Source organism: Ambystoma mexicanum, chromosome 3p (assembly GCF_040938575.1).
Source record: "Ambystoma mexicanum isolate Mex_15411 chromosome 3p, UKY_AmexF1_1, whole genome shotgun sequence".
NCBI lineage: Eukaryota > Metazoa > Chordata > Amphibia > Caudata > Ambystomatidae > Ambystoma > Ambystoma mexicanum.
In genome coordinates this window covers 1,140,940,006-1,141,084,184 of record NC_090925.1, presented here as the reverse complement: position 1 = coordinate 1,141,084,184, position 144,179 = coordinate 1,140,940,006, and positions in this window count along the sequence as shown.

Here is a 144,179-nt window from a genome sequence, read left to right as displayed (position 1 = left end):
CTTTTTTGGGAATGTTGAGGGCAGCCCTGATGGCATTGTTTTGGACTACTTGCAATTTGTTGATGTTTTTGTGACTAGTGCCCAAGTAAAGGGCGTTGCAGTAGTCTAATTTGGATAGGACTAGTGCTCTGGCAAGAGTAATGCAATTGGGTGTGGAGATGAACGGTCTACATGCTGTGATCAGCTTGCAGGTGTATGCGGCTGAGGAAGCTACTGCATTGGTTTGTTTGTAGAAGGATAAGGTGGCATTGATGTAGATACCAAGAGTTTTAGTGTTATTTGACACAGGGATGAAGTTACCATCTATGGTAAAGGCTTTGAATGAGGGATTGAGATTTTTAAGTTTGGCATGAGTACCCAGGATGATTAACTCAGTTTTTTCGTCATTGAGACACAGTCCATGGTGTGCCATTCATGCTTGTATTACCGAGTAGATTTCATTAAGGGTGGTACTGTCAGTTACATAATCACCCGTGATAGGAATGAGTATCTGGGTGTCATCCACGTAATTAGTATACGTGACACCCAGAGCGTCAAGGATATCAAAGAGTGGTTTTGTGAATATATTGTAAAGTGTTGGGGACACGCAAGAGCCTTGCGGGACTCCACAAGGTACTGGTGAGGGTTCAGCAGAATCCGTTGCAGAGAAGACCCTCATGGTTCTGTTCACCAGGAAGGAACTAATCCAGGCTGTGGCTGCGTCTGAAAAGTGTGCTGCAGATTTCAAGTGGTGACAGAGTGTTTGGCGGTTGACCAAGTCGAAAGCTGCTGACAGGTCGAGCAGTAAAAGGAGTGCGAGTTTGCCATTGTCTTTCAGGATGTGGATCTGAGTAGTAAGGTCTATTAGTGCAGTTTCCGTGCCGTGTCTTGGTCGGAAGCCTGATTGCCTAAGTCCTAGGAGGTTGTTTGATTCTAAGTAGGCCTGTATTTGTAAGTAGGCTGCTCTGTCCAATATTTTTAATAAGAACGGCACCGTCATTATAGGCCTATAGTTAGACGGGTTGGCTGGGTCAAGAGTAGGTTTTTTAAGGAGAGGAATGACCCAGGCATCTTTAAGATTGTCAGGTAAAATTCCAGATTTAAATGAGGCATTGATGAGGTTGGTGATGAAAGGTGCTAGGTCGTGCGCGGCCGCTTTGATGATCGGGGCAGGGCAGGCATCACCTTGGCAGTTTGAAGGTTTGAGTTTCCTGATGATGTTTTCCACTTCCCAAATAGAAAGGGGTGAAAAGCTGAAAGGTTTACAAGTTGATTTAAAAGTGGATGGTCTGTTAGGTAGTTGTGTATAGTCAGGGTCAGCTAGTAATAAGGATTTCTTTGCGTTAATTTTGGCTTGTAGGCGAGCTATTTTGTCTAATAAGGCCTTCTGAATATTGCTACACCATAGTGTATCAGTAATACATTTGTCTGTGGGGGCAATAGGGGATTCCAATTCTTTCAGAATCTTGAAGAGTTCTTTTGTGTTCGATTCCGCTTGTGTAATCCTTTTGTTGAAGGTATCTTTTTTAGCATGAAGTATGGCCTCTTTGTAACTAGAAGAGGCTAGGGTTAGCTCTTTCTTATTGGATGCTGTGGGGTGTTTTTTCCAGTGAGCCTCGGCGGTTCTTTTAGTTTTGCGTAATTCTCTTAACTGCGGCGTGAACCAGGTGTTAAGGTGACGCTGTGGTTTAGGTTTCCGCAATTTTAAAGGGGCAATGGTGTTCAGTGCTTTGAGTATAGCCTGGTTGTAGATATCCACTAAGACTGTGGGATCAACATCTGAATCGATATTATTCAAAATAGGGAGTAATATAGGTAGGAGATTGTCAGGAGTAATGTCTTTGTTATTTCTCGTGCAGGTGGCAGGGGCGATGATGGGCACCGCGGGGGGTAAATTGGCTTTGATAGCGAAGGTTAATTTGTGATGATCCGACCAGATGCAAGGGTCATTGGATAGGAGGTCGATAGGACAGTTGAGATGGGAGAGCCAGTCTAGTGTTCTACCTTTAATATGAGTAGGTTCGTGGATAATGTGTGTATGACCGAGTTCGGATAAGGTGTTGGCTAGGTCATGGGCGTTAGTGTCCTTAGGATCATTGAACCCGAGATTAAAGTCCCCAAGTAAGATGATTTGAGAATTAGGTTTGGTGTTTATGGTTATAAGTGATGCAATGTCCTCTATAAAAGAGGAGATGGGTCTTGGTGGGCGGTAAATAAGGTGCAATGATGCCGTGTGGTTGGGTGAGAGAAGGAGCTTAATTGATAGGGATTCAGCTGAGGGGATTTGAGCGTCTTGGATGATTTTGATGTTGAAGGTATTTCTGAATATGAGGGCGAGGCCGCCTCCCTTCATTTGGGTGGTATTTCTGTCAGATCTAATGATAGCATAACCATTAGGTATGGCGAGGGCCAGAGATGGGCCGGATGCAGCATTAAGCCATGTTTCTGTGACTGCGAGGAGATCAAGATTTTCATTAGTTATAAAGTCAGCTATATCAAGAGCATGGGCAGGAAGAGACCTAGCATTCACTAAGGCAGCTTTAGTTAGTTTGTCTTTTTTGGGAGATTTTTCAAGTCGTATCGATTTTTCAGGTCGAATATGTAGAGGGCTGTGGGCTAGGTAGTCTGAGTCGATGGGGGAGCTGGCAAGGTTACTACGGGCTCTTAGTCTAGAGTTTCTGGTTAAGATGCTGGGGTGGTGAGAGTAAGGATAGGTCGGAGTACTAGTTCTGGAATTCAATCTAGTGTTTCTGTTCAATAGGCTGCTAGGGTAGTGAGGGCATATATGAGTAGGTGGTCTAGTTCTAGTATTCAATCTAGTGTTTCTAATAGCTGTGGCACAAGGTTGGTTAGGTGTTGGTCTAGTAGCAAAGTGGCGTATCCAGAGTGCTGGATCATCCAAATACGGGTTTGCAGATGTCATGGTACTGGGCTGCGAGGAGGGGGAGGTGGTTACCGTACTTGAGCTGGTAAATGTGTCGTGAGTAGAATGAGGGTTGGGTTGACTAGTCCAGTGTCTACTGTATGTATACAGGAGATGGATGAGAGTCGATAGGCACCAATACATGATGTGGGTGGTGTCACTAGTACTCAGGTAGCTGGAGACCTAATTAGCGACCTAAAGCACAACACTGATTATTGAATTCAGTGTGGTCAGAGGGTAGCCATGAGGGGCAACACAGCAGTGGATATGGTCAGTAGGCGACCATAAGATGCAACACAACAATCAATGTGGTCTGTAGGTGACCAAAAGGTGTGACACAACAATCAATGTGGACTGTAGGCGACCATAGGGTGCAACACAAGAGTCAATGTGGTCTGTAGCCGACCAAGAGGTGCAACACAACAATCAATGTGGTCTGTAGGCGACCATAGGGTACAACACAGCAATCAATGTGGTCTGTAGACGACCATAGGGTGTAACACAAGAGTCAATGTGGTCTGTAGGCAACCATAGGGTGCAACGCAACACAAGAGTCAATGTGGTCTGTAGCTGACCAAAAGGTGCAACACAACAATCAATGTGGTCTGTAGGCGACCATAGGGTACAACACAACAATCAATGTGGTCTGTAGGCGACCAAAAGGTGCAACACAAGAGTCAATGTGGTCTGTAGGTGACCATAGGGTACAACACAAGAGTTAATGTGGTCTGTAGCTGACCAAAAGGTGCAACACAACAATCAATGTGGTATGTAGGCGATCATAGGGTGCAACACAAGAGTCAATGTGGTCTGTAGCTGACCAAAAGGTGCAACACAACAATCAATGTGGTCTGTAGGCGCCCATAGGGTACAACACAACAATCAATGTGGTCTGTAGGTGACCAAAAGGTGCAGCACAACAATCAATGTGGACTGTAGGCGACCATAGGGTGCAACATAAGAGTCAACGTGGTCTGTAGGCGACCATAAGGTGCAACACGAGAGACAATGTGGTCTGACAAGGATCATGGGACACCAGCCTACATGGGGCACGGAAGGCAGTAATAGGTGTTGGCTGTGTTGTTAGACGGAGACAACTGGAGACAGCAAAAGTGAACGCTCTACACATACTAGGTGAACAGAGTATGGTGTGGATGTGCCATGCAGAGATCATAGACACATAGCAAACTTCATTAGAAACCAGCGCTTGGGCATAGGTCTTACCAGATAGTTCCAAGAGGGGATTAATCCAGACGGTCAGAGCCTGCTCGAAGATAGATAGGCGGCGCGTGTGCAGTGTAAAGTGGGTAGCGTAGGGATGCCGAAGAATAATGCAAAGTAAATAAGTCCAGCGCCGTGCCGCCAGGTGCGGACAGGGGCAGACAGGAAGGGCCTTTGAACTGCGGGCCTTTGGACGTGCAGGGCCGGCTTCCGCCTCCGGTCCTCACGTTCCGAGTAAATGCAAATGTGGTTGCTAGGCAACCAGAAGGAACGTAAGCAACGCGCTCGTGTCGGCGGCCATTTTGGGATAGGTTCGCTCGGTCACCTCGGGCTGAATCCAGGGATCTACTTCTGTCACTGCGAGTTGTGAATGCACAGGGTGCAATCACAGTCAGGGTGGGGGGTGGAGGCCACGAGACGCGGCCTCCAGAGGATCAGGTCACCTGGGGTGCCGTACTGGACGCGGCAATGGTGAGGATGCTGCTCCAGCAGCTCCAATCGAGCGCCGGAGCGAAGAGCAGCCGTGAGGAGGTGCTGCCGGGCTCCTGCCCGGAGTGGAAATGGCAGAGAGGCTGTAGGGGCAGACAGGAAGGGCCTTTGAACTGCGGGCCTTTGGACGTGCAGGGCCGGCTTCCGCCTCCGGTCCTCACGTTAAGAGTAAATGCAAATGTGGTTGCTAGGCAACCAGAAGGAACGTAAGCAACGCGTTCGTGTCGGTGGCCATTTTGGGGTAGGTTCGCTCGGTCGCCTCGGGCTGAATCCAGGGATCCACTTCTGTCCCTGCGAGTTGTGAATGCACAGGGTGCAATCACAGTCAGGGTGGGGGGTGTAGGCCACGAGACGCGTGCCTCCAGAGGATCAGGTCAGCTGGGGTGACGTACTGGACGTGGCAATGGTGAGGATGCTGCTCCAGCAGCCCTAATCGAAGGCCAGAGCGAAGAGCAGCCGTGAGGAGGTGCTGCAGGGCTCCTGCCCGGAGTGGAAATGGCAGAGAGGCTGTAGGGGCAGACAGGAAGGGCCTTTGAACTGCGGGCCTTTCGGACGTGCAGGGCCAGCTTCCGCCTCCGGTCCTCACGTTCCGAGTAAATGCAAATGTGGTTGCTAGGCAACCAGAAGGAACGCAAGCAACGCATTCGTGTCGGCGGCCATTTTGGGGTAGGGTCGCTCGGTCACCTTGGGCTGAATCCAGGGATCCACTTCTGTCCCTGTGAGTTGTGAATGCACAGGGTGCAATCACAGTCAGGGTGGGGGGGTGGAGGCCACGAGACGCGTGCCTCCAGAGGATCAGGTCAGCTGGGGTGCAGTACTGGATGCGGCAATGGTGAGAATGCTGCTCCAGCAGCTCCAATCGAGCGCCGGAGCAAAGAGCAGCCGTGAGGAGGTGCTGCAGGGCTCCTGCCCGGAGTGGAAATGGCAGAGAGGCTGTAGGGGCAGACAGGAAGGGCCTTTGAACTGCGGGCCTTCGGACGTGCAGGGCCGGCTTCCTCCTCCGGTCCTCACGTTCCGAGTAAATGCAAATGTGGTTGCTAGGCAACCAGAAGGAACGCAAGCAACGCGCTCGTGTCGGCGGCCATTTTGGGGTAGGTTCGCTCATTCGCCTCGGGCTGAATCCAGGGATCCACTTCTGTCCCTGCGAGTTGTGAATGCACAGGGTGCAATCACAGTCAGGGTGGGGGGTGGAAGCCACGAGACGCGTGCCTCCAGAGGATCAGGTCACCTGGGGTGCCGTACTGGACGCGGCAATGGTGAGGATGCTGCTCCAGCAGCTCCAATCGAGCGCCGGAGCGAAGAGCAGCCGTGAGGAGGTGCTGCAGGGCTCCTGCCCGGAGTGGAAATGGCAGAGAGGCTGTAGGGGCAGACAGGAAGGGCCTTTGAACTGGGGGCCTTCGGACGTGCAGGGCCGGCTACCGCCTCCAGTCCTCACGTTCCGAGTAAATGCAAATGTGGTTGCTAGGCAACCAGAAAAAACGCAAGCAACGCGTTCATGTGGGCGGCCATTTTGGGGTAGGTTCGCTCGGTCGCCTCGGGCTGAATCCAGGGATCCACTTCCGTCCCTAATTTTATACCCATGGCGTAGGAGGTTGTGACATCGGCACCAAGCCACAGGGCAGTAAATGGCACCGGACTGCTGCCTGATGACTCTTATTTGGCCCTGCATAAGAGCCACCTTCCAGGAAGAGTGCCTGCCTCATAGATCCCTTATTCACTGTGGGGATGGACTGGCCGGCTCCATAGCACACCCTGCGCTCAACAGAAGGAGATAAGCACAGTTAGGGCACAGAAGCACCCTCAAAGCGACATGCTTATGCTATACAACCCACCCACACAGAGTATTAACACAAGCAGAGCACCTGCTTTTGCGTGATCCTTTGGACTAGTAGTGAAGATCTGGTGGCTGAAAATGTGGATATGATATGATATGGCATTTATAAGGCGCCTATACACAGGTATTTCAAGGCACGACGAGGCAAGGGAGGGGAAACAGAGGGAGGACAGAGACAGCGATCCTACTAGGCCAGGTGACATTGAGATCGCGCAAGTGCAGGGGAGGGCGGAAGGGAAAAAGTGCAGGGGTAATGGGGAGGGGACAGTGCAGTACATAGGATAACAGTAAGATAAATAAGGACCATAAATAAAAGTGTGGCCAGCACATGGTAAGTGCAAGGGTAAGTGCAGACATCAGGTGTCAAGTACTAGTAGGGGCTGGGGTAGGGTACAGAACAGTCCCTGAGTGCAAGGGTTTCCAGGGGGGCAGTGCAGGTGTGCAACTGGTGGGGAGGGGACCTGGCCCCGAGATCAGAGGGTAGCCAGGTAACCAGTGCAGTTTCAGATTCAGCCAGGAGATCAGCAGGGAAGAGGAGGATAGAAAGCAGAAGCAAAGAGGAAGGTCTTGAAGTGCTTCTGGAATCAGAGATGGTTCTCCTCAAGTTTCAGAGAGGCAGAGAGACTGTTCCAGAGGGAGGTCCCAGCAGAAGAAAGAGATCTACCCCCAACTTGCTGTTTGGAGAAGCGACTGATGTCTGTCCTAATCCTACGTCATCTTCCAACTTCCCCTTGGATGGCATAGAAGAAGAAGGAGAAAAACCAGTTGCCTGTGGGGGAGGGAGGGAATCGAACATGTCGTTAGTCTATCTAGACTCTAAAGAAAGCTTGAAACAACATGATCACTTTTTTTAAAGTGTTTGTTGAAGTTTTCCTTTGTCTTCTAAACAATGGAATTCAATTTATCGAGTGCAGAGTACGCGATTTCAGGATTTACTATGTGTCCGGTAGAGTTGAGGCACGCCGTTGTCATACATGCTTGGAAATCAAAAAAGGACAATTATAAAGTATGGAATTCCAAACAGGGAAGGGGTAAGCAGTGTAGATCTCAACCCATTGCAGTTCTCAACGATTTCTACAATTCAACTTTTCCTGGCAGCCACTTAGGGTGCCATCAGCACAGGGTGTGGTGGGACAAGCGAGTGCCAGAGCCAGGAAAAGAAACTGCAGCAAGCCTCACTCAGCCACATGATGGTAGCAAAAAAATCACACTTGATTCTGCAAACATGTTTTGATGCGTTGTTGGGGTTTTCATTAAGTCGAACATGTCACCAGAAGAGTTTGGTTACACCCATGCACACCCGGTGACTGTACATATTAGGGAGGGGGGACCTCAGCAGGAAGGCAATTTGGATTAATTTCTTGTAATAATGTACATACAGTCCGTATGCCGCTTAGAAAAAATACTAATAGGAACCGGCCACTGACCAGTGCCATGTTTTCACTCTCAGCAAGTCATTAAAGGTCTGAATGTAGGGTGCATCTACATATGTTTCAATTACACAAGCAACGATCAAAGATGTTCGACAGATAACCGCACTTAGAAAATAATAACTGCACGTGACCATCTACACAGCACCCACTATAGTAAGTTGTCTTGAGATGTCACCTCCACAATAAAGTCACAAACAAAAATGGTTTTTATTCACACACGTTAAATGGGAAACACTCATCTTCAAAATCCAATATTCCCGAACCCAAATAAGAGAATCCAAAATCATTGTCGCGTAGAACATGACTTGGCAATCGCAAAACTACCTACCTCAAAAATGGTCAACTATGACAGGATAGGAGTCTCTGCAGGAAGCCTTACTGTGATTCAGCTGCCATGCTTGGATGCTAAGAAAGCTCAGGTTCCCTCGATCCAGCCTTACTAAGCCTCGATCCAGCCCTACTAAGCCGTAAGAGGTATTTAGTGTATTGAAGATTTGGTGGAAGAATGTTGTCGCTATACAAAAGCCCCATAGCCCAAGTGATGGCAAATGTTCGAAAATTCCGGACACCGCAAGATAGAGATGGGAATAAATAATAATAATAAATGGTCTTGCTCTTGTTTTATTTACTGAAATTTGCTTAAAGCGGTTGTTAGCCTCAGTATATTACCAAAGGTTTTAACACGCTCACCTTGACAAGTCGGAGAATCCAATATGAAAGAGACAAATGCAGCAGTGAGAATTCCCATGAAACAGCCCTGGCCCCTTGAACCCGGTAAGAGAAAACACCCGGGAAGAGGACAGGCTCGCCAGGGAAACCCTCTAATGGGAAGAAAACCCTGGTCGAGTCTAGAGTCTCGTCGATCGGGAGAATGTTGGAACGGCGGTATGCTTAAGAGGAGGATGCACAGGAGGATCCTTCTGAGTGCATGAAAGGAAAACGAAGAGAGTTTCAGAGAGGGAGGAGAGGTAAGACAGTCTAGTAAGAAGTGGCAGGAAGATTCTCTCACCCTAGGAGGGAAGGATTGGGACCGAAACTTCGGAACTGGATCTCGGAAGAATAAAGGATGAGCGGCAGGAATTCTGCAAGAACAGACATGTAAGTGATCCGGACGGGGCTAGAAGGAAAGGCTCAAGGAATAAAGGACTTACCCTGGCGGGTTTCAGAGAGGAAAGCAATGCCGGGGAGGAAGTTCTATAGATTGTTGGGTCAAGCAGGATTTGCCGGGTTGGTCTGAACACGGAGGGAGCAGGGGTTGGATAGCATGAATGATGATACTCTCTGAGGGATAGGAAGAGACAATATTAGAATAGTGAAAAGGGTAAACAAGCAATATCCAACAAGTAAGTACAGGATTCTATAACGAACTCACGGAGCGTCGGTAGCAGAAGCGACGCGATGAATCTTTGGCTTCGAGTCTGGATATAGTATCACGTGAATGGTCTGTGGCGTCTCGAAGAGACGTGAAAAGACTAGACCGTTGCTGTCGGCTCGAGGAACCCGACGGGCATCCATCTTGGAACTGTACTTCCTAACGGTACCGCACAAGCAGGTACCGGACCACAGAGTCCATCTGCAGCCATGTGTAACAGTATGCCCCATTCTCCTGGGGGGCGCCCCGGGCTTACCCGGATGAAGCAAGAAGAAACGGCGCACCAGTCGGGGAGCATGAACCCCAGAGGCCGGTTCCCAGGTCCTTTCTACAGGGGAATAACCATTCCAGTCAATCAAAAACTGCAATCTACCTCTCGGAAAGCGAGAGTCACATACACCCGCCACCCCAAATTCAGGACCACTATCTGTGAGTACAGGAGGAGGAGGGACTCTTCCTGTCCGATGAAAATGATCCTGCACCACCAACTTAATCTGAGATAGATGAAACACAGGGTGTATCCGAGACCAAGAGGCTGGCAAAGCCAGCTTGACTGCAGCTGATCCCACCATGGCCAACACCTTAAAAGGTCCAAAGTATTTCGGTGATAGTTTAGACGGGACGAGGCGGTGAGGAAGAAAGCGGGGTGCCAACCAAACAGAGTCACCGACGGTAAGTGTCGGGGCAATACGGCGATGAAGATCAGCGTTTCGCTTAGCACGGTCTTGAGCCTCCACAAGGGATTGCTTAGCCAGTCTCTGATCATCCTGAATGTCTGCAATCAATGTATCAACTCCTGGGCAGCAGGAAGCAGGAGTCGACACCATAGGAACAAAGGAGTGATGGTAGCCATAAGAGCAATGAAAGGGGCTAGTCTAGAGAGGAGAGTGACAGGAGTTATTATAGGCAAATTCAACAAAGGGGAGTAATCCTGCCCAGTCATCCTGGGCCGCTCATACGAAGCATCGTAGATATCCTTCTTGAGTCTGGTTTAAACGCTCCGTTTGCCAATTGGTTTGGGGACGGTATCCCGAAGAGAGGGCTCATTTTATCCCTAAGACGTGACACGTCTTTTGCCAGAAAAGGGCGGTATATTGGGGACCTCGATCCGAAATGATAGTATCCGGGAGACCATGACGAGAAAAGATTTCAGAGAGGAAGATTTTAGCTATCAAAGTTGCCCCAGGTAGTTTCCCTAAAGGGGTAAAATGTGCCAACTTGGTGAAGTAGTCAATAGTCACCATAATGGCTGTCTTGTTCTCCGATGGAGGTAGATCAGACATAAAGTCTGTAGAGATGATTTGCCAAGGCCGGTCGGGAATAGCCATCCTTGTTAATAATCCCAAAGGAGGAGTTCGTGGAGTCTTTGCATGGGCACAGATACTTCAAGCCACGACATAATCCTGAACATCAGATCGTATGTTTGGCCACCAGAAGTGTTGTTGTGTGAGTTCCAATGTGGAGAGAAACCCTCTATGACCCGCAGCCCGAGAGTCATGACACATTTGTAACACTTCGAGTTGTAATGAAGGAATGGGAATCAATAGCTGAGCTATGTGAAAAAAATATTCCTTTTCTTTAGTGAGATGGTGGGTGGAATGATCTATTTTGATCGGTGGCTGTTGGCACTTCTTGGAGAAAGTCAGTTAAGATTGCAATAAAACGAGCGTTGGGAAACATCTTCTCGGAACAGAAGGTAGCTGTAGGAGAATCCTTACGGGATAGAGCATCTGCCTTCTGATTATGTTTCCCTGGCCAAACGAAGAACTCAACTCTAAAGGGAAGAAAGAAATAAGCCCAGCGGGCCTGCCTACTGTTGGTCGTGTAGGCATTCTGAAGTACTCGGAGATTCTGATGATCAGTGCGAACCTTAATAGGATGGGTAGAACCCAAGAGTAAGTGTCTCCATTCTTTGAATGCTTGTTTAATTGCCAGTAGCTCTTTCTCAAGAACAGAATAGTTTTGTTCCGCAGCATTGAAGGTTTTTGACAGATATGACACAGGTCTTTCTTCTCCCTGTTCCGACAATTGTAAGAGTACGGCTCCTAACGCAAATTGAGAAGCATCCGTCTCCACAATGAATTGTTTGGTTTGATCAGGGTTAATAAGAACTGGAGCAGAAGTGAATAACTCCTTTAGAGTTTGGGAGGCGCTCTGAGCCGAATCGTTCCGGGAGAATGTGACTCCTTTCTTCAGAAGCTGAGTGATGGGTAACATGATTTCTGAAAAACATGGAATGAATTTCCGGTAAAAGTTGGCGAAACCTAAAAACCATTGAATGTCTTTTATGCAAGAGGGAGTTGGCCAATCCAAAACAGCTGACACTTTCTTTGGTTCCATAGAAATACCCTGAGATGATAGCACAAATCCGAGGTAGTTTACCCGCTCCTGGTGGAACTCGCATTTAGTGGCTTTACAGTAAAGGTGGTTGAATTGAAGACGTTCCAAAACTGTGTTAACATGCTGAATATGATCTTCTGGGTTATTGGAATACATCAGGATATCATCTAAATAGATGATGACGAAATGAAATAAAATGTCGGCAAAGAGATGGTCCATGAACTGTGGTACTCATAGTGTCCGAAAGGGGTGCGAAAGGCGGTTTTCCATTCATCTCCTGGAGCTATTCGTATGAGAGATAGGAAGAGACAAGATTAGAATAGTGAAAAGGGTAAACAAGCAATATCCAACAAGTAAGTACAGGATTCTATAACAAACTCACGGAGCATCGGTAGCAGAAGCGACGCAATGAATCTTTGGCTTCGAGTCTGGATATAGTATCAGGTGAACGGTCTGTGGCGTCTCGAAGAGACGTGAAAAGACTAGACCATTGCTGTCGGCTCGAGGAACCCGACGGGCATCCATCTTGGAACTGTACTTCCGAACGGTACCGCACAAGCAGGTACGGGACCACAGAGTCCATCTGCAGCCATGTGTAACAGCTCTTTCATCTTTCATTTAACCGTTTAGTCACAGCGTTAGAGAGTACAAAGTCTATACAATCACACGTAAAGAATGCAAAGCCAACCGAAATGTAGATATATTTGTCACTGAACCAAACTCCAGAATGCCATTTATTTGTGGATATTGAAAACGAAAAAGGCATTTGACAAGATCACTGAGTTAACTGGGAACAATCCAAACTAATGGCCATGAAGGAGACTGTAAACTGAGCTGAGCTATCTAAATGAACATGCACCGACAACAGAAAAGGTATTTCGGAAATTCATTTACAAGAAATCCCAAAACGATGGTGACACAGAATGGTTTATGGTCTTTCCATCGATGGAAATGCAAATCCATCGATGGAAATCCATCGAATGCCATTGCATCAAAATGTTATCTTTTACATGTAAAAATGCTTTTCCATCTAAACCAGTCCATCAAATATATAAATGGACAAGTTTAGATGGATACGCACTTTAAAATGTAAAAAATAGCATTTCAATGCATTCGTTTGTAATGTTAAAACGTTACATGGAGCTGTCCAGTGCTGAAACTTCGGATCTGGCCAGCTCCTTGTAACGTTTTAATGTTTATTGTATATTGTGGGGGAAGAGATCACCCATCCCCCATGTACACCCCCCTTAACCCTAACCCAATCCCAACCCTAACCCTAACTCCAACCCTAAACCTAAACCTAACCCTAGCCCCTAATCTAACCCTACCGCTAACCCTAATTATCCATCGAAATTAACCATTGAAAATTATTCAATGAGTATGCTTTTCGATGGAAAGGCAATTCAATGAATAATTTTCGATGGAAAGGTATTCGATGAATAATATTTGGACGGAAAGTCAGGATCTCTTAATTTAGAGAAGTGAATTGCAATGAAATTAAATCTGTGTACAAAACTAGGGTTAAAAACAATGATTGTACTGCCTATAGTCCTCAGTGTTCTGAACTATATTTGAATCAACCTCCCAAGACATTGCTAGTTCAAAATTGAAAGTTTATTAACCAAAATGCCCTGGAAAGCAGAGAAACCTTTGCTGTCATTGAAGACGTCCTACAACCCAACAAGGAAAGAAAGGAGGTCTTGACTTGCCGGCCGACAGAACATATCAAACTACTTTCATCTTACTACAAACTAGCATCCTTCGTAGGGGGTGTAAACCTGAGAGCACCCCACATTCAGAAATGGAGGAGTCAAATTGCCTAGAGTTCTTGCTGGCGGATATGCCCTTGGCCTCATCTGAAACCCACCTGAAAGTATAACAAATGTGATGAACAACATTACATAATAATGAAAACACTAAAGGAAATAACTAAATCTTCCCCAAATCATATTCTCAAAAATAAATTATGACTCACTTAGGGAAACTCAAATGTGAAGAATGCTTAGCTTGTTTGTTTTTTTGGAGTCCAATATAAGTGATCTCTTATCTTTTGCTGCATCAGTGGACCCTAAATATCCACGAATACCTTTGGGATGGCTTCTAAGAGTGATTCCATTTCTCTTTACTAATTTCCACAGCTCGTTCTTTGTTCCATCCTATAGGGTTCTTTGTGATGTTCTATATGGCAGAGGTATGTAATGCACTCTAAATAAGCCTTATTTTCATTTTTCTTGTTTTCTTCTAAGAATAATTCCTAGTCTGCTTGTTATTGATTTTCCCAAGGTACCTGTATTTGAGGTAAGTGCTTGATCATTTTTTTTGCCATCAGAGGCTGGGCCATCTATGTATATAAAACAAAGTCGTGTGTGTTTGTGGGGTGATATATGCCGTTGATCTTGGGGACGTAACTCCTCATGAACGGTGATGTCTGGTGTCATGAATTTTTAATGGAATATTCTTTATTTAATTGCCGAATTAATGGTACTATTTCTAGCTCGATAGGTCATCCCATTCCTGAGATAATTACTCGGTTTTTGGCATTACGTTTTGTAGAAAGTGCTCATCATAACGCCGTCTGTGCTAAACTGGTCTTACATTTTTTTTTGTTTTCCAATTACTTTAGAGGAGAGTTAGTGTGTCTTTCTTTTCCTTTATTTGTTTTGCAATAAACTCGATACTTCTTAATTTCACTCATTAATTGAACACCACATTTTTATTTACCTCCAATTTAAATTCTCACATGAATATCATATTTGTATGCTTTCTCTGATTATTTGCAGTGTGTGTTTGGCAGTGAAAATGGCCACCACTGCAAATAATCAGAGTAAGCATACCAATATGATATTCATGTGAAAATTTAAATCGGAGATAAATGAAAATTTGGTGTACAATTAATTAGTGAAATTAACATGTATCATGTTTTTACTTTGTGGCAAACAACAATATTTGTTCATCTTTTTTGGTGAAATATGAAAACAAATCTGAGAATGGGCATCCCGGTCGAAGTCGGATACTTAAGCTAGTATTCATATAATTGGAAGATTAACATTGTTTTAAAAGTTTGGTGATTTCTGTAACCTCCAATACTTGTATTATAACAAATCTGCTCTAGATGCATTTTTCAGAAAGCCAATATCCTCCTTCTCTTATTACTGCTAGAAGTATACAAGGGCCAAGTGAACATTGACTTATATGTTTTTTCTTTGCATTGCTTGTGCATTGCAAATATGCATTTCATTATATGTCCCACATTATCACGCAATGAATCAATTTGGACAGCGTACCACTTTATGATATTTTGTATTGTTATTTCCTTCATGCCCACACTGTCTGCGCTATGTACGCCTGCTCTTTCTAACACTGTTTTTGTTATTTTAAAGCACAAATTCATAATTTAAAAATGTATGAGAACCACTGGCTTCTAGGTATATTTCCTGTATTTACATAACTCGTTCTACTTTGGAAATGGACTGCATTTCCCTTTTCCTTGTGGTCACGTGCCTGCCTGTATCATCCACCTGTGCTCCGCAGGTAAAACAAAAACATGTCAGTGCAAGGTCTAAATCATTAACTGCCTTTAATTAGACATCATTAAGAGGACATTTGGACAGGGTGCCGATTTTTCAATGTTTGTTCTTAATCACATTTTGTTTGTTTTGTTCTACCAAGTCCATCTCTGTGCACTTTTTACAAGGTTTTTGTTCTTACTAATATTTTAAAGTGCACATCCAGAATTCTAAAACATATCTATGTATTTACTTATTGTTTGCTTGTTAGGCGCTTATACAAGAAATACATTTTGTTTCGAAGTGCCCATAGGGCAGCAGGGAGGGAACATAGGATAGCAGTACAATTAAATACACAAAATACAGAGGGAGAAGGGATGGCCAAACCTACTATGCCTTGTGAGTACTCAGAAGGTGCAAGTTCAGGAAGGAAGAGGGCTGTGGGGAAGGTGCTGTAGTGTCCATGCTCGAGGGGGAGCCACAGATTAAAGGCAAGATATGGTAAGTGCTGTGCCTCCAGGAGCTACGTTGGGAGGAAAGTGCGAATCTCTAGTGCGGAGGGTGAGCCGAGGCAAGTGCTGAGGAAGACAGATGCTGGGGAGATTGGGTGTGAATGGTCAGAGGTCCAGAGTATACATAAGGGTCCAGGACACCAATCACAGCAACTGTGGGATTAGCAGATGAAGGAAGAAGGGAAGGTGGAGGAAAAGAGGAGAGTCCTGGGGTGCTTTCTGAACTTCAGAAGGCACTGCTCAAGATTCAGATGGAGGGGGAGGCTGTTCCAGAGGAGGGATCCAGCTGAGGAAAGCAAGCGGCCTCCTGCACTCTGTTTAGCAAAACGTTTACACACAGACAGTTGGTGCCAGAGGAGCGTAGCGGTCTAGAAGGAGAGTATTTGGTAACAGAGAGTTGGATATAGTGTGGTCCTCAGCCCCAGAAAACCTTGTGGATGATGAAAAGGAATTTGACTGTGATCCGTGCAGCAACCAGGAGCCAGTGGAGGCTTTTTAGGGCAGGAGAGTTGCTGTCACTGGGCTTAAGGCCAAGGATAAATCCTACTGCCCAATTCTGGATTAGCTGAAGGGGTCTCAGAGTAGAAGAAGCTAGATTGAGGAGGAGGCTGTTTCAATAGTCAAGCCTAGAGAGAGCCAGGGTTCGGGAAACATTGAGCTTCTGAGTGAAAGTGACAAATGGAGAATTCCTTTGAGAAGGAAGAATCAGAAGTGGGATTTCTTGGCAATGTCTTGCGTGTGAGGGAGGAAGGATAAAGAGGAGTCATAGATGACTCCAAGTTTTCTGGCTTCAAAAGAAGGAGCAGGGGGAGAGTCCAAGGTGAAAGGGCAGAAAGAAGGGAAGAAGGAGGCAGCAGGGGTCCCAATATCAAGGACCTCAGTTTTGCTGGCATTAAGGCAGAGATCATTGGAAGAGCACCGAGCTGGATGGCAGAGAGGGAATCAGGGATGAAGGAAGGTGCGAGTGAGTGAGCTGGAAGTCTGAAAACGAGTTGAGTGCCATCTGCATAACACTGTATGCTGGAGGGGAAGGAAAAGATGAGTTATGCCAGCTCAGCAAGGTAGATGTTAAAGAGCCAGGGGGAGAGGATAGTTTCCTGGGGGACACCACAGGTGAGAAGCAAGTGGGAGAGGAAAAGGTGCAAAGGATGACATGGGAAGAGCGGTCAGTTATGAAAGAAGTCAGCCATTCCAGTGCCCGTTCTGAGATACCAAGGGTATTGTGGAGCCTTTGTATGAGGATGGAATGCTTGACAGTGTCACAGGCAGAAGAGAGATCAAGTAGAATGAGGACAGCTGGAGAGTTGGAGTTCAGGGATGCGAGCAGTTCTTCACAGATGTTCAGAAGAGCAGTTTCCATGCCTCTGGACGCTCGGAATCCAGATTGGTGATCATGGAGACCACCGACAACTTCAGTGTGTGAACTGAGTCGTGGCAAGGCCAGCTTCTCCAGCAGTTTCCCCATGAAGGGGGTGATTGAAATAGGGCGGTAGCTGGATTGACAGGTAGGGTCTGCTGAGGGCTTTTTCAATAGTGGGCACACAAGGGAGTGCTTGAGGGAGGAGGGGACGATCCAGTGGTGAAAGAGGTCTTCATGTACATCAAGCGTTAGGTTAGGTCAGTGCAGATGTACTCCCCACAGTGAAAGAGCTAAGTAACATCCTCATTGGTCATTTGACAACACCAGTTTGCCACTTGCAGGGAAGTGAACAAAATGTTACACAAATAGACATATTGGCCTGATTGAGGCTTTCTTGGTTGATTTACCACCTTAGCCATGGAATGACTACACACCAACCACAGCCACAAAGAGGATAGTGCCTGGCAACACTGTGAGATGATGAGATTTGCACAGATCCCTGGGAGAGACTACCAGAAAGGAAAGGGGTTGTGTGAACTGTAGCATTTGGGGGGTTGTGTAATCTGTAGCATTTGGGTGACCATAACATGCACAGATGGAGTGCGGCACCCACAGCCCCATGGGTGCTGTGCAGTGGGGTTCCCTCTGCACTCTGACTCTTAAAGTTTTTTTAAAACAATCTGACTTAGGAATCCAAGTTTAGAAACAATTGCATACTCCACTCCAGTCCTGTGACATTGGCACTGCACACTTCAATTGGTTGCATACCTAGCCTGACTAGTTCCATAGGAGCAGGCCAGCAGGAGCACAATATGCATCAGCCTTTGCTCAACCCAGACCTCGAGACCACCAAATCAGTAGCATGTGAGTCAAAATGTGTATGTATGTTTGTATGCACATGGGTGATTGTGCGAGATTGTGAATGTGTGTGAATATGTGTACATGTTTGTTTGAGTGACTCTATGTGTCTTTACTTATGTGCATGCCACATGTTCAAAAGTAAGTGATGAGTGTGTGTGTTTGGCTGGACAGCATGAGGGCGGGTGACAGTTATTCACAGAGACCATTATTGACATAGATTGTGGCCACAGCTTTATGATAGTAATTTATAGTGACCATTTCTGACAACGATTATGGCCACAACTTCATGAAAGTATTTTAGGGTGACCATTCGAGCATAGACAGTGGGCACAGCTACATGAAAGTGATTTACAGTAACCATTCTTCACATAGCATGTGGCCTCAGTTCATGAATGTGATTTACAGTGACCATTATTGACATACATTTTGGCCACAGTTTAGTGAATATATTTTACAGTGACCATTACTGGCATAGACTGGCATAGATAATGGATTATGGCCACATATTTATGAAACATATGTTCAGAATTGACTGCACTGGCAGATAATGTGGCTTCAGCCTGATGAAAAGTGATTTTCAGTAATTACCATACTGACATAGACTGTGGTTGCAGCTTCATGAAAGTGATTTACAGTGACCATATGGGCATAACAATGTCACTGCATCTTCATGAGATTGATCCAAAGTAGCCATACTGGTATATATGATGTTCACAGTTTCATGAACATGATTTTGAATGACCAGACTGGCATAGATTGTGGTTGCAGCTTTATGAAAGCGATTTACAGTAGTGACCATACTGGCCCAGTCTTTGGCCACCGTTTCATGAATGTGATTTCTTTTCTATGATCTTACTGATGTAGATTGGCCACAATTTCATGAAAATGACTTGCAGTCATTATCACTGGCATAGGTTGTGGCTGCCGCTTCAATAAATGGATACACAGTGAGCCCTACAAGCATAGATTGTGACCACAGCTTCATGAAAATAATTTACTGTGGAAATGCTGTTATATTGCCTGGTTGCAGCTGCATGAAAGTGACTTTCAGTTGCAATGCAGCAATATATTGTGGATCCAGGCATCTTGAACATTTTGTAAAATGCTCTTGTGTACTTTTGGTGCAGTTGCTTTCACTGGATTTGTCCATGTTACTCTGGAGAATCAAATGGAAATTAGATGGCTTTTTACCAAATTGTTCTAAAAATAGTGCTGTAAAATGTATGATTATATGACATTATTTTAAAAATGTTCTCAGAGGTGGAGCCCCCATGAACCTCCTTACATTACCTAGGGTTCCCTGACTTTGCTCGGTCACTCACATTAATTCATGGCAGATGTTAATGCTTTGCTGATAAAAAAGACTCACCTGCCACCTCTGAATTGTTTACAATACAAGTGGCCCCTCAGCAGCTGCCCACCCTCATGGCACCAAAAGCTGCCCCCTGACCCCCCCACCACCAACTCCCCAGCATGGCCACTCATGGCAGTCAGTGTCCCAGTGTTGTTCACAGTCAGGTCCTCTTCCCACGTCTGCCAGCCCCAAGTGATTTTTGGCATAGAAGGCACTGAGATTGTTGTTGCAATGTGCCCTCCTGTGACCCCTCCTTGGTTGTTGTGGAGGTTGATGGAACGGAGCCCGCCACAAGGTTCTGCTAATGTTGCAGTTCATTTCCCTGCTGGATGGCTTCTGCGAGGGCAGGGACACCATTCATCAGTTCACGCACATGTTGGGCATATAGCATCAGGGCGGACGTGTTGGCACTCGTCTCGGCCCTGTTGCACACCATTTGCTGCACAACCCTGCAGGTGGCCCCCTGGATGGTATTCCTGATGGCATCCAGGTGGAAGGAGTGAGTATGAGCGATGCCCTGCATCTCTCACTGTCTTTGCTCCGTGGCATCTAGCCTTTGCAGCACACGTTGCCAGGTGGACTATGCAGTCGGGGAGTGGGCCTATGCACTGGGCCAGGGCTGAATGCCGGGGAGCCACAGGATCTGGTGTCCACATCTGCCCTTGGTGTTGCTACGTGCTGGGTGTGTGGAGAGCCCCCTGAGGAGTGTGGGCCTTGGTCAGGTGTTGTGTCCAGGCTAGTTTCCCCCTATGGCTCCTCAGTGTCACTTGAAGCAGTTGTTGTTTCGTTTCGTTTCTTTATTTATACCGCGCGCCGAACCCTGGAGTAACTGGGCGCCGGAGACTTAGATGCAATTACAACATGGCAGGACTTAGATGCAGTTACAACATGTCAGGAATATACAATATACAATAAAACAAGACTGAGAAATAACAGCAATAAGTGTGGGAGACCAGGATATGGAAGACCAGGTTGCAGGCTGGTCGACAGGGGCATGCGGAGAGGAAGTACATTAGGCAGAGTTTCTGTTGGAAAGCCAAGTTTTAGTTTTGGCTCTAAAAGTCCAAAAGGAGGGTTCTGTTCTGAGGGTTAGCGGCATAGCGTTCCATAGTTTGGCAGCTAGGGCCGGGAAGCTGGCGCCGCCGGCTTTTTTTAGGGCAAATTTGGGAACGGAGAGGCAGTGTGAGTATGGCGTTCTGGTTGGTCTAGTTGAGGTGTAGTTGTGGAACTTGTCTGCCAGGTATTTGGGTGCATCATTGGAGCGGCATTTATGGACAATGACGAGGGATCTGAGGGTGATTCTGTCTCGTACCGGAAGCCAGTGAGCATCTTGCCTGATGCTGGAGATGTGGGCGTGTCGTGGGATACTGAGGGCGGCTCTGAGGGCATTATTTTGAAGCACCTGTAGTTTGTTCAGGTTGCGTTCTGACGTGCCGAGAAAGAGTGTATTGCAGTAGTCAATTTTTGAGAGCACTAGTGCTCTGGCTAGCGTAATGCAGCTGGAGGCAGAAAGGAAGGGTTTGCAGGCGTTGATAAGCTTATTTGTGTAAGCTGTGGATGAGGCTGTGGCATTTACCTGTCTTTTGAGCGAGAGAGTGGAGTCTAGATAAACCCCAAGGGTTTTAATTTCTTTGGCAACTGTGATTTGGTTACCGTCTATGTTGATGGATGCGTAACGGGGGTCTAGTTTGTTTAGCCGTGGTTGGGAGCCGACAAGAAGGAGCTCAGTTTTCTCATCGTTGAGGCATAGCCCGTGCTCTGCCATCCAGGCTTGGATCTCCAAGTATAGATTGTTGATTCTGTTGGAGTCCTCGTCATAGCACCCTGATAGGGTGATGAGAACCTGGGTGTCGTCAGCATAGTTTGTGTATGTGACACCCATGTTGTCTTGGCGGTCAAACAATAGCTTCGTGAAGATATTGTATTGGGTCGGCGAGACGCACAAGCCTTGAGGGACGCCGCATGTGATGGGGACAGGGAGTGCTGAGGCCCCCGGGGAGAAGACCCGGGAGGTTCGGTTGGTTAGGAAAGACTGGATCCAGGCAGTCGCCTGATTAGAGAAGGCCGCTGACATCATCAGATGTTCCGTGAGGATCTGATGGTCGACAAGGTCGAAGGCTGCTGATAGATCTAGTAACAAGAGGATGGCTATATTACCCTTGTCCTTTGCCTCGTCCATCTGGATTTTTAGGTCCAGTAGGCCTGACTCTGTTCCGTGCCTTGGCCCGAAACCAGATTGTCTGAGACCCAGGACGTTGTTGTCTTCCAGGTGCTTCTGTATTTGCAGGTAGGCCACTCTGTCTAAGATCTTTAGGATGTAGGGAACGGTGGTGATTGGCCTGTAGTTGGTTGGGTTATTGGGGTCTAGACTAGGTTTTTTTAGCAGTGGCATGACCCAGGCCTCCTTGAGGGTGCTAGGCACTGAGCTTGATTTGAAGGATGCGTTGATAAGGGCTGTTATGAAGGGGGCCAGCATGTTGGCGCCTTCCTGGATGATGGGAGCTGGGCATGAGTCCCCTTGGCATCTAGAGGGTTTGAGGCCCTTAATGATGCTTTCTACTTCTTTAGTGGATACTGGTGAGAAGGAGAAGGGGGGGTAGGTAGGTGTTTTGGGAGTAGTGGACGGTAGATGGTGGTTTGTTTTTTTGGTTAGGTTAAGCTTTTTCTGTTCGATTTTGGATTGTAACATGCTGATTTTGTCTGCTAGTGCTTTTTGAATCCTCTCACACCAGTCAGCAGCTTTCACGCAGGTTTCTGCCAGAGTGGGGGGGGTATTCGAGCTCTCTGAGGATATTGAAAAGCTCTTTTGTTTTGGATTTGGCGCTCTCAATTCTGTAGTCATATGTCTCTTTTTTGGCCTTGAGGATGGCAGTTTTGTAGGTGGTGGCTGCTATTGAGAGTTGTGTTTTGTTGGAGGGGTTGGGCGCTTTTCTCCAGGTGGCTTCTGCGGCTCGTTTGGAGTTTCGGAGGATTTTTAGCTCTGGTGTGAACCATTTGTTCATGTGGGCTGCCGGTTTGGCTTTGGTGAGTTTGAGAGGGGCGATGGTGTCAACTGCTGATTCAAGTGTTTTGTTGTATAAGTCAGCAAGTTTCTCCGCGTCTAGGTTGACATAATTTGTGGGGGTAAGGATGTTGTCTAAGAGTGGGCTGAGGTTTTGTAAGGTAATGTTGCGGTTATTTCTGCTGAGGGCTTGGGGGATGATGGGGGTAAGAGTGTTTGATTGTGGTTTCCCTTGGATGGAGAAGGAGATGGCGTGGTGGTCAGACCATGCAGTTTGCTCGTTTTTTGTGATGGTCGTAGAGCAGTTGAGATCCGCTAGCCAGTCCAGGGTCCTACCTTTGTTGTGGGTGGGGTCTGTGATTCTGAGCTTGAACCCTAGGTGGGAGATGGTGCTTTCCAGGGAGAGTGCATTGGCATCGTTTGGGTCACCGAGGCCGAGGTTGAGGTCGCCAAGGAGGATGATTTGCGATCCTGTTTTGGTGTTGGTGGTCAGGAGGTCAGATATCTCTTCCTCGAATGTGGTGATGGGGCCTGGGGGTCTGTAGAGGAGGTGTAATAGTACGGTTTGAGTAGCTGAGAGTTGAAGCTTGGCTGACAGAAGTTCTGCAGACCGGAAGCTAGGCGGTGGGGTTAATCTGAGGCCAAGGGATGTTTTGGCGATGAAGGCTACTCCTCCTCCTTTGCCTATGTCCCGGTCTTTCCTCAGTATTGAGTAGCCTTCTGGGATGGCGAGGGAAAGCGCTGGGCCTGCTGCTTGGTGCAGCCAGGTTTCAGTGATAGCCAGGAAGTGCAGGTTCTGTGTCCGTGCAGACAGCTGCAGGTGTGGGTGCAGCTTGGCCTGCACTGCTCCTGGTGTCTGCTGGTTTTGCCACGGGTCCTGCCGTGCCATTGGCAGACTTGGCCTTGCTGGCTGCAGGTGTGGCACAGTGATCTGTGCGCCTAGGCGATGATCTCGTGGGCATGCATGGGGTGGTGTTGGCATACCTTGAGGGCCTTGTAGCATCACTGCCTGATGGACCGGCTGACCCCTCATTCTCCTCAGGGGCCTTTGCTGATGCATGCGCGCCTTTAGGGAATTTAGGACATGCATCAGCTATGGCTCCACCATGTGTATTGGCATGCATGACATGATTGCAATGGTACAGAGTGTGACCCCAGACATGTGAGCAAATGGGCATGTTTGCCATGGGAGGATGCACGTGGGCCCACCGTCATGGGGTTGCTTGTAGCGATGGGTGTGTGACCAATGGCTTTTTGGTCACTGGCCTGTGTTTGGGTAGGGCAGAGTGTCCATGCTGGGGTGGATTGTGTCTGACATGCATGCTTGTGGTCCTTAATGGCCTCTCATCCCCTCCCCGGGTACAGTGACAGGGTGGAGTTGGGAGGTGGCTTGTTACATAGCTCAATGGGTAACTGCTGCGCAGCCAGCAGGGCTGTTGTGTGGTGCACAGTGTTTGGCATGCTGGGAACATGTCTGTGTGTGGGACATGTACTTCCCTGTGGCTTGTCTGTCATGCCTCGTGGGTCAGGTCTACTGGGTCTGCTGCATTCTGGGGTGACTTCTGCACGGGGTCAAGGTTGCTTTCGCACCGGAATCCCGCTGTAACAGAGTGTGCCAGTAGAGGTGAGGTGTTTATGGCATTTCTTTGGTTCACTTGTCTGCCCTTCTCGATGCTGTGATACTTAGGGGTGCCTTTGGTGCCCTGCCCCATGGCTTCTCTGGTGGTGGCTGATGTGACGGCCCGTCACTCTGCCCTGTCATTATGCCTAGCTTCGGGGTCTGCTGACTTGTGTCCCTGTCCACTGGGTCTTCTGTTTATGGGTTGTCATTTGTGCATGCATTGAGGGGGTTCACTCACCTCCTGCATCCGTGCTGGTGGCTCCCACCTCTGCACTGCCAACTCCATCTATCCCATCAAAGTTGAGCACTGTACTGCATGTTTCCTCCCATGCAGTGAGGACTAGTGACTCAGCAGGGCCTCTTCCTGTCGCCAGGGACTCCCGGCGGTGTTGGGACACCCTTACCCTTAGGCTGTTTCACTTTTTCTTGTAGTCCTCACCATCACAGGGTACGCTGGACACTGCCGTGACGTTCTGGGTAATGTTGGTCCATATGGCTGTGCACCGCTGCCCAATGGACTTTCTCTGCCGAGCTCCATGCAGCTCATCACAGTGCCCCACTACTTCGTTTGTCAGTACCACAAGCTCGCCCTCTCTGAACTTTTCCGATAGTTTGCAGTGCTGGATAGCTGCAGGAAGTCAATGGATTGTGTTTTTCAAAATGGCTGCCACGATGCTTCCGTTCCGGCAGTGGTACAATTTCCTCAGGCGCTAATAGCGCCGGGATTACCGGCAGTAGCGCTATTAGTGCCGGTTTTCAGGCGTTGGCCCTATTTCCAGTGCTATTACCACGGACACTAATAGCATTACCTACCATTGGAGTTGGGGGCGCATGCACGCCAGGTCATGATGCAGCGCTGACACAGCCACACGACCCGGATGTAGCAGTATTTGCATCCAATGGCAATTATGCTGATTTACCACCCAACTCCTGATGAGGCCATATATTAATTAGGGACTGCTCACAGGCTTTCTTGATTTGTGGCTGCCAGTGAATTTGATCTGATACTGCACTTGGCCCAATATAGAAGTGGAAGTCAAAGGGGACCATCAATGAATGGAGAAAAGCATTGTCAGCATCAAAGAGATGTGGGGAGAGTGAAGACCCTTGTCAGACACTGCAGTATAAGGGAATGATTGTGGAAGAGATACTCATCGTGGAAGGTCAGCGAAGAATGCTTAGCACACAGGATGCCCTGCAGTATTTCGAGAATGAATGGGCAATAGTCAGCATCGAATATGTAGTGACACAAAAAACACCCAAAAACTTTTTAAAAAAAATAAATCAGAGGCTTTTTTTCTGGGCGCCTTCGGGGCTCCCTTATCATCAGCACCAGCGCTGCTCCCAGAAGCAAATGCTTGAATTCACAAATCATCACCTAATGTGACTGATGAGAAAATATTGTCTTGCTTTTGTGCCTGCGTGAGCTAACGGGCTCTCTATTCCGCTGTGTGTGTCCTTCCTTTCTGTAGAAAGACTAACAAAGCCAGGCAGCCCTCAAGTTAAAATGCATATGCAATAATTAATCCGACCCTACGTCTTGTGAGGGACATTTCAAGGCTTAGTCTGTGTTCGTTCCCTTCACTTGTTGGGATGTGACATTATTGTTTTATGGAAAAGGACAACCCCAGAAACAAAAAGAAACTGGCCATGCAAAATAAAGTCACTGTTTATTGCTTTCTGCGCTGCGTGTTGTATTTTATCACAAGGAACCTATCAGCAAGCCACAGACTAATGCCTGCAAAGCACATCCATTCATTGCAAAGGACACGCAGACATTTTTATAAGCTCATCCAGCTGCTTCTGCGTTAAGATGCTGGCACAAAAAGCTAGGAAAACAGAAGAAAGTAAAACTGCTTTCTGAGCGCCATGAAACATCCGGGCATAAGCAGCACTGCAGGAATGCGAGTTTGACTGCGGTTTGGTCGAGCCCAGGTTCAGGGCACTGCGTCCTTCAGCATGGAAGAGTCATGAAAAAGTTGGGATGTTGTTGGACACTTTCAGGCAGTCTAATGCAGCGGTCTGCAACGTTTGGCTATCCAGCTGTTTTGGAATGCATCTCCCTTCAGCCAGTTAATGGTGAGGGGTCAGATCGGCAGATTGCAGACCCCCCTGTTCTAATGTAACCTGTCGTGGATCAAGAGGCAAGGGCATTTCATTGGCCTCTTAGGGTGTCCAGTCAATATGTCGAATGCATTTTTTGAAATGCAAAAATTTCGCAAAAAATAAAGTCGAAATGTTTTTTTTCGAATGTATTATTTTTTTTATTTAATACTTTTTTGGGGGGTTTTGTAAGAAAAATAAAGGGTTAAAGAAAAAAACGGGGGATTAGGGGGAACCCCCCCCCCATAAAAAAAGAAACAAAAAAATGTTCCACTTAATTTTTTCGACATTTTTGCATTCGAAAAAATGTAATTCGAAATATTCACTATAAACCTATTTAACCGCCTCTTAGCCATGCTGGCAGTAGATCCCAGCGTTCTCCAGTCACTTCCTTTCAGAAACCCCTGACCTGTTAACGTGCAGAAGAGCCCCACAGATTAAACTCTTCAGGGCAGCCTGTCCCCAAAAATGACAGCACCCTGCTAGACAGCCCCCTCCTCAGATTCCCACTCCTCTCTATCTTCCCAGGACACACACCCACATTTCAAAACCACACGCTCTTCCGCACTTGCCAGCCTTGAAACAATGATCTGAATGTATTGCAAAAACACCAAATCAAAGAGGATATTTTAAAAACAGAGCAATGTGTTTGGTAAAAAGTTGACTATCAAAATGGACTGAAAGTAGCATGTTTGCTGGAGAGTCATTCCCTCAGCAAAAGCAATCTTTCCCGGAAAAAGTGTTTGAATCCGTTGGACCCATTTTTTACATGATGCTCTATTCACAGTTTCTTGATTTAAGGTTGGCTTGACCTCGAATCTCAATGTTATATTTAGTCTTTTTCTAAAGCGCTGAATTCCACCTTTTGGGCTTACTGCACAAAAACACCCAGACTCGCTTGTAGTGGAAAAGGTTGCTTTAATGTGACAGACCAAAGATCACAAATAACCACTAACCTGGCTCCCTGGCCTTACAGACTAACAAAAAGGGCCTCATTACATGGACGGCGGTAACCATGGCGCTATTAGCGCCATGGTTGCCGCCGGTATTTTACCAATTCCGTCTTGGTGAATGGGGGAATTACCGCCCGATTCCAAGATTGGCGGGGCGGTAATTCCCCATTCACCAAGGCCCTTCCCCATTCCCATTTGAGCCCCTATGGGGCTCAAAGGGAATGGGGAAGGAGCAAATAACGGTACCGGTCTGGCCACACGTTAAGGACGGGACTCGCTGAGGGACCTCGTAGTATGGTGCTAAGGGATTACCGGCACCTGTGCCCTTACCGGTGCCGGTAATCCCTTAGCGCCATCCGTGTAATGAGGCCCAAAATGTTTTAACAACCAAAAAAACACTTTCAATTCCCCCCAACAATTAAATAATTAAATCAGTTCCACTTCCTCCCTAACTATCCCTTGGTCCCTAAAGTCTCCTTACCATCTTCTCAAGGTGTCCCACTTTGGGGCCATGCCACTCCATCTTCAAAACCTGTTCCCCTGGAGTAGCCCGTTTGTGCAAACAGCACCACCCCCATCATTTCCCGCGCTATTCCCGCATTGTGCTTCACTCCCCCCTCATCTAAAGGGGCCATGCCCCCGGCAACAGAAAAAACCTCCACTGAGGTGTTCTTTCTGCCCCACCCTTACCAACTTCCTTCTACTTCCAACTCCTTATTATGTCTTGCACTTGCAAAGTCAAATCCAAAAGGTAATAACTGTTCCCATAAATTGACAGGTGCACACCATCCTCCCGGAAAATCTTGAAATCCTCATATACTATTTCTATGTGCTCCAAAACCTTCACTGCTGCCAAGGCACACAATTTCCCATCTCTCTATTTATTCCCTTCCTCGCACGCTCTATTGCTCCCTCACTTACCGCTCCCCTCCATACTCTCCTCGGCAACAGCTTTCTTCATAATACACTTGCCTTGGGCCACATCTCCCGCACCAAATCCCTCTTAATTTTTCTCAGCAGAGCCACGCCTGTGTCTCGGACTAGGTCATTCTCCCCTGCATGGATTATCACCTCCTCTGGAGACCCATAGCGCTCCTTCAATCCCGCCAACAAAGGCAGCAGCTGATCCCAACGAACCCCCCCTAAACCTGACCACCTTACAAGTGCCACTTTGTAGCTGCACCCCAATTGGGTACCAAAAACCCTTTTCTCCGCTTCGTTCCCTGCCCACTTAACAATAGAATGGCCCACAATCCAAATCTGCGGCATTTCCCCCGCCCTCCGCTCTGCAAAAGAAATTACAATGTCACTTTCCAGTCACGACCACCCCAAAACATTCAGCCCTCCCCTGCGTCCCCGTCCCTATTTCAAACAGCCCCTTTTCCAAAGTCCCTGATATACCCTTTGTACTTCCCGGACCTCCACGTCCCAAACTTTTCACCGTATCCTCAGCTAAACCCAACCTACTACCTTCAGATGCCGCACCCATCCTAAACAAATGAGTTCCAAACTCCTCCGCCTTTTACCCCACCGCTACCAATGCCTTCCTCAGAACCCCCAAAACTTGGTCTGCTGATAGCGCTGCCTCTTCCTCATGCCGAAAAGCCAAACCCGACCCCACATAGATCCTTCCATGCCAAACCTGTCCTCACAGGGCACCGCTCCTTACTGCCCCACCCCAGGAACACCCAACAGCCCTTTCCTTTTTGATCCGTCTTTGACCTCTTAATCCTGATGTCGAGCCCCAACTCCGAAAAATAAATATCTTCCCAATGCAGGCCACTTACTCCTCTCTTTTCCCCCACCAGTTCTGACACTCTAAAGGCCTTAAAAAACAACTATGTAAAGCATGTCGCAAACATCCCTCCCTCCCAAGCCGACCAGCAGACTCCCACCAAAGCCCGGCACAACCTGACCAACAGAGCTGCAGATACCGGCCTCCTAATATCCTTCCCCCTCTTTTTCTCCCTTGCCCAGCCCTCTAACATCCTACTCGCCAATTCCCCACCACTCGGCTGGAAACCTCAAAACCATTTCCCATAGAAAGCGACCCCCGCCATCTTCCCCGCTATAGTTGCTTTAGACCAACCCTTATCCATGCACCCCAAAAGGAAATTGACCACATCTTCCCTTCTCCGCTCTTCCGCATCCCCCCTACCCCTCCAACTATGCCCTCCCCCTTCTATGAAATCCTCCCATGCTCTCCTGTATGCCGCCCTAGATGCCAGGACAAGCGAACCCTCCACTAAAGACAGCGCTCTCAACTTCCTATGTTCCACGGCTCCTCCGGAATATGCTGCCCCTCCTGTTTCGCTCCTGGTGCCAATCCACGGAATCGCTACCATTGAAAACGAGATAATGTATCAGCGATGCCATTATCCTTCCCTGGCACATGTGTTGCCCTAAACACCATATTCCATTCCATGCAACGCAAAACGAACTCCCTCATTAACCTCGCCACCCTCTGGTCCCTTGCCGACTGCCTGTTCACTACATGCACCACGCATTCATTGTCAATATTGAAGTTCACTCTCCTGTTCTGCAACTCCTTCCCCCATAATTCCATTGCAACCAACAAAGGAAAACATTCCAGAAATGCTATGCTTCTCCCTTCCTTCAACCAACGCGGTGGCCACTTCTCAGTGCACCATTTGCCCCCCCAAAACACTCCAAACCCCCCTGCACCTGCCGCATCTGATAATATCTGCACTTCCTATGACACAGCGTCCCCCTGGAGCCACATGGACACCCTGTTAAAACTCTCCAGAAAACGCAACCAAATCCTACAGTCTTACCCAAACTGCCCCTGACACCCTTACCCGATGGTGTGGGCACTTTGCATCTCCACTAGTGTCATCTTCTGCACACCAACCACTTTTTCCAGCAAACCTACCAGCCTACTCACCTTGTCGTGCGGCAAGCGTGAGGTCATGGCCACTGAGTCCAATTCGATCCCTAAAAATGTCAACATCACTGCCGGTCCCTCCGTTTTGTCTTCTGCCAACGGCACCCCCAACACTCCCATCAGCACCTGAAACATCCCCAGCATCTCCTCGCACTCCTCTTCTTTGCCCGCCCCACTAATGAACAGAAAATCATCTAGGTAATGCTATACAATGTCCAAGCCAGAACTATATGAAAAAACCCATTGCAAAAATGAACTGAAACGCTCGAACAAGGCGCAAGAAATTGCGCAACCCATCGGCAAGGCCTTGTCTACATAGATGCAGTCCTCAAATTGCATTCCCAGCAGCCAAAAATCCTCCAGATGCACCGGCAGCAACCTGAAAGCTGCCTTAATGTCGCACTTGGCCATGAAGGCCCCGCTCCCCGCCTTCCTCACCAAACCCACCGTCTGATCCACACTTGCGTATGCAACCCCACACTCCTCCGGGGCAATAAAATCATTTACTGACATGCCCTCTGGCCATGACAAATGGTGTATTAACCTAAATTCCCCCGGGACCTTCTTTGGTACAACACCCGGTGGGGATACCACGAAATCCCCTGGCAGATCAGCAAATGGCCCTACTATCCTACCCGCTGCTATCTTTTTGCCCAATTTCTCTCTTACCACTTCCACATTTTCCCTGGCAGACATTAAATTATCCGCCCAACGATGCACCCTGGGTCCCTGATAACCCAACCTAAAACCATGACGAAAACCGTCTCCCAAGATCTCTGACCCCTCCCTGTCTGCGTAAAATTCAAGCCACCTCTCCAGCACCTCCACTTTAATTGGAGTAAAAGCCTTTTCCCACAACCCCCTGGCCTGTTCCTCGCCCTCACCCCCTGTGCCCCTGCTCGAAACACTGAGTGATTGGGTGCCTCCCTGCAAGCCTGCTGCATTTGTGTCTAAACCTACATATCGTCCTTGTGCAGCTGTCCTTATTAAAGGCACAGGTTGCCTCGTGAGCAGGGTGACCAAGAAAGGGCCGGATAGGCACAGGCAAACCGCTCACTGTTTGCAACGTCAGCGCTGGCATCATCGGTGCCATCCACTGCAGCCAGAGATCAATATCTCACCCCAGACCGCCTTGCTGTCCTCTGCCATCCTCGCCCTAAATTCTTCATCATAACGCACCCATGCGAAGCCCCTGAAGCTCGTGAATGCCTTTCTAATCACGTCCATGTACTTCAACTGAGCCACACATCTCTCTGGAAATTTCTCACACTAGACACTCGCATAGACAATAAAGGCTGACGACCAATTCCGATCGTCACCGGTACCTTTGGATGCAAGGCCAGCTCCCTCTCCTCCTCCATAGAACCCTCTTTGGCCCTCACCTCCCTATGAAGCAGCTTGAACACCTCCACAAATTCCCCTGCCCATATCTTATCCTTTGTTGTTGTCATCAAATTTGCTCCCAGAGGTTTCGTAACGCCCATTTATGGCACCATTTTCTCCATGCCCTTTACCTCTACCTCCTTCTCCTTTGGAACCTGTACCTCGGGTGCCAAGGGCTCAATCACCTTGTCTGTCAGCACCTCCACCGAGGAAATCTCCTTCTCCCCAACCAAGGCTCCCATAGCCTGCACGCCAATCTCTCTCCTCACCCCTTGCGCCCCTGTCCCTTCCCTTCTTGGCCTCAACCTTGTGTCCCCCCCTCTGCCATGCCGCTGACCATTCCCCTTCCCGCTCACCTCTTTCTGCCCTGCCATCATCCGTCTGCAGCCTGGCCTCGAACCAACACTCCTCATCTCCTTCCTTACTGGACTCCTGCTATGGGGACAAAACATGTCAACAGTCTCACCCAGCCAGTTCACCCCCAAGCTCTTGCCCCCAGGCCCCCTGCTCCTGGCTTTCTCCCTCCCACCTTAAACTCCTTCTCGCTCTCTCCCTCCTTACAATACTGTACCCTTCATCCTCCCACTGCCCCACGTATTCTTCCACCCCTTCATCATCCCCTGTGAATTACCAAGGCTGTTGCAAGCTCATGCTCGGTCTGGGCAGATCCTCCTCTTGTGAGCCCGGGGCGTCTGCCCCGCCACTCCGTCGGCGTCTTCTCAGCAAGGCTGCAGAAACCCCTTCCTGGTCCTCTTCTCTCGGGCGAGGGGTCCTCTCCTCCACCCTACGGTCCTCCTCGCTAGGGGCCCTGCTGCGCCCTCTTGGATATCCTCGCGAATTTTGCAGAGGGGCATTCTTAAACTCTCTCCATATTCACCTTCTGCCATAGCGGGGGCCGCTCTGTGCCCTCCACCCGAAATCCTCCTAGCCGGGGAGGCCGTTCCGCGCCCCTCCCTTACCTCACTAATCAAAGGGGACCACTCTCTCCTCCTCCCACCTGCACCGTTCTGCAGGTATTTTCCTCCCCTGCCCCTCCTCCCTGTCGCCCCTCTCTGCACTTGTCAACCCCACCTTCACCCCCCACCCGCCCTGCACCTTTTTCCAAACTCCTAAAGTCCTCTTCTACCACCTGGTCTTTGTCCCCCAAACCCTTGCCTGACCCCTCTCCTAACCCACTCCCCCGCTGGACGCTCTCCTGTCAATCTCCCTCCTCATCCTCCTACCCCTTGACTCCCAGACCTCCCCTCTGCCAGCCGCGGGGCTACAGGCCACCACTGCCGGGTGAGCCCCATCTGCCGCTGCTCTCCGCTGCGGCCTTTCTCCACCGCCCTCCCCTTCACCCGTAACCTCCCCCACAGCCCACTCAAGCTCCAACACTTCCCTCAGCACCTTGGCATCCACCCGTACCTTCTTCTTAGACCCTTGCCCTACCATGGCGCCCAGCAATACTCTAACTGGGTGCAAATATATATATATCCTTGAGGTTCCTGCCCCAAAAAACAAACCGCATAGCTGCTCACTTTCTCTCCGCCCTGCCTTTCACACGCTCGTCCTCAACCTGCTCCCGAACCTTCCCTGTCCCCTTAAATACCTCTGGAGGCGCGCTATGCACAGGCCAGCTCATTGGCCTGTGCAGCGCCCAAAATAACTCTAGGGGAAACGCTTCGCGTTCCCCCCCCCATGGGCCCCGTTAGCCTTGCTCAGGCTGGTTTTGACTCAATTTACTGATGGTTACTTGCACTGCCTACTGTGTCATAAAACCAAGAAGAAAAAGTAGTAGCAGGAACCGTAACTGCTGGACCCATATGCAGGCAACTTATATTTGTTGTGTGTGTGTGTGTCATGTCTCATTGACCCTTTGGTCAAGTGTTGGCAATAAAAGGCAGTAGGTTTTTATTGTTACAGATATGGTTATGGAACATAAACAATAATCGCATATCATATTAATATAGTACCTTTGGGCACCGGGTCCTGAGGTTACACCCTCTGGCCCGTGCTGCCACACACAGGCAGGTTTTCGGCTGCCTGTGTTCCCCCAAAAGTTAGGTTATTTGCAGCCTCTGGTAGCTAAGGTACTGGAGATTCCTCTGTAAAATTGTTCCATGCCGTGCCCCGATAGATGGGTGCCATCTTTGTGAAACAGATTGTGGTCACCTAGTAATGGTACGTTGATGTGTACCATGGTACATAATCCATTCCATGATGGAGGCAAGGTGTGGTATGCCTTATCACCGCAAGCCCAATAGTGGTCCATTATAACTGCCGTTCCAGCACCCCCCTCTGGTAGTTCCACTACGCTTCCACAGTTGGTGTTGTATCCCACATCCAAATATCCTTTGTGTTGGTAGCATAGTTTGGGTGCAGTCAGTGGTAGTATGCTTATTGGGTCTTCGTCCTTCTCCATCCACGTCAGCATGAGTACATATTTACCCCACGTCGTCCAACATCTGTCATTGTGCTCCTGTATGGTGGTAATATTTTCTCTTGTTATCATGTTGCTAGTGACCCATCTCTTAGAGCCGGCAAGTGCTCGTGAAGATGGAGAAATGATTGTTCTATGGCCAAAACAAATGTGGTGTAATATACGCGTAGCCTCCTCCTTTTCAGGTACTTTGGCCTTCTTATATGATATACGAATTGGTGTGATTGGGCCTCATGGGTGTTATCATCTGCGGCAACATCTACTCCTGGGCAGAGCACACTGTTAGTTACTTCACTTTTTAAACAATACAATGATATGCAGTACCTGCATGTGCGAGAGAAAATAAAAGAAAAACATACAAGTGTTTTATATGTGTGTGTGTAACATCCAAGTTTGTTGTACAATGTCCTTCAATCGGTGGTGGCCTGGGCGGGGCTGGGCCTGGGTTGGGCAGAAGTTTGTTTACTTTGTGATCTCGTGACCATGGGGTGGGCTATGGGCATGTGCCCAAAGTCTATGGCAGTGTTTGTGACTGAGGAGTGGTCAGGTGCAGTGACACAATTGTCCTTGGCGGCGGTTGCTGTATCCTTGTCTGTAGCCAGCGTTGTTGATGTTGCTGGTCTTGTAATGGCCCTGTCGTCAACGCTAGGGCGGGTCTGATGTTTATAGGGCTTCACGTTGTGTAGGTGATTCCAGGCGCGCTTATCATGTAGCTTTACTGCTCTGGGAGCCACTGCCTCTACCAAGTGGGGCCCGGTAGGGGTGTGGGCTGTTCCACTTCCTATTGAAGTTGCGGAGGAGCACGTGATCTCCCTCCGCAATAGTGCATAGTCCTTCCTTTTCTTGTTCCTCATTGGTGTCTTGTTGAGAGCTCTTCGACCCGCCCCGCGTGTGCTCGAGCTGTTGAGATACAAAGGCAACACTAGTAATCAAGGAAGACACATATTGATACATTTCATCACCTAAAACATTTGCAGTGTTATCATGGTCAGTAAAGGCTCTTGATGTTGGCGTTAAAGGAAGGCGCATTTGACATCCTGTCACCACCTCCTGGGGAGTGAGGTGGTGATCAGATCCAGGCCTATTCCTCAGCTCAAATAGAGCCAGCGGAAGGCAGTACAACCAGCTCTTTTTAGTTGTCTGCTGAATTTTTGCAATTTCCTCTTTTAATAGGCCATTCAGGGTTCACATATACCGTTGGCCTGTGGATGGTATGCACATGCAAATTTATGTTTAATACCCAGCAAAGATGTGATGTGCTCAAACATTTCATTTGTAAAGTGTGGGCCGTTGTCCGACCGCAGCACTTCGCAAACACCCCACCTGGGGAAGACCTCTCTCATTAGAAATTTAGCTGCTCTGAACGCATCCGCGTGTGAGCAGGGTCCGGCCTCGATCCACCTGTAAAATGGACATACCACTACAATCATGTACCTATGTCCTTGACATACATTAATCATATCAACGTAGTCAATATGAAGGTGTAGGAAGGGTCCTTCTGGCCGGGGTATAGTTCCTTTTATCACTTGCAGCGTGTGACCAGCCGTAAACTGTTAGCATGTGAGGCATTTGCTGATGAAATTAGTGACATGAGAATTTAACTCGGGACAGAACCAAGGCTCCCTAATTCGTGCTACAATCACTTCCTTTCCTGTATGTGCTGGATGATGAAGCTGGGCCAGGGCGGTGTACAACAGTGCCAATGGCATGATGACCACCTTTCCAGTATTATTTTGACGCCACAGCGCGTCTGTTGGAGACATCGTACATCCTCTCTTTACCCACAGTTCTTTTTCTGACATTGGTGCAGCTGCCTGCAACTCCATTATCTGTGTTGCAGGGAGATGAGTGTACCCATCCTTCATCAACATCTGTCTTGCCATTGACCTCCCTCTTTCTGATTCTGGGGGGTCCACATTTTGCCACAAAATGCAGCATGCTTGGCATGTGCGTCTGCTGTTTCATTACCTTTCAAGATATAGTCACCTCCATTAGTGTGTGCTTGACACTTAACCAAAGCTATCTCTTGGGGGTCGTTAATTACTTCAATCAATTCTGCTAGTAAGAGGGCATGTTGTACTGGGGTGCCATCAGCTCTTCTAAACCCCCTTCTCTGCCATTTTATTAACCCGGAGTGCACCGTTGATGTTACATATGCACTGTCAGAGTATATAGTATCTCTTTTGTCAAAACTTTCCTTTAGTTCCAAAATCAGTGCAACCAATTCCGCTGCCTGAGCCGAATAATGCTGCGGTAATTGCACGCATTTTACTGGGGCATACATCAAATCTTCCGTCATTTTAACTACTGCTGCCCCTGTTCTCCTTATCCCATCGCTCTGATCAATGGTTGATGACCCATCAATGTACATTATCTCACCCCCCTTAAGGGCATCCTCCTCCACCTTCCTTGTGCTGGAGTACATTTCAATAGTCTGTGTGCAATCGTGGGCACAATCACCTTCCTCAACAACTTCTGCTATGAATCTGGCTGGGTTTTCGTTACTGCATCTGACAATTGTCAATTCGGGTCTGGATAAAATTATTTCATAACCTGACGCCCTCTGTGTGGTCATTGTGGACTTAGGTTTGTTTAAAATTGCAAACAGTGCATGTTCCACAAACAATGTGGTGGGGCACCACATTGTTATTGATGATGATTTTTCCCCTGTTTGCAAGGGAAATGTCCTAACAAGACAAGGTCCAAGTGACCGCTGTAGAAAGCTATTGGCTTGTGTCCCATGCTAGTCAATACTGCTTTCATTACTGCTGAGTTGCAATGTGAAAAAATGAAAAATTGATGTTCGTAATTTGGAGTGGCTAGTACGGGAGCTGTGGATATGACGTGTTTCAACTCATCAAACGGCTCTTTCATTTCTCTTGTCCACCCCAACCTCTTGTCTCCCTTTTGTGCCTCTCTTAGTGCTTCGAGCAGGGGTCCTATGTATGAGCTGTAGTCGAAAACCCATGCTCTACAGTAGTTGCATAGGCCCAGGAACTGCTGCAACTCCCTCACAGTTTGTGGTTGTGGTGTGTTGGTTATGGCTTGTGCTCTTTGTGGTGCAATGTTTCTTCCGTGCTGGGATATTAGGTGACCAATGTATAGTACCTGTTCCTGACAGTACTGTAACTTTTCCTTTTCTACCTTGTACCCCTTTTCAGCCAACACAGTCAGCATTTTTACTGAGTCTTCCCTGCACCTCTCCTAGGTTGTGTTCCCAAATCCATCTGTATTACTCTGTTGAAAATTGAGGGTGACTCGCAGTACCCTTGTGGTAACCTGGTGTGTTTCCATTTTGTATTCGTGTATGTGAAGCTTGTCAAATCTTGTGAATCTGGGTGCAGAGGTATTGAGAACAAGGCATTTTTGAGGTCAATCACGGTGAACCGTGATGCCTCTGCTGGTATTCCACATAGTATCGTGGCTGGGTTTGCTGCAATGGGGTATTCTGCCTCTAAAATGTAATTCAAGGGCCTGAGGTCCTGGATGAAACGCCAAGACCCTCCTTTAGCTTTGTGCACTGGGTACACAGACGTGTTACATGTTGATTCTGATGGTACCAATATGCCATTATTTATCAGGGCTGTTATGGTTTTGTATATGCCTTCATCTACCTCTTTTGATAGTGGGTACTGCTTCACTCTAGGTAGTATTGCGCCCTTTTTCAACTTTATTTTTACTCCTCCAATGCTCTTTATGCAGCCCACGTCATAGGGACTGGTGGTCCACAGTGATGCTGGAACTTTAGCCATGTCTTCCTTGTAAAATGGTACTGGGGTAGATGCAGGTGCCTCGAGTGCCATTGCCATTTTCAGTGCTACTTGCTTGTATGTCACTCTCAACCATATGTCAACACTCATCATAAACACCATCTCTCCTTCTCCCTTGCTTTCTGAGAAGATCTCTTCGTCAGACACCTGCGTGAGCCTGCATCCCTCAGTCAGTGCTATTACTGCTCTCCATGCGCTCCCTTCCCTGTCCTGGGCATGTACTGCGATGTAATCTGCAGTTGCTATAATGCTCTCGATGCTCACCGAAATCATCTTCCCCTCTGGTTCACTAGCTGGTGTCTCAGGCCTGAACAAATATGCCGCTGGCCTCCTCCAAATCTTGCCTTCTTTTCCTGGCATCCATGCAAATGCCATGTCTGTTCCATATTGGAACATTTCGCCATCCACAGGCTCAGCTCGAGCTACTGTTGGCCACAGTAAGCTTGCAGTATTTGTCGTGCAGTAAGCATGTTTATTCCTGGTGTGGAGCAAATTATGCCCATCTCCGTGAAGGATATCATCATATTTAATTTGCTCATTATGTCCCTTCCAAGTATGTTCACTGGCGACTCCTTTGAATACAGGAGTGGGACAGACATGTCATAATCTCCTATAGATAAGGAGATGTTATCAGCAAAGGGAACCAACCCTCTAGCCCCAGAGAATCCTTGAGTGTGCATGGCCTCACCTGACATTTTAAATTTACCCTCCCTTATGCAAGACCTAGTTGCCCCATTGTCAACAAGGAAGGAACATTTTCTGTCACCTATCGCTACCTGAATGCGTGGTTCCTCCGCACTATTAGGTGTTATCGACAGGATGGGACACATCAAAGACGTCTGTGGGCTGTCCTATTGTGGGTACAGTGACTGACCGCTTCCCGTGTAAGGGTTGTGTCCCAAGACAGTCACCCTCCCTAACTGTGTTTGTTGCAGCGGTGTATCAATGGGTGTCAATTTATGGTCCTGTATTTGAGTGAGCTGTTGTAGTGGTTGCACTTGGTGTTGTTGTGTTACTGCCACCTGTTGCTGCAGTGGTGTGTATGTCTGTACCTGTTGTTGTGATGCAGTGTAGTGTTGCACCTGTTGCTGTGGCTGTTGTGGTGATACTTGCTGTTGTGTATTGCTCTGTTGCGTTCCCTGCTGTTGCTGGTAAACCTGTTGCTCCCCCATAGGCCCTTGTGGTCCCTGTTCTCCCCAGGCTGGTGGGGTGGGCCTCATTCTACATATGCGTGACATGTGTCCCACCATTCCACAAACCCAACATACAGGTGGTTCCCTGGCCTGCCATGGGAAATTCCCCGTATTGTCTTGGTACCCTTGTTGCCCATTGGGGTAGTAACTTCGAAATCCTCCCCCTTGCTGTTGTGCATGTTGGCCATACCCTCTCCCTCTCATCATCCTGCCCCTCCCCCGGGGGTTGTCATAATATCCATTACCCGGTGGCATGTACCCTCCCCCTGTGGGAGCCGTGTATGGTGGGGGTGGTGGCATCTGTTGTGTTATAAGTTGTGGTGGTTGTGGTAATGGTACTATTTGTTGTTGTGTGGAATCTTGTGCAGCCACTACTTGCATGGGGTTTGGTGCCATTATTGCTGGTGTAGTTATTAGTGCTCCTTCCATGGTATACTTTGTTAGTTTTTTCTGCACTAATTTTGCCTCTTCTGCTTTCCTATCTACTTCCTTTTGTTTCATCTTTTCTTGCCACATCCTACAGTGGTGTATTATTGTTAGTTGTATTTCCGGCCAGGCCTTAGCTTCCATTCCCACTATCTTCTTCAGTTGTCTTTGTACTGTCTCCGGGAGCCCCTGTATGTGGTAAAAAATGGCTGGTGTTTTGTCCCATTGCTCCCTAGTTTCCAAGCGCCACTTCTCCTGAATCTCCTGGATATAATCAACAGGGTCTTCATTCTCACGCATCTTGCGTGACGTAATTGCTCCTATGTCTGATGTGTCTGGGTACTGGACCCTCAGGGCCTGCCACAATGCATGCCTGCAGTTGGCAAATGGCGTCCCGTCATGTGACGTGTTTGTTATTGAAACTCCGGGGAAGCCTGCCCTCTTCCAGATGTCATCTGCCGCGTCCCCCAATATTGATATCAAAAGTCCCTTCACGTCTCCCACTGCTAGTTTCTGTCCTGCGGTGTGTTTTTCCATCTCGTATAACCATTTCCCTGCTCCTCCGCTTAGTGACAGGAGCCTGCACTTTATATTCTCCTTATCAGCATGCTTCTAGGGGACATATTGTGGTCTGGCTCCTCCCCTCTCCAATAGTGGCATTAAATTGTACCCTATTTGTTCCCCCCGTGATTGCGGGGTGGACTCTGTGTACTCCTCCTCTTCCTCTGTGTCAAGTAAATCTGCTGCCATATCTATATTACCGCTGCTTGTCGTATCTTCTCCTTCGTTTATCCTCACTCTCCTATTACTCTCTTTGTTGGCTGCAGGTGTGAGTGGCCGTTCATCCTGCCTGCGTCCTGGGAGGTCTCTGAGCCTGCCGATGTATGGTGTGTGTTCAGGCGTGGGTGTGGGTGGGCGTGTTGGGTGTGATGATATGGATGTTACTGCGTGTGTTGTTCCTCCTGCCACTTCTCTTACCTGTTCTTCTCTTCTCTTCTCTTCTTCCCTCTTGCTGCATGCCCATGGTGATTCCCCGTTAGCGCCTGTGATGTACAATTTATCTAAGCTCTCCCTACTGCCACTTCTTCCTTCTCTTCCCACACCCTCTTCTTCGCTGCAGAATTCATCCAGGAGCGACAACCCCCAATCTGTCCTTTTCCCCCTTATCATCACCGTTTTTAAGTCTATTAAATCTGTTCCTTTCTGTTCGCCTCTACTAGTTACTCCCCCTTGCGCTGATGTTGTAGCCACTTCCGCATCCCGACGCGCATATGTTCTTACCCCAGGTTCCAGTTTCTGTTCTCTGCTCTCCTCTTCCTTCTTTCCTACTATTTCACCACCTATTTCCTCTCTCTTCTTTCTCATTTCCTCCACAACCTCACTACTTACTTTCGTTTCGCTAATATCCTTTCTTCCTCTCTCCTCCTCTCCCATTTCTCCTTTTCCCTTTCTAATATACTTTCTATTACTTTACCTTCTTCTTATTTCCTGGTGCTTTCAGAGAGTATTTTCTTCTTCCATAGTTCCATTCCCTTTTCCTTCTCTTCCTCCCTCCTCTTCATGTCGCGCTGTGCTGCTCTGGATACCCTTTCCGCTATTGCCTTCAACCTCTCCGCTTCCCTCTTCCTCTCTTCTGTACGCTCCTTCATCCTTTCTAGCTCATCCCTACTTTCCTTCCTCTCCTTCCTCCTTCCTCTTGCCTCTTGCTCGAACTGCTTAATCAGTGCACTCCGCTCATCCCTCAATTCAGCCAATCGTTCCTCCAACATCTCCTCCTCTTCCTGTGACAGCTCTCCTTCCCTGGTGTTACTCTCCTCACCCCCTATTCCATTATTACCTTTGTCGCTCTTATTCATTCTCCTCACCACATCTTTTTCTTCTCCTGTTAATGTCCCTCGCAGTTTTAAGAGCACCTGCGCTGCTATCCATTCATCTTGTCCCATGTTCGAAATGTGCTCCTCGCTGTTCTTCCCTTCCTTTGTGCGCGCCTGCATGCAACTCGAACCCACCATGCTCGTCACCTCCTCCCCCCTCTGTATATACCTGTAGCGGTATATGGTGGAGGGCTGTATGCAGGGTTTGAGTACCTCTCAGCTGCCGTCAGTTGTTGCCTTGCTGCTTCTCGTAACTCCGTCACTGGATATAACCCACCTTCCTCCTTCTTCACTACCTTCGCTAGGGGCATGTCTTCTGTCCCTTCTTTCGTTACTTCTACTTCATGTGCATTACCAGACCTTTCATCCCCTTCCTGTCTCTTTCCACGCACTGCGTGTTACTGGTCGCCGTTTCACCGTTCCCTACTTCCTCCTTAATCTCCTTCCCCTCCTTTGTTTCTTCGCTCCCCTTCTCTTCTGCCGTCCCTTCCACGGTGAACATTCCATTTGGTCCTGGCTGGGATCCCTGGAACATCCTCCACAACTTAAATACCTCCACGTGATGTGCCAACTTCTTTCCTTTGTACGTGTTGTGTATGTGTGTCAGCAGTGAGTGTTGGACGTATGGTTCAAAACTGCTGTTAGGTGGTCATGGTGTCGTCATTATGTTGTCTGTTCTTTGTGTCCATTCTATGCTATATTTGATAGGTTTTTCCCTGTGGGATGACAGCGTTTTGTAAATATGTTGGAGGGGGGTAGTCAGAGTGTTCCCCCACCCTCCAGATCCCGACCCGTATGACATGGTTATACTGTGCTTTTAACTCCCCTCAGCACAACCGTCGTTACCTGGCCCCGTAGATTGGGGACTTTCGACCGTCCGCTAAAAGTAAAACAGTTACAAGTATACAGTCCTTTTCCTCTGTTTGTTTTCCTCCTTTGATACCGTTGGTACGGCCCCCTGCGGCCGCGGCACACAAAGCCCCCTGCGGCTGCATGCCCTGTGTGACGTGCTTGTACAGCCGCCCCACCTTTTCCACTCCCCTGTTTCTTCCACCTTACTCAGCGTGGCCTGCGCTCTCTGTTCACGGTCACTTCCCCCTTTTTACCCTTCCCGCATTTGGGGGTGGCCGGCGTTCTCCGTGCGTGGCCTCCCCACCTCTGTTATGCCGCCCTTATCCTCTGCTCACTCCCCTCAACCAACACGATGTGGTCAATGTGTCGTATGAAGGCCCTACGGGTGACGTCACCAACCTCTGCAACTATTACCGGTAAGATCTTTAGACATCAAGAGAGCGCGCAATATGTTTTAACTTCTTGTCCCCGTTAACCTCACAGCTGTCCTCTTGTTACGCCCGGAACAAGGTAACCAACAATACACTCTTATAATCAGACTGCGCACGCTGCGTCGCCGCGCGTGTGACACACCCCTCGCCTGGGGAGCTTAACCAGTCAATTATCTTCTGTACTTGGCAACAATCTAGCTAAATCCTACAGGAAAACGTCATCTATCTATCGAGTTTCAACTACTCGATCAATAGGGATCCTCGTCTGCTCATTGATCAAAAACACCAATTCATAGGAAAGCCACACACCCCCTCTACAGGTGCCCACGATCTGGGCCAATTAGTGTCTACGAGCAACCGCACGTGGTGCCTTCTGGCTCCACCCACCCTGCTTCTGTGACGTGGTGGAGGATGGCCCTCGTGCCTGTCCCGTTACCGTTCGCTCGTCTATCAACACTTATTAATCAAATCTTTGCAACAAACTGTAATAACACCTCCCGCCGCCCTTATTACAATTCCTCCCCTTCCCTCACAATGTCACATTGCTCGTTGGGTGTGCCATACTCACCAAGTTCTCTTGATGCGGGGCTGCTCGACTGCGTGCACCCCTCCAAGCGGCTCGCCACCTCCCCTCGTTTGGACCACGTCTGGACACTCGCCAACCGCGGGCTGGATACTTCTCAACCGGCTCCCGAGGGCCAATATCCGGATTGCGCTGTCCGGTCTTCTCGCAGTTCTGCGATTGTCCAGTAATCCTCAAAAGGGGGCAGCGGCAGAGGGGGCCGCGCCGCTGGGCCTCCTCGCAACGAGAGGCCTTGGAGAAAAAACTCAAAAGGGTAGACCTTAAAGAGATCTCAGCAGTGCCTCCAACTTGTCGGGGTGATTATCCCAGGGCCGGTAGAGCCGTCCGCGGACCTCTGGTCTGGGAGGCCCCAACTCCTCCCGTGTTTCCCAAAAAGAGTATGAGACACACACAAGGAGCAAGGTGGTTCTGCTGTTTATTATAACAACGGCAGGGATGGGTCTCGGATCGTATGCGTCCGTCCAGACTCTCATTCTTAGTGGGGCTCGCAGGCCCTTTTTACAGCAGTATGATGCGCTATCTGCGTCACCTGAGAAAGTTAGCAAAAAAACTTTTGCCACACCGGATTGGTTGCCCCGAGTGGTAGGGTTAGTATAGGGTACATATGGAGAAGGATGTTAGTGGTAAAGGGTGAGTCAGGTGGTATTCTTGGGCAGTCCCTACTATTAGATACTTGAAAATTGCTACAAGGGGACCCCTGGTGATTGGCTAATACTACTGAAGTCAATGATGAGCCCACCTTTGTTCTGATTGGTCCTCCCGTGAGCCCCCAAGCCTGGGACCATCATCGTTCCCAGCTCGCAGTGTACCTGTCATTAGCAACAATGTGCAACTATGTGTTTGTGCAGGCAACGTACAGGTCTGCTCATAGGCTTGTGAGCGGGTCGTTCCCATCGCCGTAGGTGTCCATCTTGCCGCTTCGTTGTTGCAACCTGTCCCCCAGACGTGGGACCCTGGCGACTTTCTGTCTCATGGGTCTGGCACCTTGTCAGATCGGCTTGGTCACGTGTGGAGAGATCGTAGTTGGAGCAGAATTCTGCACATTAGATTTGTATTTCGTTTCTGTGGGCTTGGCTTTTTTTTTTACAGGTGTAACCTTGGCGCTGGGCTGGTAGCATGCGAGTTACAACATCGTGGCCTTGGCTGTGAGCTCTCGCTGGGGCTCGTTCTGCATGATCAGCACTTGTACTCTTGCTCTGTGAGGATTTTCATGGCGAGGCTCTTGCTTGCGGTCTACTCGGGCCTAGTTCATGGGTGGCGGTACATAATCCATTGTATGGAGATCGTGGGTTGACAGGGCATCAAAAGCAGTGTTAGGTATACATGATGGTGTCGTCACAGGGCGAGTGGTGGGAGAAGTGTCAGCAAGCGTATACACGAGCTCTTCAGGCGTCTTGCGTTTCTGCATTACTATTAAAAAGGCCTATGTGAAAAATAACAACGATGCACATCAGTGGGTCTGTCAGTCACCTACGTCATAGCACTGAGTATGTTCTTCGTGTAGGTTGGTGTGTGAGTGACCAGTGTGCATGGTGGCACGTGTGTTCTAGGCAGTTGGCTAGGTTGTTATGGCATCTCCAACGATGTGGATACTTGTGGCTGTTGTCTTAGTCAAGCTCATCCATGCCGCAGGTGTCGGCTTGAGTCGGACAGGCTGGTGGGTATACCCTTATGTTCCTGAACCAGGGTATTTTGTCATCTGGTAGATAGACAAACTCGTCCCATGGGGGGTGCCTGGGCCGATCCTCTAGGCCATGGTCTTGATGAGATTGGGGGGAGCTTGTTTTCCCATTCTCCCACTTCATGGTATTGCTTCTACGGCTGCTCCGTGCCAGCTTGCTTCCAATCTTTTGTAACTGACAGGCGCTTTGTAACTTCTCGCTTATTAAAAAAGTGCATGTGTGTCGTGCAGGGGCCACTTTTCTGTGGGCAATGCGACGCAGGGGACAGGGGCTGACTTACTTGGTACACAAAGTCTTAGACGCCCGCCGCCTGGCCGTGCTTCTTCGCTGCTGTTTCTCTCTCATGAACATGAGCCCGCTTGCCCCGCCTTTCGTATTGTTGTCCTTCGTTCGCCGGCCTCGGGTGGCGCAGCTGCCTGTAATTACGGGGCTGTTTTTCTTTCCGTGGGATTTCTGGAACCTTTCTACCACCCTGCCCGATGCTTCTCGACTGCGACTCCTACAGTCACAAGATAAAAAAGAAACAGAACAATGTTTGTGGAAAGGCGGTGAAGAGGAAACACAAAGATGCTGAGTTTACAGCAAACCTTATGCAAAGAGAAAAAGAGAGAGACGCTGAGTATACAGCGAACTCCATATTGCTGTTTGGGTCCCCGTGCAGGGTCCACAAACAGTTTGTGTCTCAGTGAGCGGGAGCAGCTCCTTATAAGGGACCCAGGAGTAGCCCCTGGGTCCTTGTCTGTCATTAGTGGGGGCTCGAAGCCAGCCCCCAGTCCGGCACTGGAGCCGACTGTCTGTGCCCCTGGGGAGGCTTCTCTTTGTATTTCCCCTGCCTGGCTGCCCTTGGTTCCCTTGGGTGCTTAGCTCCCATTTTTTGTTGTGGAAGGGTGGGGTGTTAAGTTACACCTCACCCTTCCTGCGCTATGCAGCAATGAGAATGCGTGTCTCTGTGTGTGTTGGGGGAGAAGGCAGCTGGGCCATGGGGGAGGGCTGCTGCCCCACTTCTACGGCCTGCTGCCATGGGCCAGCAGTTACCTGGCCTCACCTGGGGCTGCCCGGCGGCATTGCCCAAAACAGCAGCATATCTGAGATTAAGAGTGTCTTTCAGATTCTAACAGATTCTAACAGCTCATACTTTTGTAGTTTGTTGTACCATTATTCCCAAGAAAGGCTGAGCAAAATTTGATCTGGATAATCTTGGGATCAAACTGAATCCCATAGCTGCAAATCTTGCAGGATTCTCTAGCAGACTTTCTAGAGGTCATAGTCAGTCAGTCGCAGGGTCTAAAAGATTCATCAAAACAGTGGCCATGAATGAGAACACGACAGTTATAGATCTAGACACTGAGTACACATAACTACATACCAAAGTAATGATGACGCAGACTCATCCAAACCGGGCCCACAGAGATTATAGAGACATGTTGTCCCATTCAACATTCTCGTTGAGCCCGAGAATATGGCTCTTGGTGCGAAAAATAAGATTTTGTTTTAAATGTAATAGTTTGCGGTATATATCATTCTGGCTGCTGCCATTAACCTTTTTCAGAATGGCCCAATTTATGTCTATGTGGGTATGTGATTTTCTGATAAAGTGTTTAACTAAGGGTGAGTGTTCAATCCTGTTTTTTTTATGCAGCTCTGGTGTTCGATGATCCTGGTTTTACATTTATGGTTAGTTTTGACTTTACTTTTGGTAATATCATTCCTAATAATGATGTTTCTAATGATCACGCTTCTTTTGAAGGCAATGAAGGATCTAGAACATGATTTGGGATTTTAAAGGAATGCTTCCAAGTTTTTTGAAAGATTTGTTTGATCTTGTAAGACTGGTTGGTGAATTGACTAACAAAAACCAAACAGTCATCTGTTTTATTCTTTGGTTGATGCTCTAAAAAGGTTGTTCCTATTACATTTGGAGGCTCGGTTGGGATTCTTTCAATTTAGATGGATCTCCTAGAGCTCTCAGTTTGGATGATAAATTGCACGCTGCTATTCCAAAGGGTTCCTTTGTCCTACTATTCCGTATCACCCTAAGGAATTGCCCCAAAAGCAGATTGTCTTTCAAATGCATCTCATGGTGGCTGCCATAATGGAGCAGAGAATTCCTGTCTGTCAATTTGGTATAGGATTTCATTAGAAGGGTGCCATCCTTATGATGTATACTAATATCTACCTAGCTAACTTCTTGGAGGCAGTGAATTTCAAATAATGCTTTTGACCAGTGAGCCAATCCACAAACTCTTGGACAGTATTATCTGTCGCATCCCATAGCACAAATATGTCATCAACATATCGAAACCACTTTGTCAATTGAGGTTTGTATGGATTCATTTCAGAATAGATCGTCATATCCTTCAACATCTCGACATCTTGCAAGGTTAGGTGCCATCACTACCGCCATGGCTGTGCCGTCATTTTGTAGAAGCAACGGTCCTTGGAAATGGAAAAAGTTGTTAGCCTGAGCAGTTTCAGTACACCACATCATGAAGTAATTGCTCACAGGGTGGTATTCCTTTATTTTCAATAGAGGCTCTTCAATAACTTGCAAAGTGGCTTGTTGCGGTATTCACATAAAAAGAGACTGAATATCAAGGCATATTCTGGGTTTTTGGGAGGCTCAAAAGGTAAGCCTTCAATCTTGTGTATTGCATCTTTCATCTATTCTATACAGATTTTCATTTTTAACACAAAAGGACAGAGGTATCTGTCTACATATTTAGAAAGTGGTTCCAGGAGCGAGTCAACACCAGAAACAATGAGTCTCCCCAGAGGCTTATTCAACCTCTTGTGAATCTTACGGAGGGTGTCAAAAACTGAAATCCTGCCATCCTCCATTGCTAGAAACTCAGCCTCTTGTTTGTTAATGATTATATTTCCAAAGCCATGTTCACTTTCTTGCTGATCATGGTGGTGAGTGCAAGACTTGGATCTTCAGTGTCTCTACGGTAGCTGTGCTCATCTGACAATACGTTTTTACATTCCTCCACAATAATTGATAGTATTAAGGATCACAATCCCACCCCCTTTGTCTGCCTGTCTCACTACTACATCTCAATTGTTGGACAAATTACAAAAAATCTTTATTTCATGTTTACTCATATTAGAGTGAGTAGATCTAGTGCTGTACTCTAGCCTTTCGACCTCCTCAAGTACTTTCTTCTCAAAATCCATGAATTCAAGTGAAAAGCTTTGAACAGGGGGACGAAAGCGGAAGCATTGTGCAGACCCATAAAGGTCGTGGATTGGAAGTCTCGCTGAGTAGCAAATTGATCAACATTGTTTCTGACTCCGGGTTTGCATCCGATCTGTGTCCTAGTTTCGCTGGTTGTTCCCCCGGCCTAAAAAAGGTCTCCACTGGTTAGATTGTTAACGGCCCTGCGAATCTCTGCCTCTCTAGATCATGTTTACAGGCACTTAGCCTCACATTGACTTACTTTCCACAATGCTCAAACTGCAATGTATTCACTATGTATCATATTAAAAAGTGATAGCAATGTCTCCTATTCTTATTTGCAGGTTTACATATATGTTGAACTCAAGTGAAACAAGCATAATATGTCATTACTTTTGGATTTTTTTTCCATTTTCTGTTTTTTTTTACCCCATATGTAATAGTAACTTCCTGGACAATCTTTGCGGTACTTTTTGTATCCCTGCTAGAGCCACAGAACTGTGAGTAACATTTAATTTGATTTATTCATAAGGTAAGATTAAAGGACACATTGCTTGTTGACCTAACCCACATATCAACCACTAAGTGGCAAATACTAATCATAAATGTCAACCCCTAAGCAATAATCACTACGCACAGTTGTATTGTTTTTGGTTATTGTTGACCTGTATACATTTGTGATCAGTTTATTCCGACCAGTTGGAATGCTATCTTTATTTAGGGATCAATAGACATACAGCCAATTTAGAAAATACCCAAAATGGTTTTTCTTGACCTTTCCCCTGTTGCTTTACCCCTCTGTGTCACCTAACAAATGTAAAGGAGTTGAAAAAATCCTTTAAATCTACATTATGTCATTTAAGCGTGTTTGCCCTATTAGGTATTCTGTGACTTTCATTTGTTTCCCTTACTTTTTACACACTATTAAAAATACCCCTTCTGTATTCCCACCAAGATGTCTCTGTGAGACCTGTGTAATTATAAATGTTTAACAGAAGGTCTGGGAGTCCCTCTACCGGCACAGACACAGTCCATTGACCTGTCCCTGGATGAGGGGCTCCTAGAACTCTTTGTGTATTATAAATACTTGCCTTTGTTTGTCGCTTGTCTATGCTCTTAGTTGTACTCAAAGGGGACAGTGGAACAGGAAAAGAAGGTCCACTTCTTGGAGCACAAGTAAGTAAATTGACAATTCTTGGCGTAGAATGGCAAGCCTGTTGTGTTTTAAGCAGTATGTGACAGTCGCTGACACAACCACCAGGTGTTGCATGAGGCATGAGAGTTATTTGGGGATGGCTCAGAAAGAAAAGTGGAGGCATGGCTGACAAAGGGGTGTTTACCACTGCAACAGGAGGAGGAGAAGTCTGAGGAGCAGGTGAAGCAGGTGGTATACTTGTACCAGAGCTGGTCCGGTGTCTTAGAACAAGGAGTCCAAATGGTAGGCCCTAGCAATAATTAATATTATGGCAATGGGGATGACATGGTAGCTGCAGATGCAGTACAAGCCCTTCTGAACAATGTCTCTGGCTTATTTGGCATTGGAGTGCAGAGAAGTTGATGGTAACACATCGGGGAGATGGTACAACAGATGTGTACGAGTACTGTGGCATCCCCAAGGAGGATGAAATAAGGGTGCATATGGTGGCATTGCGGAAGGATATATACTATGGGCCTCATTGTAAGTTTGGTGGAATCTCTGCAGTAAATCTGCTGAGATACCATCAAACGGTATTATCGTTACGGCCAGTTGGTCTGGCGGTATTACCCCTAGATTACCAGTGGTGGTAGGCATGTTAGTCCCCATCTATGGGGATTTTGGCAGAATTGCCACCGAAAGTCATTCCGCTGGTAGTAATACCAGTGAAATGGCCAATTTTGTGTGGTAAATTGGCAGAATTACATCCAGCTTTTTGCTGGAGGTTTTTCTTCCACATTGACCCAAACTCATATTTGGGCAGTGCAGTAATGTGTCGGTAACAGTATCACTGCCGCATTGTTGCTGCACCGCTCAACTTACAATGGCAGCGTTTCTCTGTTTCACTCGACAATTGATCCCCCTTTCAAGAAGGAAGCCCTGGGACATGGGTGTTGAGCAGGAGAAGGGAACCACGCAGTGTTTGAAATGCAGCAATGCAGGTGTATCACAGTGGTCTCTGTTGTCGGGTTGCTATGCCAGCTCTGGCTGTCCCACGAAGTTGAAACTTGCTGTGAACCTCGACAAGGCTTGGTTGAAGAAGATAAGTCCTTTGGTGTTCATCAGTGACTTTTGATGTTAATGGGTGCAGCGGCAGTATCAGGCATTGGGTCTCAGTATTTTTGTCATGGGTACTAGCATGGGAACACAAACACGTGATTTAAGGCCTGAAACACGAGCAGGGGCTAGATGGGTGAGGGCCTGGCAAGCAAAACATGCACTGAGAAACTGCTAGTAGGAACACCTTCTTATGGGCTTGTTTTCCCATCCACTTCCTGTACTCTCAACATGGATGCTTAGGGACATCCAGGAAATGTGAGAAACTGTAAAGCACGATCTAGTGTTTGGGTGTGGCTGCCTATATAAGCCACCCCCAAGATTTGGTCCATGCTTCGTGTGCCTTCTGTTGCCTTGTGCACACGTTCACTGCTGCCTGGATTCCGGCCTGCTTCAGCCGCTTATCACTTTGGAACAAATTTACCTGTTTTCTCCCTTCATCGCTTGGATATACTGGGATCACCGTAAGCTATTTTTTCTACGCGATAAGGTGAACCGCCTCTATCCACACTTCAGTACCCGATCTCCAGTTCTCCTGCTCTCCGTACCCGGTCTCCTGTTCTCCAGTGCTCCGGACGCGATCTGCGGAAGAAAGAAGGGAACTAGTCAGAACAAGAACAAGTAAGCTTGCGCATGCAAAATAAACCCTGATCTCCCGCGCGACCACAGAACATACCTTTTGAAGCAAGGCTAGCCGAGCTCTTCTCTCCAACGCCCGCAACCGGCCGGCAGCCCGCGCTGACACCTGTAAAGACAATAAACATTACTACAGCGCTCAGTTTTTGCCCGATCAACCGCTCGCCTAAAAAAAGCCACTCGCAATCCAGTGAAGTAACTGGTTGGACTTGCCACTCAAAGTTTGGACTTATCTGCAGGGTTCTTCTTTCGCACTGTAGAAACTGGGCGAACTCCGGAAAGGGCACCTTCACAAGCATCACTGCCTGAACTCAGTGAGCTTTCTGCTCCAAATCCCAGACTTCAGCGCCCCTGCGGATGCAGGATGGAGGGCGCGCCATTCTAATACAAAAGGTGAGCCACACCCCATTTAGGAAAGACACACCACAGGGACACAGGGAGGGCAGAGGGAGGTTTGGAAAGCTAATTCACAAAACCCCTCTAAACCCCAAATCTCTCTTGGCAGGTCTGCTTCTCAATCTCGGGGTACGAGAAGAAGGATCCAGAGGACTCCATTGATCCCACAGAGACCCAGGTGAGCGTGACAATTTTGCAGTTGGCTGCCTTTCAGTTTATTCGGTGAAAGGGTTGCTTCTGGTGACATGGACTCAAGCACTGGACTGGAATGTGGGCCCTCACCAAGTCTGAACCCTCGGGACACTTTTTTCATGGATTGGTGGCAGGAAACCCACTGCTGGCACTCCTCTGCAGGCAGCGACCCTGGATCTTCTCCAGTGTGGAAAAGTGGACAGATGTCATGGCAACAGTGTCACTTGAAGATTTCCTCAGTCACTTGGAACTTTGACAGCTCTGGGCATCGGGCAGCAGTATGCCAGGGTACCCCCTCTTCCAGGTGATACACTGCAGCTTGGCTGCCAGCAGTCACAAACAATCCTCAGGACCCTGGATGACACCAATGGACTTCTTGTCTTCAATATATCCAGACACACCTCTTCTGGACCCATGAAGATCCCTTTTCCGGATTGACAGACGCACATGACTGGCTTCCAGGACACTTCGGGTGAAGAGCGGCAGATGCACCATGTCCCCTCATAGCTACAGGAAGATGTTGCCTATCCAGGTCCTCTCTAGTTCGGTCCATCAATCAGCAAGGCAGCCTTTCGATTTTTGATGAGCTGCTGCAACAGAACTTCTTCCTCCAGCTGGTTTCCATGATACAAGCTTCAGACTATTTCAGCTTCTTGCTTCACATCTTTGACTTCAGCTTCTGACAACGAGTGTGGGGTCCCTTGTTATGAAAAAAACACTCCCCATTCACTAAGGTGGAGCAGGCCCAGCCACCCATTCACATACAAGGACATTCATGCCTGTAACACCCAATCAAGCTCACAGTCATTTAGCACATTTACTCAAAACCAGACCTCCACAACACAGGATGGGGTTTGGGAGCAACTCCCCAGCCTTTGAGAGCACCCAATGCATTAATTACAATTTCAGTCAGGGCTGGCTCAAGCATTGTGTCACGGAACCAAATCCAGACACCCACAACACAGAATGTGAATTGACTCCATACCCCATCCCAGCCCAAGGGTGTACCCAAAACATGCAGTCCCTGACAAGCCTCCAGCCAGTCTGGCCGGAGGCAGCCCCAGGGCCATATATGGTCCCTCCACCCAACAGCCATTGGGGGAAGGGAACAGAGCCAGGGCTTCTGAGGACTGTGAGAAACAATGGGTAAAAGCAAAGAAACCCAGAGGCTACGGTGACCATCTTGCCTTTGTGTAGAAATCCATTGATTCCTATGGCAAGGCCTGCATATCCCAAAACTGAAGGATACTCAGAAGCACTGTCAAGACAGCATGTAACTGCCACCAGCCCATACTGTGCTCTGTGGGCAACACACATGTACCCAGAAACATACATTAGGGGTACAAGGGTGTACCCCTATCCATGGGTGCCCTAAGGGTATCCAAAGGGTACTGTTCACCAAAATGTAAAGATGAAGAGCTGCACTACCAGGGCTACAAACTGGACTCCTGTACAGAAAACACACAGAAAAGTGGCAGACCAAGTATGAGGAGGCCCTTTCCCTCCAAAAGCATTTACAGCATCACAACAATATATCATAATGTGGTTGTATCACAAAATAGTGACATGTCCAAAAATTGAAGGTGGGGGTACAAGTAAATATACACATTGATACATCATAAAATAAGCAAAAGTCCTTTAAAACAAAAACTGGCCAGTGATCAAATACACATTTTGATGGAAGAATTGAAATAAAACACATGGATGCCAACAGCTGGAAGACCAACAGGAGTACATTTATGTGTGTTTATGCTTAGCACCCTTATCAGGCAGAAAGTGCACATTAAAATAAAATAATAGGTGTCAAAAATTAAGGTTCTCACTCTTTTTCACAAGTATACATTTAAATCATTTGTACAAAGGAACTCAACTTACTACGCATCTGTAATCACTTATTACAAGCAGGGAGTGATGTCTCATGCTGATTTCGTCTATCAAACGTATCACTTCAAGCCTCTAAGTCATTGCTGATGGAACCAAATGCAGGCCCTGTTGTGTTGCCGTGTACTGGCCCTTTAAGGGAAGGACCTGGCATGGGAACATGTCACAAGGGAAGTGACGTGTAGAGGGGGAGTGGGGAGTTATGGGAAAATAAGTGGCTGCATGAAGGCAATAAAGAAAGGTACAAATCCACGCTGGCTCCTCCGTTCATTATTGGCCGTATACGACGGCTAACATCTGGCAACGAGGATCCATCCCCAGCCAGCGGTCCTCCTTGCAGCACGTGTGATCCCACCACGTGGCTGCTCAGCTGACGGCGATCCCGCCGTCGTCCTCCTTGTGCTCGCGGGTGAACCCACCGTGCGGCACGGATCCTACGCAGAGGCACGAGAAAGGAAACACGTGAGCCCGCAGTGATCCCGCTGCCCGGCGCCCCCTCCAGATCGCATGAAAAGAGCTGCGGCCCCCTCCCCCAACAAATAGGGGACCCGCAAGGAAGGGAAAAAAAAAAAAAAAAAAAAACATTTTTTCTTTCCCTTCCTCCTCTCACATTGCAAAATTAAAAGAAGTGGAAGTTGAAGGGTAGCACTGGCGAACCTACCCCTGGCTAAACGGCCCATGAAGAGGCCAGCAAGCCCCAACAAAGCTACAGCGTCGCACCTCCAATGAGAGCACAGGACACTAAAACGCGGCCAACAAAACACGGTTCCGGACCGGCCTTCTGACCAACCATCCCCGACACAGCTGTGACAAGATGAGCAATACGCCCAACACATCAACCGCTCCAGCGGACCAGATCACACCGCCAGCGGCGCCAGTCACCAGGTCCACAGCCACAGCATGGCGCATGCCACCCCCCTTCTCCATGATGCCTCAAGCTGACAAGGGAGCGAGGTGGGTTGAATGGCTAGAGGACTTTAACAATTTTATCGAGGCTGCCGGAGAAGACACCTCTCCTCGACTGCGCAGCATGTTCATCAACACGGCGGGAAATTAGATAAAAACCCTCATCAAGACCATTCCCCCGGCGGAACTCACAGATTTTGCAAGCCCTAAATAACAGACTTGTCATCGCTCCCAACAGGGATTATGAAAGATATATCTTTAATCAGTGCACGCAAAGCACAGAAGAAACAGTGGACGAATTCATCGTGAGACTCAGGATAAAGGGTGCACACTGTCAGTTCGATGCATTCTCACTAGACGAAGCCATCCGACTACGAGTGATTGAGGGATGGTTCTCGCCTGCTTTGGAGAAGCAACTACTCAAGAAACCCGTCACTATCGATGAGGTGAGTGCGATGGCGCGGATACTCGAGAGAGTGGAAAAACACACATGTCCAACACGGCTGCCACTAAACAGGACAAAAGCGACCTCATCGCAGTGGTACAAGGGTCCAACAACAGGAACAACGAAAGGACTGGGAATTTCGGTGCTGCGGCGACCCCGAGAATGCAGAGACAATGTTACAGATGCGGAATGACATTCCCGCATGCGGGCTCCTGCCCGGCTCTCACACAAAAGTGTGGTAACTGCGGGAGGGAAGGGCACTTTCAAATCGTGTGCAGAGAAGGCAGACCTTTTCCCACGGTTCGCTCCCCCAGCAATCCCTCATTCAGACCGGCTCAACGATCCAATCAGTCATACCAAAATCGCTCTTACCAATCCGGTCCACGAAGATACGTCAGGGTGGTGGAAGAAGTATATCCCGAAAAAGAATATCAGCGATACGAGACACTGGAACCCGAGCCGCAGATACAAGACGAATATGACGGACCACCTCCATCCAGGCAAGTGTCATACACTGTGCCTCAAGGCTACACAGACTATGATGGCGGACAATATGATCCACATAGTCAAGATGAATTCGTTAACCTCATACTAGATGAAGAAGTGGCGCGGGAAGCACCCAGGATACAAGTCGAGATCTGCAACCAACGATTCTGCTTCTTGATCGACTCTGGAGCAACGGTTAACATCATGTGTGAAAAGGAATTCCAGCAGTTACTCAACAGACCCGCGCTCACCCAGACCACCTCCAAAATGTACCAATGGGGCGCCGACACACCCCTATGCTGCACTGGGTCATTCAAAAGACGCCTCACATTTGGGGGCAGAACCACTAACACCATAATCCACATCATCAGGAGCCCGACGAAAGGCCGATGCCTGTTGAGCTACAAAACAGCATCTCAGCTAGGCCTGATCAACATACTGGTCCAGGAAGGTGATCTCATCAACTCTACTGAACCGCAAACACCACAACCAGCTCAGATATGCCACATAGATCAAGGGGCTCCCAAGCCTGCCGTCCTAACAAAAGATGACATCATAAAGGAATTTCCCGACATTTGCCGGGGCCTAGGCAAGCTGAACGGTCCGCCCATCAAGTTACACATAAATCCAGACGTTCACCCAGTGCCACAACACCCAAGGCGAGTGGGATTTCACCTACAGGAGGCCGTCTCGAAAGAATTACATCAACTCTTAAAGGATGACATTATTGAACCAGCAACTGGGCCCACTCCATGGGTGTCCCCTCTCGTAATCGTACCGAAGGAAGGCGGCCGACTCAGGCTATGTGTGGACATGAGGGTGGCCAACACGGCCATACAACGGGAACGGCACCCCGGTCCAAAAATTGAGGATATGATAGTCCAACTGAACAAGGCAGTCCTGTTCTCAAAATTGGACCTCAACCAGGGGTACCACCAGTTGGTTCTTCACCCGGACTCACGACCAATCACCACATTCGCGTCCCACGAGGGACTGTTCTGTTACAAAAGACTCAACTTTGGAATATCCTCCGCGGCTGAAGTCTTCCACGAGACAGTTCGGCAGATCATTCGACCCATCAAAGGGACATTAAACTACAGTGATGATATCCTCGTGTTCGGGAAGACTCAGCAGGAACATGATGAGGCACTAAGGGCCACATGCGGAGCTTTACAAAAGGCAGGTCTGACCCTCAATGTAGAGAAATGCCGGTTTGGGAAAACAAAACTCAAGTTTTTCGGACACATCTTCTCGGCCGACGGGATGACTCCCGACCCTGACAAAGTTGCCACCATCCTCCATCTGGAAAAACCCAACCAGGCGGCGGACATCAGGTCGTTCCTGGGCATGGCTGGGTACTGTGCTCGCTACATACCGCAATTTGCCACTATCACAGAACCTCTGAGACGCCTGTTGCAAAAGGATGTCCCCTTCCACTAGACTGAGGAGTGCCAAGGAGCATTTGATGACATCAAACACGCCCTGGCGGAGGCCAGGAAGCTCGCATACTTCGATCCAGAATGGCATACCGAAATCGTGGTCGATGCCAGCCCCGTGGGATTAGGCGCAATCCTCGCCCAGACCAGTTGCCACGACACATACCCACGCCATGTGGTCGCCTATGCCAGCAGAGCTCTGGCTCCCCCAGAGTCGGCCTACTCACAGGCAGAAAAAGAGAGTCTGGCAGCCGTCTGGGCCTGTGAACACTTCCATCACTTTGTCGTTGGCAAGAAATTTACCCTCATCACGGACCACCAGGCTCTCCTGTCCCTGTTTGGCAACCCACGGACCAAGATGCCCCCCAGGATCGAGAGGTGGGGAATACGCCTGCAAGAATATGACTTTCAAATAATCCATAGACCAGGGGGTGAGAACAACCCGGCTGATTATCTTTCGCGACACCCTGTTGGCATTCCGGCCCAGAGAAAGGGAGATGCAGAATACATCAGTTACATGACCGAAAACGCCCTGCCCCCAGCAATGTCCATTGACACGGTAGCCGCAGCCTCAGCAGCCGACCCATCTATGGCCCTAGCCATCAGTTTGACATGAAACAACAAGTGGAAAGATTTTAGGAGAGCGGTTCAGGCCCATCCGGGAGCCAGTTGTGACGAGCTTGAGAGACTGGCAAGAGTAAACGCGGAACTGGCAGTTCAAGATGATGTCATTCTACTAAGAGGATGCAAAATAGTCATTCCCAACACCTTACGAGCGGAAGTCATCAAAACGGCTCACGAAGGTCACAGAGGAGCAGAAAACACGAAGAGGTTGCTGCGGTGCCACGTGTGGTTCCCGTTCATGGACAATATGGTCAACAGGTGGGTCCGCAATTGCATAGCTTGCCAATGCACCTCCAGACCGGAGCCACCAAACCCCCTCAGGATAACTACGATCCCGGACCACCTGTGGGAACGAGTCGCAACAGACTTCTATGGTCCGACAGAAGCGGGAGGCTATCTGCTGCTCCTCATCGATGAACATTCTCGCTTCCCCATAGTGAAGCGAGTGAAATCTACAGCATTCGCGCACGTGGCAGCACCGTTTGATGAAGTCATCAGTGAGTGGGGGATCCCTGACGTGATAAAGTCGGACAATGGGCCGCCGTTCAGTGGCCATGAATTTGGGGTGTTCGCAAAGCAAATGGGGTTTCGACATCAGAAGGTATCCCCGAGATGGCCCCACGCAAATGGCATGGCCGAAAGGTTCATGGCCTCCATCAAAAAGACCATGCAAAGAGCACGCCTCGAAGGGGCTGACCCCCACCAAGCGTTGTGCAGAAAGCTGAGGGATTACCGGAACACGCCCCATGAAGCCACCAACAAAACCCCAGCAGAGCTCATGGTAAAGTACAGAGTAAAGACCAGAGTTATAAATAATCCAGCGTTGAGGCCAAAACCAGACCCAGAGATTGTTCGAAGGGATGAAGCAAGGAAGGAAAAGGCACGTGAAAAGACGGACCAACGGAGAAGAGCACAACCCAAAGACTTTCAGATAGGCGACGATGTCTGGGTGCAGCAAGCAGTACGCAAAAAGACAGACCCGTTATTCTTGCCAGAGCCGCTCCAAGTCATAGCCGTAAAAGGGACCATGGTAACAGCCGCGAACGACGAGAAAGAAGTGACAAGGAACAGCTCGTTGTTCAAGCATGCTGTGAGAGGAACGGAAGGAGAGCCGCCACCCATCGATCCAGATCCAGAAGAGAGTGACACGCGAGATGAAGAGTGGGTCCCCCTCGAGCCACAAGCTCTACGTCAACCAAGCCCCGCATCCCCGGTTGACGGCGACCACAGCCAATGGTCGCGAGGACGACCACAAAGGACAATTAAGAAGCCTCCCAGGTTAGTGGAGGAGTGTTGAAAGTTAAAAAGTCCATAAAGTTGTTGATACAAAGACAATCACGTGTTATAGTTCTAAGGACATTTGTCCGGGGGTGTTGTTGCCGTGTACTGGCCCTTTAAGGGAAGGACCTGGCACGGGAACACGTCACAAGGGAAGTGACGTGTAGAGGGGAAGTGGGGAGTTATGGGAAAAGAAGTGGCTGCATGAAGGCAATAAAGAAAGGTACAAATCCACGCTGGCTCCTCCGTTCATTATTGGCCGTATACGATGGCTAACATGTTGTATCCTCTACAACACAGATAAGTAATGCACAGAAGCCAGAGGTATTTTCCTTTTTCTTACTGTGTTCCTCCTCCTCCTCTTCCTCCATTTACGTCACTTCCCCTTTCCCGCAACTCCTCCTCCATTCTGTCCCTCGCCTTTGAGTATGGTGTCCGCAAGGACACAGCATCTTCCCCATTGTCCATCTATCATGTCTACATTGCTTCCACGCATGGGTGAGGTCTTTGTATCACTCATCCCGATCGTCCTTGATGTACTTGGCTGTCATGCTTCTCACTCATCGCAATTTCACTGGTCAGGTACTCATCCACTGTTCCTTCCAATGCTGTTGGTTCCTCAACCAACTCTGTTCTTATCTCATAGGACCTCCTGAAGTGTAAAAACGGTGGTGTGTCCCTCGTCAATTCTTTGTTTTCGGATGCAACAGTGATCATGGATCCCTTGCGCGCTATGATCGTAATGTATCAAGGCATTACTTTCCTTATCTGTTTTTTCGGAATAATGAATTCATCTCCCAGGTCAAAAGCTTTTTCTGGTGCATGTCTGCATTGATCAGTGTACTCCTTGACTGCTACTTTCCGGCTTTTGTCTCTCTGTCTGATTTGAAAAGTTCATGATGAGGTAGTCTCATTCTTAGAGTTATGCTGGTGTTACTCCTGTCGCTTCACGTGGGGCTGTCTGATACTGTTGCAGTGTCTTGCACAGTGCTGCTTGCAAGGACATGTTATCAATTTCTGCTTTTTTTGTGCTGTTGGTTTGATCGTTGCCTTGAACCTTTTAGCCTTTCCAGTAGCCAGTGGCCACAATTGAGTTATTGTTTGGTGCTTGAAACATATATGAGCTAGAAAACAGTTAACATCATTAAATGGTAGACTGTTGTCTGATTTGACAATTACTGAAATACCCTAATAACTGAACACCTCATCCATGGCCTGGGCCATAGATTTGAAGTCGGTTGATGGCAAAACTCTGGTAATGGGGAAAAAACAGGAGATCCCTCCTGAGTTGGACTGTAAAAGTCTACAACCACCATGTGCCAGATAGTGTCTGGAAGAACCCTGACCATTAGTAGAGTTGGTGTATTGGCACTTCCCTTTTGGCCATCCATGAGCCATAATTCAACTACAGCTTTTCTTAAGGCAGCCAGAATAACCAGGCGTATCCCTTCAATAGCATTGAGTCAGCACAGATGGCTAATTCTGCATGAACAGTCACAAGCCATTTCAATTGTCGGGTGTTAATGTCAGCCCGGCCTGTGGTGTGTTGCACATAAGCCTTCCATTGGTTGTGTTTAGTGAGGGAGATTGCTGCTTGAATGGTAGTGTCATTTATGGATGCCACGGAAATGACCTTCATGGAAATCTTGGGGGGGCAGAGCATTTGCTACATTGTAGTTAATGTAAGCATCTCCTACAATCCCATTAACATAGTCAACTGGGTTCATTGAAATATAATCAACCGGGTTGAGATCCTTTCCCGGATGATGAATAGTGTCCCACTGTTCAATGTGAGGAGGCATGTATGAGCAGGTATTTCCAAACCAAACAGTGAAAGCAATGCCTGATAATCAGTAATCATGTCATATGTTTGCTAATAAGAAAATGGTGACAATGTAAGCCACCTCCATCTTGGTGGGGGCTCAGCTTGCATGTGTAGCAATCATTCTGTCCTTGCTCCTAGTTCAATAGGTCGGGCATCCACAGTCACCTTTGTGTGTTTCTCAGGATCAAAATATGCCAGATAGTACCCATTAGTAAGGGGCTGGAATTGCTGTGTCCACTGAAAGGTGGCAGCCTGTTTCAGCCTGTTTCAGGAGTCAGTTCAGAGGTTCCTTTGTAGTTTGATAATCCTTAATGTAACGGGAGCAATACCGGGCCATCCTGAGGAATGACCGGCAGTCAGCCATATGTGAAGTCGTATAAACTGATTAATGGTTTGAACTTTAACAGGGTCGGGGATCATGTCCTGTTCGGAGAAAATGTGACCAAATAAATTGAGTTTCACTTTGTTCACCTCCCATTTGTTTGGTTAAGTGTCAGTCCTGCATCCATCAGTGCTTTGCATACGCTTAATAACGTCTGCTCGTGTTTTGTCTGGGTGCGAGCAAAAACCAGAATGTTATCGCTATAGTTAAATGACTGGGGGAAAGTGAGTAAGATACGTTGGATCGTGTCATGGAAAATCTCAGCCACCGATGAGATTCTAGTGTTAAGCCATTTAGAACAGTATAATACCTTATGGGTTGCAGATGTAGTGATCGGCCTGGAGGATGGCTGGAGGAAGCACTGGTGCTAGCCCTGGTTGAGGTCTAATTTTGTGAACTATGTCACAATATTCAGCCTAATGATCATGTCCTCAATGTGCGGACCTGGATGGTGTTCACGTTTGATGGCCGTGTTAGGGATACACATTTCAATGCAAAGTCTGATGCGTCGTCCTTACTTGGGTACTACCACTACTGGTGAGTCTCAGGGCGCGGAACCTGTAGCTGGTTCAATTATGTCTGCTTCAAGGAGGCGATTACGCTACTCTGGTACTATCTGTTGTAAATTAAACCCTAGACATCCAGGGTTTTATTGCACAGGGCAAATGGTGTCATCAATGTGTCAAATACTTGGGGGGGGGGGCCTTTGAGCGCACCTAAACTTCTCACAAGCCTGTAGAATCACTATTGGACTGTAGGTTTGAACATAGAGCCATGTTGCAGCAATATTGCCCTTGGTGCATCCATATGGCAGCCAAGGTCCTTAACTGCCGTGAAACATAGCAGACAGCGACTAAGTGCAGGTGTCTTGAGCATGTGGAATGTAGCAGGTACAGCATTGTTGTGATGGCGGATGCCATACGAAAACTGTTGTCACATTTGAGTGGTTCTATCGCACCCCACTGGAAGATGTGTGCTGTGGATGGGGGCAACTTCTGGCCAAATTTAGGAAGATGAACTATTGTTCATCGATGATGTTCACAGTCACCCCTGTGTCGATGACAAATTGGACATTTTGACCCAGTATGTGCAGGGTGATTCTGGGAGAAGATTATTCTTCCATGTCCTCTGCGATGAGATAGACGTACGCAACTTGGGGTTCATTGGGCATTAAAGGGTCAAGATATATGCCAAGTACCTGGCCTTGAGGTTCTTCTGTGGTTATGTGGTGCACTGTTGTCACTGTGGTTCTGCTTCATTGGATTGTTGAGGTGGGCACTAGCACCCATCTCTGCAGACCATTTGTAAATTACCCTATCACCTGCATTTGCCACATTGTTGGTCGAGAGCCAGCCATGGACCGTTGTGGGGAAATGCAAAACTACAACTATAACACATTTGTGATGGGCGATCATTGGTAGACCACTAAGTCGGTGTAGGACGTGGATTTGGAACACTTTTGTCAGGTTGGAGAGCAGTGTTGGGCTTGGCATAGATCACTGTAATTGTCACAGGTGTCTTTTGAGCTTCCATGATGGCAGCATGAGCATCCACACATTCGTACACTCTGGCCATGTCAAGTATTTCTGGAAGAAGAAGTGGTTTCTTTAGAAGGTGCTTCTGAAACTTGGAAGACATGCATCCTTCAATTATACGGAGCCAATCTCAACATGTTGTCGAACTGGCAGTACGGCACTTGTTTTAGCAAACGAAGGACATATTTAGCTATAGTCTACTGGTCCCTTTGGCTACATTGATTGAACATGATTTTTTCGTAGTCCCTGTTTCTTTGGCCCACAAATGTATTGTTAAGGGCTGCAATTAACGAGGCGTAGGATTGTGCACATCATGGAGAGTTTTGACACTGCCAGTGGCATCCTTATCCCCTACGGCTTGATAAAGTCTTCAAAATCTTCAATCCAATCAGACCAGTGTGGTCATCTTGGGGTGCCACTTCAAATGGGGGTTGTTTTGATAGGATTGATGCCCTGTATGCATGTGTGGGCAACTGCGGAAGGGCATTTTTGTCTCGCAGGTTGAAAGCTTAGTGGACAAGTACCTGCAGTCTCGTTAGGTGATGGTATTTTGCAGGCCCCAGCAGGTGGCATGGGAAACCGACAGGTTTATTGTGGCTATGTACTAGGAGGTGTTTGTGACCACTGGAAGTGCACAGGGATCAAACTGTGTGTATTGCTGGCCATCTACATGTGGTATCCTTTGTTGAGTTATTTTAGGTCTCTTACAGCATGCTGGACCACGCGCAGGCTTCTCCTTGGGGCATGATCTCCTGGTGTTAAAGAAGGAGCGAGAGATCAAAGGCATGTGGCTATGGGCACATGCTTCCACAAAGGAGTTGTCGGGTGTTGTGCCTTGTCTGTCAGGATCACCGGTTGGTGAGAGAGGAGCCAATCTTCAAGTTCCACGTATTATTCTTCATTTATATATTTATTCATTTGACCATTATTTTTGAATTCATTTATTTGATTATTATTTATTTATTTATTTTCAACTGCGCCAGGGACAGGACTCGGTGTGCTGCGAGAGCGCTGGGAGTTGGGCGAGGAGCACCAAGAGCATGGTGTGCATCAGTGGCTGACCTTCTGTGCAGGCAAGAAAATGGCAACTTTTGTCCAGTGCAGTTGCAGAGGAAAAGGATGGCTTCACGGGAGATGTCATTGGCAGTGCTTCCTGCCGGTCTCCGATGGGCTCTTGAATGGCAGAGGAAACATGGCAATGCCATGGGAGGTGACAGAAATATGGCAGCACCACAGGAGGTATCATGTTTTGATCCTGTCAGTCAGAAAGTGAGGTAGCTCCTGATTAGGGCATCAGATCAGATCACAGCTGGACAGCAGCATCTAGCAGTTCAGGAATGCGTTGTTCCATTGCCAGACTGTTGTATCCTCTACAACACAAGTAAGTAAGTAACGCACACGAGCTAAGTACATACTTATTTACGGGCCTCATTCTGGCCATTACATGGCCAGCAATCCGGTATAAGCATTTCCAGCTGGACAGTGCAGCATAATCCCGGCCATAATACGAGTACACGGGCGCACGCACAAACCAATGCCAGAAGCGGCAATACCGGATTGCTGGTATTAACGGATGAAGGGGAAGAACATCCGGCAATATCAGACATGGCAGTACTAATGGGCCCACCTCAAAAATGGCAGTAAGACCGGAATGGCGGTAATAACGGCACCGGAAAGAGAAATGCTGCGGAAACTGGAAGAAGTGCAGCAGCCATTACAAAACCTACAATCCACCTGAATACACAGTTTCCCATAGCCATCCAAGCCCAGAAATACTGGAAAAAATTGTCCCAAGAGCAGAACACCCCAGGCAAGGACTCCTGGGCAGCGCAACACAAGCTGCCAGAGGAAGAGCTCCATATGGGGTTAGGTGGTTGCCAATGTGACAGCTGTCAATACCATTCCGCAGACAACAAAGGTCTGTCAGAAGAGGCAGTACAACCTCAAGGCCAAGGTCCGCGCAGCCATAGCCAAGCACAGGAGGGAGTGCAGAGCCACTGGTAGTGGCACCGTGGAACCCCTACGACAATGGAAGGGATCGAGGGCATCCGAGGAGCTGAGGCAAGAGCGGGGCCCCAAGGAGATGACAGTAAATCCGAGTGCATGTACATGTGCATGTCCCCCCCTTTGCATGCATCCACCAGCAGAGCGCAAAGTAACAGGCATGGCAAGTGGCCTGACCCATGGCATGTCATGCACTGCACACCTGTCAATGGCACTAGCACCCCGAAAACACAAATGCTTGCACATCGCACACACCCAGCATGACCCCCCCTGCATAGTCACCCATCTTAGCAATATGACCGATGTGAGACACATGATACCAACAGCACTGGGACACACACATCATGGGATGGGTAGAATGCATGACTTTATGGCATGAGTGGCAAAGAGCTGACAACCCATCTGGTCTCCCCAACAGGTACACTCTCCATGGACAGTGAGAGGCAGGAACCTTGCATGGCATGCAGTCACCAGGCATGCCAACACGCTTGCGCAGGCCAGACCCACTGCAGGGGTCATGGCAGTGCTGTGGGCCCAGACCAGCCACCAGTGGGAACAGCTGCAGCTGTCCAGCCAGCACTACCTCTGGCAGTGGCAGCCCAGCCAGCATGACCTCTGGCGGTGGCAGCCCAGCCACCACCACCTCCGGCTGTAGCAGCCCAGCCCCCACCACCTCCGGCAGCAGCAGCCTAGCAACCACCAGTGCCACCTGTTGTGACCTCCAACTACAGCATAGGTGACAACAGTGGACAAGTGCCACAGGACAGCACCAACACACGCACCAGCGCCCCCTGAGCCATGCCCACCACCACATGCCACAGGTGGATATTGCGGAGGATAAAGTTCTTTTGTGCAGTCTTAACCATCTGATGGCGAATTGGATTTCTTTTTTTAAAAGAGGCCTGATTGTTTGAATGACAATAATAAATTGGGGCTGCAGTAGAGATGACTGGTTGCCAAATGCATAGATTAACAGGAAAGAAAGTTATGTCCAATCATTTAGTCCAGCACTCCAAAAATTGAATAATTTTGTCAGTATATCAATCCATTTTCGTACTTCTGGTTGGTCTTAGTTTCTAACAATTCCAATTTTCTGGGAAAAAAACATTTTATTATGACTGTTGGTTTACTGATTAGTGTTTTTCTCGTGTTCAGAACAAGACCCCTCGACACGCGTTTCCCCACAGTTCATATGGTTCTTCAGGAGGGTTTTTATACAATTTGATTTGAATTTTCACTCCCCCATACAGCTGTCTCAGTGTACTGTGACTTCTACTCACCCAATGCCCAGGTATGTTGTCCCCTATGCCCCTCCATGCACGATGGCAGTGTGCTGTTGCGCAAGACCATGGCACTATATGTTGAGCCTGGGAACCGGGCACAGCAGTGGGTGATCATGAGGTCTGCATCACAGGTGACCTAGGCGTTCAGTGAATGGTACTGCTTCCAGTTCCTGTAGGCTTCCTCCTGGGCATGGGGTGCAACCAGCTCCCCATGCGTGCAATCCAGGGCAGCTACCACATTGGGCATGCCTGTCATGGCGTAGAACCTTGCCTTGGTGGCATTCACCTGTGTCAGGGTGGTTGGGAGTGCAATGTGCTGTCCCACATGCAGCAGGAGTGCATCCAGCACCTCCATCAAAACTTTCGAGAATGCTGGCTGTGCTAATCCGTGCAACTTCTTTACAGTATGCTGGAATGTGCCTGTTGCTAGGAAATGCAGGACCGACACTGCCTTCACCAGCGGTGGAATGGCTGTACACTTGCCAATCCTGCTCTCAATGTCTCCCTTCGGTTTACCCCAAAATACTGAGAAAAAAAGCAGAATGTACATTTAGTGTGCATTCGGCCTGGTGGAAAAGACTGAAGCCCATAATACCGAACAAGGGGAGCTTAGGTTGCTCCCCTAGTTCGGTATTATGGCCTGCATGGGTGAAGGGGTGTCCCCCACATACATTAAATGCCCCAACCAAAATCCCAAAAGCATGAATTACAAAATGTGCTCAAGTGGGGTTCGTCATTTTGTAATTTAAGCTTTTGGGTTTTACAACGTAGATCCGTCGCCCTGGATCATGCTGAGGACATTTGCTATGCTCTCCCTGTCGAGGCGGTACAGGGTTAGGATTTTCATGTCACTGAGAGTCCATGGTGTGGCCCGTACATGAGGTATGGGTGCACGCCTTGCGTGGCACCTAATCCTCATCTAATTCCTCCTCCCCATCCTCCTGTCCAATGCCTCTTGGGCCCTCCTCTGTTGGCCCTTCAGCCTCTGCTGTGTTATGTTAGCCTGGAACAGCTGCAGGTCAATGCTGACTGCAGCGGTGGCTGCATGGTGGTGTTTGGAAGTGGGTCATTTGAAGGTGTGGCCTTTTTCAACTCCTGCATCCTGCATTGGGTGCACCTAGATGTATTCGGAGCGCCTGTGGCCTCATTCCCCATACCTGCATGCATTTTCTGCCGTTTACCACATGCTTTCAGGTGGAGGTTTCGCTGCCTAGCGGTTGCTGTGTTACCGTCTTATTTTTGTCATAATTTCCAGAAGGGTATGGCTCGTAATGTGGTGGTGTTGCCATTGTGTCAGCATTACCACCATCGCTTAGGGGGCAAGTCGGTGGACATCGACGCTGGATTCACTGGCGCCTTTATTAACGGATGTCTGTTTACTGGCAGCACACGTAGTTTGCCGGTCTGGTAAAAGTGACAGTGGGCCTCATTACGACCCTGGCGCTAAGCGTTTAACAGCGCCGTAAAAGGCTGCGGCACCGTTAAACACTTAGCGCCTGATTACGAGGTCCCTTTGCGGGACCCGACCTTAACGGCTGGTTTTACCAGCCGTTAAAGTAGGGACCCGCAATGGGACCTTGGTGCTAAGTACGGTACCGCAATTTGCGGTACCGTACTTAGCGCCTTCCCCATTCCCATTGAGCCCTATGGGGCAAAAATGGGAATGGGGAAGGGCCATGGAGGAAGGGGGAATTACCACCCCGCCAACCTTGTAATGGGGTGGTAATTCCCCCTTTCTCCATGGCGGAGTCGGTAAGTTACCGGCATGGTCCTCCGCCTGGGTCGTAATGAGGCCCAGTGTCTGTTTTACCACCACTTTTTTTACCGGACCTGCAAGCTTAGAATGAGGCCATTCTCCTACTCCTTCAATTTCCTTTTTATTTCCTACTGCCTTCCTCCTCCTCCTCCTCTTCCCCCAACTCCTCCTCCCTTCTGTGTCCCTCTCTCAATACAGTGTCCCTGCAAGGACATAAAAGGCCCGACCATGCTTGAGTGGCTCTGTCTGCCTCTCACCATATCATGCACTGACAAACAGAACAAACATTCAAACGCCAAACTCCTGACTGGCGACTTGTAACGCTTGCCAGGCTGGAAGCTGGAGAAAAAAAACTGCTTCACCTCGCGCTACAGCTGACCGTTGCTCTCAGGAAGAAACTGAATGAGGCCTGCATCACTGCACAGTCCAGAATGAGAAATATATTTTTGCCTTCTTTAACAAACAAACGTTATCATAAGGGTTTGATCTGAAAGTGGGAACTGAAACCTCTCCTATCTCCTCCCCAGATAGTACAGTATACACATTAAGATTGCTGATATTTAAGTGTCCTTCAGGGGAAAATTACAGAAACTGTGCACCGATGCAAGTGCATAGTTCCACGGTATTAACACAGAGGCAAAGTTTGCCCCTGTGCCAAAAAAATTGCGGACAAATTTGAAAACCTTTGCATTATGACAAATGCAATTGTGCATGTTGTTAGCACTACGGCAAAGTTTGCCCTTGGGCAAAAAACGATTCTTTCAATTATTTTTTTCACCACGCCAAAGTGTGCCCTAGTGCCAATACTAGCGAAAGGGCAACATTTGCCCTGGTGCAAAAATACATTGAAAGGGTGTGTTTTTTGCCCTAGAAGAATCTTTGCCCTACTGCTAATACCATGACAAAATTGCACTTACCATCGTGTAAAGATTTTCTAACATGACCCCAATACTTGTGGCACTAGGGCAAACCTACTGCTGCCCCCGCTTTTGTGCTTTTGAATCTGTAGCCTAGATTTTTAGGGGCTGCCTTATTGGAGGGATATATCTGTTTTCACTGTTATTTTCTGCCTTTTTTTATCCGTATTGATCCTGGAGGACACTCTGTTTGTGGCCTAAGTTCTTTGTTAGTTTCTGGGTTTTTTCCTTTTCCCACCCATTCCATAGCAATTGGCTGTGCCATTCAGATGTCCTTGTTTTTTAGACTGCAGCCTTGCCTTACTGCTGCCACTTAAAATGGATTTCTGGTGGATTTCTAGTTATAGTGAACAGAGTTCTCTGCTCTGGGAGTTTAGCCACACCCAATAAAGGGTTTATAGTCAAAAAGTCGAAAACATAATGTCGAATAGCAAAAATGTCGAAAAAAAATGTCGAATGTAAAAAAGTCGAAAAAACATACATATAATAGGAAAAGTCATAATTTCGAAAAAAAAATGTCGAAAAAAAAATTGAAAACCCAAAACACTCTTTTTTTTTTTTTTTAACCCAGATAGTAACATTTATTATGGGGGGGGTTCCCACCCAACCCCCCCATCCCAAACCCCTACCCCAACCCCCCCCTCCTCCCCATCCCCCCCACCCCCCATAGATATACCTTTAATTATTTTAAAAAAATCTTTAATATAATATTAAATAATTAATTAATTATTTAAAAAACCATCCCAAACCCCTATCCCCAACCCCCCCATCCTCCCCATCACCCCCACCCCCCCATGGAAATACCTTTAATTATTTTTAAAAAAAAGTTTAATAAAATATTTATTATTAACACATAAAATCGAAAAAAGTCGAAAAAAAGTCGACATTTTTGTTTTTCGACATTTTTGTTTTTCGACTAAATATTTTTGACATTTTTACTTTCGAATATATTGTATTCGAAATTATGACTGGATACCCCAATAAAGGTAAGCGTGGAGAGTGGTCAAGTGTCAGCAGGCCCAGACTGGCCAAGAGGGCATTGCCTGAACCACAAACGCAAAATGCTAGCGTGGGCCAGTTTTTTGGGTCAAAGTGGGCCAGTTTTCTTGGCCAATGTGGGTCAGTTTGATTAGTTATTTCACTATGTGGCTAGTAGTTTTGACCATTGTTGCTGAATAAATATTCTTGAAATTGCTGAATTTGTATTACATTTGATCAAAAAACTCCCGCTTAGGTACTTTTCAAACAGCCTGTCACAAAAGGAATGCATTTCCATCTGCATTTGTGGGCGACCTTTCAGTCCGACTGTGAGTCTCAGGAGAGGTCAGTGGGGTCAGGGGTTCACAATGAGCCCACAAAGTGAAATATACAATGATTCTACTTAGACAGGTAATTACAAAAATACTCTCTAGTATTCTCAGAACACACTACAGGTAATATTATCACGCAGCACTCCAGATATAAAACATATCTACAGTCACAGTTGGTAAATACAATGCATCCAATTCACCCAAATACCGGAAAGGAAAGGTAAGTAGGGAGGCAATTGTAAAACCAGTCCACAGGAATAGAAGCCCTAACCTTTTTAGTCCAACCCAAAGTTGAATGGGGCCATGTGCCCAAAAGTTCACAAGATACCTTTAGAAATGGGACAAAGTTAGGAAATGTTCCTGTGGGTGTGAATATTGTTCCAGAAGTCTTTCAAAGGGATTTACAGTTAAGTAAAATACTTCTCCTAGCTTCTTGAGCAGCTTTTTCAACATATGTTGAAAAGGCAATGGAATTGAATATGAATGAAAGATCTTCACATACTGTATAATGGAAGAGATAGGGGCACTGGTAAAAATTGCAACTAGTCACCACCCTTACTCCAATTTCCCCAACGGGATTGGCAGTTCAAATAGGGGTTGTTGGAGGTAAGCTTTCCTGCCGTTGGGTCCAGTAGAAGATGTCCAATGTTAGGGAGAATTCTCAGAAATGTGCTAATTCCCTTCTACCTTAGAGACCCCAGCTCTTTTGCTGGACTTTAGGACTTTTTCATTTCTAACCCGGAGAGAGTGAGACCTTTTTCCCCACTCTCTCATGTCATTTTCTGTGATTTGGACTCTGTGTTTCTTTTGACTTTTGGAGTCTGACAAACTCCATAGGCATCATCTTTACATTGTGACACACAGCACCTTCAGTGCAGTGGCACAGGGAAGTCTCTTAGATTTCCCAAAGGTTTAAATACCTTCTATTGGTGAAACTACTGTTTCCAAGAGCAGTGAAGTGAAATTGACTTTATTTAAATTTTGTAACTTTCTAGACCCAGCACACACTATCTTACCATAGGGGGCTGCAGGGGCTACTTAGTATCCCCTTTGTCTAGTTTCTCATGTAACATATGTTTGTTACCCTTTCTACAATTAATGGCTGGTGGCAGTGGTTTACTTTTTACTACTGTTGTGTGTTTTTAACACGCGCTGCTTTCGCAGCCGCAGTAAGGCATCCATGGGTTCCCATTTCGTAAAAATGGCCCATGTCTTCCTTTTTCGCCATTTCTTGTTGGAAAGGTGCTTCTTGAGATTTACTGTGCGCACCAAACCAGGTTTCGTCCCTTTGTTCATTTTGTATTTGGCGGGGTTCACGAGTGAAACCCTTCTCTGGCTCCAGTATGTCTGGCAGGTGCAGGAAGTGAGGGAGGTGCCCGAAACTCCCTGTGCTTAATCCCCTTGGTTACAGGAATGCACCCAAAGGTGATTGGCCAGCTGGCTGTCCTTGGAGGACAGCCACCCTGCTGTGTGATTGACAGCTACACTGGAATGAATGGGAGAAACCTGCATAAAAGGTGAGGCTTTTTGCCTTGGAAGGCAGAGTCGACCACTGGGTGAAGGAATCCAAAGAAGAACATGGAAGAGGCGTCGGTTGCAACTCCTGGACCATTGGTTTGCCCGGTAAAGCCCTGCTGCTGTGCTGAAGCTCCAAATTCTTTTCGATTAGAGAAGCCCTGGGAGGACGACTTCTCCCCTTGGGTTGGTGGGACAATCAACCCCAAAGTGAACTCGTTTGGACATCCTCTTGGAGCTGGCTGTACTTCCACTGCTGCTGCTGCTGGAACCGAAGTGCCAGGGAGAGGAACACCAAATTGAGTGGATCGCTTTTAAGTCGGACCCGAGTGCCAGGAAGATCCTCCGGACCTCCTTGAAGCAGGACTGACCAAAGCTGAGCCAACTCAACAGAGTGCTGGACCCCAAATGCAAGGAAAGTTTGAAGTGGTATCCGAGAACCGATGTGTTGCTATTTGCCATAGACGCTAGGAGCTGAAACGGCAAAGAACCGCTAAATTGAAGTTTGCCCATTGCTGCCACCGACCTTCCCGTTGTGTTGTAAGAGTCCCCAGGAGTCCTCCCTCTTGTCCTCATGACTGAGGCTCAGGAACAACAAGATCTACAGAGCTATAAAGGAACAGAAGCCAGCTGGAACCATGTCTTCTAACCAAAGGTACTGTAAACCTAAGAGTACTTGCCTCTTGTGTAGCCTTACTTGTTCTCAGTTGAGACTTGTCTTTGTTGCTCTCGCAGAGTTGCTTATAATTTTGCCCCTCACAAGCCTCCCAGCTTGTGGCCCTTCAAGTGAACCTTATTTTTACAAATTTTTCTAAAAGCATTTTGCAAGACTTTTACTTACCTGCAAAGACGATCTTCAGCTCCCATAGACTTTGTGCAACTAATATTGACTGTCCTGGCTCCCCGAGAGACTCTTCTGCCTCTGACTTTGTGCTTTGTTAAAAGTACTTACCTGTTTATGAATTATTTGTTAAACTTTTTTTTATTCCGCTATTCTATCATTTACCCCTAAACTCAGTATTGCTCTAAATGTACCAGTGATAAATCAATGTCCATAGTGTCCTAGCTATTTATGTCACCTGAGGGTGTAGGAAGTGTCTGTGCGCCATCCTCAATGGGTATCATCTGATTTAGAGAAACAGAGTGTGTTTTGAAGTGTATTATAATTGTTACATGTTTTGCTCCCTTCTGAAGAAGGCTTATATAACTGACTGTTAAATAAATTAATAATTGTTTAATCAAGAAACCTTGAGTATAAGTGTTTATTTGAATAACTGTCACTGTGAAACTCTGTGTCACAACATTACTGCTCACATTGACCCCTCTTGAGATAAGTCTGGCTGCTTAGCCACACTACCAACCTGTGTAGTACAGACTTATGCCAAAGGTTGGGTCCCTATTGGCAGGAAGTCAATGTTGCTGTAGTCTTCCAAAGGGTACTACACACAATCTTGCCAAACACCAAATAACTGTGGATGCACAAATGTTTTCAGTCAGTTCAGGAGATGAGTGCAGCCCTTTTCAGTTAAGAAATGCAGCAGGCACCGATGCAGGACTCTTTAGGACACTACACCATATGGGATCTGGCCGGTTCCAGTGACAGTCATACCTCACGGGCGATAGCAGGTGTCTTAGCAGTTGTGAAAAAAATGAAGTCTTCCAGAACAGGACCTGTTGATGCTGGGACTCTGAAACTTGCAAGAATGTGATTTTTAGGACTAACTGAAGACGGCTGAATTTATGGGAAAAAATGCAGAACGGCGATGCTTCTTGCACAGTAGTCCAAAACAGAGCTGGCCAGTCCACCGGGTTGCCCAGGGACTCTTCCGAAGGCCACAGGCTGCATGATCATGTGAAGGTGTCCAGACTGGTTGGCCCCACCAGTCCAAAGTGTCGAAGCACCAACAAGCGTCGTCTGAGATCAGTGTCAGCACGGCACTGAAGCTGCCACTGCTGGCCTGACACCAGTGTATTTGAAGATGCGCAGTGCGTGAACCTAAGGAGGCCGACACAGTGTGAAGTGGTCTTGACTCTTTTTTAAATCTAACTGAGGCTTCCTGCCTCATAAACAACACATCCCCTACATGTCCCCACCTCTAACATAACAAGGGTGAAAACTCAAAATGCGACACCTTCCCCCTTTTTAAACACACAGTTATACATTAACACATTTCTTTAATAGGTCTTATGAGTTTGAACTTGGCACTGACTGGCTGTCCCTCTCACAGCGGAGCCAGACTGTGTCTCGAGGGGCTCGGCTCCACTTCCTTCCACTCTTCATCAGACGCCCCTCTGTATCCCAAGTAAGGATCATCCAGCTCCCCCAGGAACGAGTCGTCTTTGGGCACATCCCACAGCCCATCACACCCTTCATTGTCCACCTTGCATTCTCTAAAATTTGGATACATTACAGATGGTTTCAGGTCCATCATTGTCCTCTTCGGTGATCATGGTGCCCTTCATCTGCGTGACAGTAAGGGGTTCTGGTGCAAACCTGGAGTCCTCTTTCCGGCATTGTGTCTGGCGTACCACAAATCTGTCTCTTATTTCAAATGTGCTTTCTTGTGATCCCCTTCTCGCATCTGCCGTCACTTTCATTTTCATCTTCTCCCTCGAATCCTTCTCTTTGATTTCTTGGTCAGATGGTTTGGACACCGTAGTAAATGGACCCTGGGGTATTCAAGTCCTTAGTCTCCGGCCAAGCCCTGAGGTCTGCCGGGCATCTGCCCATGGTGCTGTGAGGCGTGTGGTGGTAGTCTCTCAGTAGATGTATATGGTCTTTTCAAAAGTTTTGTTGGGCACTTGGGTGACTTGCAATGCCCTTTTGATGTTCCCCATGAAGCGCTTAACCATGCCATTGGCCAGTGGGCAGAGGGGCGTGATCTTCTGGTGTTTAAACCCCATATATTGTGCAAAGTTGGCAAAGTCCAGGCAAGTAATTGGCAAACTGTTGTCTGACTTGATGATTTTGGGGATGCCGTACACTGTCAGTATGTGGTCCAGGTCTGGTATAATAGCCGTCACTGCCATGGATAACACAATCTGCACCTCCAGGAATCCAAAGTATTTATCCATTACCACCAAAGCATAAGTGCCGTCCTGGAGTGGGCAGAAGAAGTCGATTGCCAGCTGCTCCTATACACCCTCAGAAAACAGGGACATTGGCAGGGGATTTGGCTGTGTAGTCAGTGCTAATACAGAGCAGATGACACAGTTCTTCAGTGTTTCTTCGACTTGCTTAACCATGCCCGGGAACCATATCTTATGTCAGAGCAGTTTTTTGTAGACACCACCCCCGATACCTCTCCTGTGCGAAATCCACGACCTGCTGGTGCAACGATTTAGGCAGGATGACCTTACACCCTTTCATCACAAAATTGCCCTCAGTGACAGTGAGCTCTTCCTGTACCAGCTTCATGTTCCTGACAACTTCTTTGGATGCAGAATCCAGATGTTAATACATGTCTTTTGTATCCGTTAGCCTTCCTTGGATGATACACTGTGCAATAATGGCAAGAGCCGCATCGGCTGTCGAATCCTGTTAGAGCATCCTCCATGCTACGGGGAGTGGCTTCATCTGGGTGCATAACACAGTGCAGATAGGCATCTGTGATTGTGTGTCCAGGTCGTAGGATCTCCGTGGGATGGCGGGAGAAGTAGTTAGCTGGGATCTTGTCCATCCCCAGTCTGTGGCATATTGTGAACTTGTAATCTTGGAGCAGTAGACCCCATCTCGCAATGCGTGGTGCATCCTTGCCTTCGGGTTCCCGTAGATAGTGAGAAGGGCCTGGTGGTCTGTGACGATCACGAAGGCCCTCTCAAACAGGAAGAGATGAATATGCTTGCTGGCCAAGACAGCTGCCAGGCTCTCCTTCTCAGCCTGCAAGTATTTCTGCTCCATGGTCGTCAGGCTGTGGCTAGCTTAGGATACAGCCCTTTTGATGTGTGGGGCCTTGGGGTCATATTGGGCCAACACTGTGCCGAGACCCACCAGGCAGGTGTCAACGGTCTCTTCTGTCTCCTTCGATGAGCTGAAATATGCCATATCAGTTGCGGATGCAATGTTCGCCCTTATAATCTCACAGCTTGTTTCACACTTGGGGGACAAGTTGAACTCCTGTTTATCTCTAGACAGCTTCTGGAGTGGAGTGCTCATCATTGCATAGTTTTCCAGATAACAAGAGCAGTAGCTTGCAAGGCCTAGGAACAACCTAAAGTCAGATACATTTGTCAGGCGTAAAGTCCCTTTTAGGGCTGCAACTTTGTCAGGGTTGGGAGCATACAAATATGTGCCTAAAGAATTTCAGTGTTCATTTCCTGAATTCACATCTGTCCTTGTTAAGTGTCATCCTGGCAGCCTTTAGTGCCAAACACACTTGATGCAGTGTGTCGTCATGCTGCTGGGTGGATTTGCAAGAGACTAAAATGTTGCTGCTGTAATTAAAGCAGGTCAGGATGTGCCTGATGACTTGGAAGATTTCTGCTGCCGATGATATCCCGAAATTTAGCCTTTTGTAGTGATATAGCACCATGTGTTTCACAAATATGGTGATGTAACGTGACTCCGGGCAAGCGCCAGCTGGTGGTAGCCTTTGTTGAGATCCAGCCTGGTGAATACAGTTGCTCCGCTGAGGAGGTGGATTATGTCTGTGATTCTGGGGTCCTGGTGACTATCCCACTGTATGGCTATGTTCGGTCAGCACAAATCCACACAGAGGCGAATGGACCCTTCTGCAGATTTCTTCAGGACAGCTACGATCGGCGAGACCCATGGGTTGGGTCCTACCACAGGTTCAATGATGTTGAGATCGAGTAGGTGCCAGATTTCTTCTTCCATCTGTTTCTGCATATTGACGGGGATACCACGATAATGTTTGGCATCTGGTTTGGCCAGCTGGTCGATTTGGTGAAGCACCTTACAGTTACGCAGCTTGCAAAGACGTTTGAAGAGGTTGGGAAATGCCTTTACAAAATCACTGTCCGGTGCCAGGTATTTGTGGGCCATCATGTGGTATAGGATGTGGACAAGGCCCATGTCAATGTTGGTTTGGAAACTCAGTATGCTTCCACTGTTGGCTTCGGTAGAGAGCATGTGAAACTGGATGCGGGCAGTGTGTGACTTGTGTGTCAAACTGTTATGAACATCCCTTTGCTCAGCAGTGGTGTGTTGGAGCCAAATGTGAATGTGTAAGCCTTGGACGGCCTCAGCCTTGGTGGATGCGGCACCCTTTTATAGGCATCTTCAATCATGACGTTCACTGTTGCGCTGGTGTCAAGCAAGAACTCATTCAGGGTTTTGTTGACTTGAAGGACTAATGTGGGGCTGTGTTCCTTAGCGACCTCATTGCCCAGCACCACATATAACCCCCTTTATGTTGGTCATCTATAGGGGATGAGGATTCACTCCCTGACTGTGATCTCACTTCCACGTATCATACATTTTGCCTTGTTTTGTAGGACCCTCTTCTTTCTGTGGATCTGTATGGTCATCAATATTTCTGATTGTTGCCTTCTCCTTCGGCCGACGATATCTCCAGTATTCATGTACTGATTTCTGTTCATCGGAGCGATGTTTTGGATGTCGTCTTCCGCTCCTTTTCGGAGGCCCCTTGTTGTGTGGGTGTGGGGATGTTCCTGCATACTGCCATGAAATGGTCTTGGCCCACACAGGCTATGCATTTTTGGCCCAGAGCACAGCATGTGCCTTTGTGATGAAATTTGTACCAGCACTGGAAACAGGGTTTGTTGGTGCTTTTGGTGTTCTCTTGTGAAGTTGGTGCTAGTTTTTTAACCAATTCCTGGTCTCTTTGCGCTGAGGATACCTTCACTCAGCCCATGTTGACAACTTGTTTGCGAGATGGCTGAGTCAGTCTGCACCATGGCCAGGATCTCATCTAGGGATCACTTCTTTTGGAGTAGTTTCTTTCTGAAATCGGGGGACTACTCATCCCGCTATGTCCTGGGAGCGTAATGCCTCTTCGTTTGAATATCGATGGAATGCGCAATGTTTTATGCAGATGCAGAGGTGCATGACGAAATTGTCTAGCATGTCACCCCTCTCCTACATGGTTGTGTGAAAGATGTGCCTTTCATATTCTACATTGGTATGCAGGGTAAAGTATGTGCCGAGTGCCTCCTGAATCTCCCTAAATGTGTGCTTTTCCTCATCTATTAGTTTGTATAGAATGCCTCGCACTGAAGCCCCTACTGCCAGAGACTGTATATTCCTTTCCTGCTTGTCATCCAGTGGGCCCATTGCCCCTACGTATACTTTAAAGTCTTTTACCCAGCGGATCCACTGTGGGCTGAGATTGCTGGTGTCTGTGAGGTTGAATGCTGTGGGCAGTTGCCAGGGAGAAAAATCCCCTTGAACTATCTGAAATACCTCTGATGGGGGGCTGGCAGGCACCATAGCAGGCACCTTGTTTTCAAACTTGGTGGGTCAGGGTGTACGGTGGGGTTCCTTCCCCATGCCTTGTGTTGGTGTCTCTTTGCAGTGCAGTGGCTCCCCTTAGGTGTGTGCACTGGTCTATTGGCCTACTATTGGGGTGGGTGGCAAGACTAGCATTTTTCACAAAAGATGTCTTGAGGGAATAGTAGCCGCTCCACCTGATGTGTTGATCAGGTCTCCACCACCTCACCTCCAAAATGGGCTGTGGCCCTTTGTATGCTACATGCACCATGTCCAGTGGCGTGATCAAAATCCCCCAGCCCTGCAGGTTGTTCCTCTGTCCCAGCGCGGCATGCTTGTCGTGTAAATAAATAAATTAAGTAGGCTAGGTACTAGCTAGCCTGCTGTACACCCCTTCCGCACCGGGTGTTGGGAGAGATGAATAGGAGCCAGTAGAATATCACTGCCGCTGCCTGGGCTATGCAGGCCACTCCTGCGGTGTGCGTCAGAGCCCTGTCTGACATGTTTCTGGGCCCACCGGGGTATCAAGGGTCTGCCCCTCATCCCCAATGTCAGCACATCACTGGTGCTGTCGCTGCTGGCCTGACATCAGTGCATTTGAAGGCACGCAAACATAAAGAAGCCCACAAAGTGTGAACTGATCTCAACTCCTTCTTTAATTCTAATTGAGGCTTCCTGCCTCACAATCGTCACTTCCCCAACTTGCCTCCACCCTAGCCTTGCCTCTCAGATAACAAGGCTGAAAACTCACAATGCAACAATCAGGTAGTCCAGAAAGACTTCACGGGAACAGCAGCAAAAATGGTTTGCCAGGCCTCTTCAGGATTCAACCTCGTGTCTTGCGTATAAGCACAGCTACAAAGGATACTTGGCTCCTCTTCTGATCTGGTAGAATTGCAGCGGGACTCCTCTTCTTATCCCAAATTCAGGTAAGTGATCAAGCTCAACCCTCCAATAGAAACGGTATGCACCACTCATGCACACCAGAAGTGGTCTAATCAGGGACCACTGTGGGGCTCTCTCATGCGTGCACACTAGACACACTGGCACCGGTATGAGGATTGGAACCAGACAGTCCCAACCAACTTCCTTAGCCCATACACACATGGCATGCACTAGCCCCTGAAAACAGCTTTCCTGGGCACATGCCTGACCATAAAAGGGAATTCCTGACCTGAGAAGGCAGGAAGAAGGCCAAAGAATAAAATGGCCAAATATCAAGTGAAAAATCTCGTGGCACAGCCACCTTAGGACACTAGCCACAGTTAGTAGCCAAAGGCAGGAAACGCAAAGGTGCTGACTAAAAATATAGCAAAAGCGATAAATATGTAACTGCTGACACGAGCTTGTCTTTTAACACATTTAAAAGTACTAAAAATCCTTTTGGTGCAAGTCTAGGGTGATACAAAAGTATCCCCATTGCACTGCATTGAAAGATGCTGTGTGCAATATGAAAATGTTACCCACACAGATAGCATGTCAAAAGACAAAAGGGAAACATAGTTCCCCAGTACTGATAGTCTGAAGGACTAGCCAGTTTCCACATAAGAAATGAGCAAAAGGCCTGTGAATTCTCTGCAAAAAGTCAGGACAAGGTGAAAAACAAAATCAACAGGGGGTCATTAGAATATGGAGGAAAGGTTTACTTAAAAGAAACACTTTCCTAACACTTCCCCCTGTTTTCCTGCTTTTTAGTCTGTAACCACTCCACACAGGAATCATTTGCTAAGATTGTTAGGGCCTGTTTAGTGCCTTAATGGAGGGAGATATCTGTGTTCGTATTGTTATTTCTATCTGTTTTTTACCTGAACTGCTCCCGGAGAGCACTGTGTTTGGGGCCTAAGTCCTTTGTTGTTTCTGTTTTTTTTTGTTTCTGGGTGGTGATGGGGATCAAGTGCACCCAGTCCAGCCAGAATATGGGTTAAGTGCTAAAACGTATACAGGAATCACTTGGTGCTGATTTTAGGGCCTGTTTTGAGCCTTTCCTGAGGGATATATCTTTGTTTTTATTGTTATTTTCTGCCCATGTATTGATCTGGACTGCTCCTAGAGGGCACTGTGTTTGAAGCCTCAGTCCATTGTTAGTTTCTGTGTTTTTGCATTTCCCACCCACTCGCCATCTCATAAGCAGTGCTCCTAGGCAAGCCACTGCCCAGGGGAGTGGCAAACAATGTCTCCTGTCAGCTTGTTGGCCCTGGGCCCCACCCTGTCCATGGTGAAACCACTGTTTTGGCAGAGAAAACTCATCATACATGTAAGGTGAATGAGAGCTTAAGGTTTACCCGGCATTCCTAGAACAGATTTTGTATGAATCTACTTACTGTATGCATTAGTACCAGTGAATCTGGATCCTGATATCTTTGCCTTAATATCTTGGCACACAGCTAGAATAATTCATTATGCTAGATACACATGTGTATGACTAATTACACTGCAGGGCACATTTGGCACGCATATTGATCTGGCTCACTGAGTGATTTGCCTGTATACCTGGTATTTAGACTTTTTAAATGTATTAGCTTGTCTATGCACACCACAACCGCTGAGCTTGTAATAGCTGTCCCTGAACACCTAGCACTAAGTTGTAGAGAATCATTGAGTTAGCCGACACAACAATTTTAAATTGTCTTGAATAAATCTGTTTGTCATCCACTGCATCTACACGGCTAACGATTGTTGCATGCAAACATAAGCCATACACTGTTAATCATTGAATTGCACATTGTGGGATGTTTTACCCATGCAACCGAGCCCTACCACAAAAACTATGCATTACTGGCATTGAAAACATCATGATGGCCAGAACTCCCCAGAAAATGCACAGGGAAAACATGAAGAATAGGCTGCCACCCATTTTTGCCTATGTTGTGAGCACAGGAGGGCACTGCCTAAAACCACCATTGGGCTACACACACAGTAGCCTGAAACCATTGGGAATGGCAAGGCCGATTGCCAAAAGCAACCCAGAGCTGTTGGGAATTAATTTTCTTGATGTCAAAAAGTTGCCAAAATCATGGGGGTGCAGTACCAGCTTTGTCCACAAACCGGCGCTAGCGGTCTAAACTCGGACAGGAGAGCTGTCTTGCAGAACTGTGCATTGATCAGAAAGAGTCTTATTAAATTAAAAGTTCAAAGGGGTTGACTGGCCTGAGAACTCCTAACACCCCAGAGACCCACACCAGCCCAGGATATCACATGGCCCAGTTGATTGAATCAGGGAAGGGGCACCTGTGGACTGCAGGGAACTGAACAATGAGCCTTCCTTGGCTCAGGCAATTGTTAAATTAGGAGTGTCGTAAATGGCTTCCTCTTGGAAACGGGGAGGGGCACTGCATCTGTGAGCAAGCTGAGCTTGGGGGAAGTGGATAAACCAGAAATTCCACCATGTGCTTTGGAAAACCACACCCCTTTGGGCCAGGGCATAATTTTAAAAAGATGGATAATTCATAGTGCGGAATTGTGAAAATTATGTAAATAATATCATTATTCTTGTGATTTTTCTGTGCACATTTTAAGAGGTGTTAGGACCCTGTGGTATGTTCTGGGGAGTAGTGGCGGAAAATAAGGGTATTACTCCAAATGTCTGTATGTGAAAAATCTGACACTTCATCATCTAATGCCCATACACCTTGCGCACATTTGTGTAAATGTGGGTAAAGATCAGATACTGGTAAACCAACTAAAAACGAAAATAAGTTGTCATTTTTGAATGCAAGCCCCCAGGAAGATCAGAGTTGGGCCAGAATGTACCTTAAGTAATCTGTAATATGTACATGTAATGTCAAACAACTGTGTATCTGGGAAATATGTGTAGTTATGTAAAATGATTTCTAAGGTAAAAGCAAAGGGGCGTTTCTTCAATAGATCGTAAATGGCTGACATCACTCTGACACACTATCCTTTCTCAAATCAGGGACCAAAGAATCCTTTAGCCTATCAAATCTTGAGAGGGTTGGGCATGCAGAATTAGCCGACCCACCCACTTTCTAAACACATAAAAAGAGCCACTGGAAGCCAGATAGGACTTTCTTTTTCATTTTCTGCGGAGCATTTTCACAGACAACTCCACATCCAGACTTCAGACTTCACATCCAGAGACTCCTGACTCCAGACCAAAACTTCAAGAACTCTAGAACCCAACAGCTGAACTCCTATCAGCAGGTCTTCAAAACCTAGCAACCAAACCAAACTATTCGGACAGCCGGGCTGAGCTGTCTGATTCTGGCTAGTACCCTGTGCCAGTACCCAGAAAGCAGTGCTGAATCCAGAACCACAGACTAGACCAGAAAGCAGAGCTGTACCCAGACCGGACCGCTGTGAGCAGAACCGGTGCCTGACAGACCCAGAAGGCAGAATTATCCAGTGAGCAGAACCAGGCAGAGACCGTCCGTGGTGAGGGAACAGCAGTCCAATCCTGACCCGATCTGTGGGGAAATCGCATTCCTGTCCAAAATATAGTGTGAGTACCGCCAGAACTGTGCAAAACCCAATCTCTTAGTTTAAAATAATCTTATTCAAACTATTTTAACCTATTGAGAACTGCATCCTAGAAATCTTGTGTTCCTTCTGTGATCTCAAACCTGAAAACTGTCATCTGTCATTCTGAGCTTGACTTTTCTTTTGAGAATCTACCTTCACGAAATCGTCCGTATCTCGTAGGAGCAAGTTTTAACTGTCATTTGAAAGCTAAAATTCTAAGCTTTCCAACAAACCTAAAACCGACTTGCTAGCCCTTATAGTGTCTCCGTAATTGCGCTCGACGCACGCAACTAATTGCAGCAATTTCACATTTTGCTTCATTTCAGCCACGTGTAAAAATATTTGTCCTTGCTTTCCTTTGCTGAAATTTGTTTGCAACCTGACAATCATTCATAGAGCATTGCTAAAGTGATCCTGAACTAATTTAAAGTATCTCTCACTCACCCTGAACCTCCTATAGGGAATTAAAAGCAATTTGAGTATATTTTTCACTTCATTGCCACCACATTTAAAAAGATTTTGCCTGTCTTTAAAATCATCCTTGTGATCTAAGCTTGCTAGGGGGGAACTGAATTCGGATTGTACGGTGATTGTATTCCTGAAGACTGCGTGTGTTTCTTCCACCTCCTTACATTGCATAGAGGGGGGGTGAATTGCCAAAAGGGGAAAAGTGATTATATTATGTTTTGCTGAAATCATATCAAGTTTATTCCTGTGTTGCTCCTTTTCCACCTTGCATTTCCGTGTACCATATAAAGCATTCTCAGCTACATTATCCTCTATACTACTCCTAAGTAATTAAACCAGTGCGCTAGTATCACATCATCCATTGTTGATCACTCACTGTCATATGTCTAAGTGTGATATCAATTATAAATTTATTATAAAAGTGCGATATATATATATATATATATATATATATATATATATATATATATATATATATATATATATTGTTTAATTCTCAAATAAACCTTTTAAATTTGCAAAACAAACTTACTTCTTGGCTCAGTGGGGTCAGGGGGATTCTAAGAGAGGGGTCTTATATAAGGGTTGTCATCCAGAGTACACGAACTGGACATACAAATATATAAATATGGGCTTCCCTTGAGCAATCCCAGACAAGGCACTGACTTAGTGGGACTGCTTGATTGGAGTCTTTAACAACATCACAACAACTTTGCTTCTCACCGTTCTGCTCAATGCATACATAACACATCATTCAATTTCACTCTTTATAACTGCCTGCATACCAAGCACATCACCACATAAACTCTGTTGGCGTACACATACACATAACATGGAGCTACCTTGAAGCATAGTATTTTCATGGCTTGTAAATTACACCAATCGGATAGCCAGATTTGATTCCTTGTACTTACCCATATACCAAAACGGATAGGAGCTTTCTCATAGAGCTTTGGTGATAACATCCGCATGATAGAATAACTGACTTGGACACCTGTTTAACATCTGCATAGCTCCATCAAGTGCCTGTTTCCCTTGTAATAATGAAGGTTGACTCAGTGTGTGTGCCTTTACTATAACTGCAGACTTATTTCTGCTGCCTATTTACCTAGTACATAACCAGTTTACTTTCAGTTCTGCTTACGTACCAAACACAAACATGCTTCACATACCAATCAACTACAGATCTTACCTCGCCTTACTATGCCCATAATAATTGCACGTAGCACATGGTATTTCAACTCCATCCCAAACACAAAACTTTTTATTTTTTTATTGGAGATTTGGTTTAACATACACCTTTTCACATTAAAATACAAACATTTGATTAAAAGAGCATTAAGCTGTGCATCTAATAAAAACATCATGAACACATACATCATTACAGGTATAAACAAAATATAAATGGAAACAAGATATCAAGTATGAGAATGCAAAGACAACATAAAACTAAAAAGCACAATATTAAATGTTTTCGCTGCTGCCCTATAACGTAGGCATACACACGTGAGGATTAATTTAACAGTGTATCAACCATACCAGATTTAATAACGGGGGACAAAAAACCTTTAATTCGATATACAGTTTCATCGACCTTTCCCTTATATACTAATTTAGGGATCATGCTTATCGCTTGCTTCCACACCCTATAGGCAGCTTGGGTAAGGAACCTAGATGAAAGATTAACTACCATAGAAATCCCTCTGTACCGTGTCCCCCTAATTGGCACAATTCCCCATATGATCTTACAAAGTGTTCTTTGCATTTGGGGAAATCAGTAAGAAGATGTTCAATGATTTCCAACTCCATATTACAAAATCTGCATACATAATCTGCACCCTCTTTCATCCTGTGGCATACAATTTCTAGCCCCTATTATCATCAGTGCAGGTAATTGATTGAAGCAAAGTTTGATGCTGAAATATCGCATGCAACAATATAGGGGAAAGGTTGTCAATAGGGGAATGTTTGCTCAGTATAAAACCGAAACTTTTTTCCCAGCGATATATTCTATGTTGGCTATTCAATCCCAATCAGAGGCTTTCTTTACCAGTAATTATTTTACAGCTGTAATGTTTTCACCGTAATCCATATGAAAGCCAATCTGAGCATGAAACCCTTCAATAACTGTCAGCCATTCTTTCATCTGGAGGGAATCTATCCAATAATCGCCTTATTGATTGTTTCCTTCATCCGTCACAATTTTAAAGGAAAGTAAACTTCTCTTTATTTTAATCATTGTCTAAAGGGACACCAGACCCAATTCTAACTGATTGGCCTCAATTGGAGCACATGGAAAAGGCAAAGGGCATGAGTGCAGATGTTCCACTCCAAGGGCTTTAACCATTTAAATTCTCTATCTGTATGCATCTCCAGGGCACACAGAATGCTGTTGATACGGCTGGCTTTATACAAATATATATTAACTTTTTCAATGGGGACCCCATCAATTTTCCATGTAAACATTTTAGCTACACACTTATTTCCTATCGCCGTGACTTTTGTTTTTTTCTCGATTAAGTTCCAAGCCATTTACTTTATTGTATTCATATATATCATTCAGGGCTCTTTGCAGACAGATTGGCGTTCTGTCCAGTAGGATAATGTCGTCTGCTTACATAAGCCACACTACAGACTTAGATCCTATTTTAAGAGTAAATGTCTTGTACTTATTTAAATGAATGATAAGACTTCAACATACATTTTGAATAAAATTGGCGCAATAACACACCCTTGCTTCAGTCCATTAAGGGTGTCTATGTCTATATAATCAGTTACACTGCCCTCCATGTTAACACACAGCTGCTCAGGTGTTGGTATGGTACTCTCTTATTAGGCGTAAAAGATTTGAATCAATGCCCCAGTCCACTAACTTTCTCCAAGTCTATGCCTATCCAAATAATCAAAGGCCTTGGTGAAGTCAAGGTAGGTGATGTATAAAGTCGCACCTTGTGACGTCAAAGTGCGAAGGGTTAGGTATTGTATTGCCCAGATGTTAAGACATGTACCGATCTGCTTCCTGAAGCCTGTCTGGTGTAACGATAGTAGATGATGGGAATCCACCCACCTTCTAATTTTATTCAGAAGCAGAGTACAAAATAGGTTTCCTGTTGCATCTTACATTGCTAAGAGCATGGAATTGGCAGGCTGCCCCCAATCTCCCTTTTTATAGACAGGGACTAAAAGCAATTTTCTTCACGTATTAGGAATTGCACCTTCATACCCAATCTTTATAAACAGTTGGAATAGGATTAAATACCATAACTATGGCTGCTTCTTAAGCACCATGCTTTAGAAGCCATCAGGGTCAGCAGCTCTAGAATCTTTTAGCCTCCCAATTTCCTCAGAAATGTCTTCTTCAGAGACGAATACTTTACCACCATAGCTCTTAGCACTAACACAATCAATGGAGCGGGTAGCATCATGGTTAACAAATAGCTTCCCAACATATCGCTCCCAAACTGATCTACTAATAGGTTTAACCTTCTTTGTTCTTCCTTGCATCAATAATGGCATTGCCATCATGTCAGAATTTTCTTCTATCCTTATTCTTTAATACAGTGTCTAAAATCTGCTATCTTGCACTCTTACCCCTTCTACGGTGAGTTTTAACACAATTGTTATATTTGTTAGATACGTTCACTATTATTACGGATCCTTCCTAAGGCAGTAGGCATACGTATTTAACCAGAGCTTTTAGTCGTGTGATGGTCTTTTTCTTTTCTCGCCTTCTGTGGGCAATCCCTTTGTCATACATATGACTACAAACAGTGGCTGAGACTCCTTTCTTGTCTCCCTTATTCAGGCCATATCTAGTTGCGTACTCTAACAACAATGTAGTGACTTCCTCAGCTTTTTTCATATACAGTATTTCTGTCACTACTTTATCCAACAAAAGACAATCATTAGGTGCAGCCACATTTTTTTCTCCCCACCATATTCTATTTCCCTTAATGTTAGCCTCATATTCTCCCTTCATTATTACAGCTTCCTCTTTATGGGGGCTAATCCAGTTCACTCTTAGAAAGTTATGTTCACTAAGGGAATTTTCAACCAATGATAGAATACACTCATGTGAGGAACGAGCTAGCCCTACATTGACATAATCAATCCAACTAGTGTGTTTCCCATTTGACCATGTGTTTTGATCAGCCTCAGTAGAAGAGTCCCTCAGAACTAAATAATCTAGACAGAATGACTGCATAAAGTCCCACCATTTCAAACCGTGTCTAATTGGAGTCGCCTCCTATAATGACGGCACCTAACAGATTACACAGAGACTAATATCATCACTGAAACTGCTGCCGTTATGGCCTGCATTCTCAGGCCGCCTGGTGGGTCATTGATCAATAGAGTAATCAATCTGTCATTGCTATCAATATCCTTAAATTGCAATGCTATAATGTGTTCTGTCGAACTTAACCAGAAAATTGCTCTTAACGCCTATTATCAGGCCACCACATGGTCCTCCCATTGCACCCATGTAAGAGAGGCTATTAAAACAAATGTATTAATCTAAAAGAATAGTGAGCCAAGCCTCTTGTAGAATGAAGATATTACTTTCTATTAAGAATCTAAGACCTTCTTCGTAATACACAAAATGAGCATTGCCTCTGGTATTCCAATTTATGAAGGTGTAAATTACTCTGTCCTTGGATAATAAAGTTCAATTGTGCCTTGGTGTATTCACTAATCATGGAATCCAAACCCATTCCCCACAAGGGGGAACATGTAGGTCATTGCCACCTACATGTACACCTCTCTGATCTTTCCTATAGTCCATTTCCTTGGATTGTGTCAGGGCTGTGGGAATATCTTTCTTGTGTATCTTCCTCAGTTCCAACAAGTAGGCCATTTTCAAAAAATCAGTGGCAAAAGACATAATAAACTCCCCTGTCAATCTATTATGGAGATGGAGGAAAGCCCAATTCTACGCCCAATCATTTTCTGAGTGTTCTACTTGTGCCAAATCTCGTGTGGTTAGCACTCTTGGATTAGGTATTATGTGCAATAATTTAAGCACTTCCTATTGGATTAAATATAGAGTCTCAATATTTGCAAAAATGTCTATAATAGTTATAATAATTATTTCCATCTCTGGAGACTGCGATGTACAGTTGACTTGGTTACCCCTACCGGCATTCTTCAGTCTACTGAGATTATCCTCAGGTTTCTCGGATATCAAATGCTCCACTGCTCCTTTGTTTTCAGCCACTCCCACTGCATCCTCATCCAATGATACATATGAGAGGTCTATTTGTTCCAAATCTTTATCCTTCATGGAATTCAAGCTATTAGCCTGACTTGGGATCAGTGAGTGGGGAGTAGGGATAACACATACCCAATTATCCAGTGTATCAGTGGTTTGAAAATTAGGCCTTCTCTTCTTTACTTTTTCTCCTTGCAAGGCCCTTCCCTCAGCTGAATCCCAACTTCTTTACCAATGCAGATTTATTGGGAATGATCAAACCCAACTAGTGCACATGCGTTTTTCCAAAGTTGAGTTTGGCCATCAGAGGCCTTATTTGCCACAAGATTTTGTTTAGACTTTTTGGGTCTGAGCGCACGTCTTCGTCGACATTCATAAAAAACCAGGTCAATCAGAACTGATTGTTCCTTAGATCTGTCGGCATCTTCCACAGGAGGCAATCTGTCTTCATTTGCCTGACATTAACACTTTGTCTATTCAAAATATTTTATCGATCATGCTTATACAAGATTAGCCCATCCTCATTCTGCCCTTCTAACAGGATGTTACTACTGTCTGCTGGTACCATGATAATTGATGGTTATAGTTTTTCAGCAGGCCTGATTGGTTGATTATCCGTGAGGATCTTTCCTCTTCATTCCAATAAAAGTTGACACATGGGCAGTCGAGTGATCCTTAACCTTTTCTATTGCATGAAAACGCATTATACAGTGTTGCAAAGAGCGCAGCTCTTCATCAGGTAGATTGTAACCTTGCATCTCTTTGGTTCAGGTAAGTACCAATAAAACTGTTATGGCTGGCTTGTATTTGTATGTGGTGCAAGTTGTTGATTAGCACTTCTCTTAATGGTTCATCCGCCTCCTGTTGTAGGCTAAAACAGAGATTGAGGAGTGAGTTATTGTTATCAATGTCCAAAGACTTATGGAAACTGTCACCATCTACTTGGGTTGATGGAACTATACATTCCCCTGTTAATGGCCCAGTTGCCTGATAACAACCTACCCCTTGCAAGGGCACAAACGGCATTGTTACATCTGGAAATTAAGTTGTAGTTTTCCCAGCTGTGCACGGACTCATGGGGATATGTTCAGTATAATCATTCTGTTCTGAGGTGATGAATGATTGGCTGTGAGAGGCTGAGGCACCTGTTCTGTTTCTTTCTGAAAAGGCCATTAAAGATTGGTCAGAGATAATTGAGGTAGCAGAAACCAGTCCCACCGCTTCACTGCATACCTTACTACACGAAAGGTACCTAGCCTTGCTATTGTTTGTTTGTAACTGTTCCATGAACACAGGAAAAAGTTAAATGACTGCAGAGACGTTTAATAAAGACAAGGCTCAACTAATCAAGTAAGCACAAGTAATCTGGTTGCTTCGCCTTTCCGACTGCAGACCGATGCCTGCAATCCTCCACCCTCACTATCGTGCCACTTTACTCCCAGTGACAACTTCAAGGTGAGGTAAAGATGAATTTCAGACTTGTGCCCAGGGCCAAGGACTGACCACAGATCACTCATACCCTATGGCCATATGGCATGCCAGTTGGCCGCCCCCTCACATAACTGGTTGGCCCCACCATATCTGCCTAAACAAACAACACCAAGTTTAATCAAAACACCTATATACCTATTATGTCATAATCAGTCCTATCTCACTGAAACTAGGCCCCTCACACATAGAGTATCAGACACAAAAAAATTCTCATACATTGTGGAATCATTATAATCATAGCCTCATATACTGCTACACCAAAGAAACCCTTTCCATAACCTGAACCTTAGAAAAGTAATACATCTTTGTAGTGTACAAGCCAATTGGCCAATAACATGATCGGAACAGCTCTTTAAATTACCAACTAAACATTGTCACAGAGGGATCTTCTCCCCTACATTCTCGAAACCCTAGATGGGTTCCACAGATGCACCGGGATCCAGATTCACCACGGCAAGTCTTGCCTATTCCCCCTGGCCGCACTTAGTGGAACCAAGAAAGAATACCTCCCCCCTCTGGCCCTTAAATGGGAACCCACCACGTTCAAATATTTGGGCGTCGCGATCCACCGGGACCCCGAAGCCGAACATGCACTAAACACGGGCAGGGCTAAGGAGGGACTGGCTAAATCAATTGACCTATGGTGTAAATTGCCCCTTTCGATGGCTGGCAGGGCGGGACTCCTTAAAATGGTTGCACTCCCGCGTCTTCTACATTTCTTTACTAAAGTCCCCTACAACATCCCCCAACGTTTCTTCAAAGACCTGAGCAAACTATGTAGGAAGCTCCTATGGCGGGAGGGGAGGCACAGAGTTGCCCTAGACATAACTCAAAGACCGTACGAGAGGGGAGGCCTGAAAACCCCTAACTTTGAGCTCTACTACATAGCGGCCCAGCTTAAGCACGTGATCCAGTGGATGGCCGATGATGCCACGACGGACACACGCCTATTGCAGCCCCCAGATGCACCCTGGTTGCTTAGGGACCTCCTCTGGATCAGACCAATACCTAAAACGCTGGATGCACACCTCATCCGCCTAGGCACTCAGATCTGGAGTCGGGCCTGCAAATCGGTCAGGCTGACCGACCCTTACTCCCCACAAATCCCTATAGCCGCCATCATGTCCACTAGACCGGAGGACCGGAAGGCGATCCGGAACATGTGGGAACCCTCCGGTGTTGCCACCCTGGGCGATCTGATAGACGACCAGGGCACTCACACATTTCCCGAACTGCACGAGTTGACTGGGGTCCCACTGGGTCAGTTCCTTTTGCACGGGGCGGTGCTGGATAAGCTTAGGAAGCGATGGCCGGAAGCAGAATCCCAATGCGCCGGACACGAGACCATTGAGAACTTGGTGGGCGTTGCAGAGGGGGGACACGAAACCTCTAGGCTTTATGAGATCCTAATTGACAACACCACACATCACGAACTCACATGCAAGGGTAAATGGGAAGCCGAGCTAAACACGCAATTCGGAGACACGTAGTGGGAAACAATAACACACTACCATAAAAAAGTCTCCAGGAATGCCCGATTCCAGCTTATCCAATTTTACATCATCCACAGGGCCTACCTTACCCCAGCTGTCATCTCGAGATTCAATGGCGCCTGCGTAGTGCCGTGCCCCAAGTGCCAAGAACCCGCGGCTTCACTGACCCACATGTTTTGGGCCTGCCCGGATATACAAACCTTCTGGTCGCAAATTCAGACCAGGATAGCGGAGGAGGACATAACGCTAGACGTGCAATCCCCTAAGGCATGTCTATTGGGCTCATATCCGCGAGGCAAAAAAAAACAAACCCCTCAATAGGCTCAAGGATTTGATGTACATCCTCGCAAAAAGGCGCATCGCAATGGCCTGGAAGTGCCCCAGGGCCCCTAGACTTGTGACATGGTGGGAAGACCTCCGTAGGTGGTCTGTGGCCGAAACCGGGGCCTGGGAGCTGGCGCAGCGACAGCAGAAAATAGGTGACTCGGAAGACCTCTTGCAATGGATAGCCCTCACGACAGCCCTGTTCAGTCCTAAAGAGGTCAGCACCTCAGGCGAGGACCTGGACAGCCCAGGCTCACCCTAACACCAATGGCAGACCGCGCAACCCCGGTCCGGGTTCGCATGGGGGAGGAGGGAAGGGGAAGTTATTGTGGATATATAATTGATTGCTATGTTGATGATGCTGGTTGTATAGTTTTTCTTTGAAAAATCAATAAATATATTTAAAAAAAAAAAAAAAAAACATTGTCACAGAGGGATGAAGAAATCCTTAAATTAACAAACCATAAGCATAGGCCCCAGGAAAATCAAAAAGGTAAATAACTGCCCTCCCACCTTTCCCTACCTTATTTCCTGCATAGAAACTGCAAAGAAAGCAGAATCAGAAAGGAATAAAGAACAAGCGGAGATTTTGACGCAGCCCACACTACCCCTTCTGATCAGGCATCTTGAGATTCTACAGGTTTCTCAGTACCTCACCTCAAGAGACCATTGATGACTTTTATCTACAGGTACCTCCTGAAGTATCCGGCTAAACTATACTACTATGACGTTACATTGATCCAAGAAACAGGACTCACCAGCGACCTAACATTGTTGCCTGCATTTACTGTGACAGCCAATCAACCAACCATAGAACAGAGCCTGCAAGACACTATACCTGTAACTCCATTCATCCCTAGACACCCTGCACCATCCACCGCACCCACACATGAGGAACGTATAGATGTGCCAAACACCAGGAAGAACTTTATAAGCCTCTTTGAATCTGAAAGTCGTAACATGGAGCCCTGGGAAATGAATGAAAGCAACCTTGAACAACCCAATAGCACTGGCCCAACCAGCAAATCCCACCCAGAAATTATGCTTCATCTCTCCCACAGCTACACTAAACATCCTTTTAATTTACAGACCTCCCTCCTAGATGCCTCACTTTGCTAACAAACTTGCTGCCGCTGCTGCATTCCTGTATGTTAAATGTCAACTACTAACTAAACTTGGAGATTTCAGCATCTGGCTCGAGAAAGAAGACAGTACTATTACAAAGACACTTGGAGGGGACTTGCTGCATTACACCGCAAACAGATGGTCAAGGGTCAAACATAGCTGGACATAATATGGATGGAATTATTTGTAATGAAAACATAATCACTGTCTGCCCCAGTGCACCTCCCGTGGTGGAATCATTTATCTATCCCATTCACAATATCCACACAGACACATGCCTCATAGGATCTTCACTTAACCCATCAAACATGAGCAGACCATGGAAAGAAACAAGCATTAACTCTTTACTAGAATTACTAGAAAGACTAGAAGCAGGGATGCTTTTGAGGGGCGCAATGGAGTAGATGCAGGCTCTGTCCACTCCGCTCCGACGACACATATAAGAACGGAATTCTCCTGCACCAGCCGATAAGACTTCATGGCGAGAGGGTGGAACCGCTGGAGCATCAGTCAATTTAACAAAAACTGAGAGAGAGGTGATACAATGACGGCAATTAAAGGCGGAAGAAGGGGCGGCCGTGAGAGTGGTTGAGCAATCAAAGATGGCAGAGATCACGAGGAAATGAGATGGAATAAGGAAGGAGATGCTGCTGCAGCAGTCAGGACTCCTAGAAAAGAGCAGCGTACCTAGGGAAACAGAATAGAGCCACCCTCTTCGATCTCCCTTGCCAGATCCCTGGTGAGTGTGGGGACAACCAGAGAGATTGTGGAGTGGAGTAGAGGAGTACAATACGCTCCAGCCCACACTGCAAAGATGTGGGACTGGGCCAAGGAGTAATAAATATAATAAAAGAGGATGCTGAATGTACAGAGAGAGGGGGCTTAGGATCTGGGCGGCGAGAGGTCAGGGCTGGTTCAAAAGGCTAAACCAGGGTGCCACACTAATGGAGCTAATAAGTGCTGCTGGGGAAGAGTAGAGGCTCAATGAAAAAGAAAGACGTTTAAAGATGGGGATAGAGCTGAGGGAGAGGTGGAGAGGCTTGGACCTAGCAGATAGCTGTCAGATACAATATGAGGATTCCACCACCTCCCAAAATATACCCCACAGCAGGAAAAACAGGCGGTCCGCTCCAAAGTGGGCCATGATGATGGACAAGGATAAAGGCAAGACCATGGGGGGGCAGTCCAAGATGGATGCCTACACGACAGCAGGACAACAGGCCCAGCATCCAAATGATGGTGGCACGATGGTACCAGCACAGAACAATGATGATGCTGAGCAGGTCCAAGCAACACAAGACATCCTGAGGGCCATGTATGAAACCAGAACAACCCTGGAACAAAAGATCAATGCCATTGGGATGGACGTGGGGTTGCTCAGACAAGACCTGCATCAGGTCTCAGCCAAAGTGAGAGAAGCGGAAATGTGGATCTCAGACATAGAGGATGCAATGGTCCAGCTCAAGAAGAATCCAGGTACTACTAACCAGAATCACGTACTGGAATGCATACCGGCATGAACAAATGCACCTTTAGCGGCCACCACTAATAGCGGTCACCGCTAATAACGGTCACCGTAACTAAGCGGAACCAGATGTAGCGTCATCGCACAGGAACAGGAAGGAGCATGGCGGCCATCTTTAAAAACACAATCCATTGCCATCCTCACCACACAGGACCTTTTGGATACTGCTGTTTGTGAAATCTCCATCACTACCCTACCACAATGCCCAAGGCTGTGAAGAAGGGCACCTCCCGCCAGCGCAAGCAGTGCTTCAATGAAGATGAGCTGACCATGCTAGCGGAGACCCTGCAAGAACATGCAGATGTCGTTTTTGCCCAGAGCCTCAAGAGGGAGGCCATAATCAGTAAGAAGGAGATCTGGGCACTGGTGGCGCAAAAAGTAAGCGCGGTCGGTAACATCCCCCGCACAATAAAGGACTGCAGGAAGAGGTGGGACGAGTTGCGCCTGTGGGTCCGCAATATCCTCTCTGCCAACAGGAGCCAGGCCATGTCAACAGGCGGGGTAGCAAGCTCTCCCATTAAGCTGTCCCGGTGGGAAGACATCTGTGCTAGCCTGATCGTCATGGAGGGCATAGAAGGGGTTGGAGACATGGAGTGTGGCGCCACAACATCGGCGGATGGAGGTGAGTGTCCCATGAAAACACTGTTATGCGAGTCAGATGAAAGTCCAACATGTCTGTCCAAAGAGGCAAGCCATGGGCCAATGCACACACATTCCCAGCAAAGTTGTCGGACGCAGCACAGACAAATGCAGTTGCCTTCAGCAAGGCAATGCCGTACCTGACAAATACCACACAAAGATGTAAATGGCATAAGTCACATTCCATGCAGGCCCCAACAAATATGCATATCACATACCATATGTCTGCCCCAACATGAGTGATCCCGACGTATGCCTGCATTACCCACCCATGTAGCAAGCAACGTGATCATCCAAATTCAAATGCCTATTACCCTTGATTGTGTAGATGATCAATTGTACAAATGTATGCATGATGCCTATCAAACCATCACTCATGCTGTCCCACTCTTCGACCCCCACAGGCTCAGACCATGACAGGCCTTCCACCTCAAAGGGCCAACCCAAGGCCCACCATGCACCACCAAGGAAACCACCTGAAGTTGCCACGGCACCGGGTGCCAAGGGCCGTCGAGACGGAAGCCCCAACACCTGTCACACTGACACAGGACACAGCTGAGTCAAGTTCGGTCGGGGAGGTGGCATTCAGAGCACCCCTGTTTGAGGAGGAGGCACAGGAAGAGGTGTGGGTGTCCGTGGAGGACGATTCCTCTGAACTGCCCCGCACACCCAGTCCACTACCATCCCCCCAGGTCACATCTTTGGAGTCTGACCACGGCACCACCCCGGAGCAGTCTGGGGGGAGTATAATCAAGGGGCCATGAGTTCCCTAGTGGAGTGCATTGAAGCCGAACATGGCACCCAAGCACGATCCACCTCCACAGGTACACTGGTGGGGCCACAGCGGCATGAGGAGCTGATTGCCTTTGTGCGTCAGTTTGTGGATGACAATGCCCAATCAAGGCTTGAGTGCCATGAAAACACCGCCTCCCTGGGCAAGATAAATGCTGACAACACCACCTCCCTGGGCAAGATCTTTGCAGACAATACTGATAGACTGTGCAGGGGGTATCTGCCCTGCGGCAGGTCCTCAGCCGCATCGCTGATGCTATGGAGGCTGAACCTCCAGCACCCCAGATGGAGCAGGCTGCCACACCATCGTCCTCCAGCTCAACCCAGACCAGCCCACTCCGAAGGTCGTTGCGCACCCTGCGCTGGCCTGACATGCCGCCACCAGGTCCAGGGAGTGCCAAAAAGTAGACTGGCCAACCTGATGAAAGCATTAGACACTTGTTGGGACATGTGTGGGGGAGTTGTGGGGGGAGGTGGAGGGGTGTGATGGTGTGTGGGGGGTTGCTGGGCAGGGGGATGGGTGTGAGGGTATTTGGGGTAGTTGTGGGTGGAGGACGATGGGTGATGATGTGTGGGGGAGTTGTGGGGGGGAGGGGGAGGTGGGTGAGGGTGATGGTGGGTTAGTGCACTTTCGTTTTCATTGTGAATTTCAATACACCCGTTCTGTTAAAAGAAAGACTTGAGGGGACATTCATCATTGCGCATGTGTCATTTATTCATATACAGTGCATAGTGTACATGTACCGCCACACCCAGTGCCCTCTGTCCAACTATCATGTCAACTATCAACATCTACTCCATCATCCAAGATTGGATGGCTAAGCATGGACTGTGCCTCAATGACAAGACCGAGCTTCTTCTCCTAGGTTCCCAACCCAGACTTAACAACATTGACAAACTTTACCAATCATTCACCATTGACGGTAATAACATCTCTGTTTACAACCATGTAAAAACCTTAGGAATTTACATCGACTCTTCCCTCACCCTGTCCAGACAAATTAACGCCATCTCATCCTCTAGCGCTTACACCTGCAAGCTCATAAACGCCTGCAGACCTTACCTATCAACAGCCAACTGCACAACCCTTGCCAGAGTGTTAATACTCTCGAAAGTTGACTATTGTAATGCACTATATCTCGGCACTAGTCAAAAGACCATTGACAAGCTTCAAGTAGTTCAAAATAACGCTCTCAGAGCAGCCCTGAACATTCCTAAATCAGAACACATCTCTGACCGGAGACAAACCGCTCACTGGCTAGCAATATCCCAGAGAATCGAATACAAAACATTGTCTCTCACACATAAGTGCTTGACCAATCAAGCCCCCAAATATCTGGCTGACAACTTCACCCGTAACATCTCATAGAGGCCAACCAGATCAGCCCAAACTCACAGTCTAAATGTCCCTAGACACAAGCTCCAAAGAGCAGGTGGTGCAAGTTTCCCAGTCCTTGCCTCAAAACTCTGGAACTCCTTACCACTTGCTCTCAGAACTGAACCCTCCTACCACCATTTCAGACAAAATGCCAAACCTTGGCTCATCGCCAAAGAAGTCTAACCCTTACTCTTACTAACCTGAGTCACTTGTACATACAACTATCGACACACCTAGCCAACACACTTGCAAAACTAGCACCTGAGTCACTTGTACATATATCTATTGACATATCTAGCCTACACTTTTGTGTAACCATTTTTGTGTAATCATACTATAAACTGACCTCCTTCCTCGTTCTGTACTGTATTGCCATGTTCCACAACGAACTGCACCAACTATGAATAACATGCAGAAGTATGCATATATAATCATTGCCCTGTACTAGAACAACCGTGTGTATACAAAAACCTTGTATATCTTTACCTGCTTGTAACCATGTCAAGCGCCCAGTTGCCCCTAGGGCCAGGCCGCGCTATACAAAACAATAAACTAAACTAAACCCTCTGCAGCCATGTGTGTCAGAAATATTGTGTAATCACTGACTGACGTACAGCACGTCCCTCCTGTGCATCGGCACCGCAATGATGTGCAGCCACTTCATCTTCATCCCCTTCATCATCACCAGGTGGTTGCAGTTCATTGTCAGGGGCAGGGCACTTTGCGTCGGATGCACATGTTGTGCAGCATGACACATGCCATGATGATCTTGGCCACCTTCTCATGCCTGTAGAGGAGTGCCCCACCCGACGGGCTAAGGCAGCGAAACCATGCCTTCAACAGGCCAAAGGTCTGCTCAATGACCACACGGGTACGGGTGTGGGATCGATGGTAGTCCTACTCGTGCTTGTTCTGTGGGTTTCGGACAGGGGTAAGGAGCCACGGCATCAAGGGATAGCCACTGTCACCTGCATGGGAGGGAAAAAAAGGTATATGTTAGTCGATTGATGATGGACAGCTGTACTAGTCACAAATGCCGGCAGTTTATCGTTGGTCACATGCACAAAAGGCCCTTGTTGTATGGACGCCATTTTTAGGCCCTCAATGTGTCCTGTGCCATGGAATAATGATGTGGGTTGCATCTTCAAGATGATACACATTGTGCTCTGCCGTCTTGTAGCTCATGCATTGTGTACGCATACAGCTGTGTTTGTGTCCATTTAGTGATCTGTTGTGTTCTGTAGGATTTTCTGACTGCGAGCGTTGGAAGTATGCTCTGCAATATTAGGCATCCAGCACTTGGTTCAGAATGCGAGAAATTAAGGGTTGTGATATGCCATGCATGTGCCCCACTGCCTGTGGCAAGGAAGTGGAGCACAGACACTACCTTCAGTAGAGGGGGGATGGCGGTGCGTATTTCAATGAGGCTGACTATGTCATTGTGTATCATGTCCACGATGGTGGTGATGATGTCCCGGTCCAGACGGTACAGGGTGTGGATCTACTCAGGGGTATGAGCGATACATATTGAAGCACTAATTGGGTTCAGACATTATTATCAATGTGATGATTGCTTGAGTATCATGGGGGCAGGTGCGAATACCGGGGTTAATGTAGAGCTCTCTATATCATACCATTCAGCAGTGAAAACACTGGTAAAGACTAGAACTGGAATAGGAATGGTAACCATATTGAAATGTAGTTAGAAATTGTGCATGTAACACGTTTCTGAATTTTGTAAATATATTCCTTGCAATGACACGAATCATGGGATCAAACCCATGAGAATGACCAACAATTAGGCTTTTTGCACCAATATCAGAACCAATACGGTAAGTAACCCATTATGGGATACTTTAATTACTAAAATACTCATAAAAATACTGACAAACCAATAGCTTGTAATTTTTTAAAACCTGTGAAGTAATGTCTACTTTTCTCATTCTCTTCCCGCTCTCTCCACTCTTCCTACCTCTTCTAATCCTCCCCATCACCAATCCGCAATCTCTGTCTCAATTATTGTCATTTTTGGCTATTTTGGTATTTATTTGATGTTTTCAATACTAATGTTTTGTGGATTAACATAACATGTGCTAATATTGATATTGTTTTATTTTGTGTGCTTACACAATCCAATATGTATGTATGTATGTGTTTAGATGTAGCCCTGATTTGAGAAAGGCTTCATGGACCTCAATTTAACCAACTTACATACAAACATTGGCGCAGAACTCCGGGAGTCTTCATTATTTCTATTTCAATAATCGACGGTCTTTGGCATTTCACCGTCAGACTCCAGTGAATTGCGACACTACATTGACCCAGAAACTTTGATACTGATTAACTAATCACCAATTGAATAAGGTATTCTAATGAGTCGCTGACTAGACCAGCTTTAAGAAAAGCCATACCTCTGAGATGTCATTTCTACAAGAACCTATTCCAAGAAGTAGAGGGGCAAAACGAGGCTGGTTGTACAGAATATTTGAATGGGATGCATCTCCCAAAGGTAGGGGACCAAGCCAAAGCCGAGCTAGGCCAAACCTCATGGTAGAAGAATTACAGGATGCACTGGGAAAGTTGCAATCCAGGAAGACCCATAGTCTGAATGGCTTTCCGACAGAGTTCTGGATTAAATCAGGGTACAATCTGCTACAGACAATGTTGAGAATGTTCCAGGAGAGCCTAGAGAAACGGGATCTGCCAAGGGACCTTAAGATGGCAACCATTGTGGTCAAGAGGGGTAAATCCCCAGAGTTATGCTACTCGTATCGGCTCGCGTCGCTGTTTATTTGCTAAAGCAAAATGCTTGTGAAACTCTTGGCAAATAGACTGCCAAAGATAATAGCGCAATTGATTCATCCAGATCAATGCAGGTTTGTCCATTGAAAGGGCACTATGATGAATCTAAGAAAAGTACACAATGCATTGGCGATGGGCCACCCACTACCGGGGACCCATCCGGTAATGTCACTGGACTCAGAAAGGACCTTTGACTCAGTGAGACTCGATTTGCTATAATCTCTGATGAGGAAGACAGGATTCGAACACCATTATATTTTCTGGGGGAAGTTGCTTTATACTGATCCGAGGGCAAGGTGAGGGTGAAAGGATTCACCTGTGGCGAGTTTCCAATCTAGACAGGCACAAGACAGGGGTGTCCTCTATCACCACTAATGTTCTTACTGGCTATGGAACCGCTGGCTGAAAATCGTAGGTCTGGCCCAATACTCCAGGGCTTTAAGTGGCAGGGAGAATGGGAGGATCAGATTTCATTATACACGGACGATCTACTGGTATACTTGGGGAACCCCCATAGATCTGGCCTGAGAGCAACGGATATGATAGGGGAATTTGGAAGGTATAGCGGGCTATGAATTAGTCAATTATTGTACTGGTCAATGAAGGACCGGATATCATTCCCGAGTACTGCCTCTTACAGACTTCCACGGGTCCTTTCAAGCATTCGGCAAACCAAGCTGACTTGTGGATTCTCTGCTGCGGAGCACTGGTCTTCGCCTTCAATCTTAGTGAAATCTACCACCAAAAGCAAGGAAGTGACAACTCCCTGGCCCCCACTCTTCACCCCCTCATCCCTTAACTCCTCAAGACTACCCCCTTGGTCCACTGTACTTAAACAGATTCAGACCCTGTTCATCTTCTATCAACAACCATGCTGTTAATTATTGCAATCCACAATCCGGAGGCTGCTAATAAGGCTTACCTTCCCAGTCTCTGCCAACCACAAACAGCTTAGAGATGTTCATATTGACACACAGATAACGGGTACTTCTGGCCTGCACCCATCAGCACGAAAGGTTTTATCATCTGCCTTCCCACTATCCAACTAACACACCCTGCCCTCCTTTCTTACAGAGCTATGAGCAGTGAAGCCAACACCATTGGCCCAAGAGCCCTATCTAAGTCTTTACATTACATTATTTGACTTCATAAAGGTAATCGACTAAATTCCCAAATGTTAGTGGCTCCTACAGCCAGGATGTGAACGGGTCATATGATGGCCGCAGCATGTGCCCGGCAACTGAGTGAACAGTAGCTGTTACATACAAAGCATTGACAGCCAGAAGGGAAGTGCTGTTTTTTCTTCAAATTAGACAAGATTTGGTTTCAGTGTCAGTCTTAATATCGCAAATACTGTTCACTATTAAGAGTATACATGTCCAGGGGCAGACACAGGGACGGCATTTAGGGGTTGCCAGGGGTCGCAACTGCGACCTCTGAGATCTCCCTTGCGACCTCTGTGGTCACCCTTGCAACCTCTAGGAAAAAAAAGAAGAAAAAAGTTTTTTTTTTTTTGGTAATGCAAGCTCATGGGCTGTGGTCAGCACCATGTGGCTCTTTAGTTATGGAGTGGCTGGCTTTCTTGTTAAATCCCTTAAAAAAAAGAAGAAAAAGAAGAAAAGGAGTGACACAAGTCTAACACTTTCAGCACTGACCCTAAATAAGAAAGATTAGGAATAACAAATAATGTGTCTTTCTGGAATTCTATACAATAATTGCTAGACTCATTAAAGGTTTATTTCAGGCACACTCCAGGGGGTGAGTCACTGATTCTGTTCTAAAACGCCTCAACTCAGCCTTTCATCCTTCTGAGGTTGATAAATGAGTACCAACACAGGTTTGGTGTTATTGGGTGTATATTTTTTCTATATAAAGCGCTAAAGCGTAAGTGCTATATAATAACACATCCTTATCATTTGGTTATGGACGTCTGCTTGCATTCACAGTAATTTGGTAATATTGGCCTATACACACTGATCTTAACGATACATATGGCGATCTATTCTTGTATGAAATGTACATCACATTATAGTGATATCGTAACCATATTTTTTGTAGTGTACAATGCTATGTGATAGTACTTCCTGTTTTGTCAACGGGTGAAAGGTCACGTTCCAACGCATCCCGCGATTTCAATTCGGGGTGGGGTCAAATGACATCACTTCCTGTGATGTCACCAGGGATCAAGGGGCGCGTGATGTCACTTCCGCTACCCGTGGTATTTTGGTGAAATGACGTCCCTGGGCTGACAGTATTTCCCTCATAATGTTACCTCAAACTCCTGAACTCTCCTCTACACGCATCACTAGTTGTCAGTCACCTAAGAAACAAGGCATGAAAATATACCATAAGCGGTATGTGTCACGCATTCAATAAAGGACAATTATAGGTTCCAAATTCATATTTGATATGCAACACATCAGCACTAGTACATGACAAGGCAATGAAATAAAGAACGTGGCATTTGGTTAAACTCCTTCATTACATGAGAAGCGCAGCAGCCAACTAATGCCTGCTTCCAAATCTATTAGTGTGTTCATTAAAAAGAAACAAAGAAAGAAAGTTGTAAGCCTCAAAGAAAGAAGAGAGGAAAATAGTGTCGAGAAGAATAAAAACGAGAAAACGACTAGAGGACATAAGAAGGGGGAAGAAAAAGAAGCAGGTTTGGGAGGGAATGAAAGCGAGAAAGAAAGAAAGAAAGAAAGAAAGAAAGAAAGAAAGAAAGAAAGAAAGAAAGAAAGAAAGAAAGAAAGAAACAAAAAAAGAAAGAAAGACGCTCAATTCCATGTTTCTTTGGAATTAATCAGATGGTACTCTTTCATTTGTTATTTGACACAGTTCCACATATCCCTGACTTGAGTCTGATTGGCATAATTAAAATGATTGCTGTGCATTGCCTGTTTAAACTCTCGTGAAAAAGTTGGCGGCAATCGGTCGAGGTTGCATTGTGTTCTGAATGTAATTTGTCGCATTAAACTTTCTTGAAAGATATTATACAGCGGCAAGGAAATAGGCTATATTTTCCCATGTAAACTTTACTACCTAGAAAATCAAGCACTTATATACACGTCAGTGGCACTGCAATTTCGTCTGCTCTTTGGTCTTCGCAGCATATGGTCTGGCGGCGCCATTCCATTTTCGGTCCCCGGGAGAGCAGTTTGAAACTGAGAGAAATAGTATGGTACATTTGAGTTTATGGGCATTAAAAGGGCTGCAGCGGAAGCGAGCTGGAGCAGCCGAGTGAATTATTTATGGCGCAATTGCACTTTCCCCAGCACTGCCCTCCAACGGGTCATGGCTTGGACATGCACAGCTCGGGCTTGTTAAATGTAAACGTCACGGCCACTTAGGAAACCTGGGCTCCCTCGATTCGCACGCACGCCGTTCTGCTAAGCCGAACATATTGGCATTCATGCGTGTGTGAAGCGACTGTCGGGGGCCTCTCGTGTCAGGATCATGCAACTTGTGCACGTTCTATTACTGGAATTCTCGATTCGTACGGTTCACACATTCGATACAGAAAGTTGCTCGCCTGGTCTAACAAAGAAATTGTCAAAATACTGAGCGAAAAGCCATTTTCATTTCATTTCTGTTGCATTAGAAGTATAATCCATCCTTGCTGAGAAAGCTTGATGCATGGAGAAATATGGTCACAATATCTCACAGCCCCCATCATTAAGGTGAGTCCATGACACATAGGAACCTCTCAAAATTCTATTGTTAACTTTTGATTCGAGTAACGGATTTGACCGAAATTTCGAAAGTGTTTAAAAGACTGAACGCCCCACAGACTGCAAAGTTTCGTAAAGATTTGTTTAAAAATAAGAACGTTTTAAGTATCCAAACATATTTTTGTTCCAAAAGTGTGGCCTACTTCCCATTAATTTTCCCATTGACAAAAAAGGTCAATTTTTTACAAGACTTGTCCTTGGCCTCAAGCCCTGGGATCGTATCTCTCCAGCCCTGAAATCTCTCCACTGGCTCCCAGTGGCTGCAAGGATCAAATTCAAGACCCTTTGCATTGTCCACAAGTCTTTCTGGGGCCTGGGTCCAAAATACCTTCAGCTGTCCCTCTGTAAATACCTTCCCTCCCGAGCTCTTTGCTCCTTCCTCCACCTCCCTCAGGGTCAGTCATTTTATAATTAAAAATGAGCTGGGGGTCGATCTCTGTCTTGGGGTGGGGCCTCCCTCTGGAACCGCCTCCCTGCCACTCTGAATCTTGAGGAGAACCATCTCCGGTTCCGGAAGCACCTCAAGACCTTCCTCTTTGATTCTGCCTTCGTCCCACCTCTCCCCTGCAGATCTGTTCTGTCTCAGCCACCTTCTGACTTTCGGGTCCAAGTACCTACCCACCCTGCCACCCACCCTCACTGCATCTGGGAAATCCCTTGAACTGTGGTCTGTAGCTGTAACTCTACACACTCTCCCCTTTTTTTCCGACTCTTATCAGACACACCCTGTCTGTTGCCCTAAACCAGCACTTGCCATTTGCTGGCTTCACTGCCACTGTCGCTTTTTGTTATTTATTAACTTATATTTTATTTTTTTTATTTGTATTCCTTTCGTAGCACTTTCCACTTCTCCCCCCTCCCATGCACTTTCCCCTTTCCCACTCCCATGCAATTGCACGTTCTCAATGTAGCTGGGCCTAGTAAGATTGTTGTTTTTGTTCTTCCTTGTTTCCCTCCCTTGCCTCGGCCCGCTCTGAAACACTTCTGTACGAGCGCAATACAAATAAACTATCAATAGTAATATCAAAAGCGCACAGCCCAAACCACTGGACTGGTTTGGACGAGGTCTGAAACAACTTGGGCACTAAGCGCTCAAAAGAGTGCTTTGCTTGGTTTGGAGGTATTCTGTGCAGTAGTTATTTAAATATTTGATGGAGAAGTGGTGCCTCCTTACCCCCCAAAAATTGAAATATCTCCCATGGTGCATTGCAGGATCATGGTTTTCAGAAATGAAATGCCTGCCATCTTGTTTTTCTCTCAATACGAGAGATATCCGTGGCTATAGCCGAGGTTATGGGAAAATGAAACGCAGTAAAAAGCTATTTGCGGGTCAAAAGCATACAAATGCCACCAGAGTAGAGCTGGGGGAATGGCTGGAAGGTCCTGAGTGAAATTTGGGAGGTGGAGGGGGTCCAGAGACCAAGTTCGCAAAACAAAGGTTTATGTAGCCTCGGCTATAGCCGCAAATAGCAGACATCTAGCCGACATCTGAAAGCAAACTGCGTCAGAGACGCAGCGTGTGATTTAGGGTGAAAGGGAGAAGGCCGGAGAGGTAAGGAGGCTGTTTGTTGAGTGAGGGGAGCTGGCATAGATGAGGGGGGCACTTGGTGATGGCCTCAGGGGGCAAGGACGCATTTGCTTTTCCAGTCTTTTTGCTTATATTTGCGACTACATCCGAGGTTACAAAGGACTACAGATACCAGCGGGTAAGAGTAGTTCTGTATTCGCGGCTATATGTTTTGGAGCATCTGTGTTTCATTCATTTTTTAAGGTTATTTTTATAGGTATAGTGACTTTGAGGCTGAACAATCTGTGATTTGGAAGATATTTTAGAGTCTTATCTGTTTGGGTTGTGTGTTTTGGGATTTGTTTACATGTGTGTTACACCTAATTTGGTTATCGGTCTGTATACCGATTCTCTTATGCTGCGCGAGCTGTTCCAGGTGGTTGCGGAACAAGCTGCAACGCTCTAGCGTTTTTGCCGGATCTCAACAAATTGTTGGCCACGTCCCCAGGCTTCCGCACAGTATATCCGGACATTCAACCTGTGGCAACGCGCGTTGCTTCTCTCTTTCTGAGTGGCGGTACGCTCCGTAAGTTCATGTTGGATTTCAATCTGATCCTACTAGCTTACTTTCCTCACTTCTTAGTGCTTAACGCTGTTATCTCTAATAGCTTGTGATGTCCTTAGTTTCTTCTTAGTTGAACCAACTGGGCTTCTAGCTGATTGTCTTTCCACCATTACGGGTTCTGTTAGTGCTGAGTACGCTGGTCTCTTCAGAGGCTCGTTTAGGTGCGTTGCAACGTACTTATTCTTACGGCCCTTTAGTTTTGAGAACCATTCTCTGGTTACTCTTTATCATTGTATGTGTCCTATTCTCCCAGTAGCACTTCTGATTCTAGCCACTGCACAAGAAGAAGTAGGAGATTCTACCCGGAAGTACAGGAAAGGGATTTTCCTTCAGGATATTGGTCCAGGCGGTAAGAGAAGCGATCTTAGTTTTTCTAGACAAAACTATTTGCACAAACTTCGAAGATTAATAATCTTATCCTTCTTTAGCTCATTAAGATTAGGAGTGAGCCTCTACCCACTTTTCTCTTACATTTAGGATTGGCAGAATAACATCAAGGTAATCCTTGTTTCACCCTATTCTTATTTCCTATCCTTTCTACTCTCAAGTATTGACTAGTCTATTACCTTTTATATTGTCACTCTCAGTTTCCTGTCCTACTGATGACTTACCAACGACCTTCTGGCTGAGGCACATCATCCGAGCAGTTCTCAGGATTCTACGAACCCTAGCAGCCTAGCAGAGGGTTTTTTTTCTCCCCATTGGGATTTTCCCTGGGGGCTCCTTTACGTCCCAACTCTTGGAGCGGGTAGTGAAGGGATCCTTAGGAGGAACCTCATTAGTCTTCAAGTAGAACAATCTCAAGCTCCAGGGAACAATCAAGTCTCAAGGTAGGTAATATCTTGTATGTTGACACTTGATGATAAGTATGAAATTGGAAGTTAGATATTACAATGTGAGACTGGAGAAAAACAGAAGAGAATTGTTTAAAAAAATAAAAAAATCATGCTATCAAATTGTGTGCAAATTTGTTTTTTTTCTGCCTACTTTATTGTAATTATTGTTAGCTTTATTTAGCTTTCTTTAATTTTAGGTACCATACATTACTGCTTGAGCTGTGTTGTGGTGTATTGATGTTTTACATTTGTTGTAGTTTTAAATCTGAAGTGAGTCCCTCTCTTCTCAAGCAAAGTTTTGTAATCGCAGCTATGATAAAAGTCAATGAACTGTAGCCGAGGTTATGAGAAAAAGTATTTTTTTGCATATTTTATAGTATTTGTGTATTCATTTTTTTTAAAATATATGTTTATTAGCATTTTCATCTGATATAGTTAATGCACAATGTTAAGGATGTACATGCACAACATAATTCAATTTGATCTAATAAATCAACAACATTATAGAGGGGGACAGAGGGGGCGAGCAAAAGTAGTACTACGAGATGGGACAGCTTGTCTCGTTAGGGGGTCAAGTATGCATTTGTCTATGAGCTTTTCAGCAAAGGGGGAGTATAGCACATTTTACAGGAGACCAGTGCTAAAGAAAATGACAAGTATAAATACTGTTGCATCTTTGGAATGAGACCAGAGTGGTTTCCTGTAAAATGTCAGAGGGATAGAGAACAGAATTAACTGGCTACGTCCATGCCTCAAAATTCATCCCTACATCCCCACCATGTACATTTATGGAGCGTCCCCAAGCTGTGGTTTCAGCTTCACACCAGCGTTGCATTTCTATTAACCATATTTCAAACTGTGGGCCTTTACTTGATTTCCAAGTCATAGTCTTACCCAATATAAAGGCTAAGTCCATGGACTTAGAGATATATTTGTACTTGTTAGTTCTAGAGTACACACCTAGTATGCATTCTAGTAAAATCCACTTATACCTTTTAATCCCTGCTCCTTCACAAGCATGTTTAATTCGAGTCCAGAACCGTTGTATCAACTCGCATTCCCAAAGCATGTTCATTAAGTGGGCATTCTCTTGACCACACCAGAGATAGCTAGGTGGTGCATCTTTTTTTAACTTAGCAACTCTGGCCGGGGTCATATACGTGCGAGGGAGCACATTGACTTGAATCAATCTAAATCTCGTATTACGCAACACATTTTTCACATAGCCAAGCACCCAGAGCCATTGCTTATCAGTGATGTCTACCCCCAAATCAATCTGCCACTGTTTCTTAAGCCTTGTAAGCCTGGTGTTTGTGTTATCTAGTAGGCCTCTATATAGTCTGGACACTGACTTCCAGCTGTTGTCCAGATCATACATGAGTGCCACCAGCGTGTTTTGCTGGGATTCTGCAGGCCAGTCTGGCCAGGTGCGCCTAGCAAATTTGGTTATTCTCATATATTTTAGGAACTTCCCTCCCTGTAGACTCTTTCGCTGCATGAGGTCTAGGAGTTCTCTATAGGTACCGTTTTCATACATGTCTCCCCAGGTTGCCATGCCCGATTTCTCCCCACAGCTCCTCCGGGTCTGTGTGCTAACCAGAATGGGGGCATTGGGAGAATAGGGGTGCCAGAGCTTCAGTGTTCTCTGTGTCCTCAACCAGACCTATCTGGCCACCGTTAATAGTAATGGGTAAGTTACAGGTTTGTTCCCAGTGTTGGGGAGAAGCTGGACCCACACCAGGGCTGTGGGGCCCAGCAGCTATATCCTCACCAGCTATGGGAGACCCCAACACCTCCCATATGGCCCACAGAAATGCAACAGAGACCCTTGCAGGCAGCCACATGTTCCAAACTGCGTTTATTTCTGGGCAGCAAAAAAGAAAAAAACACGCAGAGCGTCGTGCACATCGAGAGTTCAGGCGACGTCTCCCCGGGGCTGGCTTGCAAGCCAGCTTTGTAATCACACTGCAGACTGACCTCACAGAATTGGATCAGCTCCCAGAAGCCTATCTCCTCCTGCTAATGGCTGCTGAGTAATAGGTTACCTATGTAGCCCTTATAGAGAGCCTGATAATTGGACATTAGAGTTTTGCGTCAGTGGGTTGGTTTAGCTGTGCCAGCCCACCATTACCTAATTCTAGCTTGTTGCATTAGAATTTGTTCCCATAACTTTTTAGCTGAAGCAAGCATTTTGCACCTGAGCTGTGAGCGCTCATTGGCCAGGGCTGAGCCATTCTTGTTAGAATTATGTTTCAAATGTTGTGCGAGTCTTTGCGAAAATGTCTTTTGTTCCCAGAAAGAAAAGAAAAAAACACACTGGGTTGCCGTGGCTTACTCGCATTAGTGGAGAATTAAAAAATGTTTGTCTGCAGAAAGCAATGTTATCTGACTGCGCAACCTTGGCTGCTTGTGGGTTTGCGAGTATTGGTGAAGGCATCTGCAGCTAGTGTTCAGTGAGAGAAATTAACTTGGCTGTCATTTTCCTGAAACATGGCTTTACACTGTGCAATTAGAGCATGTTAATTTATAAAGGCATTTGCAAGCCTTTAAACAGGGATTTTTGTGTTTGTAGATTGTGATATTGCTGCATTGATTGTAATGTAGCATGGAAGTTGCACTGTTGGTGAAGAGGGTGTCTTTCAGCATATTTGTCACCCATGGGTGCGCTGGGGCCTGGTTCAAATGATAAGTGCGCTCCTTGTTCTTCCTGCTGTTCTTCTGTATATGCGCCTGGGGTGAGGGGGCATGGGTTTGATCTCGATTTTCCCTCTTCAGTCCCCCCTCTGGTCGACTTTGTCGACCATACCACCACACCACCAAGCAACATTCACCTCCTTCCGGTCTGCATATCTTTGTCAATTCCTTGAAGTGTCCATAATTGTCCACATTGTTGTTGATGAACAGTACACATAGGAGTGTTCTCCTTCTGTGTTCCACCACACTCACTTCCCTTTGTACTTCCTCTGATCACAGGGAGTGTCCACCTTTATTACTGCTGGAACCATGTCGCACACCGCTATCTTCTCCCTTTGTGCGCTCTTCCTTTCACCATTTCTCTTATTTGCTTTCCGATTTCATCTTCTGCTATTCTCTCCCATCTTGCAATGTATCTCGATCTTGCACAATGATGCTGTGCTCGGTACTAGTGCTTCCGTTACCACCTTCAATCGACCAGCCAGTCATGATGTCATCCATAACCATGCAAGCACTAACCAGTTCTTGTCTTTCTCTGTTCAGATGCATTTTTCTGCTGAGCATTCTTCTGTGTGCTGGTACTTTATCCGATGTTGCTTCTGTCACGCACGACAAGTAATCCCCCCCTATTTTCACTCCTCTGTCTATTTCTCTTCTTCCGTTGTTTTCCATCTTGGGGAATGTGTCATTCTTCACATCTTCCTTGGACATTACCAACAAGGGCATGCTGATGCACACCAACGAACAGTCTCCTCCCCAATTCGGTGGTAGTTTCTCTTGATCTTTAGATGCATGTGCTCAATAGTAGTCCATAAGCAGTGATGTTCCTGCTCTCATCTCCCAACTTCTCTCAACCTTCTTGCATCCAGCATGATTGTCCACTTCTTGTCACTATTGTGCTGGTAACATAAGGCTGGTACCTTCACAGTATACGCCCTTCTTCTTTCTCCACCAAGTGACCATCTTCGCTCTTTTGTCTCACTCCGTTAGGCACTTATCATATTTTTGTCTCATTTTTTTTTCTTCTTCTCTCGTTTGTTTTTTCTTTCTTCTTTTATTATTTATTTATTTATTTTTTTCTTTTGATTTTTTTTTTCTCTTGCAGCTTGCTCACTGGTGCATTTGCTCGTTGTTTCTTCTCTCTCTGGTCACTTTCCACATACAGTTGTTCTCCAATTAGCTGCTTTATGTAATCATTTTCCATAGGGGATTACCCCCTTTTTTTTTTTTTTTTTTTTTATCAGTCTCAATGTTGCTGTCTTCCCTTGCAATCTTCTTCACACCTTGGGATACATGGGCGTCGTGCTCTGCTGTAGTAATTTCTGTTGTAATCAATTCTCTCACGGCATATGTTAAAGAGCAGTCAGGACAGCTCTCTCCAGTGGTGTCCCTACCAATTTTGTACATGTGTGCATGTTGTTGGTCACTTCCGCTATGTGTGTTATGTGTATGTTTTACTTCCTTTGTGTCTGCCCTTACCTCTCCTTACTTTAGCAGCAGCTTTTCCTCACCTGCCGTAACTCTTCCTGCTTAGGTTCGGGAATGTTAGCAGGGGATACAGCGGTAATGCTCACTATTACATATAATTTTCAAATTACCACCCCCATTATTTCGTTCATCATTAATAGTCCCATCGTGAAGGTAAAAGTCCTTATTTGCTTGCCCATAACCACTTACGCTGCTGGGTCCTTGCAGCTGATGAGATGATAAAGTTGCCCGCCTGAAAATCGCAAGAAAGGCGTTAATACGTTAGTACTTGTTAGTAACCTCAAGCTCTGCAAACTAAACAATCACTAAGGGCAAAAATGAAACCTCCCCCTGGACATTTCGTGTTTTCAAAATTTCTGAATATGGGTAGGGAAAATCTTGGGCTGTTTATTCAATGGAAGCAAGGAAATATACTTCAGGGAAACGTGCTCTAAGGACTCTGAGGTTCCTGATAGGGTGGGCAATTGAGTGGGGAATGCTTCACGATGTGAGTAGGCCTCAGGGTTACTAATGGAAGATAACATTAAGGAAATTTCCTACACATTTCTAACAGCATACATACGCAACAACCTGCATGTGCAGGGAAAAGAGAGGGAACAAAACAGTGTTACAGCTGTCGGTGCACAAAATGTAATATGAAACTCAATTAAACTTTGGACATGCGTGTGTCGGTCCCTATTCTAGTTGCTAGTGTGCGTTGAACCAGAGGATGGCCATATTTCCCTAACTCGGGAGTGTTCGTGCTATTTTGCAGTTCATGAAAATCTCTTGCGTTGGCCCTGTTGATCATTGCTCCCTCGTTGCCAGGGTGGTCACCGCTTTGTAGGGCTTGACGCCTCACACATCTAACAAAGTCTGTCAGGAGGGGAAAATGTCCCACTGTAGTCCGTAGCCATTGGGTGTTAGTTGTCCGTTGTCTTCAGGCCTGCCCTGGGTCCTTTATATCTGGCGAGAAATGAAATGGAAGTGCTTGAGACCTGAGCATTTACATATTCTTCAATTTCTTGACCTAACCTCTCTGCACTAATCTTGCACTATTCAGTGTCCTAGTGGGAGGAGCCAATGGTACATTTATGCACCATCCTGTCAGCACCTGGTGGCGTTCAATGACGGTCTGACCGTAACTTGTTGCACTATTTGAAATGTACCCGGAAAATGGGTAGGCACTTAATTTATGTGAAGATACTCATTACACACTTGGAGCATATATATGCAATTTAGGTGCTAGTGTACAAATGGGCATTTGGATCTTTATATTTACTGTGCTTTTGTTGTAAGCTACTTATAGTGAGTGCCTTTGTCCCGTGGGGCATCAGGCACTGACAAGCTAAACAGGGAAACATCAGGGTGGTGAATTCGTCAAATAGGGTGGCTGTGTTTCTAAATTAAGTGGACTATGTTACTTAGTTAAGATAATCGCAGGGTTTTTAAATCTTTTTTTTTCTATGGCTCCTCTCTCAACTTCGCAGGGCGTGTCTCACAGTGAACTGCATGCACGTTAAGCTGGTGCTAATGAAATTCGCTACCAATTATTTGCTACCTATCCCTCCCCCTCTTTGTATTTATTTATTTATTTATTTATTTATTTGCTTCCTCTTTTCTTTCAAACCCATCGTCACAATGTACTCCCATGCTCTGTATCCCACCCCATGTCCACTTGTTAAACCCTACCTACTCTGTTAATTAGTCATTTAGTCTAGTATTTTATTACTCCACTACTTTAATTACTGTTACATTTAAAAATATATTTCTCCCCCCCCCATTATCTGCTCTCACATTTTAATACAACCATTATTCTCCAGTTCGTGCAGAAATGACCTCTTTCCCTATGTGTGTTGGCTAATGCATTTGTGACAGTGCTGTGTTCAAAAGCGCTAGTGGCATTACTACTTGCACTGTTATTTTGTCGCCAAATTCATTCTGTTGGGAACATGGATCATCCACCCTTTACCCCTATTTCTCTCCTCCCGTGGTGAACCGTCAATGAAATGTAGGCCTCCCCCCTCAAGTGCACCTTCTTCCACCTTGGGTGTCTCATTTAATTGTTCTGTGTTATTCGTGTATTCATGAGCCCAGTCTCCTCGCTGAAAGATGTGTGCTCAAAATGTAGCTAAATGTACTCTCTTGTGATGCGCTATCATTATGCACCCGCCTCTCTACCGTGCACCCCCATTATGCTTAAACAATCTTCCTTACTTTCAACATGTGTATGCCTGGTGTTTAACAAGTTATGGATTTCTCTGTTAATAAGGTGGTCATATTCACATCGCTCATGATGTCACAAATGTCTCTTCCCTAATGCATGGCTTAGTCGCTCCACTGTCACCCAGAAAAGAAAATGTTTTGATACCTATCACCACCCCTATGCAATTGTCCTCTGCATTATTGAGTGTGCGTGAGTGTGTGTGTCGGCGTGCGTCTCGCCCGCTCTGTCGGGGAGGTGGAGCATGAGTGTGTGTGGCAGAGTGAGTCAAATCAAGTTTGTCTTGGGCTGTCCTATTAGGGGTATAATGTCAATCTATGTCCTTTGAAAGGTTTGTTCCTCATCAGGAAGAGTCATGTAACCGGTACCGTTGCTATTGCGTCAGTGTTCTGTATGGGTGCTTACTGCTGTGCAGTGCCCCTGGGTTGTGTTTCTTGTCAGTCCTGGGGTAGTGGTGCTGTCATTTGTTGTGTCTGTACATGTGGTGGTGACTGTGCCTGCGTTGGTACTTGTGGTGTTTGTTGAAGTGATCCCTGTATCTGCCTGTGCTGCTGCTGGCCCTGGGCATAATAATTTCCCTGTGCCCCTGCATACTATTGTTGTTCCTAATCCCCCCATTTTGTTTTGTTCCCCCAAAATGACAGGTTCTTGAAACATGTCCTAAATGCCCACAGATCCAGCACTCTAGTTACTCCCTCCTTGTCCTTAAACACCCCCTCTAATGTTCACCGCATCCTGTGGTCCCTGCTGCGCATAGCCCGAAATCCGCCCTTATTGTGGGGCATATGTGGTCTCAATCCGTGCCCTCCTTGGAGTTCCTCCCCCTTCTTTGAACCCTAGCTGGAGCCGGTCCTGCCCCATGTATCCCCCCGCCCACATGGGCGGTGCATGTTGTGGTGGTTGTTCAACTGCTATTGTGATGCTTGTGCGTGTGAGTTGGGGCTGGTTTTAACTGCCCCTTCCATTGCGCACTTTAATAATTTTTTTTTTACCAACTTCTCCTCATCTTCCTATTTTCAATTTCTGTGAGCCTTCTTGGCTCCGCACCTTAGCCAGTGCACTCCACGTGCAGCCCATCTTCACCAAACCATTGCCTTCTCCGGCACCCCCCCACAATCTTGCGCATGTGTCTTCCACACACCGCCTCTGGGTCACCTCTTCTTCTTTTCCAAAACCATACCACCATCTCCTCACCATCAAAATCAGTATCCTATGTTTCAATCTAAAGGTGACGTCACCAAACTAAAAGCACAGTACAAATGAACAAATGTGCATACACAGAACAATAACCCATTGCTTCCAACCCCACAAATATCTCAAAATAAAACCCCACATTCCCCACAGCTGTCTTCCTGTTTCAACTGGAACAAGGTAAACCACAATAAAACTCTTATAATTGGACTGTGCACGCTGCGTCGTCTCGCGTTTGACACGCCCCTCACCATGGGACCTTAACCAGCCAACTATCTTCTGCACTCGGGGACAATCTCGCTACCTCCTGCGGGGAAACTTCATCGACTCACTGAACTAAAACGATCAATTAGCAGGGAACCTCATCTACTCATTGATCTACAACGTCAATTCATAGGAAATCCACACCCCCGTACATGAAATCGCCATCCGGACCAACCAGCGCGGCACTCCTTTGTATATGTGGGGAGTCACTACCCCACCCAATATCCTCATAAACACAAGAAGGGACCACTGCCACCGCTCCAGTCCCAACTACAATTTTCGTGCCGATCACAACCAATGCGCCGAATTTTGCGACAATGTGCATTCACCCACCACCCAATTTACAATGCCTCCCCCCAGTTTCTACCCAAACAAAATAACTTAACATTTTTACAACATACTGATCAACAATACATTATAATACTTGAAACATTTCCCACAATCACACCCTCCCCTCAAAGCCCATGTTGCTGGTTAACTTACATTTCATATGCTGCACTGGCCCTTCCTCTGCTACTGGACACCCCCTCAAGGCGCTTCACCAGACCCCTTCTTCTGCAGGGCTCTCACCTGCCCTCAAGCGGGGTATTTCCAAGTGGCCCCCGATGCCTTTAGCCGGTTACGCGTTTTCCGGTGGTCTTCAGGTGCAGGCGAGGGTCCCACAGCTTCCTTGAGTCGGCGGCAGGGAGTGCAGTTCAACGCAGGGCTTGTGCAGGCAGTGCTCATTCACCCATGTTACAATGAGCAATGAGCCTCACAGAGGGCACCAACTTCTTGGGGAGAAGCTGGACCCACACCAGGGCTGTGGGGCCCAGCAGCTCTATCCTCACCAGCTATGGGAGACCCCAACACCTGCCATATTGCCCACAGAAATGCAACAGAGACCCTAGCAGGCAGCCACATGTTCCAAACGGCGTTTATTTCGGGGCAGCAAAAAAGAAAAAAACACGCAGAGCGTCGTGCACATCAAGATTTCAGGCGCCGTCTCCCCCGGGGCCGGCTTGCAAGCCAGCTTTGTAATCACACTGCAGGCTGACCTCACAGAATTGGATCAGCTCCCAGAAACCTATCTCCTCCTGCTATTGGCTGCTGAGTAATAGGTTACCTATGTAGCCCTTATAGAGAGCCTGATAATTGGACATTAGAGTTTTGCGTCAGTGGGTTGGTTTAGCTGTGCCAGCCCACCATTACCTAATTCTAGCTTGTTGCATTATGAATTTGCTCCCATAACTTTTTAGCTGAAGCAAGCCTTTCGCACCTGAGCTGTGAGCGCTCATTGGCCAGGGCTGAGCCATTCTTGTTAGAATTATGTTTCAAATGTTGTGCGAGTCTTTGCGAAAATGTCTTTTGTTCCCAGAAAGAAAAGAAAAATACACACTGGGTTGCCGTGGCTTACTCGCATTAGTGGAGAATTAAAAAATGTTTGTCTGCAGAAAGCAATGTTATCTGACTGCGCGACTATGGCTGCTCGTGGGTTTGCGAGGAGTATTGGTGAAGGCATCTGCAGCTAGTGTTCAGTGAGAGAAATGAACTTGGCTGTCATTTTCCTGAAACATGGCTTTACACTGTGCAATTAGACCATGTTAATTAATATAGGCATTTGCAAGCCTTTAAACAGGGATTTTTGTGTTTGTAGATTGTGACATTGCTGCATTGATTGTAATGTAGCATGGAAGTTGCACTGTTGGTGAAGTGGGTGTCTTTCAGCGTATTTGTCACCCATGGGTGCGCTGGGGCCTGGTTCAAATGATAAGTGCGCTCCTTGTTCTTCCTGCTGTTCTTCTGTATATGCGCCTGGGGTGAGGGGACATGGGTTTGATCTCGATTTTCCCTCTTCACCACGGTGCCATAATGCTTCCCTCAATAGTGCATGGCTTATCAGGGTGCTAAGCAAAACATGCTCTGTAGTTTCTTCATCTGACAGCCATTTGGCAACAAGTTGAGCCACCAGGTAATAATATTCCAGTCGTGGTAATTGGACTCCGCCCTGCTCGAAGGGGAGAGACAGGATGGGGATGGAAAATCTATGCCTCCTTGAGACCCATAAAAAGGCTTATAATCATATGTCATAATAAAAATGATTGTTTTACATTGAGTGTAGTATTTTAGCACATCCGGAGTATTGTTTTGATGTTATCAAGGAATACTGCATTTCCTTAATCGGTTAGGTGTACTCCGTCATGTCTATAGAAATTGGCCATGTAGAACTGTATGTTGCTGTTTGATATACATAATTGGTTGTGGTCTTTCATGAATGCTGAAACTTATTTGTTAACATTTCTTGGGGATTTCTCAATTTCACCATTAAATTTGGTGGTCCATCTGCATTTTTGCTAAGGGCATCAGAATGTCAGGTTTTGCATCCACATCTGCTGCTTCATTACCCCTGGAGCTAGGGTCCTCCCCTTTTGTGTGTGCTTGGCATTTCACTATTTCTATTCACTACGGGCAATGTACGCCCTCTACCAATAGTAGTGCGTGCTGCACCAGTGGCCCATCAGCACGCCTGAAGCCCCTCCTCATCCAATGTGACAGCCCAGAATGCACTGTGGATGTCACATAGGCTTAATCTGAGTAAATCGTCACTTCCTTCTCCCTGCTGTGCTCCAATGCCAATATTAAGGCCATGAATTGTGTTGCTTGTGCTGACTAATGTGATGCCAAGCATGCACTTGTCACTACCTCGCTTGTGCCGTTCTCTCTATCTCACAACATTTGTCCCAGTATGTCTTTCCCCAGTCAATTGTTGAAGACCCATCAATATAGAGCATGTCTCCCCCCTTGTGAGCGTCACTGAATTCTTCTAGGTTTGATGTGTAGTAGTGTGCATAGTTACCCTTCTGTGAAGCGTCAGTGAGAAAGGTAGCCGTGTTGACAAGTCTGCATCTCACTATCTTGAGAGCTGGGTTAGATAGTAACACCTCATAAACCCGAAGCACTCTGTGTTGTCAGTGTGCTCTTCAGTCTTTCCAGTATTGCAAAGAGAGCATGCTCCATGTAGAGAATGGTACTGCATCCAATGGTAATACTCGCTGATTTGTCCACTGCCATTGTGGCAGCAGCCAATGCCTGTTTGCATGTATAGTGTCCTCTCGTTACTGGGTCCAATTTCCCACTGTAATAGGCTAGTGTCTTGTGCTCCAGGCTGGTCATCTGTGTCAGTACTGCGGTCATAACTACTCCATCGGAGTGTGAGAATTGAAAGAATTCCCTTTGATAGTCTGGGATCCCTAACAGTGGAGCTGTGCATATTGCTTCCGTCAGCTCGTTAAATACCTCAGGCATTTCTGTTGTCCATTGCATTGTCTTTTCTCCTCTTTGTGCTTCCTTCAGCACACTCAATAAGAAGATAGTGTAAGTGCTGTAATCGAATACCCTTGCCCTGCAGTAATTACATAGTCCTAAGAACTGCGGCATCTCTCTGACTGTTTGTGGGTTTTTCTGTCCTGTCTATTGTCTTTGCCCTCTCTGTTGTCACTCATCAGCCATTCTTGGAGATCATCTGTCCACTGTATAACACTACTGTGTGGCAATATTATAGCTTGGCTTTGTCTACTTTTTATCCCTTTTCTGCTAGTACTGTCAGCATGTGTACTGAGTCATTTCTACACTGTTCCTCTGACTTGATGCAAATCAATGTGTCACCTACATACTGTATAACTGTTGAAGATGGAAGTTGATTCACAGTACCCTTGAGGAAGTCTTGTTTGTTTCCACTTCTTATTTCCATATAGAAAAGGAGTTAAGTCCTGTGAGTCTGGGTGTAATGGTATAAAGAAGAATGCATTCTTCAAATCTATGACTGTGAAGTAGGTAGCTTCCATGGGGATGCTACACAAAATGTTCACCGGAATCGGAACTAATGGATATTCTGCTTCAGCAATATGGTAAAGAGGGTGCACGTCCTGTATAAAATGCAATGACCACCCTGTTGTCTTTTGGACAGGGTACACAGCCGTGTTGCATGGTGATTCTGATGGCACTATGATGCCCGGCTGCACTAGTGCTGAAATGGTCTCATAGATATCTTTGTCTGTCTCTCTTGAAAGTGGTTATTGTTTAAGGCATGGTAAAATGGCTCCTGGATTCAGTTTTATCTTTACTGCTCCTATCCCTTTCAGAAGACCCACATCATAAGAACTGGCGGTCCATAGGATGCTGGGGACCTTTGCCAAATACTTCTCGAGAAAGGTTGGCAGTGCTTTCAGTGCCATCACCATTCTCTGTGGTACCTCTCTGTAATGCATCCTCACCCAATTTGTGATGCTCCTTTCAAACACTGTCTTATGATCTGATCCGTTGTCTTTAAATAGTTCTTCGTCTGTGACTGTAGTCAACCTGTGCTCTTCTGCTATGGCGATCACTTCTCACCATGATCGCCCTGTGTCATCTGTCCCGTGCACTGCTATGCAGTCATCCCCCATAATCACTGCCTCTAATTCTAGTGGCACTATCATCCCTTCCTTCTCATCTAATAATATCTCTGGCCTGAATAAGTCCTTATTTGGAAGGTGCCACATTTTCCCTGAATCCCTGGAAGACATGCTATTATGATTTCTGTTCCATACTGAAACAGCTCCTCGTCTACTGACACCCCCTCTGTACCCTTTGTCCACAATAAGCCTGAATGTATTCCCTCTCATTTAGAAGGTGTATCCCTGGTGTGGAATATACTATCCCCTTGTAGGAGTCTTCTCATGAGGACCCTCCCTAGTATATTTATAGATGTCTGTCGAGAGTATAGTAGGTGCAAAGATAGATTGTGCTCCCCTGTAGAAAGTGTAATATCTTCTGTAAAAGGAACCACTTCCATCACCCCAGAGAATACGTGAGCATTCATGGCATTGCCTGACATACTATATTGCCATCTGGGATGCAGGATCTTTCTGCCCCTGTGTCCACAAGAAAGGAAATAGTCTTGTCACTTTTCATTCCCCATATACGTGTTTCCTCCGCAGGGTTGGGTGTAATCGATAGGATGTAACACATCAAGTCCATCTGTGGGCTGTCCTATTGAGGGTATAATGACATTCTGTTCCCTAGGAATGGGTTTCCCCCACTACAGTGACCCCCCCCAGTTTCCTAATGGGTGTTGTCGTCATGGAGTCTGTGCATGCCACTGTCCCATCATTTGGTTGTGTGCCGTTCTGCATCTGTGGTATTTGCTGTGCCTTGTGTGTGTATTGTGTGTTATCGTGCATCTGTGGCATCTGTGGTGCCTGCCAATACTGGTGCATAGGCACTTGCATTTGTATGGCCTGTGTCATGGGCTGGGGTGTCTGTGGGTATGCGTTCAGTCTCTGTCGTTGTTGTGGTGTCTGGTCCTTCGTGTAATACTCGTTCTGTTCCCTCTGGTATGCTGGCTGGTATTTCATTCCCCATTCTGTTGCGCCCCTACCCTGCTTCTGCACACCCTCGAGATATGCTCCAACTGACCACACACCCAACACTGGGGTGGTGATCTCACCTGCCGCTAGAACCCTCTGGGCCCTGCTGCGTTTGCTGCCTGTATCCTCAAAGCCCCCAAGAATCTCCTGTGGTTCTGCTGCATCTGATGCCCTGCCTGTGCTCCCCAGGTAGCCCCCCTTTTCCTCGGAACGCATGCTGCGCATCCCCCTGCCCCATGAGCCCACATCCCACAGGTGGTGGTGCATACTGCTTCTGTGGTGCCCCTTGTCCTCCCATGCTTGTTAATACTGTGCCTTCCATGGGATTTCTAGATAGCTTTCTCTGTGCTTCACCTCCTCCTGCTTTCTTTCCTCATGCTTTTTCCACGCGTTCTCTGGCAATAACGTACAGTAATGTACTATCGTGAGTTGTATTTCTGACCAAGGTTTTGCTTTCATCCTCATCAACTTATTTAGTTGTCTTTGCACCTGTTCTGGCAACCCTTGGCATAATATATGTTAGAGTAATGCCACTTTTTTGTCCCATGGTTCTCACGTTTCAAGGTGCCAAAGCTCTTAAATTGTCTAAATGTAGTATAAGGGGTCTTCGTCTTCCCCCATTTTGCATGCCGTAATCGCACTAATGTCTGACATGTCTGGGTACTGTGTCTGTAGAGCTTGTCATACGGCCGCTCGGCAGTTAGAAAATGGCATGCCATCATGCGCCCGGTCATGGGTGGTTACTCATGGGTACCCCACCCTTCTCCATACGTCATCAGCAACTTTCCCCAGGATCACCACTAGTAGTCCCTTTACCTTTCCCATTGCTAATTTATGTCACATTGTCATTTTTTCTATTTCATATATCCATTAACCCGCACCCACATTTAAAAAGGGTAGCCTAGACCGCAGGCTTTCCTTGTCTATATATTTCCATAGTATGTATTGAGGTTGCCACCCTCCGTTTTCTAGTAATGGCAACTGTGTGAATCCGATCTCCTCATTCACCCCTCGTGTCAGCTTGATCTCCCTCTTCGGTCTCTCAGCATCCTTAATGTCACTGCATGCCTTTGTCGGCTTCCCCTTTCTTTGCCCTGGAAGATCTCTAAGCCTTTGCACAAATGGGATCAGGTCATCCATACTGCGTGATACGTCTCTGAACTGTTGTGATCTATCGTTCTTGTCACCCCTACATCCCCCTGTGTCTTTCCCTACCTCCCATGTTACACTTCCATCTGTGCTTCTCCCCATTGATCAACGCCCTCTTCCCTCATTCTCACTTCCCTCTGCGTCCCCGTATGAGTTGGTGTCCCCCATGTCAATGTCGAAATCGTCTGAAAAGCTCAGCCTCCTGGAGGTCATGTCTTCGCTGAGCTTCCCTTCAAAGTCAATCAGGTTCCCACTACCCCTTCTCCCGGAGGATCCCACATCTGTCTTGTCTGATGGAGTGGCAGTCCTGTCCTGTGTGGTGCCGCTGTCTTGCCACATATTCACCTATCACCCCCCACTTTGTCATTTACCATGCCCATTCCCCACTTTATCCTTATGTCTCTCACTGTCTCTCACTGCACGCTTCTCCTCCTCCTTGCATTTGCACTCGCACTAAAGCTTGCCTTTCCTTCTCATCTTCTTCCCTTCACCTCTCTAACTAGTCAAGCTCCCTCCTCTCCTCATCTCTTGCTGCTCCCACTCTTTAGTTTCTTCCGTTTGCCTGTTTCTTTGCGCTCTCTCGCGTCCCTCCTCTTCTTCCTACTCCTTTCTTTCTACTTCTTCCATTATCTCCTCCCAGTCTCACGCATCGCTGCTCCCTTTATGACCCTCTATTTCTTTACTCACCCCTGCTGATTGTCCCATTGTCTATCCATCCAATTTCAGACATATCTGCCCTTCTACCCATTTGTTCGATGCAATACCCTCTTGCCCCTCCTTGGTGCTCGGCTGGGTCTTACTGTGCACCCCTCCCCACCATCTGTTTGTCCAACCCCTTTCTGCCCATCCTCCTTGTTGTATGGTGGAGGTTGGAATGTTGGATTTGCGTACCCCTCTGCTGCCTTTAGCTCCTGTATAGGGTAAAGACCCTGCACTTCTGCTGCAGCCCCTTCTTTCTCATGATCAGAAGGAGGTGGGGGAGATGGGGGTGAGGGCGCTGTGCCCGGTGTCTCCTGTTGGCTCAGCATCCATTGAGGCCTTGCTACTTCCCCCTCGTCCTCCTGGAACATCTTCCAGAGTTCAAATATCACCATACGATTGGCCAACTTCTTCCCCTTATAGGTGCCTTGTATGTGTGTGTGTGTGTGTAATTGTTGCTACACTTGTTTGGAGAAACTTCCACATTGTGGTCATGGTTTAGTCAATTTACCCACTGTACACTTGTCGATTCCGCGCTATATTTACAAATCGTGTCCTTATATCGTGCAAGGGCCTGACATAGGTGCTGTAGGGATGTATTCCCACTGCACTTCCCATGATAAATTGCTTTTACTCTTACTTGACCTCAAGTCGAGGCTTTCAACACTCCTGTTGTTACGCAAGTACAATGAATACTTTCAACTCAGACTGATGAATGTCACAAATACCAGTTCTCAACAATTCTTCTTGAGCCTCTCTGGCCCCAAAACAACCTGTCAAGTGTGCTCCGTGCACTGCCCTTCTGCAACTCTCCACCTCCTCAGCCACAACCACCAATCTTGTACATGCCCCTTCCGCGCAATGCCACCGAACAGCCTCCTCTGTCATATTTAAGTCTCTCATTATCAACTTCTAAGACTCCTCGTGCTCTCCGAGTTCCATGAACAGACATGATGGGTGATGTCACCACTTCACTAAACAAGGGAATGCTAGAGATCACTTACAACACTCACAATGCTAGTGACTTGTTACACAAAGATTTACACAACCCCAACATGAACCCAGAGCTGTTTTATAGCCTCCCAACAGGGGATTCCAATATTTCTCATGTTCGGTCTGTACCTACAGCATCGCCCTGCAAATAAAATGCCACTTTGAGACTTAAGTAGAAGGATACCTTCCGCAATCTAGGCCAGCTCCCTTTCTAAGACTTTACACAGGGATACCATCATCCATGATGCAAGCTAAAACACCCAATTTACAGGGAATCCAACATTAACATAACTTCTGTCATCCGTGCCCTTAGGTCAGTAGTCTAGGTTATTCACCATAACCTTTTCCCTCAAGACCGAATGTTCCCTAACCACAGAAATGTCATCTACCTCTGCTCCTTTCTCTACTGTGCTTCACAATACTGAACACTACTAGACAATACTCAACAATTCTCCAAAGATACTCAACAACACTTGTTACCATCCTACAGCCACAATTACTTTCCCACTCACCTTAGTTGCCGTGTGGCTGAGTCAGTACTTACACTCCAGAGTCCACTGATGCTGTTCAGCTACCGGGCCCCCCAAAACTGCCACACCACCCTTCTTGTCTGCTGGTCTACTCATGGACCGCGGGCAGGATATTTCCAAGCTGGCTCCTGATGGCCTTTGCACAGGGGTTCACACCCCATCGGACTCGAGTTCCATGCGGCACCCGCACCCCTCCAGGTGCTGCAGCAGAAGAGGCAGCTTATGCCAACTGGGAGTAGTAAACCATCACTCTACTACAAACATGTTGGCTTTGTATTGTATGCCAGAGGTCTGGGGGTTACTATCAGCTTACCCGTTCAGCTCCCAGGGCCCAACAACCCTCCCCCAGTAACATACGGAGGACTCAGCCAAGGGCAGGTAGGAACTGTTGTTTATTACAAAAACCAACAGGGATCATACAGAACATTCAAAGATCACCACTCGCAAGTCTTTGTCAGGCCATTTTGTGGCAAAGTAGTATCACACCATGGGCCCTTCCCCGAGAAAATGATCACTCTTTTTGGTTGGGTGATCGGAGTGGTATACCTTACAGATTGCCCCTATGGATCTTATTTGATTGGCCCTCGCATGTCAGGTGGCTGGCCTGCCCCTTCCCCAAGAAACTATCTGTCACATTGTATCAGGGTCACAGGATTAACATTGGCTCTTGCCCTCTGCATCCACCCAATAATTTTTCCCCCCTGATTGGCAGGAACTGTTCTCCCCAGAGCTGGGACCCAACTCTGTTCTCAACGCTCTGTGCACCTCTTCAAGGTGATGAGAATGACTAACTGTATCTGCTAGCAGTACCACCTTTCCCTGTAGGAGTGCCCTCAACGTTTCAACATTGTTTACAAGTCCTTGTGTCACTTCATGTCTGTGTTGGTGAGAACCATTTGTCTTGCCACTGTGGGTGAATGACCATTGTCTAGTTCGGCCGCATCACATGGTTGAGGACCACGAAATAGAGCTCTTCTGGTCTGCAATTCATGAGGATTTATTCAGTTTTTCTGCAGATGGCCCATTGTCTGGTATGTGTTGCTTGTCTCTGACCTTGGCTGCGAGCTCTGTCCTGCTGTTCTGTGCAGCCTGGTTCTGCTTTCCCTCATCTCTCGTCCTGCAGCTTGTGGCCTTATGTTATCCTCGTTATACCTATACAATGATTTTTGCATATCTTTACTGTGCTATGTTTCCCATAGGTTAGTCGTATTTGGTCCTTCCAGGCTCCTTATGTGATCCTGTAGTTCCATAAATTTAGTTGCCATAAGCATCTGCAAGTTTGCTCTGCATCTCTTCGTTACCTTGGGTTCAGCAGGTCTGCATTTGGCTAATGAGAAAAATAATAAAAGCTTCGACAATATGTGTATGTATCGGTTCTCTATCTACAGGATTGTGTAAGGATGTTCTTCGTATATAAGAGTGTATGTTTGTGTAACTCTGTGCATGACTGCAAGTGTACTTTGTGACTAGAATGGCTATGTCGTGGTGTGACTAATGATCTCTGCACATTGGTTTTCTCGGCATTAGTCAATGTCATCCATTGAGGCATTTGGGTCCATGACCAATGTTGAAACACCTGTATCCATGAAGACATTGATTGGATAAGGTTTGACTGAGAATGTCTTTCTGCATACGTGTCAGTCACTGGTCCTCCTACGGGCTATCCGAATAGTGAATGACTTTGTGCGTTTTTGACTCTTCTGGCCATAATGTTCAGGGGGGTGAGGAGGGGCATTCCAGGGACCCTCTCTTCAGTACCTACAAAATTAGATTTGTCAATCAGTGGCATTTACATGTAGGCATTTAGTTTTTGGATTCATGTTAGTGAGGTTGAAATGTATTTGATTGTTTTTGTTGTAATTGTAATGCAGTTTCAGCTATGCAGTACTCAGCTGTTTTGAGTTGTATGTGAGGTAGTACAATTGATGGTGTTTTGTAAATGAATTTCAGTTATTTTTATTTTTTTTATTTTGTTGTAGCTGTATCGTTCTCATCATCCCAGTGGATTTGCACTATATGTTGGACAGTTAACTTCTGTGAAAGGTCAACCTATATTCAAAACATAGTGGTACTATTGGAGATGGGAACAGCACATTTGTAGACAGTTTATGAAAAGCCTTCATTGTGCACCACTCTAGCATTTCTGGTGATTCTTGAAATGGAGTGCTGCAGGTTTTTCAAGTATCTGGTTGTTGATGGCAGCACATTTAATGTGTAGAGTTTGATTCTACACAAACACTTCTCACACCTAGCTTTTTTTTAATGTTTTTTTTTTAATCTAGCATGGATTTTTCCCCCAGTGATTAGTGTGTCGAAAGAGAGCGACAGTGTTGTATGCACAAATGTTGCATCCTATATAGTGCATGTAACACTATATGGGGGTCATAAAAACTGTATGTTTTAAATTGTGTTTTCTTTTTTTTTCAGATAGAAATATATTTCTTTTTTTAAACATAGTTGAATAACTGTGTCTACGGTGTCTACGGTGTAGCCCAATGGGCTGTTGAATATTGGAGGTACGCTTAACCACAGCAACGACCAGGGAGGGTTGTAGTTGTGGGTTTGTTGGACCATACCAGTGGCTATAGTCCTCAATGTGCAGAAAAGTACAATGTTTGTATCTGAAACAGTCCCTTCTAAGACTGATCTGTTATGTATTATATTTTTAAGACTAATCTATTATGTATATGTTTAATTTCAATTTTTTACCTTTTTTATATGTATGAATCCTGGTGTTTTACCCTTCACAGTTCCTATCTCTGTAGTAGTGCTGTACTGCATTGTTCTTTTAAGTTATATTGTAGTATAAAACCTTTTGTTATGAACTACATTTTATATTGTTTCAGAGTTAACATAATGGAAGAAAGAAGAGAAAATGTAAAAAGGTATGTGGTAAATTGCTTAATAAATTATATATATGTGTAATGTATATATAAACTTGTATCGTTTTTCAATGTTATTTTGTATAGCTGCGGCTACAACATTCATTCAATGAATTGCTGTTTTTTATTTGCGTGGCTAAGTCTAGCAACGACTCGGTTGGTTTTATTTGCGGCTAAACTGTTTCCCCTGTTAACATTGTAAGCACAGCTACAAACAAACAATTGAGGAGTTTGATTACTGGAACTACATAAAATAAAGTACAAATGTATTGTAATATATTTTTGGAGTTTCTGGTCATTTTAATCTATTTTTATAACTTAAAAGGTGGCCCTTAAAAAGCCGTTTTGGGGATGGAGAGAGGATGAAACATGTAACAAAGGGAATTAAAATAAAAAGAAACATACATTTGTATGTATTCTTTTGTATTTTATTAGAAAAAAAGGGGGGGATTGCCACTTAAAAAAAACGAAAGAGTCTTGTTACAGAAGGTGCAGAGTACCTCCTCTGCCTCTTTTCCTGCACAGTGTCCCTTCACTTTGCAGAAGTGCCAACTGTCTGCTGTTTTTTTCATTCCTATTTGCTTTTTCATAGGTGGTGATGAGTTGTTGATGCAAATGATGACGTCATCACTGCTCGTGCTATCATGTTCAGACATGTTGGAAGGTCTAAGCAGGAACGAAAAAGTACAACTTTAAAAAAGACAACACAAAAAAGACAATGCTGCAAAACATGAAAAAGTGTTTTAAAAAAGAAAAGAAAGTAAAACAAAAAACACACAAGCTGAAAAAATCACAGGACCAAGGGAAATAGGATTAAAGTAAAAGTGGGTAAAAAAGATGAGGAATTTAAAAGGGAAAGTAACAAAATTTCTTGCAGTTACTCAGATCACCTTTCACACGTAAGTACTGAAAGCAATGATAAATGTAAACTTTATGTTTGTGGGCGTGGTTATTATTCGTGATACGTGCAATCGTAGGCATGGATGACAATGACACAGGATGTAGCGGGTGATATGATTGGTTGGAGAGTGCAGAGTGGGGCGCAGGGATGCGTAGCCATGTGATTACATTTCATCATGCTAGTGGGCGTAGTCGCGTTCATGAATACCGGTGTTTGATTGGTTTGTTTGTTGACGAGGCTACGCAAGTAAGCAGCGGACGATGTGATTGGGCGGTAAAAAATTGTGCAAAGATCCACCAGGGGGCGCTGAGATGTGTTGAAGCATCTCCGCTCGTCTCCCCAACAGGGCGCTGATCGAGGGACCTGAGCCCCCCCGACACCCCCGGAGCGAGACAGCGACTCCCCCCCCCCCGTGTGAAGGTGCCGGGCACCCCCGGCCCAAATTTGAAATCCGAGTGTGGAACAGAGCCGGAGCTCGGAGCCAGCGAACTTCGAGGGCGCGAGGCCCCTCCCCCCTGCGGCCCTGCGGCTCCGCAGAAAGCAGCGTTGAGCCCGGGCCCAGAGAAGACTTCCAAAGGCCCAGGCGACCGAGGCCGAGTGCTCCTGCCTCGACCAGACGGCCGTTTGTGACGGCGAAAAGGCCTAGGAGGTGGACCAAGGAGCGGGAGAAGGAGGCACCGCAACAGGTCAAGGAACCCCCCCAGCGGGGAGACAGCAACGGAACAGCACCCCACGAGCGGCAGGGGAGTGGCCCCCCCGAGGTAAGGAGACCCACCCTGGGGCTGGGCACCCACCGGGGGAAACAAAACCCAAAAGGGGGAAGGAGGAGAGAAGCCAGGGAAAGCCCACACAAGCCCCGGAAGCACCCTGAGCCTGAGAGGGGCACGGGGCTCAATCGGGGGCGCCTACGCCCCGCAAACGCCGCAAAAGGACAGACTGCAAAAACACAACATGTCACGGCCCCCAACTACGGGGATAAAAAAGCGGGGAAAATCGGAGAAAGGGCAACCCCCGCCCACGACAGGGGAATTGCCTGGGGCTCCAGCCCCCCCACAACCGTGTCCCCACCCTCGGCCGCAGAGCTACCAGGGGCCCCTGCTCCCTCCAGGACGCAAAGGAGACGAGCAGGCCCCGTTTGCCACAATCATTCGGTGGCAGACACCGGGGAGCAAGAGCGCCCAGGGAAGGCCTATGACCTGGAGGGAAACACTGCAGAGGTTTCGGCGCCCGTCCCTTGAGCCCCCTACAGCCCCTGAAATGGCCGCCCAAACGCAACAAGAAGCGACAGATGCAAACTCGGTCTCCAGGGGTATGGCGGCCCTGCTGGATGAAATTAGAGGATTCCGCGCAGATATCACCCTTAGGCTGGACACCCTAGACAAAAAAGTGGACAATATAGAAGACAGGGTGCAGGCACTGGAGAACAATACAACCTCGAGTGACATTTTCGAGACACAATTTGACATGCGCCTGTCGGAGCTTGAGAGAAGAGAAATGCTCATTAAAAATGGATGATTTGGAAAACAGGGAAAGGCGCTGCAACCTACGTTTCCTAGGCTTCCCGGAACAAGATGGTGAAACTCAGGCAGACATTGTCAAGGCAGTCAACGCGGTGGTGAGAGTCCTTTTCGACGGAGCTAATACTAACAAACCCACTATTGACAGGGCCCATAGAGCAGGGGCAGCCTCCAGAGGCCCCAGATCCGTCCTAGTCCGCTTCCACTACTTCTCTGAGAAAAGCAGGATCCTCGAACTGGCTCGCAAGAAGGGCCCGGTGGAAAGGGAGGGGGCCCGGATCTCGGTATACCAGGATTTGTCGGCCTTCACTCTGGCAAGACGCCGCCTGTGTTCCCCTCTGACGAAAATGCTCCAAGCCAAGGGAGTCCGATACAGGTGGGGGTATCCTTTTTCACTTTCTTTCGAGTTCGAGGGATATAAGTATACCCTGATCACCGAAGATGACATCCAAAGAGTGACGGGCGAACTCCTAGATAGTTCGGGTCTGGAACCGGGAGACCGCGATCGGGAGCGCACCCCGATGGGCCCAAAAAAGAACAACGCTCCAAAGGAGAGGCGCAGAGTACGAGGCCAAAAGAAATTCAGGAGAGTGGCACCAGCGTCGCCGGACCCTCAGAACGGCTGAATCAAACTACTGGAATCCGATGAAAATTTTATCCACTTGACGATGCAAAGGGGGGATGTTGCTATATTTTACATTCTTGCATTCATCCCGAAGAGGGGGGGGGGGCTCGATTGGGTGTTTATAATGAGGTAACGAGCCCGGAGGGGGGAGACATGGTTGGCCGGTTGTGTGTCCTCGGGACGATGCCTCAACACAACCAGGCGATCTGGGGGGAGGGTGTTGGGGGGAGAGAAGAGGGGAAGTTGGGTTGTTGGGGGATTTGTTGTGTTACGCCAAAGTTTGGGGATTTGATCACACCCTGGGGGTTGTTACTAGCCCCCTGGCTGAAACATCTAGGGAGTAACTTCACTTGCATCCTTGAAATTGGAATTATGTGCTTCAAAAAGCGTCCTAATGGATGACTCACTCCAATCCTTGTCAGTGGGGTCTCTAAATGTTCGGGGGCTCAACTCACCCACCAAGAGGTCGCTGCTCATGCAGGAATTTACGAGGATGAAACTACAGTTCCTCTTTGTGCAAGAGACCCACTGGGTTCGGGGGAAGGAGCCCAAGCTCAAGGCTAAGAACATAGATCAGGTATTCTCAGCCTCTACCCAGTCCAAGAAGAGGGGAGTAGCTCTGCTGGTGTCCCCCGGGGCTCACTTTGGGTTCAAGGTGGCACAGACTGACCCGGAGGGTCGGTATCTCATGGTAAAAGGGGATGTGCGGGGACGTTTGTTCACCTTGGTCTGCATATACGCCCCAAATGAGTCGCAGGACGTCTCCTGGGAAAGCATGAAGGGGACAATAATGGCATTCGCGGAGGGTACCCTCCTGGTGGGAGGGGACTTTAATATGGTGCTGTGTCCCGAGAGGGATAGAAAATCTGTGAACCCTTGCCCCAACATCCGTCTCCACAAAAAATTGGCATCAACCTTCCAGGAAGTGAATGGGGAATTGGGATTGTGTGACACGAGTACACCCAAGAAAGGTCTGAACCCCGACTACACTTTTTACTCTAAGCCTCATGATGTTTTCTCGCGTATAGACTACATTCTGGTAGACTCAACTATGCAAGGAGAGGTCTCCAGCGCGGGGGTGGAAACCGTCCCCTGGACGGACCATGACATGGTTAAGATTAGGATTGGCCTCCCCCCTACTCCTGCAGCCAGCTCCCGCTGGAGTTGTAACGACCTCCTTCTACATGACAAGGAGACGCGCCAAACTCTTCTGACAGCCATAGAAGATTATTTCTCCCTGAATGACAACGGGGAGGTAGGCACTATGGGAGTTTGGGAGGCGTTTAAGGCAACTATTAGAGGTACCCTGATTGGCATAGGGGCAGGGAAAAAAAGGGAGAGGGACCGGGAAGAGAAAGACCTGAAATCCAAGATAGGGGCCATACAACCGGGTGGTAAGCTGAAATCACAGATGTTCCCCGGGCAGTGGGAGGAATTGCAGAAGCTGCGCACTAGACTGGCTCACCTTCAAGTAGGGCAAATGGAAAGGAAGCTCTCTTTTCTGAAACAAAAATATATGGAAAAAGGGGAAAAGGCCGACAAGATACTGGCCTGGAGACTTCGCGAACTTAGGAAAAGCAGAAGAGTGAATTCAATCCGCTCTGCGGACGGTAACTCGACTGCAAGGGACTCCAAGATAGCGGAACAATTCAGGCTATATTATGAAAAATTATACCGCTCAGAATACAAGGGGGATGGGATAGACGTCGATAGGTTCCTGGATTCCCTCCCTATCCCGGGCCTGCTACCAGACAAAGCCGACACTCTGGAAATCCCCATTTCCCCGGAAGAAGTAACCGACACTATCTCCTCCTTAAAAAGTGGTACGGCCCCAGGGGACGACGGCTTCTCAGTCAAATTCTATAAGACCTATAGATCCACACTCGCCCCCTTTCTGGCCAAGCTGTTCAACAGTGCACTTAGCCAAGGGTCCCTCCCACCCACAATGATGTCAGCCCTAATAGTGGTCTTACCTGAAGAGGGTAAGGACCCAACCTTATGCCAGTCATATCGCCCCATATCGCTTCTAAACACCGACGTCAAAATACTGGCGAAACTTCTGGCGAACAGATTGGCAAATTTCCTCCCTACCCTGGTTCATGGAGATCAAGTGGGCTTTATCCCGGGGCGCCAGGGGTCAGATAACATCAGAAAAACCCTCGACCTTATGCATGAGGCAACCAAGCAGGGAGTGGAGGGGTACCTCCTATCACTCGACTCGGAGAAAGCCTTCGACCGGGTCGAATGGCCTTACATGATCAAGGTTCTTAGGAAAATGGGATTGGGAGTTAACTTTTGCAGGTGGGTCGCAGCACTATACAACTCGCCCTCGGCGAGAGTACTAGTTAATGGGGGTACATCTGAGCCCTTTTCCCTTTCCCGAGGCACCCGGCAAGGTTGTACCCTGTCACCTCTCCTATACGCCCTGGCCATGGAGCCCCTGGCTATAGCGGTTAGGAACGACCCGGAAATTTTGGGTATACGATGCGGTGAGTGCGAGTTTAAGCTCTCCCTATTCGCAGATGATATACTAGGCTACCTGACCAGCATTCCAAAATCCCTACCGAGGCTGTTTGATCTCATACACTTTTTTGGCTCCTTTTCGGGGCTGAGAATAAAAACATCCAAATCAAGCATCATGCCAATGGGCCCAGGGGAACAAGATATTGAGAATAAAATCGACATTCAGGGGGTTAGAATCGAACGAGAATCCACAAGATATCTGGGCACCATCATCCCCAGAGACCTGTCGCAACTATACCAATGGAATTTACCTGGAATCCTTGCCCGGGTCAGTAGCGATCTCAAAAGATGGGCCCCCCTCACGCTTTCCTGGCTTGGACGCATGGTTTCGGTTAAGATGAATGTTCTACCTCGCCTTCTCTATCTCTTCTCAGCTCTCCCCGTCGTGATACCTGAGGCCTTTTTCGAGGCGCTCCAGTCCCGAGTCCTCCACTTCATTTGGAATGGCAAAAGGCCCAGGGTTAAAACTTCCACTCTGACCCTCCCTAAATCCCATGGTGGCTTTGGACTCCCGGATTTTGGGCTTTACTATAAAGCAGCTCAGCTCAGGGTGATGTTGGAGCATATGCGGGACGATATGCGTACATTCTGGACGTATGTCGAAGACACCCACGCACATCCGAGGAAGGTCAGGGACTATCTCTGGGCCTCTCCCAGGTCAATCCCCCCACAACTCAAGACACATCCTACCTTAGCAGTCCTGTGGACGCTGTGGAAACCCAGCAAAGCCAACAATTTGATATCTACATGGCCTTCTCCTCTGTCATCACTCTGGGGCCCGCCCATCGATCTGGACATGAGGGGCTTTCGGGACACTCAGGCATGGTCTGACATGGGACTGGAAAGAGTCTTCCAGCTTACTCAAGAAGAGAGCTTTATTGAATACGACAGTTTGTCAGAGGCTCTGGTGGATAGGCCCCCCACGATTTTTGAATTCCTGCGGCTGAAATGGATACTCACCCAACCAAGGTGGTCCGAGCAGCTTAGTCGCCCCCTCACCCCATTTGAACTTATTCTGGCCAAAAGTAGATCCCGCAAAGGTTCGCTATCTAAGCTCTATAGTGTGCTGATTACAGCGGACCTAGAAGGCAGACAACCCTTTAAGCGCATATGGGAAGAGAGGATGGGAATGTCAATAGATGATCACACCTGGAGGGCGGTTTTCAAGTGCATCTTCACGGGCTCCCTATACACAGCAGCTATGGGACATAGCTTTAAAATCCTCCGCCCCCCGGCTCAGTTGTCTAGAATGTACCGGGATGTTTCCCCCCTCTGCCCCAGAGGATGTCACCAACGGGGAACCTGGTTTCATATGTGGTGGAGCTGCCCGTCCATACATGTATACTGGACGGAGCTTCTTAGCTGGATCAAGGATGTCGAGGGTTATGGTCCATCGCTGCACCCGCTGGAAATCCTACTGGGCTCCCCCATGCCTGAGTCAGAGGTGAATGCCTTCCCCAAGTTCATCTGCGCCATGCTGCGGGCAGGGAGATTGGCGCTTGCGCAAAAATGGAAGAGTGTCCTGGCCCCCTCCAAAGAGGAATGGCTCTGCAAGCTCAGGGTGATTTTTAGCTACGAAAAACTCTCGGCAATAGCAAACGATACCATGTCGGATTTTGTCCAAGAATGGACAGCAGTGCTGCTGCATGATGACTGTATTACTATGCGATTGTAGAGGGGCGATTGAACAAATGTGTAAAATATTGGTTGCAAGGCGCGGGTCCCCACATTCCTCAGAGGGTTGGTCTTGCCCTGGCCCAATCGCCTCATGGTCTTACCCCACTGTCTCAAGGATCACTTTTATCTGTCGAGTGCTATGCAAGTGTTCTTCCCTATGCTTAATGTAGTTACATCCTCCCCAAAGCTGGCGTGACAATTGTTTAGGGGGAGGGACCGGGAGGGGGGAATAGGGGTCGGGAGTTAATCAGAAAATGTTCCTGACAATGTGATTTCTTTTGCATTTATTGTTGATGGGATGGGCCAGTTGGCCCACCCTGTTGTGTATATTGTCAATAAAAACAAAATTAAAAAAAAAAATTGTGCAAAGGCACGTAGCCACGTGAACGCAATTTTCGAATCAATTAGGCTTTTCTGTTATGTCATCATTGTGGGCATAGTATGTTCAACAGGGGGTGCAAAGTTAAGGTGGCTTTAGCTAATTTCAGGGGTTTTGTTGCGTTAAGTTCTCACCTTAACGTCCCTGCAACTAAAGTTTTTTCCTCAGAACTGGAGGTGGCATTGTGGAATGTGTGACTTGGCTCAAAAGAGCTTTCCTACTTTTATATATATATACATATATATATAGTAACATAATTATATTGAAAACCTACAATATAATATATATATATATATATATATATATATATATATATATATATATAGTAACAGAATTATATTGAAAACCTACAAGCTCCAATATGCCATTGTTTGCCAGTAGCAATCATCCCCCAACACTCAAATCTCAAATGGAGCATACCATACAGTGAATTTGCCAGAATACGCCAGAATTGTGCAAAACTGGAATCTTTCGCTAGAGAGTGCCGAATAAAAGCATGTAATTTTCTGAACCAACGATATCCCAAGGCCATTTTGGAAAGACCTTATAGCAAAGCACGAGGTTTGGACCATGACCTGCTTTTGTTAACAAATAGGGTGCAAGTCAACAAACAAGATATCGACCAAACAAGACATATTCTCTCACCTTTGGAGCTCTCTCCAGCCTTATCCGGCAGATACTATACCGCCATTGGCACATGTTGCAATTGGATGCTAATTTGTCTTCAATGTTAGGCGAAAGAGTAAACATTACATTGTGAAAGTCTACATCCCTTAAAGACTAGTTGGTCTGCAGTTTTATGACTCCTGACAAATCTTGCAGCTCTTCCACGTGGTTGAATATGCGTCCTCCCGGGTTTTACAAATGCACAAACTGCAAGGCATGCACATTTGTAAAAAACACGACCAGCTATATGCATCCGGTGTTGGGTCACAAAGTCCAATTGAATGTAAACATCTTATGCAACACAGAATATGTGGTATATGTTCTGACGTGCCCTTGAGAACACTGGCACGTCAGCAACAAAATCGGAAAGCTCAAGCTTTGCACTTTACAGCATATGAGAGCTATTAAGAATTGTGATCCCTACTACCCAATGGCCTTACATCTCTGAGAGAAACACATTGGCAAATTGGAAGGCTTCCATTTTTTTGCTATACATTCCATAGAGAAACACTGCAGAGGAGGAAACAGAGCGCTCGAGTTACACCAAACAGAGACAAAATACATTTTTGATCTTGAAACCCAAATTTGCCAAGTTTGCTTCACTTGAATTTGCGTTGTATTCTCTCCATTCCTTATTTCACTATTAGTTCTTTTTGTTTTAGACATTTTTGGGTTTGCTCTGTATGATCGTTCAATAATAGATTCAAGAGGTAGTCCCTTTGGAAAGCTTTTTGTTAAACCAGAATGTATGTGCCTGCACTACGCACTTTTATGTCTGAACAAGCTGCAAATTGAGAATGTCCATATAGATTTGCACTTTGTGTTTGGCAGTCCTGTTTAGTTACCCGTATGCAGGGACTTGCCTGGGCATTAACACCAAGCACTATGTACTTTGTTCCAGGCATAGTACACCTTGACCTTTCAGCCATTTTGTATTTCGTATGTACTGTGCATTCTATTTGAATTTTCATACATTGTTATAGATTTTAATATATTTGTTTGCCTCTATATGCTATGGCAATCATAATATATGATACTATGTATTATGCACCTTAGTCTATGCACAATGCACTTTGGCCATATACAGTCATTCTGTACTCTGCATGTACTGTGCACTTTATCTGTACAATGTTGGACATCAATGTTGTGCCTACCTGATTGCCCGGGTTATCTTTGTCTTTGTCTCTGCATAATAACAAAAAGCACAATGCATTATATATTTTACCTTTTGCATTATGTACTTTGATTATCTTGGTATAATGGAACTTTATTAGGATTTGCATATACATTCTAATTTTGGATGCTGCCAGCAATCATTTATTTTAACATTGGCTCCTATGAGCTGGCACTGTCCATAACCTCTATGAACATGCAGTATTTTGGTTTATGCTCTGATCAACACACACGAACTGTTACCATAAATTATGGTTAGCTTTGTGTACTAATAATAGGCATCAAGCATTACACTTCATATCCCATGCCCGATGCACTTTTTTCATCTTGCTACAATGAAGGGTGTACTTATTGTGCATCCATTGTGCATTTAAACTAGTACTGTAGTTTGCTATGGAATTTTCGCCAAAAACCAATTTGGATAAGATGTTCTTTAACTGGTTTGTAATTAGTGTAATACTGTCCTCTCATTCTAAGTATAGCTGAGAGTGAACTTAATGTTAGACAATGTTAAAAAATGGCCAACTGCATTTGCTAAGGATTTGCCTGTACTTCTCCGGACTGCAGCTATACAAATAATGAAAGGACTACCCGCAAAGAATCATAGAGAACATGAACTGTCTCCTTAAAAACGCTATCGGAGCAACATTTAAATTGTATGTGAACAAGTGGCCAGCTGTTTGACGAATCTGCACAAACGTTTTCAGAAAGATTTACAGAGCCAACCTTGAATGGTTGAGCAAAGTCTGAATGGAATTTGTCAAGTGGGGGCTCAGTTATATGACTATTTTTTCTATGCATATTTTGACACTTTTGAAAAAATAAAACAGAAGGATTTGCAACAAACTCGTACATGGAGCATTGGCAAGAACCCGAAAGCATGGTTTTGCAAATGTGTCTGTGTTTCATATTTTGAAAAGTGTCATAATGTAGGTACAAAAAATTGTGATGTACCTTTGGTGACTGAGGTATAGCCTGTGGCCATGGGCAGTGGCCAGATGATCATGGCCGGGATGGCCCGGACAATCTGGCTACTGGCCATGACTACGAGCGACCGTCAATGAGGTTAAAGTGGACATGGCCACCAGGGACCGTCTATGTGGTAAAGGTTTTCGTTATCGGGATAGGTTTGAATGGGAAATAAAATTCTGCTCGTGGCTACAGCCCGAAGTGCTGGACAGGATTGCAGCAAGCATTCAGGAGGAGCAACAGCAAGGTCCTTAAAGCATGGTTTTGGAAATTTGTTCTGTGTTTTATTTTTTCTAAAGTGTCCAAATGTAAGTACAAAACATTCTGCTGTAACTTTGGTGCCTGGGCAATGGACCTGGCTGTGAGCAAGGACAAATGTGTACTCTGATTTGCTGATTGGAGCATGCAGCATGGACGGAGCCCTAGGTTTGAATGGGAGAAAATATTCTGCTTGCGGCTGCAGCCTGAAGTGCTGGAATGCATAACAGCAAACCTGCATGTGGAGAATCAGCACAGACCTGAAAGCCTGCTTTTGAAAATCTGTCTTGTGTTTTATTTTTCCAAAGTGTAAAAATGTAAGTACAAAAAATAGTGATATAACTTTTTAAAAAAAAATGTTTTATTTGTATAGCGCACAAACAGCCTGTGGGCATCGCAGCGCTGTTACACAGGTATGTAAGCTACTTAGTTACAGAGGTGAGACCTCGAAATCAGTACGAAGTTTGTGGGGTTAAAGAGAACCTTTGTACATAAGGAGCAAAAAACAAAAGGTATATGCAGGTCTTGAGGTTACAGAGCGAGCATACATATGAGTGGAAAAGGTGTGGCGGGTGTGTGACTTTGGTGCATGGACATTGGGCCTGGCCCTCAGCAAGGACGACTGCGCACTCAGATTTACTTATTCGTGCTTGCAGCCTGGCCAATGCCTTACATTTAAATGGAGCAAAAAACTCTGCTTGCGGCTGCAGCCCAAAATGCTGGACGGGATTGCAGCAAACTTGTATGAGGAGCATCAGCAAGGACCTGAAAGCACGCTTTTGCAAACCTGTCCTGTGTTTTACTTTTTTGAAAATGGCAAAAAGTAAGTACAAAACTTTTAATGAAAAGTCCCTACAAGGGGTTGTGTTTATAATGTTGGTAACAAGATGTCAGGGGTGATCGGGAGACCGATCATGGACTACTTAACGTGTTAAAGAATGAACACATCTGAACAAAACATTATATTGGAGTGTTGTTGTTAATAGAGGAACCTAATCATACATACATATAAGCAATGGCTGCAGCATGCACTATAGAAGTACAATATTTTTAATCTGGTAATTTTGGACAGTAATATAATGAATGCTACCTTATCAGAGTTTTGAGTAATGTTAAACATCGACTAGATAGCTAACAATTCAAGACTTACTTCACACTTGTGTTAATGTTAATGTTAAAGGACATTTATACCGCAAACTACCACCACTGGAGTGGTCCCCTGGTGCTCTGGCGGGTCTGAACGGTAAGAGGGTAGGGGGGTTAGTAGGGTGTAGCGGGATAAAGGTAGAGTAGGATTTGTGATGTCCTGTTGGCAGCTTCAGTTCGGTTAACACCGTTCGCTGAGCATGGGTGTGGTTTACGGATCGGTAGACTCCCATGTGCTGTTGTGCAAGATTATGTGTGGTTTATTTTGGCGTTGCAGTGTAGTGAAGTGTGTGCGGTTTGCTGTGCAAGAAAGGGGTTGTGTTTGTTAAGGGTGTGAGTGGTGTAAGCGGAGAGTCAAGATTTTATAGCAGATGGGTTAGTGGGGTTACCTTGTTGTTTTGGACATCTGTGTTGGGTGTCTCTGCACTTACTGTCTGCAGGAGCGTTCCTTTGCCGGTTCATTCCTCTGGTTCTGTGCAAGGCTTTGGCATGTCTCTTTGACTGTCTAGTGATCTGTGAGCGGGAAGGTGGTGAGGACCTCCCCATCGCCAGAGTTGAGATCGCTTGGGTTGTGGGTATCTCCTTGGTTGTCAGTGGCGTCTGCCTACCCTTGCCTCCCCGAACTCCTGGGGTGCGGTCTCCTCCCTCCAAATCTTAAGGACCCCCTGTTCTGTTGGGTGCTAGTTAATGATTAGTGCTCCTTTCCTCCCTCAGCCGCTAATGCTTGCTTTGTGCGTTTGCTTCTGGCGCATTCTATTTCCATTGATGTCTGTTAGTTGATTCCATCCGGTTCTGAGGTGAAAAGCCAGGTTCTGAGCAGTTTCCTGAATTTTAGGTGGTCCTTTATATTGCATATTTCTTTCTGAAGTGTGTTCCAAGTTTTTGCTGTCAAGTGGGAGAAAGAGGTTCCCCAAGTTTCTTTCTTATGTATGCTTTTGGTTCAGAGCAGATGTCATTGCTTGATCTGAGTGTTCTTGTCAGTTGATAAATGGTTATTTTCTTTTGTAGGAATTCTGCTCCTTGGATGTGGATTGCACTGTGCGTTATACACATCGTTTTGTGCGTGATTCGCTGTTTGATGGGCAGCCAGTGTAGCATTTTTAGGGCTGGGATAACATGGTTCCTTCATGATAGTTTAAGGAGGAGTATGGGCGCTGCATGTTGGATTCATTGCAGTTTCTTCAGCAGGTGTTCCAGCATTCCAAGGTAGAGGCTGTATAAATAGTCATGAGGAGGGCAATGATTGTCAGTGTTTTATGAGTGAAGGGACAGGAATGGTCGGATTATTTATATCGAGTGTAGGAGGAAGATGCATTTCTTGATTATTGTGTTTACTTGTGGTTCTAATGTTAGCACGTTGTCCATTAGGATTCTGAGTTTCTTGAATATTTTTGATGGTGTGGGTGCTCTTCCTAGTTCTCTGGGCCATGGGATATAGATGCTATTTTCCATGTTTTGGGATTTAACCATGATTTCTGTCTTGCCTGGGTTTAGTTTGAGGCTGTTTGTGGTGATCCAGTCGAAGAGTTCTTTGAGACATTCTCCCAGCATTGTGTTCTCTTCTTGTCCTTCTTAGAGTTTATAGATGATTTGTGTGTCGTCTACATATTTGGAGCATGTGAGTCTGTGTTTTTTAATCAGCTTGATTAGTAGAGCTAGGTAGATATTGAAGAACAGTGGGGATACAGATGATCCTTGTGGTACTCCACAGTTGGTTTCCCATGGTGCGGAATTGAAGGGTTTTATCCAGACAGTTTCCATTTTCTTTGCTAGAAATGATTTAATCTAGAATAGGGATAAGTCTGTTATTCCTATTTCTTCTATTGTCTTGATGAGAATCTCATTGCTGATCATGTCGGATGCTGCAGAGAGGTCGAGTAGTATCAAGGCAGAGTTTGTGTTTGAATCTGCATTCATTTGTGTTGAATTAACTTTTAGTACAAATAATACATATGAAGACCCACAATGCATACAAATCAGAGGAACATACAGAGAGTCTAAAGTAAGGAAGAAAGAAACAACAGCACCAGAAAATGTCATTAAGTTTAAACTTCATCTTCATGTATACAAATGAATTGCGTGTTTGAGACCTGCTTATTGCCTCTTGGATGTGTGCTATGAGCTGAGACTAAACCATAAGGAAAGTACTTTAAGAACATATGACAAGGTTAACGTCTAGATATATAGCACCTTTTAAATGTTCATATTCTGACTGTCAGTGAACAATAACAAGTGGCCCAAGGTCATAAGCGATGTCATCAATGACATTTGTGATTTCATCTTTGATTTCCTGGGCATTAGTCTTAGCAGTGCATGGTTGTGGTGCAAGTTATGGTTGCTTAGTTTACCATAACTGGCACATTTCTGTTTTTTTTCCAGTTTTACTTGTAACCATAACGAACCTTCAACAAAGTTTTTTAACTGAATTTCATAGGTTTTTACTAGTACAACTTAACCATAACATCCCTTTAACAAAGTTTTTTTGTGAATAAGTTGCTCAATCGACTCAATATGTGTCTGGGTATAGGGTACCATGTAGCATATGTGTCTTGTACACAAAAGGTTGGTTCAGTGAAAGCATGCATAGTTACACTCTTCGCTCATGCCCCCTGGTTGTGGGGAGTTCAATTTCTCAATCCAATATGTCTCCTTTTGGTTCAAGAGTTTGTTGATGTCGATCCTTATATCACTCGTTTTTGTCAATGGTCTCTAATATTTGAAATTTCATTTCTGAGATGTGATGCTGTGACCCTTTATAATGTCGTGCGACTGGAGATTTGGGGTTTCCTGTGTGGATGTTGGAGCAATGTTCGTTCCAGAGGCATTTGATACTGTAAATGACATTTGGGGTGTCGCATGTTGCATATTTGTTCAAGTATATTTTTGTCCATGTATTAGGATGAAATATTACATCTCCCTTTTCTACCATATAACAATTGGTGCAATTTAAGCATGGGAATGTTCCACATTGTCTGGGTTTCTCAGGGGGTTTGTTTATGTCACTTCTTACTAACATGTCTTTCATGTTCCTGCGAATGTATACATGAACACTGGTGTACAGGTTTCCCAATGTTCTATCCTTCGATAGAAAGTGCCAGTGTTTTTCTACTATTTTTCTGATCTTGCTACTTTGTGTTGAGTATTTTGTTACATATATCAGTTGGGGTTGTGATGTACTCTTCTCTTTCTCAAATATGGTCTTTCTACTGATGTTGTCTATCTTGAGTAACAAGCTCATGAGTTCCTTATCTTGGTACCCTCTTTGGTTGAATCTTTTCGCCATTTCATTGAGTAGTCTAGTACATTCCGTTTCATCCTGTACAATTTTCTTGACCTGAAGAAATAAACTGTATGGTAGAGTTTAAATGGTATTTGGTGGATGGAAACATAATCTATGTAGTAGATTATTGCAATTGCTTGGTTTCTGTTATGGGATTGTGGTGAGTTTGACATTTTAATTTCTTATTGTAACATCTAAAAAATTGACTTCTTTACGATTTCAATGTTATTGTAAATTGAAGCCAGTCGTCTATAGTGTTGAGATAAGTCTCAAAGGTATCGAATTTTTCCTCTGTGCCTTTCCATATGCCAAAAACATCATCAATGTATCGGCCCCAATATTAAAAATATTTCTGCCAGTCGGGATGATTGATAATGTGATCAGTTTCGAATTTGTACATGAATATGTTTGAATAACTTGGGCCTTGGTTGCCCATATCGACGTTCCTGATACTTGGATATAATTTTTGTTCTTAAAATTAAAGTATCCATTTTGAGCAATGAAGTCTAGCAGTATCATAAGAAATTCCTTTGATGCTTGTACATTCGGTGCGCGCAGCAGTAACCACCCTACGGCTTCTTGTCCCAACCCATGGGGTATGGAGGTGTATAAGCTTTGAAAAACTGCCGTAAAAAGAATGATGTTATACAGTAAATGCAATTTGTCTAAGATGTTCAGCAAGTGTGTGGTGTCCTTGATGTAAGTTTCAGTGGTTTGTATTGTGGGTTGCAAAAAGTAATCCAAGTAAGTGCCTAAAGGTTGGAGAAATCTGTTTGTGGTTGAAACGATGGGTCTTCCTGGAGGTTTATCTAATCTTTTATGGATCTTTGGTAACGTGTAAAATATTTGTGTCCTTGGATGAGTAGCTGTGAGAAAGTGATGTGTTTTATCCGTTATCCATCCTTTCTCTTCTTCTCTGATAAGTAGTTCTTCTAGGTTCCTCTGGATTTCTAGTATCAGATCTGAATCAATTAGATGAAAAAGAATTTAAAAGCCAACTAGCAGACAGACAAACATACGCTCAAATAGATTCAGATCCGACACTAGAAATCCAGCTACTCATCCAAGGACACCAATATTTTACACGCTACCAAAGATCCATAAAAGATTAGACACTCATTTCACAGGCCTTTTCTTTTTTGGAATAAAATGTTCTACAGATTTTTGAACCACTCCAAATCACAGTATCATTGTTTCAAAAAAGAGAATATAGCAAACCTAAATAATAAACAAAGAACTAAGAGTGGAAATCCACCCAGGTCCTTCCAGTCATCTGGGTCACTATACTCAGACACATATTCAGTCAATGTCACGTATCACTCCATTGTGCAAATGGAGTGTCATCTGGCGACAAGACCAAATAATTAAAATACCATTGTATACACTTGAAAGAAAAATTGTGAGAACACAGCGGTGCCCGCTCAACCCCACCTTGAAATGCAATCCATAGGAAGAGCACTTTTTGGGCGCCTTTTAACTCCGCCCACTCCCACCTGGATGAATCCTCTTGAATTTGTGGTTTGTCCCATGCAATATGCAATGGATGAAAAATGTTGCTCACTCCTACATCCTAAACCTCTGGACAGATTTTTACCTAATTTGCGGCAGAAGCGGCAGATTGGTCCCGAAAGCGTGCTTTTGTAAATTTGGTGTAAATCCGTCCAATAGTTTTTTTTAAAACAGCCAAAAATTCGGTGAAACAAAATTAATGATATCTGGGTTCAGTCCGTGGGCTCACTTCCCTGTTCGGTCCGTGGACAGCCGTCCGATTGGCCCAGGGGGCGACGTGATGTCTGTGGACATAGGACATTCCCACTGACTGGTCAATAAAAAACATTAGGTGCGTCACATTTTCGAAAACACCCGCCATTTTGGATTTGCACACATATGCCAGTGTCTGTGGATAGCGCGGTGAAAACTTATTAAAACACAACATTGCACTTGTTAAACTAATGAAACAATCTCTGGGGAGGTGAAGGGTGAAGAGGATGGGATGGGATATGGCTATAAAAAGTTAAAAAAAACAGTTGTTTGCCCTCTGCAAAGTCCATGAACAGTTTGGCTGTCTGGGGCAGCCCTGCGATGTCCACGGACAACTCAGAAGTTCGGGGGCAACTATACATAGTTCTGCATTGCAGGGTTGATGAAAATCAGTTTTTGGATGACTTGTAACTTTGGCGCTGCTCAACGAAACTGCATGAAATGTTACAACAACATTTTGGACCTGACCCTGAATGGTTCTGTAATGTTTGTTTCGGCAAGAAGCAGCGAAACTAGAGTTAGGGTCCCACACTATTTGAAAGGCTTAGAAATTTGGTGCCATTTGACAAATCTGCACAAAGATTCTAGACCCAAATGTTAATGTTTTTGCAAAGTTTGGTGGGATTTTTTCAAGAGGAGGGCTTCAACAAACATTTTTAGGTGGCTTATATCTTTGTTGCCTTTTGACGAATCTCCACAAAATTTTCAGAAACATCGTAGACCCAACCTTGAATGTTTGTGGAAAATCTAAATGGATTTTGTTAAGTGAAGGCTATTTTATGTATGTACATTTTGACACGTTTGAAAAATTAAAACATGGACATGTGTTTTACAAAAAATAGTGATATACCTTGAGGTATAGCCTGTGGACATGGTCAGTGGCCAGAGTTATGGCCAAAGGCAATGAGCTGAACAATCTGGTTACTGGCCATGACCACGAGGGACTGGCAAGGGGTTAAAGTGGGCATGGGCACCATGGACCAGGTATGTTTTAAAGTTCTTTGAAATCGGGATAGGTTGCAATGTGAAAATAAATTCTGCTTGCAGATACAGCCAGAAGTGCTGGACATGATTGCAGCAAGCATTTAGGAGAGGCATCAGCAAGGATCTCAAAGCATGGTTTTGCAAATCTGTCCTGTATTTAATTTTTTCTGAAGTGTTCAAATGTAAGTACAGAAAATGGGGATACAACCTGGTGCCTGGGCAATTGGCCTGGCCCTGAGCAAGGACAAATGTGTACTCTGATTTGCTTACTGGGGCATGTGGCATGGCTGAAATCCTAGGTTTGAATGGGAAAGAATATTCTGCGGCTACAACTTGAAATGTTGGAGCAGAGTTGCATGAGGAGTATCAGCATGGACCTGAACGCATGCTTTTGCACCTTGGTCTTGTGCTTTATTTTTCCAAAGTGTCCAAATGCAAGTATAAACAAAAGTGATGTAACTTTAGTGCATGAAGCTCTGTAGGTGATGGCGTATGTGCTATGAATTTTTGGGTCTGTGGACGTTATTGGGATTGGGGGCAGGTGGAGGGTCTGAGTGAGTTTTGTTATTTGAAGGTAAGTTGTACATACTTATTATATGGTTTAATTATATTGTAGTGATAAGGCCATGCCCCCAAGAATCTGGCCACTGGACACATGCACTATAGTGATATGTGTATATTTATTATAGGTAATATAAGCAGAGTATACCGTATTTGTAAAATGGTGTAATTATGTAATTGAAGTGTCGACACCCAGATCCTGATCTTGATCGGGAGTTGGTCTTGTTGTGCTTGCAGTGGTGACTGGCGGCCGTGAGGGAGTGGATGAACCACAGTTGGTGAAATTTGAATGACAAGGCTGAGGTATTGGTGGTAGGGCCCCCCCTGATCCTTCACTTCTTTTTGGCCTGCTTCTCTTGACCCTCTGCCTATTCCAGTGGTGAAGGTGAAAAACGTAGGAGTGGTTTTATCGGTGTCCCTATCAATGGACGCCCAGGTAGCGACAGTCTGTCAGACTGGTCATTCCAGCTTAAGGTATTGAAGAAAGTGCTCCCTATGCCTGCCAGTTTACCTCCGCCCACAAGTTGGGGCAGCGATGGTATTAAGTCGGTTGGACTATTGTCATTCCCTCTACTTGGTACAGCCGAAACGTTTAGCCCAAGGACTTCAGCGCTTACAAAATCTTGCTGCGTGTGTGGCTAGAGGGTCCCACTAGATTGCCCATATCTCCCCGGTCCTATGAGCTCTACACTGGTTGCCGTCGGCCCAGCGCATTGGATTTAAGGCGCTCTGTATCATCCACCGGTCGCTGCATGAAAAGGGAGTGGAATATCTTTGCTTGAAGTTTACCCGTTACTCACCCAAGTGCTGCCTGCGCTATGCATCTG